Below are 144,179 nucleotides of genomic sequence, written 5' to 3'. Positions count from 1 at the left end.
AACAAGACTTAGAGCTACCTCCAGAAATTAGAGAAATAATATTTAGAAAACCAATTAGATCGTATTTTTCTCAAAACAAACCTAGGCAATCACATGACAATATGATTCCGAAACACACATCATATCATGGTCCATTCACAATATAATCAATCACATTCTTACAAGTATGTAAATCAACATATGAATCACATTTTGAAATTATAGAGATATAAAAATAATGAATAAATCCTAAGACAGTAGTTAAATTATGTATACAAGTTCTAACATAATGAAGAATGTAATCATGTTAATTGTGAGTGAACATACTCACCTTAAGCTTGATTCTAAAGCTCTGGAGAAAAGATCAAAGGGTAGGTCCAAAGTTACTAAAAAAACCCTAATCATACAAGGATTAAGTATTTGGTACAAACCCTAAAGGATCGGAAATGAAACACGACCAAAACAGGGATAGTTGCTTTCACTGTACCCTTTGGTCGCTTGGGGCGACCAAGACAATCGACCAAGCCTTCTATGCATGGACAAAAAACCCTAATTTTGATCGAAAACTCATCGTTCGAGTTTCAAAATACTCCGAAATTGATAGAAAAATTATGAAATAGTATAAGGAGACTATCTATCATAATCTAAGCATCTAACATGGTCAACAGAATAGAAATCCAACGGATCATATAATAGGTTTAATCCAAAATTAATCCATAAATTTCACGAATAGACTAAAGTGAATGGGAATTCACTCTAGGAATAAGAAAACATTAGATCATGGTCAGAAATAACCTAGGAATAGATATAGCATGGATTATAAATCAAATAACTCAACAAGAATAAGATCATGAAGGTCACGCTAGGCTTTTACCAAACTCATACCATGTTGTTCACGAGAAGAATAGAGTGAATGAAGATTCACTCCAAGACTTAGAGAACAAAGGAGTAGGCCACTACAGTAGCATAAGACCTTACTCATGATCTCAACAATGGGTAGATTTAATGGAGAATATAGATCTAAAAGAAATGAGAATGTCTACTAACCTTGAAGAAAAAGAGTCTTCGAGTGAAAAGTCTCATGGATGCTTGGGGATTTTCCTTGGCCTTGGAGAGAGTCTCCAAAATCTCAAAGGCAAGTTGCTCGAATTAGAACGAAGTTTGAATTTATAGAGCCTTGGAAACCTAATTTCTAAAAATACCAAACCCTTTCACGAGGTGGGTTTGGTCGCTTGAGGCGACCAAGGCAATCGACCAAATAGTACCTTTGGGTCAAAAAGTGATTTTTGGTCCCTGAAATCCCAACCTCCTCTTGGGTCCTTTTCCAACTTATGAAAGAGTCTTACCTGGTTTTGTAGGACCTTCCAATTGTGTCAACATTGTACTCAAAGTCTATCTTCCAAGTCCATCATCAATCAAGTTGCATCTTCTTCCAAAGTCAGTCAAGGTTTCTAATAGGATCTTCATCATCAAAATCCATTGGTTCTAGGTCAGACCCAATGGGTTCAAATGAAATACCCCATAGCTGTCTTCTACCTTCACTTCGGGTTTTTAGACCTACAACATATATTTCTAGGTTAGGGTTGTGTGGTATTTCACATCCTCCCCCCCCTTCCCCCCTTACGAGAAACTTCATCCTAGAAATTGGAAGCGTACTTGGGTTTTCAAAGAGATTGGGATACTTCACTTTCATTTCATCTTCCTTCTCCTAAGAAGCTTCCTCGGGAGTATGATTCTTCCACTGGATTTTTAAAAAGGGTATGTCCAATTCTGCAACTGCTTGTCTTTCTTGTCTAGTATCTCAACTGGCTATTGATTGTAAAAAAGATCAGCACCAAGACCTTCAGGTTCACACACATGTGTAGATTTGAGCTTTCTCTTTTTTTTTTTTTTGTCCGAAGATCCGAGCTTTTTTCTATTTTTATGTTTGTAAGCCAATCAGAAAATCAAAAGAGGTAATTTCTTCATTTTTGGATCACTAAGGAGAGTTAACTTACTCTGACCAATAGCAGAAGCGACACTTTCGCATTTTTTCAGTATAACTCGCACACTTTGTTGTAAATATGTTTAAAACTTATTAATGTTATTTTATATAAATATCTGTTTTAATCGTGTCATTTATCCATGGTTTTATTTAGTCCCACATCGGGTTGAGAGGATCTGATTATATGGTTTATATATAGTAAGGGCCCATGTATTATTAATTTGGGCGACACGAACCGAGCCTGAATCTTGTTGTGACCCTACCATGATTATATAGATGTATATAAATATATAAATATTATTAAATCTATATGACTTGGGACTTGGACTTGGGGACGTGGGCTTTGATCCGGAAGGCCCATTTTGTCATGGGCCCTATTCTGGAGAGCCCACTGCTGGGTGAATACGTGGAGATGCCATTAGAGAGGCACTCTCATGCAGGGAGGTCAGTTAGATAGGTACCTTCCTGAAGGGAGTTGAGCTGAAAGATACCCTCACAAAGAGAGGTGACCTTACCCTTTCACCCGCAGCCTTTGGGGCTCTATATAAACTCATTTTCGTGTTCATTCTGAACAATGAATTTCCTCCTCCTCTTTCTTTCTCTCTCTCCCTGTTGTTGTTCTGTCAAGCAGTGAACATTACCTGATACACCTTAAGTAACCTTTTTGGGGTGCAACCTTAAAGGTTGAGCTGACTGATCTTGGGGTGAAGACACTGTAGAACCCGTATTGCACAAATCGGGGTGTCTAAATACCTTAAAGAAAGTACCTTTGGTACATTTCAGCTCTCAAGAAGTTTTGTAAGATCAAGTGTATTTGCAGATTCCTCAACAACGTTTCAACACACTTCACTTTCCTCAAATGCTTTGATGAGCACATTTATGTGTGAAATCTTAGGGCATAAATCATGCATTTTTAACACTTTGAGTGGAGCTACCTTGGGTTTAGTTGTTTTCGATTTTAGATTTAGGACTCGATATCGAGTTTAGAGAACATCGATTTTACACTCAAGTCCGTTCAAATTCTCGTGCGGGGCCGATGCAGTCACCACCCCTTTTTTTACAAATTCTTCAAACATACAAAGATGAAATCGCAATACAATTGAGAGATGAAGATCCTTTAGCAAATTTGAAGAGCTTGAAGTAGCAACCGAACGAACCACTGATTGATGAGGTTGAGTCACACCTTGATGCTGTCTTTAAGGTAATTGATGCACCCTACTACCAAGGGTTCTTCGCACCACCACCTCCAAGATAAAGCAACCTCCAACTAGAAGATGAGGTAGTTCTTCTAGTCCCTTAAAGGAGCCAAAAGCTAGAGCACAACACTTAGACAACTCAAGAAAGAAATGAACTTTGTAAAACAAATAATGTGAGTGAGGAGAGTCACAATAGCACACAATATGCAAGGAAGGGTTGGTTTATATAGGCCCAAACCACACCTCCCCACAAGGGGAGAATCAATTCTCCACTAATGGAGAATCAATGGTTTGTCCCTCCTCCACTAATGTGAATAAACCCCTTGACCTAACCTCCCCACTACTTGGGGAAGTAACTCTCATATTCACTTCTTTGGAATGAATAGGCTTTAACCCATTCAAAGACCTTAACCCCCACTCATGGTAATGGCCATGAATGGTCATGAAGTTGAAATGAGAAATAAAGGTCAAGAGTTAGAATTTGAGTAATTCCACCATTCAAGTTAGCCCACCTCATCACCATGATCAAGACCTTTAAGACCCATGACCAATGTCATGAAGAGCCTCATAACCAAAGCCATGAAGGGCCTCCTTTAACCAAGGTCATGAAGGGCCTCCTTAACTCATGGTGCCTCATTACCACCCTTACCTCATGGTGCCTCATTACCACCCTTACCTCAAGGGTCCCACACACAAACAAAACAATTAAATAAAAGAAATGCAAAAACTAATTTTGAAACTTAATATATAGATAATATAGATTTTAATAAAAAACCTAACAATCCCCCACAAGTTTCAAAATTGCAAAAAAGGACTCGTGTTGTGACTTTATTAGACACTAAAGGACACATCGTTGTAGGTGTCTTTCGGACTTGAACCTACACTAGGTCTAATGAGTCGCGCTACAAAGTACGGGTAGAGTCGACTCCTTGAACCTTTCCTCATTAGTGTAGCTGACCGCCCCATCATCCATGTCCTAAAGGTCGACTTTTGGAGCTACCTTTTACACTACACATTGGACTTTTGAACCGGCCATGTCCCTTATCTTGGATTCATGAATGTTTAGAGCACTCGCCTATAAGTTCTCATTAGTAGCGGCCAAACCACCTACATCCACTTAGGTTAGTCTCTCGATGTGCACCACAACTAACACACCCCCACATTCCTTGGGATTAGACTAATTAAGAGCTTCGCTCAACCTTACCCTTGTGGTAGTACTATTACCTTCATCTACACCCTAGAATGGAATAATTATAAATGGTAGTACTGAACCGGTCTTCCCATGACTTCGTTTGTACCCCTTGAACCTAATTCAGTATTTAGCCTCTTCACATAGGTAGGGTATCCATCATGTGACCCGAGGATAAGGCATTAACCCCATTCCCGTAGATGCAAACACAAGTTTTTGACAGACATAGCCTTTGTGAACATGTCACTTGATTCCTTTCTGACTTCACATAATCGATAGCTATCATTCCTTCATCTATGTACTGTCGCACAAGATTGTGTCTAAGGCGTATATGCCTCCTTTTACCATTGTACACCTTATTCTTGGCTAAGTGAATAGCCGCTTGGTTATCACAATGTAGTGATACCGATGGCGTCGGTTTTTCCCACAATGGTATATCCGCCATTAAACTTCTAAGCCATTCGGCTCGTCCTCGCCTTCTCTAAAGCTATGAACTCAGCTTCCATGGTAGAACCTGCTCCACATGATTGCTTTGTGGACTTCCAAGAGATTGCACCACCGGCTAGTGTAAACACATACCCACTAGTGGCTAAGGATTCGCTTGTATCCGAAATCCAATTAGCATCGCAATACCCTTCTAAAATCGTTGGTTTACCACTATAGTGTAAACTATAGTCTATAGTACCTTTTAGGTACCTTAGTAATCTATCAATTGCACTCCAATGCTCTTTACTTGGATTTTGAGTATGTTGACTCAACTTTCCTACCGCAAGAGCAATATCCGGACGTGTACAATTCATAAGATATGAAACCCAACCAATGATTTGTGCATACCTTTTCTGGTTCACTGGTTCACCCAAGTTCCTTTTCAAATGACATCCCACCTCAAAAGGTGTTTTGACCGCTGAAAGTTCATGGTAGCCATACTTTGTAAGTATGTTTTCCACATAACGAGCTTGAGATAGTGAAATACAATTCCCTTGCTTGATGATCTTGATCCCAAGAATCATATCAGCTTCCCCTAAGTCTTTTGTGTCAAAATTAGACATCAAAATATGCTTAGTTTGATTCACTATTGCCAAGCTCGTCCCCATTATCAACATATCATCTACGATAGTAGAATAAATACGCCTTTACCACCGTGAAACTTGCTATATAAGCACCTTTCGGCATTGTTGATGATAAAACCATTTGAAATTAGAGCCTTGTCTAATTTTTCATGCCATTGCTTAGGCGCTTGCTTCAATCCATATAAGGATTTTCTAAGCTTGCAAACTTTTTGCTCTTGTCCTTTTACAATACAACCTTCTGGTTGTTTTATGTAAATTTCCTCTTCTAAATCACCATTTAGAAAAGCAGCTTTTACATCCATTTGATGGATGACCAAGTTATGTATTGACGCAATTGCCAACATAACTCTTATTGAGGCAATTCTTGACACAGGGGGCAAATGTGTCAAAATAATCGATGTTTGGTTTTTGCCTAAATCCCTTGACAACAAGTCTAGCCTTGAAACGATCAAGGGACCCATCACTTTTTAACTTCTTTCAAAATATCCACTTGGTCTCCAAAGTTTTAGAGCCAATTGGTAAATCTACCAATTCCCAAGTATTATTCGCCAAGATTGAATCAAGTTCACTCTTGATTGCCTCCTTCCAAAAGATGGCATCTAGTGATGTGATAGCCTCTTTATAATTAAGAGGATCCTTATCTACCAAGTAAACAAGCCACTCATCACCTTATATTTGGGTCTTTTGAGTCGCTTGCTTGTTCTTGATTGATTTCCATCACTAATACCCAATTGATTGATATTCTCTTCAATTGGATCCAACTCCCCATTGATCAATTGGCTCTCCTTACTTATAGGTAAGGCGGAGTTAAAGGGGAAAATTCTTTCAAAGAACTCAACGCCCTTGATTCTATGATGCTATTTGGTTCAATAACATCATCCATGGATTTAATTACCATGAATCGGTATGCCGTGCTATTTATCGCATACCCCAAGAACACACAATCACATGTTTTGGGACCTAGTTTCCTTTTCTTGGAATCCGGTAATAACACCTTGGCCAAACAGCCCCAAACACGTAAATGTTTTATACTTGGTTTTCTACCAAACCATTTTTCAAATGGAACCATACCGGTCTTGTTATGTGGGATTCTATTTAATAGATAACATGAAGTCAACATGGCTTCCCCCACATATCAGTGGTACATTAGAACTCAACAACATGGAGTTCATCATCTCTTTAAGAGATCTATTTTTCCTTTCCGCTACCCCATTTGATTCCGGTTGGTAAGGAGCGGTCGTTTCATGGATAATTCCATTTTCCTCACAAAACTTATCAAGATTAAAATACTCAGTCCCTCTATCGGTTCTAAGTCTTTTAATCTTCTTGCCAAGTTGATTTTCAACTTCCATTTTGTAAGATATAAATGCCTTTCCGGCCTCATCCTTTGATTTGAGCAAATAAATCATGGTATATCTAGAATAATCATCTATGAAGGTGATAACATAATTGTTTCCTCCCCTTGACTCATATGACTTATAGTCACATAAGTCACTATGGATCAATTCCAAGAGATCACTCTTTCTATCCATAGTCTTGTGAGGCATTTTGGTTAACTTAGCCTCCACACAAGTTTTACACTTGTCCTTGGGAGATTCCACCTTTTCGGTGATCATCCCTAACTTGCATAGTTTGGTGATATATTTTACACTACTATGACCTAACCTACCATGCCACAAATCAAAAGAATTAGACGAAACAACAAAGTAAGCAGAAGAGGTACTAGCCTTTTCAATTACAACATTGGAAATACTAAGTACAAACAATCCCTCACTAAGATATCCCTTTCCCACAAATACATTGTTTTTAGTGATAATTGCCTTATCACTTTCAAAAGCCAACTTCATTCCTACTTTATTAAGCAAAGGAATTGAAATTAAATTTCGCCTAATATCCGGCACATGGAGAACATTGGTGAGAACAATAGTTTTTCCCAAGTAAGTTTCAAAGTCACCTTACCTTTTCCCATAACAGGGCACTTTGGGAGTTTCCCATAAATACCTTTTCATCATTTGAGCCCATGGAATAGGAGGAAAACATCTTGAGATCACCACAGATATGTCTTGTAGCACCGCTATCCAACACCCAATCCTTTGGTTTTTCAACCAAATTGGCTTCGTGATCATAGCTACAAACACATCATCTTCAACTAGGTTCACCTTTTCAACTTTTTTCTTCTTGAACCTACAATCTTTCTTAAATGGCCAACCTTTCCACAAACAAAACAAGTCAGTTTCTTCTTCTTAGAAGACTCATCATATTCTTGATGACTTTTCCTCTTCTTGTTTTGCTTGTTGGTTTCCACCAAGTTCGCTTAGCGACTTTCTCCAAGGTCTTTTTCACCTTTGTCTTTGAACCGTTCCTTTCTTCAATCTTGATCCTTACAACCAATGGTCTAAGGTCAATCCTGCCTTCTTATGTTTCATAGACATCTTGAAAGCATTCCATGAAGGTGGAAGTTTCTCAATCAAGGCACCGGTTACAAATTCTTCAGTAAGACCATTTTCTCTTTTGCTAGCTTCCCAACCACAATTTGAAATAAATCAATTTGGATTAATATTGTGTCACTATCTTTCATAGTAAAATTTAGAAAGCTAGCCACCAAGTATTTCTTTGAACCAGCATCTTCAAGAGAATACTTTTTAACCAAAGCATCCCAAATCGAATAAGCATATTCTAATGAACTATACACATGGTATAAGTCATTAGATAATGCATCAGAATTCGATTCTTGCATTGGTAGTCCGCTTGAATCCAAGCCACCCTTTTGCCCTCCTTAACAGATCAATACTTTTTCTCGCATGGGTTCACCAAGGCAAATGCCACCCCAATTTGGGCTAAGGCAAATAGCAACATTTGCCTCCACCTTTGAAGTTTTGACCCTCCAAACTGTTCAATTTTGTCGAACTCAGTGACAATCCTCAGCTTACCCAAATCCGGGATAAGATCTGTCACTGTTGGAATTACATTAGTGGGGATTGAATCATGAGTAGCAAGGAATGGATATCTCATACCATCTATGGCAACGAAAGTGTCGTCACCTTGTTTGTTGACATTACCTTCAACGGTATTGTTTGAAGGATCTCCTCCGGTGTTAATTCCATCAACAACCTCAATGTTGTTGTCTCCGCCTTTGTTGAAGTCGCCATCTCCAAGACTTGCCATTGGATCTTCCAAATCAATTACCTTAAACTTGTTGGGGTAATTGTATTACAAATTCTTCAAACATACAAAGATGAAATCGCAATACAATTGAGAGATGAAGATCGTCTTTAGCAAATTTGAAGAGCTTGAAGTAGCAACCGAACGAACCACCGATTGATGAGGTTGAGTCACACCTTGATGCTGTCTTTAAGGTAATTGATGCACCCTACTACCAAGGGTTCTTCGCACCACCACCTCCAAGATAAAGCAACCTCCAACTAGAAGATGAGGTAGTTCTTCTAGTCCCTTAAAGGAGCCAAAAGCTAGAGCACAACACTTAGACAACTCAAGAAAGAAATGAACTTTGTAAAACAAATAATGTGAGTGAGGAGAGTCACAATAGCACACAATATGCAAGGAAGGGTTGGGTTTATATAGGCCCAAACCACACCTCCCCACAAGGGGAGAATCAATTCTCCACTAATGGAGAATCAATGGTTTGTCCCTCCTCCACTAATGTGAATAAACCCCCTTGACCTAACCTCCCCACTACTTGGGGAAGTAACTCTCATATTCACTTCTTTGGAATGAATAGGCTTTAACCCATTCAAAGACCTTAACCCCCACTCATGGTAATGGCCATGAATGGTCATGAAGTTGAAATGAGAAATAAAGGTCAAGAGTTAGAATTTGAGTAATTCCACCATTCAAGTTAGCCCACCTCATCACCATGATCAAGACCTTTAAGACCCATGACCAATGTCATGAAGAGCCTCATAACCAAAGCCATGAAGGGCCTCCTTTAACCAAGGTCATGAAGGGCCTCCTTAACTCATGGTGCCTCATTACCACCCTTACCTCAAGGGTCCCACACACAAACAAAACAATTAAATAAAAGAAATGCAAAAACTAATTTTGAAACTTAATATATAGATAATATAGATTTTAATAAAAAACCTAACATTCTTTATTTGTTTTTTCTCTTTCTATTTTTCTCTTATTATTATTATTATCATTATTTTTCCTTGTTTGTAAATTATTCTCATTCTTCTATAAATATTACCTCCCTCTTAGGTCTAACACACTTGATTTTCTCTTTAGTTTTAGACTTTACTTTCTCTTTAGTTTTACTTTAGTCTTGCACTTTCTATTCTCTTTAGTTTGCTCTAGTTTTCTCTAGTTCTTTGATTAATTTGTGGGCTCGAGTTCTAGTTTTTAGATTGAACGTTTAGGAAGATTGAAGTCGTGTAATTTTTCTTTTATGCAAGTGTAATTCCTTTAGTTTTATCAGTTCAAGTTCAAGTTCATGTTCAAGTTTCAAGAGGATTTGCTTTCTCTCTGGGTCTAGCAATTGCGAGATCTAGTTTATTCTAGATCCGGTTGTTAGGGTTGGTTGAGATTCGAATTGTTTATTCAAGTTTTGTTTGGAAGATGCAAGTAAGTAAGATTCTTCAATAGTCTTCTCTCCCCCCTCCATTCCCGCTTCTATCTACCCCTCAATATTCTTAATTTAGGATTTACTTTCAGCATTATTTATTGTTCTCCCTTCCCTTGAATCCTTGATCAGAGATGCCTACAGTCGTGCCTCTCTTTGGTTAAGGCTTCTTTTTCCTTTTATTGCTTTGTTATTTACTTTCTGTTATTTACTTTATGCATATTCATTCATTATCTCGGACCACATAACCGGAGCAAGCCTACAGTCGTGCCTCTGTTTCTGGTGACGGGTGGTGTTGCATCTGCATTTTTTTTCCTGTCTTTTATTTATGCATTAGTTATGTTTGCTTTATTTTTTTCGTTTCAATTCGATTGCATTAGATGTATGGATTAGGATCGTTGGTTTAGTTTAAGTAATTAGTTAACAAAAATTGAATCATTCTACTCTCGCATTACTATTAAGAAGTTGAATTCTAGGTGGCATATCTCCCTGAGATCGACCCGTTAGCTACACGATACTGTGCGCTTGCAGTTATTTTATTTTGCAAACATGCTTTTATGTGATATGTGAGTTTTGACTCTTCGTCTCCATCAGCAATTTTCTATCTCTATCTCTCTTCTTTTCTATAGAATTTCATTGTTTTCAAACAACACCATTCCTTGTTTGAAATTCTCAAGTTATTCATCCAAATCTAAGCGAGAGAAATGGGGGTAACCATATAGGGGTGGACAATGGTCACCAGCGAGGAGGGGATGCGATCGTCGGCGGTGGTGGGCGGTTTTTGGCGAGGGATAGAAAGAAGATAGGTCACTCACCTAAGAGTTGTGTATAAAAAACTATTAAATGAAAATAATTAAGTTATTTTACTGTCTAAAAGACACTTAGTTCATTTAACCCCACTCAATTGAAAATTCTAATAGTAGATAATAATTTGTAATTTTAGAAGTGAATGCTACATCATTTAAGCCATAATAATAAGTGAATATTAATTTCATCCAATAATAGTGAATGTTGTGTAAGAAAAGCTCTTTTCGTATGCAATCTTTCTTCAAAAGGGGGGGAAGAAAAAAAGAGGGCAGGTAAGAGAAAATTAAAAACATGTTAGGTGCAGCAACACAAAGAAGAATCTCCCACCCATAAGGAATAATCCAGTCAAAATAGGTGGAACGCCCACCCAAGTAATCTGACCAACAGCTTTCCCCTCATCTGATAAAATGGTCAATGCCTTATTTTGTAAACTCCCGCACGTGGTCATTTTTTTGCACAGACAACCAAAAAAATCACATGCTCACGTGTTCCAACTTTGAATATTCTTTTGGTAAATTAAAATTACAATTCGAAATCATCGCATGGTTGTTCGGTTGATAAGACCAATGCTTCTTAACAAAGATGTCTAATTCTATATTTTTCTTTTTTTGGTAAAGAACACTTCATTCATGAACGACAGAAAAACAAACACACAAAAAAAAGGAAATATACTACAGATAGATGCATGAAAACACAAGGTTCGGTCCGAACTAATGAGCAAAAATTGACCAAACTGTCGTACATGCAATAAACAGGGTCATCCAAGATAAAGGATGGGTCAAGCCCAAAAAACCCTTAGAACTAAAGCTGTAACAAATACAACAACAGTTAAACACCAACACCCACATAGGGGAAACACATCGCAAATGCGGAGATTTACACGCCACAAGGGTGATACAAAAACAATCCACAAGGGCGGAAGTGTTGTTGTCGAGTTGGGAGAATCAATATTGCGGAGAATGTCTGGCTTGCCATCCATCATTGCTGTAGATGCGTACTTGTAAAGCCCGCTGCAGAAGAACTTGAACTCCAGAGCTGGGTTGTTATGCGGTATGCACCAAAGCTCGCTGCAACCAGAATTTTATTATTATTATTATTTTTTTTTTTTTGTGAACCGAAAAAAGGAGAATAGAGAAGTGGGAGCTGGAAGAGTTGGATGAGGCGATGAGAAAGATTGGCAAGAAAACAAGATCGAAGGGGAAAATCCCAAATCTGGTTTTTGAACCAAAGGAGGGTGAGACGTAGACAGAGACGGGAGACAGGGGGCGGGAGAGACAGAGACGGGAGATGGATACGAGAGACAAAGACGGGTGAGGAGCAAAAGGAGACATGAGAGACTGAGATGGGAGAGGAACAGAGGAGACGGAGACAAGAGACGGGAGAGACAGAGGTAGAGAGACTACATAAGCGAGTCTCTCCACCTCAACCAGCGGGAGTTAGGGTTGCATTCAGCATGGGTAAGGAGAGATAAAAGCTGGTTTTTTCTTTATCTACTAACGAGAGATTATCAATTGGGTTGGTATACTTTAGTGACCTTAGGTCAAAGTAAAAACTAACAGCATAAATAATATCTCTTGTCCGTGTATATATATAAAAAATGCTTTTGTACTAAAAAAAAGTACAAAGTCTTTTTTTTTTGGTTAAACTAAAAAAAAGTACAAGTCGAAAAATTAAAGTTGAAAAGCTTCCGAGTATTTTAGTCCTACAAAAAGAAAATCCTTTTTCTTATATTTTCAAACCTCACCATTAATGGTGGTAAATTTACTATTAGTGCTACTTCCAAAATTTTTTGTTTACTGATAATCCTTTTACTAAGTGTTACGAATGGAAACGGTCACGACGTAAGGCATCAGAAATCGGATAAATATCATCTTTCCGGCACGATGATTTGTAGGTTGTTGTGCCGGGGAGATGATATTTATCGATATAATATTGGTGGCGAAAGCGATTGATACCGGTTCAGATGCCGTAAAACGCTGGTGTCGGATGTACTGATGTACATCCCCCCTAGTGTCAAGTGGGTCAAGTGGAGTGGGCAGTCAGAGGGTCGCAAGTCCAACCTACACATGTAATATGCCGCTGTCACAAGGGTATTACCGTAATTGGGTTCCTCCTCAACTCAAGATATCAGATTTACTATTTTACCAACCAAATATACGAAAATCTTTGTAGGTCCAGAAGATTCAGATATCATCTCTTTCATAATTACACATTTAACAGAGCCAGATACAGACCGCGTTATTTCCTTCCTGTATTTCCATTTCTCTCCCTGACGGCCACGTTTCTCACCATCTGCGCTTCCGTTTCCGTTTCGATATATAAAACCCTTATTTGCGTTTTGCCTACTGCGACAGCGCAAAGTTAACAAAAGCGTACACTTTGATTCATCTTCTTCTTCCTGCTTTACCTTGTTGAGCTCTGTGAACGAAAAGCGAACAATCCTTTCGTTTCTTGTCATCTCTGTGCTTATACATTTCTTTTATAATTTCTTACCTCTGTTCACTCATATCTGATCTGATCGGAAGATCCGCTAAACCGAGATGTGTGGTGGTGCGATTATCTCCGATTTCATTCCGACCAGTCGGTCCAGGCGACTCACCGCTGCAGATTTACTTTGGGATCTTAACAGCAACTCCAACTCCGCCAACTACCATTCCAAGCCTCTGCGATCCGAGGTTATCAACGTCGACGAAGATTTCGAGGCTGACTTTCAGCACTTTAAAGACGAGTCCGAAGAGGAAGTAGAGGATGTCAAACCATTTGCTTCCGCTCCCTCGTCTCGTTCTTCACGAGGTATACCATTCATCTCTGTGTTATCGATCAATTTCCAGTTTCGATCTTGGTTCAGATAGAAGGTTATTTCTCCTAGCTTTTTCTTCTAATCCTTTCTTGTTTGGAATTTTCTCTTTCACGTTTAATCTACTATTTCGAATTTGGGATGTTTGAGGTTCGCTTTGATCCTTTCTGTCACTTCAACTCTAACTTTGCCCTTGCAGATTTGTGCTTCCAGCCATCCTGTGATTTTATTATTTTAATCCGGGGCATTTTCGACTGGCTTTCAGCGATCAATCTTTCCTTCGCCGATTTGAAGAAATAATTGTTTTTTAGAGCCTTCTTACTTATTGCGATGCCTGAAGACTCTCCATTTTCCTTCTTTTCTATTTCTATTTAAAAGCAGTTTATTTAGTGATTTGTTTCCGCTTCCTAACCTTGTCCTGATATAAAATGTTATTGGCTGATTTTGTCTTATCTCGGGCTTTCTTTTTCATTAAAAATTTTCTACCATCGGATTTCAGTAAAAAAATTAAAAATTGGTGATTTTGTTTGTTCCTTTGAAATTGTTGATTAATCCATCTATTTAGAAGGATGGAAAATAAATACGAGGGAAGAATACAGATAATTTTTTCACAATTAATTGTTGAATGGATTTATGGAAATTATGCTTTAGAAATCCTTAATTTCAAGTCTTCTCTCCTTGAAGGGAGTATTAATTGTTGTTGGTTCTTTTATTTGTTGAACGATAGGAGTTTCAACTGCCGTGAAACCCGTGGAATTCAAGGGGCTTGCTGAAAAATCTGCAAAGAGAAAGAGGAAGAACCAGTACCGAGGGATACGGCAGCGGCCTTGGGGGAAATGGGCTGCCGAGATCAGAGACCCTAGAAAGGGTGTCCGTGTCTGGCTTGGAACTTTCAATACTGCTGAAGAAGCTGCAAGAGCTTATGATGCTGAAGCTCGAAGGATCCGAGGCAGTAAGGCCAAGGTGAATTTCCCAGAAGGGTCTTCTTCTGCAGCATCTCAGAAGAGCACTGGGAAGTCAACCCCTCTGAAGGCAATACCAAAAGTGAACACCTCATACGAGAAGCAGAATATCAACCAAAATTTCAGTTACATGAGCAACCCAGCTTCTGATTTCTATGACAATCTTACGGAAGAGAAAGTTCCAGTGAATGGAACAAATGGATCTGGATGTATGGGTTCCCTCCCTGCCATTGGAGAGCCAAATGGATTCAAATCATTCACATCTTCTGATGGCGACACCCTTTGTTTTAGTTCAGATCAAGGGAGCAATTCCTTTGACTGTTCTGATTTTGGTTGGGGAGAATTAGAATGCAAGACTCCAGAGATATCATCAGTTTTTTCAGATGCAATTGGAAGTGATGTGTCTGAATTTTCGGAGGACTCTCGAGTAAACAAAAAAATGAAGACAATACCTGAGGATGAGGTGATCCAGATTGAGGAGAACGCCACAAAGAAACTCCCAGTTGCAGAGGAAGTGTCCAGTTTTGAATCTCAGTCGAAGATGTTTCAAATGCCATATCTTGATGGAAGCTGGGAAGCAGAGACATCCATGGAAAACCTTCTCAATGGTTCGTGGGAGCTTTGGAATTTTGATGAGTTCCCTTCGATTATGGGAAGCGTCTACTGAAGTGTCTTGGTCTTCATGCTGGGTCTATGTAAATAAGACATGTTAGTAACAATATTCACAATTTGTAGCTCCTATTCGATGAGTTACGTAATCTATATAAACTTAATTTTCTTCGTGAATGTTGGTGTTTTTGTGTCTTTTAGAGCTTTCTAGTGTAGTTTTCCTTTGTTTCTGTGGGATAACCGCTGATCAAAGTGTTCTCTTTTCTGTTTGTTTGGTTTGGTAGAAGCTGATGACAAGAGATGGAGAATAAGGTGGTGCATATGCTTCAGCCATGGAGAGTTCTCTGGTAGCTTCTGGGTTACATGGAATCATTTATGTAGGTATCATTTCTTAGATTTGTGTCTTCGAATTTGTAATTTGACCTGCTTGTGTGTGGGTATTAAACTGTCTTGTCTGTTTGATGACTGGTGTTATGTGATGAAATACTGATCCATGTTAGTTTGTATTCATTTTATATCATTTTTTTCTCCCTTTTTGTTTTTTTTGGGAGTGTTCCCTACCCCCAACAAAAGAAACAACCTCATACCTTGTTTTGAGAATTCCATGTCTTTGCTTCTGTTGATGCCATATTCGACTGCATTGAGCTCGTGATTGTGTTTGTGGGGGGTTGGTTGAGAAGATAAGTATGATATTTAATGGAGTGTAATGTAATTTAATAAGAGTGATTAAGAGGATAAGCATGAGTTATGGTGGAGTGAAACAGGGGGTTAAATGCATTATTTTTAAATTTTTTTAATTTTTTAATTTTTGTGGCGGTGGTGGTGGTGGTGGTGGGAGTAGGAGTTTGTGTCTGCCTAGATTCGGTCGGTGCACCTGGAAATGTTTCGGATGCGATCGTCCTGAACCAACGAGGAATCCACCGTTGAAGTCACCATTTTTGTACTTTGTTTGATAATTGGAATTGAAATTGGGTGGGACCTACCACATGTAATCTGTACCCCCTTCTGAGTGTCTGCCGACCTAACAAACCAAACGTGTTTGTTTGTTTGTTTGGTGGGTGGGGCCTGGGGGTGTGGCCTGTGGGGCTGGGCGTTGGAGCGTGTAGCGGCCGAGGAGGAAAGAAGAATCAAAATCCCCAAGCTCTAGACGTTTCCAATTTTCCATAACCAGAAAAAAAAAGTCTTTTTAAAGCCTAGAGAGTTGGAATACGAGTCATCAGACACGTGATGGTAAATTATTGATGGGCCCACTCTAACCCAACCCAACTAACCATAGTGGACGGATGACGGATGGTGGATGGTGGATGGTGGATGGTGAATGGTGCATAAAAATAGTTCGGCGAAGTTGTTATTACTTATTTGAATGGACTTCGACTTCGTTTCCAGTAAAAGTTGGCTACTACTATTTTCCTTGTTGGCCACGGTACTTGGTTCAATGGTTCGTTCTGGTAAAAGTATCTGTCACCCGGATGCCGTGTCTTCTTTCTCTCCCCTTGCGTTGGTTTTTCCCGATTTGGTAATTGAGTCGAAAAGTCCTACTGCCCTGGTTCCAACGTTTTCATGGGTTTTTCCACCGAATCAGAATCACTGTGACACAGGTAAACGGATGGTCGGTGGTGATATGCTACAAGATGCGCAGAAACGAGTTACAATAAGGATTTATTAAAACCTGAACCAATCCGCGTCACGAAGGGAAAACATTTTGTGGAGGATGTGATATAATAGGCTGGGAAAAAAAAAAAAGGGTAATTTTCATCTGGCCCCTGAGGTTTGGTCCAGGTCACTTTTAATCCAGTTTAAGTTTCCTTGCATTGGCTTCCCTGTAGTTAAAAATGATTAATAAGGACAGTTAACGAACTGTTAATTTAATAAATTGGTGCAATACCCTCGTTTGATTTTTGTTTTATTTTTATTTTGTTTCGTCCCACAGGTTTCCTCCTCGTTTTCAGCGAGAGGGAACCTGCGCATCTTGCTCTTTCGTTTTGTTCGTTCATCCACCTCTCAACCCTAAAACATCATGGAAATCTGAGGAACAAATTTCAAACTTCAATTCGATTTGTTTGAGATGGATTATTTCGGATCCTCTTTCTCCGGGTTCTTTGAGAGTTCTGATGGATCTACAATCCCAAAAAGCAAACAAGAGCACAAAACGATAAAGGTCAAAGCCAAGCTGTTTTTCTTCGTTACGAATCCATTCTAAAATAGGAGATCGACAAAGCCCGTCGTAGATCGTCAAACAGTCGACTTGAAAATTGAATTAGAATGGTTATATTCATGTATTCAATAATCCCACGCAGCCGTTGTCATTCTTACCTCTGCGATTCTAAAGAATGAAGCAAAGATCCACTTCCAAGAATGCCGTCCAGCTTGAACATGGGGTACACTTTTGAGGCGGTTACCCTTGTTGCGGGGGCCCGTGTAGCGAGAGTAATCGTCCTCATTTTCTTTTTTGGCGGTGCATGAGGATCACGGGTTGGTTTGATCTCCATGTGGCTCACCAATCTTCTTCGTCGCGGCGTGTTTCCGACTCCGCGGATCCTGTTCAGGGATCGTGCTTTTATTATATATTTATTTTATAGTATTTATTTTGTAGTTAAATAAAATAAAATTCCAACGGGGTATTTTGTCACCAATTTATTAAATTAACAATTTCTTACTTTTCCTTATTTAATCATTTATTAAACTCGGGGAGCCATTGCGGCTTCTGGCTGTGCCTGGCTCCTCGGGGTCCGTGTTTTATAAGTCTATTATGAACTTTTGAAATTATACCTTAAATTTCAACTTATGGTTTGGTATCTAAGTGTACTGTTGTGCATAAGGATTTGTTTTTCAGTGACGAATAGTTTAGGAAAAATATGAGGTTGATCTTGGCGGGCCCCTGGAATTTTATTTGCAGCTAAACCCCCATCTCGCTGAGTCCAAATCCTCGAACCCGTTGGGGGAGTACTTTGTGTTACCCGACAGCTTTATCACCACAAATTACAGGGGGCCCAAGGTTGGGTGAAGGGATTTTTTTTTTTTTTTTTTTGTTTTATATTTTTTACCTGTGGGGGCCACTAATTTTGTGGTGGTAAAACCGTCTTGGGAGCATAGAGTGCTCACCTGACGGGGTGATGATCCGGATTCCATCTCGCATTGTTCATGCGTCATGAATCAAATAGTCAAACTCGACCAAGATTCACCGTAACGATGTTGGATCTTCGGTTCTCAACCGTTCTAGCAGTTAAAATTTTAGGTTATGGTCTGCATTTTTTGGTGGTGCATTTTGCCGGAAACTCTTCCTAACTCTTAGAACAAGATGAAGTTTGATGCTAATCTATAGGAGGAGGGGAAAGAAAGAAAAAAAAGCATGGAAAATGCGTTGCTAATTGTGAGCAATTTTTTTATGGAATTCAAAAAAACAGGCCTATGTGTTTTTATGTATTAGCACAGTCAAAATGGAAAGGAGGCCAAAAATTCAAGGCTACAGCGGGCAGATGAGACAACTACAAGCAACTTACTCATCATTTCCCATCCCTAAGTTGAGAAGAGCATAAAGCAAACTGTTGGGTTTGGGTGTCTTGTATGCCGTGGGTCAATTACTAGTACTAGGGTAAAATTGTAATTACATTGGGATTTTTCGCAATTGTGGCAATTTTTAGGAACAAAAAACGCCTATGGTTTAGTTCACGTCAAATGGAGAGGCCAAAAATTCGGCCGGTGGCACTCGCTCTTCCTCTTTCCCTCCCGTTGGGGCTCCGGGGTTTGGGTGTCTTGTATGCCGTGGGTCAATTACTAGTACTAGGGTAAAATTGTAATTACATTGGGATTTTTTCAGGTTTTCCTATAAATAGTCTCTGTGGATAACATATAGGCATCAATCTCTGTAGGAGATTGGGGCATCAATCCTGTAGGGGATTGGGGAACCCATCCTGAGGATAAGGATTGGGGGCAAGCAAAGGGTAATACTTTGTGGGTGTGAGAGTCGTGTGAGGCTTTCTGAAATAGTGGAACTCCTTTCTCTCTAATGGACGTAGGCAGGGTTTTGCCGAAACACGTTAAATTCCCCTTGTGTGATTTGTTTGTGTTCTTCTCTCGGTTGTGCATCCATTATCCCTAACAAACTACCTGAAAATCTTGATCATTAGAATCAAGCATTCCTAGAAGAGGAGGAATCTCTCCATGAGGCATGAGCTGCTTCCTTCTACAGTGTTCCCTCTTCAAATTGCAATCTCTTGACAAGTTGTTGAAGTTCCTCAAAAACCTCAACTTTTCTCTTTGTTTCTCTACCTCCATTTCACATGCTCCTATTTCTAACCCTTCCGACAGGTCCGAAAGCTCCTTTAACCTCTCTGATCCACCATTTTTCTTCGAATTTGATTTCTTCTGTTGTTGCTTCTAGTACGGCTTTTGAACAGGTGATCCAACAAAATCCACATCATCACAATGGTATCGAGAAACACCACATAGCATTGTATCAAAGAGTTTTTGGCAAAATGCACCATCGGAAAATGCATACTATAGCCTGAAATTTTAATATCCAAAATTAATGGCCAAAATGGGCGAGAACCAAATATCCGACATCATTGAGGTGAATCTTCGTCGAGTTTAGCTATTCGGCTCATGACATGGAATGAAGCAAAATAGGGGTTTGAAATTGGTGGAATTAGGGTTTCATTTTGAAAATTTGTAAATTATCGAACCTGTAAATGTAAAAATAAAAAAATTGTATTTACATATGCACCCCTCTTTTGATTTTACATTGTCGGATCATTTCTTGTACAAGTGGTGTAATCCGGACGGTTGGTTGCAGGCTGCAGCCGCTATAACAAATAAAAATCCAGGCCCCCAAAGGTTAGATGCCCATGCTGCCAAGGATCCAGGTTCACTAATCCTTGCTAAATATCTTTTATATATATAAAGATATTTGTTTCATTACTATTTGAATTTACAAAATATCATGTGAGTCATCCTGATATCCAACGTGACCCTTGAAATTTCTTCCTTATGGCAAAATATCACATAAATCATTCTTTTTCTTTTTTATTAAAAGAAAATTAAATTAGCAAAAACTAAGGAAGACAGTTACATAGTTTACTTAGGTCTAGTACATTCCAACTATTCAAGAGTTCTATTGATGATCTATATGCTAAATAGGTAAACCATTGCTAGAGTGTGAGGTCCTTAAAGCCAGTGATGTCTATCTTTGGAATACAAGAGGCAAGACTTGCCAAATGGGGGACATGTTCAAGTCGCCATTGTTTTTTCTTCAAGTTTCAAATTAAATCAATTGATTCTTGCGTGTTGCACCAAACATTGGTAATGTAGAGTTGTGATTTTTAGGCTTGACCTATTCCGGTGCAAAATCCAACAATAGAAGCCTCAATAATATCTCCATTCCCTAAGCCTCTTGTCCTGATTTAGTCGACCTGGTCTTCCCAAAACAAACCCACACTCATCCTCAAAGTTTAGTTGTGAGTTATGTACCCCTACATACAATAAAATGGGAGATTGAAACAAGTTAATGGAATGCATATTCTGGCAAAAACAGGCCAATCTGTGCATATAATCCATTGTATTGTTTTAGATTCTTGCAGAATCTACAATCCCATAGGGAGATATCGTGCAATACTTTGGTGGGGTTGGGTGTTTGTTTATTAAAGACTTTTTGGTTGCGTTATTGCCATACATAGTAGCATATTATTATAACGCAAATATCAACCACCTCTTTAGAATTTTTATTCTAAGTATTGGTTGATAGGAAATATGTGCATAGCTACAGGATGGATTGGTGTATAAGTCCCTCTGTTCTCAAACCTAGAGGGTCTGCTGCCCAAATTCTCTTAGTTCAATCTCATGAAATGAAAGTATGCCAACATGACTCTTCACCATTCATGCATAATTCACATTAGTTAGATGATGTTGTCCATTGAGCAAGTACTACCTTTACTGGGAGTCCTACATTCAAGAGACGCCAGAAGAAGGTTGTAAATTTGGGATGTAAGAGTAGTTTCCAAAAAAACTTCCACCGTGGTTTCGAGGTGTTATTTCTTGCAATGATTTTTTATTTTGACAACGCTTTCCTTGCCAGTTTGACTGTGAACGTTCCATTTCTTGAAATAAGAGATTGTCAAGAGTCAAATTCAGAGGTAAGATGCAAAGGTGTAAGGAAAGTAAGGAAGAGAGATTCAAATTAGAAAGGTACTCCTGTTAAAAACAGATGAACGAAGATGCTACTTGTGCCACCGTAGCAGTTCTTCCCCACAACTCATAGTTATGTGGTTCCTAAATTCGAGTGTATTCCTTATGGACTCGATTCTATTATACTCAAGGATCAAACTAGAATGACGTTTCACTTCCATTGCCCACTTTCCTTGCCACCATTTTTTCTAATAGGGGGAGGATGCTATCAATACTATTTCATGTCCAGGATCCCTTCCTTGATTGGACCTTCGAGTCAAAAATTGTTGTATTGAGGAAATATTTTGCCTTGAGTGTTTGTAACCAAAGTGCATAAGGATTTGTGATCATTCTCCATCCCTGCTTCAAAAGAAGTGCTATATTTACATCTTCCATTTTTTTTAAGCCAAGACCCTCATGTTCTTTAGGGAGACAACATTGATTCCAAGGAATCAATTAAGCTGTTTTTTCTTCGCAAGATTTCCATGCTAGAATTTTTGACATAGGGAATCAATTTTCCTACAAAAAGTGATTGGAAATCTGAAACACTGATAAAGAGATTGGGATTAGAGAACTGACTGCATTGGCACCCCTACTTGCAAACGATAAGTTGGTTGCTTTCCAAGATGTCATATTCTTCTTTATTTTGTTGAATATAAACTGCAACGTTTTCATTTTTGCTCGTCCATGAAGCAGATTTGTTCCCAAATGGACTACATATTTTTTTCATTTCCTTGATGTCGAGCATAGACAGGATGATTTGTCTGTCAAGGTATAAGACATTTCTATTAAAGAAAGTTTCAGTTTAATCAAAATTAATTTCATGTCCCATACCATCAGAAAACAAGTCCAAGATTGCTTTTAAGGTTACAGTATTTTCTTTTTCAGCATGACAAAAAAGAAAAGTGTCATCAACAAAGAAAATATAAGAGATTTTAGGGACTCTTCTTTTTGCCACCTTAATTCCTTTAAGAAGGTTGAGTGCCCTATATTCATTCAATAATGTGGATAAATCATTCTAAATCTCCAACGTTACCGTGGAAATTTCTTCCCGTGACTTGAGAAAATGTGATCATATATTATTCGTTCAAAGTTTTATGTTGAGAACATTACCATCTGATCGCATGGCTTGGGCGGACCTATGAAGGGGCCGGAGGGGGCCATGCCCCCCATTTAAAATTTTATCCATATTCCCTAATTCCTTTAATTTTCCGGTTTTTTCTTCCCCTGTGAAATGTCCTTTTGCCCCCCCCCCCCCCAATATTGTGCATTTTAAAAGTAAAATGTGGGTATAAATGTTATTCCTAATAAAAAACTAATCTTCATCCCTATTTATTCTCCCCTCTCTTCTCTCTCATTTTTATTCCTATTTATTCTCTTCTCTACGTGGGTTAAAGGAATTTTTGAAAAAAAATCTTATTAGGTTTTAAAAATCAAATGTTATTTCTAATTAAAACTAAGTCTTCAATCCCTTTTTTCTCTTATCTCTTTCCTCTTCCTCTTTTTTCCTATTTATTCTCTTCCCTTCTATGTGTGGCTTGAATTTGAAAAATCTACTCCACTTGTTTCTTTCTCTTTCTCTTTTTCTTGTTTCTTTTTCTCTCTTTTCTTTTGTTATTCTTTTTAATTTGATTTTATTTCTTGTTTTTTATTTCTTCGCTTTTTGTTATTTGATTTTGTATTGTGAATAATGTTTATAATTAGTAGGTACTACTACCATTGATTTGCATCTCTTACCTAAAATTTTAGTTTGCATTTAACTTTTTAGGGTTGAAGTCATGTGTATATTTTTTTTATATTGTTGCTTTAATTTTACCTATATTTTGTCAAAAAAAAAATATCATCATTAATAATTTATCATTTTTTTTAAATATGTGTGGGCCCCACAAAATATGTGGGTCTATTCTTTAATTTAATAAAATAATTTAGCGGTGGGACCCCAAATAGGATGGTTACTGGCTTTCATTCTTCGGCCCCCCCCACTATTGCATCCTGGGTCCGCCACTGCATGGCTTGCGTGTTTCTTAAATCTTGCTCCAGGCATAACCACGCAGAAGTAACTTGGATGGGTGAAGTGACGGTGATCTAAAATTAGAAAAATGGTTGCAGGTGTCCGTGTAAGGAAACTGCCTGGAGTGATTGTTGTTTAACATATTTTAGCAATAAATCTCTGTTGTTTGATTAGCTTGGTTAGATGGGATTTTTATTTGCAGCAGCAATTGGGACGTGATCACGTCACATAATCAAAATAAAATTAAACGGTTGAAGATTAGATGCTAGGGGTTTATTTGTAAATATTATTTTAAGGGTTTAAAAAAAGATCGAACACTCGCACTAGCTTTGCCAATCACTTCTACGATGCCTTGCTTGATGCTAGGATTCACGCCTTCACGAGGGGCAACAAACAAATCCCGACGGAGCTAATTGCTGCGATCGAGCAGTCAAGAATCTTTGTTGGGTAATTGTAGGGCTGATTTTGTAAATTAAAATTTTTTAAACCCTAAAAATAATATTTACAAGTAAACCCCTGCCATCTAATCCTCAACCACTCGATCTTATTTTGATTACGTGGTGCGATCACCATCGTCGGCAGCAGCCAATAGCGGCTGCTGCAAGTAAAAATCCTGTTAGATGCTGAGTTTGCATGTACTGTATTTTTAAAAGGAGCATCTCTCTCTCTCTCTCTCTCTCTCTCTCTCTCTCTCTCTCTCTCTCTCTCTCTCTCTCTATGTCCTCTCTATTTATTCTTATTTTTCTTTCAATAGTTTTATTTCTTTTTTCTTTTTTTTGTTGATACAAAGAAAAAAAAATTACAATATAGTGAGATCATTTAGAGGTCTTTCAATCCAGATCCATTCACTTTGTCTACCTATGGCTTCATTGGCAAGTTCTTGTGCCATCTCCAGCAAATAGATTGGCTTTATTTTGATAATCGATATCCCTTTTAGGGATGGTCCTAATATCAATAGATCTTGAACTAACTCCAGTGGCCATGGTTTTTGAGGACGTGGTATGAAGTCAGTGATTTGGTGCCAATTAGTCCAAATAGATTCGACGTGTATGTTGTATTGTCATGCTTTCTCCATTCCTTCTCTCAGCCCCTTAACAGTAGCCAAATTGAAATTGTCCCCATAAAAAACACCGCTCCAGCAATGTACCAGTCGGTTGTTGACAGTGATTCCCCAACAGCATCCTGTTTTTTTTGTCCTGTGGTTTACAACACTTGCACAGAAAAGCATTGTAAGAGTAGGGAGAGGAATTGTTGTGAAGTCCGGTGTATGATCAATTTGATCATAGATTGGTGTATTGTCGGGATTTAATCTATCAAGTGGTCCCGGTGGTACTAGATGGAGGTCACAGCACCAGTTACTAATAAATTTTAACACTCTCATGGGCTGTGGTAGTTTGTTCCTGAATTTCATTTCATTTCGAACATGCCATATACTGAAAAAAGTGATAGATATGATAGCAAACATCCATCTTAGCACAGGTTTGTCAATGTGTGAGTTATAAAATAAATCCAAACAGAAGTCACTAATATTAGTGAAGGGTAGCTTTTCTGTTCTCAAGCCTAATGGTCCTGCTGCCCAGACCCACCTTGTCCATTCACAATTTAAGAATAGGTGCCAGGTCAATTCACTGCTTGTACCACAAAGCCCACAATTATCCAAATTTGTGCTCCATTTAGCGAGAATCTCATTAACGGGATTCTTGCATTTAGAAGACGCCAAAAAAAGAGTTTAAATTTAGGATTGTTATAAATAATATTGATTGTGGATATCCATCACCCCCCCCCCAATAGACAATACTTCCAATTGAAGATCTCAACCACCTCAGCATACAATCTTGGTGATTTACATCCCATCTTAATTGAAGATTACAGTGATCTCAACACATAATGTTGGCAGTCAATATTTCCATTCTATGCACCTTCTATCTTGGGTGGCAATCTATCTTTCCATATAAATAATATCTTATTGTGTGTAAGAATCATATATTGTATTTCTTTGTAGACTCTGATATTTCCATATCAGAGTAGATGTTCCTTCTACTATAAATATGTAATGCACTCAACTGAATGGGCCAGTTCTGATTGAACTCATCTTGTCTTTCTTCTTTGTATTCTATATTTTCTGTTTATTTTATAATACGTTATCAGCACGATTCCGCTCGAAGTAATTGTGACCGACTCCTCTCAAAATATTGCGTTTTGAGAAGAAAGACAGCAGACTATGGATCATTATGTTTTCTATTCCAAAATGAAAATGATGATGATCTCCTCGTACGTTTTTGTAAACAATGGAGTCTACATTGTCCATCTCGTAATGTAAGTGCATCGTGATAAAAATGTATGTATTTTATTGAATATAAGAATCAAATAACTATTAGGTTACTTTAACAATTGTGGTTTGTCATTATCCAATCTAAAAATAACGGTTTTATTTATTGTACATAGTGGTTGTTAGTCTTGCACCACAAATATTGTTAAATGCACCTGAAATTGCAAGATTTGAAACTGTAAATGAATACAGTTCTACAGATGCACATGAAGTTGCAAGATTTGAAACTGTAAATGAGTACAGTTTTGCAGATGCACTTGAAATTGCAAGATTTGAAATTGTAAATGAGTACAGTTCTGTAGATACACATGAAGTTGCAAGATTTGAAACGTAAAAATAAATACAGTTCTGTAGTTTTTGAAATTAATTCTCCATTAAAATTATAAGGAGAAAATATTATTTATGAAAATATGCCAGCAAATTTTCAAGTTTCAGATTTGTTGTTACAATAGTAATATTGTAAAATGAGTTTTAAGAAATATTCTGAATGATATCATGCCTATTTGTGGCTGAGTAAAATAATTGACTATTAATAAAAAGTCATGAAGCTCTTCTTATTGGTTTTGCTCAATTCCCTGAAGTGAATGTAGCGATTCATAATATGCCTGAAAGAAGACAAAATCAAAATTATGGTCATGACTGTGGAAGAGGATGAGGCAAAAGACGGAATAATTACCATCATTATTATGGAAATAAATAAGAGAATAATAAGGATTCTCAATATAACAATTCAATGAGTGAAGATAATATTTGTTACTGATGTGATATGAAAGCCATTAGACATGTATCTGTCGTACTCCACAATATTAAATTAAGCTTTGTCAAGCCTTAATTAAAGAAATAAAAATAATGTGGAGATAAATTGAATTTTTCAAAATCATGATACTTGAGCAATTTTTTACTATAAAAGTGATGATTTTGATGGTCTCACAAGTACTACACATCTAGATACTACAAACTCCTTTGAAGATAATAGTTGAAGATTTGATTATGTTAGTAGAATTCAACTAATATTATATTAGTTTGTAATTCTTTTCTCTTCAAATCTCATCTCATATGTTAGTTTATCTTAAATTTAATCTTTTTCCTCTATAATTTTTTGGATAATTCACTTGACCCCTGGTTTGACTAGTCATTTTAGTCCAAATAAATGGCCTTCATCCTCCCCGAATATCCAATAATCATTAGGACAATTGTAATTTTTGCCAATACCCTCATATCTATAATAGTGCAGTTTCTGTTTCCTTCCCTTTTCCGCTTCCCTTCTTCCGTCCAACCCTCTTGTTTTGCCTCCTCCCCGGATCCGTTTTTTACGCGCGGTTGGCTCTCCTTTCCTTTTCTCTCTTTTTCTCCTTCTCCCGTCTCCTGTTTCTCCCTTCTCGCCGTGTGTCTTGTTGACGTTTCTTCGGTCTGCCTCCTTGGTTCGTGTTCTTTCGGGGATCCTTTGGTTGCCCTTTCCCCGGGCGGGCCCGTGGGTTTTTCTTGCTTTGTTTCTTCTGGGTCGCCTCCCGCTCGCTTCGTGCCTCGTCTTGCCGTTTGTGTTTCTGTGGCCTTGTGCCGCGTCGGCTGTGGTCCCCGGTTTGGGTCCCCTTTTGGCCCCGGCTTCGCTCGGTCTCCTCCTGCCTCGCCTGCCTGGCCCTCTGGCGTTTCCGCCTCTTCTCTCCGGTCTCGTGGGGTTTCTTGGTGGGTCCGCCCCCCCTCTCCCCCTTTCTTTCGCCTCCGCCGTTCTGTGCCGCTGGTTTTGGTCCGTGGCGGTTGGCGGTGGTGGGGTTTTGTTTGCTTTTGGTTGTGTCCGGTTTTTGTCGTTCTTTGTCCTTTTGCCTTTTGTCTTGGGGGGGTGTCCACTTTATTAGCTTGCTTCCCTTGGGGTCCGTTTCCCTTTTTTTTTATTTACTTTCTATATATCTTTTAATATATTTTGTTTCATTTTGATGAAGAATGTGAATATTCTCTTATATACTGTAACGCATATTATACTGAGAGAAAAATATATATATTTCTCTTATTTAATGATGCGAAAGCCAATGTTCATATAAAAATTGGTAGTACAACATTGATTGGAAGCTCTAGAAAAACTAATCTATTATTATCTGGGAGATAAAATTGGCTATGAATAATTAATTATTTTGTAGTAAGTCTCAAAGAAACTTATTAAGTTTCGAAGCTATTTGTCAAAATGATTATCAGATTGAGACTACAAATAATGGTAAAAGTGAATATCTATACAAAGGTATTAGATATTTTATCTCAATTTGTACTACACGAATATCGCATGGTTGAAACACATGCTTGGGTAAATCAAATGAACATTGATTCCAATAATTTTATTATTTGGATGACCGGTTGGACCATCCCGGATCAAATATGATGCGAAGAATTATTGAAAATTCAATTGTCATCCATTGAAGAACTAGAAGATTCTTCAATTAAATGAATTTTCTTGTGTTGCTTGTTCTCAAGAGAATTTTATTATTGGATATTCACCAGCTAAAGTTGAGATTGAACATTCTACGTCTTTGAAATGTATACATGATGAAATATATGGGCCCATTCACCCATCATGTGGACCATTCAAATAATATATGATTTTAGTAGATGCATCTATAAAGTGGTCATATGTATGTTCATTATGAACTTGCAATTTGGTGTTTGCGAGATTGTTTGCTCAAATAATAAGATTAAGAGCATAATTTATGGATTATAAGATAAAAGCAGTTTGTTTTAATAATGCTGGTGAATTTACATCTCAGGCTTTATGATTATTGTATAACTGAGATCACAGTTGAATAGCATGTTGCTCATGTTTATATCCAAAATGGTTTGGTAAAATTATTTATTAAATGTCTCCAATTAATAGCTAAACCATTGTTTATGAAAACAAATCATCATTTGTATGCATCAGGCCAAAAATTTGTCATAAATTCTCCCTATTACAATTGGCTTTGTGGTTAGAAGCAAAATATTTCTCATCTTAAAAATTTTTGAATCTCCTTATATAATTCAATATATTACCAATGATAGGAGATTTATTTAATGAATTAGTTTTTCCAACATGTGGGGGAGAGAATAAACAGTTGGAAAAAGAGATTGATTGTATACATTATCATTATCTCATTAGATCCTCGCACTGAGCACTGTGAACTTGAAGTTCAAAGGATAATGCAATAAATATTATGAATCAACTGCCAGATTTGTTAACCTGCTAAGAGTTACTAAATCTCATATTCCAGCTGTAAATGCTCCAATTAGAATTAATGTACCAGCAAGACAATCTAACAGTGCAAATAAAATTAAACCACGTTTAAAATGTGGAAGATCAATTGGTTCCAAGGATAAAATCCTATGAAAGGAAAAGAGCAAATGATCAAGATGGTCATAGTATGGAGACAATTGATTATGAAGATCCTGAAAACATAACTTTCTATAAAACCCCGAAAAGGTTCAGGGACCTGAAAATAATGAAGAGATCTCGATTAGTTATGTCATTACAGGAAAAAGATGGAACAAAAAATATAAAGTTGTCGACAACAATTTTTACATATAATGTTTTTGTTGAAATAATGCAAAACGAGGATCTTGAATATAAAATTGTTGATGAATATAATGAAGAAATGATTGGCTAAAATATACAGACACAATTCAAGTAGAATTGAATTTGCTTGAAAAAGTGGACCTGTAGTCCAACATCTGAAGATATAAAGCCAGTGGGGTACAAATGAGTTTTCGTGCGAAAAATAAAATGAGAAAAAGAATGAAGTTGTGATATATAAAGCATGAATTATGGCACAATAATTTTCGCAGAGGCCTGACATTGATTACATAGAAACATGTTATTTTGTAGTGGATGCAATCACCTTCAGATATCTTATTAATCTGACAGTATATGAAAATTTTGACATGCGTCTATTGGATATTATTACAGCCTATTTATATGGTTCACTCGAGTATGAAATATATATGAAAATCCTTGAAGGATTCAAAATGACTGAAGTATATAAAAATTCTTAGGAAGTTTGTTCAATAAGGCTTCAAAGATTATTAGGGCATATATGGTATAATCTCCTTAGTGGATGTTTACTAAATGAAAAGTATAAAAATGATCCAATTTATTACCGTGCCTTTATTAAAGGACATGGATCTAATTTTAGTAAGTGTATATAATGATGATTTAAGTATCACTGGAACTCCTAAAGAGCTTCCAAAAGCAGTATACTATTTGAAGAAAGAATTTGAAATGAAAGATCTTAGAGAGACAAAGTATTGATCATTTGACAAATAGAATATTCATTCATCAATTAACTTTTATAAAGAAGGTTTTGAAGCGATTTTTACATGGATAAAATATATCCATTGAGTACCCCAATGGTTGTAAGATCGTTTAACATAAATAAAAGATTCATTTCAACCCCATGAAAATATGAAGAACTTACTGGTCTTGAAGTACCATATCTAAGTGCAAATGGGGCGTTAATGTATCTTGATAATAATACACAATCGGATGTAACATTTTCTATAAATGTATTAACAAAATTTATCTCTTCTCCAATACGAAGACACTGAAATTTATAAAACATGTATTTCAGTATATTCGAGAAATTATTGACATGATATTATTTTATAAATGTAGACATCAACTTACTTGTTATGCAGATGCAAGATTTTTATCTAATCTATATACAACTAGATCTTAAACAGACTATTTATTCACAAGTGAATGTTAGCTATTTTATATTTGGCTTAGATCAATGATACAACACATTCAGGAAGCATGCAGTCTTCTACTAAAAGAAGGGGTTTGAACAATATTATATGAAGATTATGCTGCATGCATAGCTCAATTGAATACATCAAAGTAGATAGAATGATACATATTTCACCGAAATTTTTCTTCACTCATGATCTTCAACAAAATGGTGAAATCGATGTTCATTGAATTCATGCAATTGATAATTTAACAGACTTATTTACTAAGGCATTGCTTATTTCAAAGTTTGAAAAACTGTTGCATGATATTGAAATATGGGTATTCAAAGATATTCAATGATGTTATCATCGGGGGAGTAAAATACATGCTTGCACTATTTTTTCCCTTCACCAAGGTTTTGTCCCACTGGATTTTTCTGGTAAGGTTTTTAATGAGGCAGCTACCAATACGTATTATTTAGATATGTATACTCTTTTTCCTTCACTAAGATTTTTTCCCACATGGTTTTTTCTTAGTAAGGTTTTAACGAGGTACATTATCTATTGATGGACATCCAAGGGGGAGTGTTATAAATAATATTGATTGTGGATATCCATCACCCCCCAATAGACAACACTTCCAATTGAAGATCTCAACCACCTCAGCATACAATCTTGGTGATTCACATTCCCATCTTAATTGAAGATTACAGTGATCTCAATACACATTGTTGGCAATCAATATTTCCATTTTATACACCTTCTATCTTTGGTGGCAATCTATCTTTCCATATCAAGAATATCTTATTGTGTGTAAGAATCATATATTATATTTCTTTGTAAACTCTGATATTTCCATTTCATAGTAGATGTTCCTTCTACTATAAATATGTAATGCACTCAACTAAATGGACTAGTTCTGATAGAACTCATCTTGTCTTTTTTCTTTGTATTATATATTTTCTCTTTATTTTATAACAAGGATGGATATTTAGTTTCCAAAAGAATAACCACCAGCATTTATCAGGGAATAATGATCCTCTATTAGCAACTGTAAGTTGTTGATAAGCCAACTTAGTTGTCAGTTTTGGAGCATCAGAGAAATTCAGTTTCCAATTATCCATATTCAAGGAAAGATGTAAATTATGAAAAGCTACAGAAATTTTGGGACAAAAAGTTCAAGAAATTTCAGAAGCAAATTGCCTTCTAGTCCTAATAATCTCAGCAACAGTTACCCCTCTCGGAGCAAACTCAATAGTTTTATTTCTACTCTTCTGAAAAAAGTGATTTTTTATCTTTACTTCTTCCCTGATATTTTAAGATAGTTAAATTACACTTTATTTTTACACTTAAATTTTTTTTTTTTTTAATAAATCAATTCTTTATTTTCTCTTCTTTTTTTCCATAAAAATAAATTATATGTGATAAGGTGTATTTTTTTTTCCTTCTTTCCCCTGTTTTATAGAAGTCTTTTAAAATTTAATTTTCATTTGAACTTCCTTTTTCCTTTGATTTTTTTTTTTTTTTTATAAATCCTTTGATAGATTCTTATAGAAGAGGGAAAAATTAAATAATTACATCTAACCATATTTAGTGAAATTTGATATAAAAAAATGGAGGATAAAAATATACATACATCTAATCACATTTAATAAATTCTTACAAAGAAGGAGAAAATAATATATATATATATATATATATATATATATATATATATATATATATATATATATATATATATATATATTATTCAAATAATATAAAAAACTAATAAAGAGATAAAAACAAAAGATAAGTATCTAATACAGAGATTATGATCGAACCGGGTTCATACCTTCTCTCCGACCCTCGACCCCGGTCGAGACCAGAAGATCCGACTACTCTCCAAAGCGAACCGGATCCGGAAGATGGCTTTCTGAAGAAGAAAGCTTATTCGGCGACAAGCGTGCCTTAATCCTACTTATGGATTAGGGTAATCACCCTAATAATGGCAGACTCGAATTGACGGCTCCGGATAATCATTATCGAAGGGATAATCATCTCATAACCTAAAGGTTATCTCAGAGTCCTCTACTAGCCCAAACTAGTAGAAGTCTATTGCTCAACGGATCTAACCGATAAGATCCAACGACTACCCGAAGAAGGCTCAAATGCATCCAACGAAGGAGATTCGAAGGTACACTCTATATAAACCTCACTATCATACAAGGTGAGGGGATGGAAAAAAGAATACTATCTGAGGCTCAGGTTCAGATACATACTGATAGACCTAAACTATCAGCGATCTGCTATCTAGGTCACCCTTCCCAGTTCTTCATTCCTTAAGCTCTGCACTTCTAGCAGAGCCATTTGTGATTAAGTTCATCAACTGACTTAGCCTTCGGAGGTGGACTCCCGACCCCAGCGGTCGGGCCACATCTGACGCTTTCGTTTTGCAGGACATCACGAGGAGATCTAAGGGCTGAGCAGATTTTGGACGCATCAGTATCATGTGAGAGAAAGGGAGGTAAAAATTTACTTTCAAATTTTAATTGTCTTTTAAAAACTAAATAAATAACACTGAAAACACAGACAGGCAATTACATCGAAGACGAATGACCAATTTCAGCACAACAAATACTCCACAAGTTTGGCCCCTTGAGCAGAATTTCTCAGGTTTATTTCCATAGTTTTCCTCAAAATTCTAGTGGCTCACAATTTTTGCATTGAAACCCCGACAAAAGAGATTTTTCATATTGAGTGTTTGGGTTAGGTCCGGCTAGCCTTGATTGCTAACCCTACCTTGAAGACTGAATTTGAAAATCATGCCAATCCAACCCAACCCAATCAGAGTTTTTAAAAATTTCCAACCCTAGCAAACCCCAATCAGCCTGCACTGGATAGGGTCGAGTTGGAACTAATTAACCCAAACCCTGACCCTAATTTCTAATGAAAAATGCAAGTGATAATAATATTACCACCAAATATACTCAAACCCATGACCTCATTGTTGAAAGCTGTTTGCTTTACCTACTGAGCAATGTTGCATTAGCATAAAACTCTAGTATTATATTATTTTAAATTATAATTTTAATAAATTTCTAATATAAGGTTAGGCTGGCCTAAGGACAACTCTTTCAGGGCTCATTATTTTGTAATCAAAGCCTACCCTTCAAGTTAAAAAAACAATCAAGAGATTTTTTTCCTTTTGGTTTTAATGCATTTTCTTGAACCCGATCTGGCATCCTGGTCAATATTAAAGTGTGAAGTTTCGACTAAGTTCGCCGGCAATAAGTTCGCCGGCAAACTTTGCCGAAAGTTTCCCCAAGATTTGCGATAATTTTGAGCACAATTTGTGCTGACGTGACACAAAATCGGTAATCACTACTCAAGTGAAGTAAAAATAAATAAATAAATAAATAAATAATGAAAAAGCAATGATGTGACATCACATCATGGGATGGGAATGCATGGGAAAATAAAAATCAAAATTTAATACAAAACCACATTGGAAAATCAAATTGAGAATAAAACCAATAAATTTAATCACAATTCCTTTGGTAGTTTCGTGAAACCTTTGTTGTAGATGAAGGTGGAGCCGTGGAGGTTTTCAGGTTTTTTTTTCTCCTTCCTTGCAATTTTACGTGGAGGCGAAGATCATTCACTTTTTCAATATTTTATTTGTGATGAAAGAGTTTGTGATCATGGTCTCTGTAATTTCAACATTTTATTTGTTCAATTTTGTTTGTTATTTCTATTGTTCTTCCATGACGGATCTGCAAGCTTCTCTCCTCCTTCCTCCAACATCTATCTTTTATTCTTGGAAAATATTGACTAAAATGTTGCATTTTCTCTCTTTGTTTGGATTTTGTTTTCATATTGTCTATATGATTATAGATAATAGTTAATAATGGAAGTAAAAGAACGTGGATCGATTGACATTTCTGGCGATATTCGCCTGTATTTCACTGAATTGCCGAAAAGTTGACAATTTTTCAGAAATATTCCAGCAACATTTAACTTCGGATTTCGATTCGCCCACCCTCGAAATGGCTGAAATTCGCCAAAATGTTGCACTTTCACCCCGGTCGAAACATTTAACAATTTTTAGTGCAACCCAATAAACCCCGACCTGAAACACAAAAAGCCGTGCCAAGCCGATTCAAGATTTAAATTAAAAAAAAAAAAAGAATTAACTTGAGTTGGATTGGGCCGTAAAAGGAGAAATTAGTCCTAAAATTATAAGAAATTAGCCCTAAAATTTCAATTCAAATTATATGGATATTACCTCATTTTTCATCAGGATGTAAATATCACTCAAATTAGTGAAATTCAAACTAACCGCACCAAAATCTTCAAACAATTATGGAAAATACATATAGGGAACTTAGGCCGAACAATCCAAAGAAACTCCTCAAAATTGCAGACCAGTCAGGTCCATGCTCAAGGGATCACACTCTGAACCCACGGCTGTTCCTACGCCCTCTAGCTTTCTCGAACTTCCGGCCCTTGGAACGAACATATGGCTTACTGTGGCTCTGGGGCACACCAGGTGCCTTTCCAAAGTGCTTCACTGCCTCTCTCGAATTCTTGGGGCCCCTCAAAAGAACCTATAACCAGAATAAACAGTAATATATTAGTGGGAAAATGTTCAGATTGAGAAAGAAATTTACGACAGGCAATCAGAAACCTTAAAAAAAAATTCAAACACGTTTTCAACAATGGTAAAACCAAATACGGGCAAAACTCAACCAACGCATACAGCACTGAGGTTTTTAATACATACTGAAGCCATTCAAAAGGCAGCTTTTCCGCAGGACAACATGCACAAAAGGTAAGGGTGCAGGAAATTCTTTGTAAGTGAAGTTAACGCATGGCTGGCTACCTGCTTAGTTTAGTTATAAACAATAACAAAACATACAATGAAATGCAGTTTATCTTAGGGAGGGACATTTCTACTAAACCAGTTATTAGGTGTCTAATGTAGCCCTAAATTAAAGGGATCCACACTAAGGGCCAATAACCAGGAACATGCATGAACTAGCACAGAGCAGGTCAGAATACAATAAGGGGTTCTATTTGAGAGCTAGGATTGTGTTGAGGTTTAACTGCCGGGTTTAGTCGATTGATGGAGAAGCTAACAATGAAGGTTAGGGGTGTCACAGAAGACTTCAACCTGGCTGGAGAAAAGCTTGAATTAAAACCTCCTGGGTACTCTCACCGCAATGGAGTCGGTTGCACACCAATCCCACCAGAGTTCAGATCCAACAGTAAATTTACCATTCACAAGGTGGAAGGGGCAGCAATTAGCATAAAAGAACATTGAAATACGAGTTGAGGCCCCCTCCCCATGATCTCCCGTACTTAATATGGTTACAAGGCCCAAGTCCTACACAACTAAGTATCATACTACCAAGCTGGGTATAGCAAGACATACCTCTCAAATTTGTGGAAGGGTAACACTGCCAGAGAATGTCTCTATTAGAAATGAGGAAGAAGATTTCCTCTCGAACTAAGGTGATATTCCAACGACCAAAACTTCGAACTACCAGTTCAAAGCAGCAAACCTAATTCAATTAGAAATATGAGGGAGATACAAGATTAGGTATAGAAACCAAATCCATATGCAGGCCTAATTACTCTATAGGACTAACATAAGAAACCCTTGGGACCAAAAGGCCCAACGTGTATGTAACCCCCATCCTAGACTCACTCCCGAAGAAAAAAAGGCTATTAGGATAATGAATTTGCATCAGTTTTTGGATGTTTTACCATGTACAATTCTCAATTTCCAAGTTTCACTCCCATCTCCATTTTACACACCAGATTTTGTTGCAGGTAAGTAAATTAATAAACATATCAACTAGAAAAGGCAGAAAATAAAAAAATAACTACAAGAAAATAAAAGTTGATCCTGATTCTGTATTATGACATAAAGCCAACAGAAAGAGAAGATATAAATCTGTCAAGAGTAACACTGATGTTACAGATCAAAGCATCCACCTCAAAGGGGATGCTAAGCTTAAACTACTCTAAAGTACCTATACCAAAAAATCAGCACGGCATAGTATACTGTTGTGGGAGAATGGTCCCTCTTGTATTTCACCAATTTCTACTGTAAGATGAAAAATAATGTTGATGGCATCCAACAGCCCATGGCTATGTTGTAGTACCAAAACTTTCCATGTGTCTGAGAAAAAATGTGGACCCTATTTAGGCTTCACTTGGATAAATGCAAATTAATTGATGTACCAAATTTAGTCTTAATAACTGAACACATCATACCAAAAACTGACCACATTCAATAGCAAGTTATAAAATAAAAGCATTGACAAGCTAGAAGTAGAATCTCACCGTGTTCTGTCCAAGAGGTGCCCTTAGAGCTAGTTGATCAAAAGTCAAACATTCACCACCAGCCTGCAAAATCCTAGCTCTAGCAGTCTCTGTGAACCTTAGGGCTGTCACTTTCAAAGCAGGAACTTCATAAACTCGAGTATCGTCAGTAACACACCCAGCAACCACTGCAATCTTATTTTCCTGATACAACCAATCAACACAAATGTTTTTAGAGTACAGTATTCCAGCATTGCAATAAGAGAACTATTGCAACACTATGAAGGCTTTTTAAAAAAAGGAAGAAGTCATCATCATTCTTTTTTAATTATTGCAACATTAAATGTTGACAACATATAGAAAATACCTTTACTATTATCACAGCTTCAAACTAAAGCAACTTTTCATTATATGTCCTTCAAAAAATGCAAAATTTGATCTTTCTTTATCAGTGGAGTTCCAAACCACCCAATAGAAGATAATCCACCTTCAACTTATTTATTTATTTTGTGCCTCATCAATTTCATTTTGTTTGATTGATGGATAGTTTATTAAAAACTCCTACCTATGGTGCTTTGGTTTTATATTTTATATATATATAAAAAGAGAGAGAGAGGGAAAAAGGAGAGAGGCAAAAGTTAAAATCACAAATAATGCCCATATATGAGATGATAAAGATCACAGCTGGTATCTTAGCCAGGAGATCATTTACCATATCCCAGCTGACCTGCTAGTCTAGCAGAATACCTACTTTTGAGTTTGAGCAACAGCTAACACATTGTGATATGAAGTTAAAGATTTCACTTCAAACTTCAATCTACCTATTATGCATTCGTGGAGTAAAAGAGAGAACACTGATGCCGAACAAGTTTAACAAACAGCAAATTCATTTAAATTTTCATGGCAATTATGAAGGAGTATGCAACTCAATGCACAGGTACTGTATAGATTCCAATTTTGGTTGCCCACAAATAGTACTCTATAAAGTGAAATGGAGGACTAAAGCTGTCAATATTATTAACAAACAGACAAATAGCAGTTCATACAAGACAGAACTAATGAAACTCACAAGAAAATTAACATCTTTACCTTCCCTTTCATGAACTGAATCAACCTCGAGAGAGACAGGGGTGGCTTGTTCACCTTGCTCATGAACAATCTCTTCAGAATGACAGCATTGAATTTGCTTTCAGTTCTCCTAACCAAAAACCTGTAGAGCTGGGAACGAAAGAAATAAAATTAAATTAAATTAAAAAAGAATTGAAAACCAACCAACCAGAAATTGCAAAAAAGAGGGTGGTCTCATAGTGATATCTACAGCATTCCGCCAGTAATATAACCAAACAAAAAAATAAAACTTCCAAAATGGGAGTGAACCACTAAACACCATACAGAATAATGTAAAAAATCAGGCTTCCTAATTCTTTACTTTTTCAAACAATAATACCAATTCCACCAAAGGCCACAGGACCAGAATGCCATGTTTGCATGCAAAATACCTCAGATACACACAGGTAAGATGGGAAGCGGTAAAGCGAGGAAAAACAAAAGAACAAAATGTAGGAGACGCAGAGCCCTAACCTTGACGAGAAGCTTGAGATAAATATCATCAGATTTTGGAGCCGTCCGCTTAGTTTTCTTGCTCTTGCCTCCCGCAACCAGATCGATGCCCTGAATCAAAGGAAAATTCCAAATTGTCAGATTATGGAAAGTAGAGGAGCTTTAAGCAGACTTGACATTCTATCTAAACCTAAAAAAATGAAACGTCTTTCAGGATGATCTGAGGAGGGATGGAAAAGAAGGCGGCTTTTTAGATTTTATTTCTTCACAGATTAAAGAGGTGAAGATAAACAAGTTTCACAAACCATTGTCGCCCTCCACGAGTTTTAGGGTTCAAACTTCAAACCGAAGGAGACGATGGAAAGTGACTTCGTCGAATATAAGCAATGCAAGCAACAAGCCAACAATCAGCTGCTATGTTTCGATTTAGGGTTTAGGGTCTACGAGTGCCAAATTATCTGTTGATCCGGTTCTGAACTGTTGGTCCGCTTCCTCGGAGGTTTAGGATCAGCAAAGAAATCCGACGGTCAGATCGAAGTAGGGTGATTTCAAACCTAGTATTTATACTCTAAAGTAAATCCCCAGGGGTGGCTCAGTTGACAAAGCCCAACGCTTCCACATAGGAGGTCAGAGTTCAAACCCTTCGGGGCAGGGGCGAAGCTCCGCCTATATTAATTATATAAAAAGTGCCTTGAGGATGTAATCTTGGTGTGTGCAAGCTGGCCGGATGAACCTCATTCCAAAAAAATAAAAAAATCTATACCCTAAAGTATGATTAAAATACTATTATTAAAAAGAGAGAACTATCGAGTACACCACCCAGTTAGAACAACACTTAACAACCAGGGATCAGATAATGGTCTAACTGTCTCACCCAATAGAGATGGAGCCTTTCTAGCAAGGGAATCAGCCAACACATTGGCATCCTGTCACGTATGAACAAAAATACTAGAGATACAAATGGCAGACAACAACAGAAAATCCTCCAAACCCCCCCCCCCCACAACCTCAACTGGAAGATTCCCACTCTTTGACTTTAAGGGTCTTTTGGTTATTTGAATCTAGAGATTTGAAGATTCATGAATCTGAGAATTATACCCGTTTGGTTGTAAAAATCTCCAGATTCATGAAATTTAGAGATTCACCTTTTTACACTTAAAACGTGAATCTGTAGATTTATGGGTAAGGGGTGAAATTCAAAGATTTCAAAAAAACTATACATTTGTACATTCACAAAAATCACGTCGATCAAATAGTTTTTTAGGATGAATCCACATATTTCATTCTACAACCAAATATCTAATTTTATAAATTATAACTCTATAGATTTGAAATCTCTAGATATTTGAAATCTCTAAGAGAAGGTGATGAACTGACGGGGAGGGTTGTAACCTAAAGTCGAACCATGACAAACAGCTTGAGTAGAGGGTTGTTGACTTTGTGCCTTATCCTATAAAGAGTTTAGCATATGATATAACAACTTCGAACTGAGAATTGGCCATTTTTAGCAGCATATCAATACTGATGGTCCTCCTCAGGATAAAGATGAAGAGGTATCTTAAGAATATGTTGCACATCATTAGAAACTACAAAAGCTTGTAGTATATCTGCTCTCCACTACATTGTATCTTGATTATTAAAATCAGAGACTAATAAATTGTCTGGAGCATTCAGTAACAGCTTTGTTGCATCCATTCCAACCTCATTTTGAATCCAATTATCCCTCCATGAATCAATTAAGTTTCCTCTTCCAATCGACCGACCAAGACCCTTCCCTAGGGCCCCCTTACCCCATAAAATGTTGTGCCATCCCCAACTTGGATTATACCCAAGTGAAGCTTCCAAGAAAGAAGATCTATGAAAATATATTGCATGCATGAAGGTGGAAAAAAAAAAAACCAATTTGGATAAGCCCACATTTGTATTGTTGTTTTGCACAGTAGAGTTTGATTTTGAAGCAAGAGTTGCGAAAACCCAAACCACTAGACTCCTTAGAGTCACAAAGATGATCCCATGATAGCCAATGCAATTTCAGATGTCCATTCTTGTCTCCCCAGAAGAAGTTAGAAGACAGGCGATTTAATTTTTGATGATGAGATGTAGGCAATCTGAAGTGCATACTTGCGTAATTAAATCATCGATGAAACAACAGATTTTAGAAGAATCTCCTTACCAGCATGAGACAAAAATTTTGATTTCCATCTATTTATATGCCCTTCAACTTTACTGGTAATATCCTTGAACAACTCTTTCTTTGTAAGCCCAAAATCTGTTGGTAACCCCAAATATTTTTTAGGACCTGATGAATAGGACATCCAAAGTACCCTTGAGAACCACTTCTTCAAATGATTTGGTGTGGTTGGAGAAAATGTTATATTTGATTTATGGTAGTTAATGGCTTGACAAGACGCATGACAATATAGTTGAAGAAGGTCCTTTAATTGATAGATCTCCTCAATACTTATTTGAGAAAATGAGAGAGAGTCATCAAAAAACAATAGGTGAGACACCACAGGAGCACGACCATGAACTCTAATAGATTGAAGCTGGTTTGATGTCTGAGCATGTTGAAGAAGACAACTAAAGGCATGAGAGACCAGTGAAAAAAAGCAGGTGATAGCGGATCGCCTTGACAAATCCCTCTTCCAGAAATGCTCCGTTAATTAGAATATGATAAGAGATAGAATGCAAATTACCCATTACCCATCACCAAACACACAAGTCTATCACAGAAACCCATCTTCAGTAGCAAATGTTCCAGAAACACCCAATCAACACGATCATACGCCTTTTGCATGTCCAATTTGATTGCCATAAATTTTGTATATGTTTTTTGCATTTGCGTATATAATGGAACATTTCATGAGCGGAGAGAGGGAGAGAGAGAGAGAGAGAGAGAGAGATTTTTTTTTTTCTTCGTCAACTGTTTTATTTATTAAGAATATTTCTTTCCTAATTCCTAAGATGAAACATTTTTTTCCCTTTTATTTCTTTGCATTTTCCCTGTTTTCAAGTCTTGAAATGGTTGCATAGAAAAAATAAGATTTTTCTAACAAAACGAAAAATAAAAACTTGTATGATTCAAAAGAAATAGAAATGTTTTCTTTTTCATTATTATCTTAAACCAATTAAAAAACTCAGATGTATTACAAATTACATTAAATGCGGTTAACACTACAAAATTAAGTGATGGTATGAAAATAATGCAGCGTCGGTTATTAAACTAAATAATCCATTAACAACAATCTAAGTTCATTGCTGCTTGGACATATTATCAAATCATTGGGAAAACTGAAGAATAATCTAATTTGAGAATGGATATTGCGTTGAATTGTGGAAAGAATAATCTCCCTCCTTTGTGGTGGGGCAACAAGTATGACTTCTCTCCAATTTCATCGTTGGGTAATTTTCATATGGACCCCTGAGGTTTGGTATATGTCTTTTTTAGTCCAAAAAAATTGAGACTTTGCATATGCCTCCCCTTTGCTGTAGAAAAAAATCAATTTAAGGACAAATTATCTTTTCTATAACCAATTTGCCTTTATTCTTTTTTTGGGGACAAATTTCATTTGGACCCCCTAAGGTTTGGTTTATGTCATTTTTAATCCAAAAAAACCAAAACTTTGCATTTGCCTCCCTTGTACTATAGAAAATGTCAATTTAAGGATAAATTATCACTTTTATGACCAATTTGCCCTTTTTTAGTTTAATTTTTTTACATATACATTCTACCTGCCATTAAACTCGTGACTCCCATTTTAGTTCAATCACATTACATTATGATTCCAAATAACATCATATCATAATCCATTCACGTTCCAAATATTCACATTCTTATAATTATGCATAGCATCATAACGAATAACTTTCTGAAATTACAAAGGTATATCTATCATAAACAAGTCCTGAAACAATAGTATACATCATGCAATCAAAAATAGAAAGTAACTTATGTTATTTGTAAGTGAACGTCCTTACTTTGTTGTCGTCTTAAACCTTCGAAAAGTAGGCCAAAAGATAGGTCCACACTTGCCAAAGAAACCCTAATAATACGAAGGTTTAATGTTAGGAACGAACCTAGAGGTTTGAAGATGAAAAGAGGTCAAAACAGGGCAACTTGCTTTCTCCGTACCCTTTGGTCACCTGGGGCTGCCAAGGCAATCGACCAAACGTGTTGTGTACGGACAGTAAAACCTAAAATTGATTAGAAACTCATCGTTTGGGTTCCAAACACTCCGAAACTCATAAGAAAACTTAAAAATAATAGTATGGCACTATCTAATATGATTTAGGCATCAATCATGGTCAATGGAGCGAAAACCTAACAGGTCTCAACTTAGGTTTCATCCGAAATCAAATCGCAGATTCATGGATAGACGAGAGTGAATGAGAATTCACTCTAGGACTAAAAAAATAGTAGATCAAGGTCTAAAAACAACTTAGAATATTGTTGAGCATGGATTGGAAATCAAACTAATCAAAAATAATACGACCATATAGATTCATGCTAGGCTTTTACCGAAATCACACTGTGAAATTCACGGAAATACCAATTTGAATGGAGATTCACTCTAGAACTAAGAGAATGGAAGAGTAGGTCTCTATAGTAGCATAAGACCTCCTTCAAACTCTCAAAGTCGGTAGAATTAATAAGAGAATATAGAACTAGAAGAATGAGAATGATCACTAACCATGAAGAAGAAGATTCGTCGAGCAGAAAACTTCACGGATACTTTGAAATCTTCCTTAGCCTTGAAGAGAGAGCTCAGGGTGCCTCTAATGTTCTCCAACAGCCTTATGACACAATGACACGATTTAGAATTAAAATTAATTAAATAAGCATTAAAAAACCTAATTCCCAGAAAGTGACAATTTTGTCCCGGGACTGGTTGGTCGCTTGGGGCGACCAAGGCAGGCTCCCAACTTGTACCACTTTAGTCAAAAATTGGATTTTGGTCCTCGAAAGCTCTATCTTCCTCTTGTGTAATTTTCCAAGTTATAGAAGGGTCTTACTTGGTTTTTCGGGACCTTCCAATTGTGTCATCGTTGTACTCTTGGTCCATCTACCAAATCCATCATCATTCAAGCTAGATATTCTTCCAAATTCCGACAAGGTTTCTATCATGCATTATCACCATCTACTTCCATTGGTTTCAAGTCAAATCCAATGGTTTCAATTTGGGTGGCCTACAACTGTCTTCTTCCTTCACTTCAGGTTTTCGGACCTACTATATAGATTTTCGAGTTAGGGTTGTGAGGGATTTCACACTTCCACAATATGATTGTTACGAATCCAAATTTTAGATGTTGAGAGCTGAAAGAAATATAGAGGGGAAGAAGAGAAATTTGGAAGATCAAGGTTGTGAAGAAGAAGATGAACACTGAGAGAGAATTAGGCTACGGGAGTAACAATATTCTTCATTGTCTAAATTGCCTTAATCTCATTATATTTGTAGTAGGACCACTTCTTTTTTTTAAGACCATTCTACCCCTAGTGTTCCCTAACCTGAATTACCTTAAAGCTTTCTCACCTATGACCCAAACTCGTATAACAGACTCATAACAATGACACTTCATATCCAAGTTGATTTATCATGTTTGAATGAGATGCAGCTTGGTCTACAAACAGAGCTTGCATTGGAAGTTCATGCCTTTGCTTTCAAGCAGAGATTGCCTATAGGCTGCGTTTGTTTGCAAAGGTGGGGTGGGAAAAAAAAAACATGTGGGTCTCATGTGTAGTGGGGTGAGGGAGAAGGAAAGGAAATGAAAGGATTTTGTGGAAAAGTAATAGGGGTGGGTCCCACTTTTTACTTTTCCCAACTTTCCCACAAAGTCCCACCAAATATGTGGGGTTTTAAAATGGCATGGGGTGGGAAAGTTGGGCTGCCATATCAGCAGACAAGTTTTCTTGTTCAAAGAAACTTGTCTCCCACTTTCCCACCCCAAGCAACCAAACAATCTACCATTTTGGGATTTAAGGGAAAAGTAAGAAATTTACACTCTTTTCAAGAATTTTCCCACCCCACCTTTATTCCAGCAAACAAACACAGCCTAATGCAAATGGAATTGCAAATCTCCCCAACTAAAATCATTAACAATATTCATGGGATGGTAGAAGTGACTCCTCCAAGCATCACAATCTAAAGCTAATACGTGTATGGTAGAATAATGTCTACAGGAATCTATAATTGACTCAACAGTTTGCTGAGAAGTCCTTTTCTTTTGTTTCTTTCTTTCATGCATGAGTCTGAAGTAAACTGATGCACATCCAACTTTTTTGATAATTTGACAATTGTGTTATGTTGAGAATGACATCGGGGCCTTCATTCTCTTTGCTAGACTGACTACAACATCCATTATCTTCGATTTGAGCCACTTCTCCAGAATTTCTTGTGCATCACAAGCTGAGTTTGGTTGTAGCAACGAATCCCCTTCTTATTGTGCTAATCTACACTCTTGCAATGAGCAATGCTTGGTCATTATCAAAGCTTACCAATTAATGTTCGCATGGTCAAGAACTAAATGGGTCTTTCAAGACTCTTATTCTACAATGTTCTTCTTCCTTTTTTTCTTTTTCTTTTTTGGGTATGAATTATATAATGTACTCTCCCACATTTGTCTTCATACACTACTATATCAAATCATATCAATCTTTTATGAGGCTAATGAAGACCCACAGTAGAAGCATGCAATATACAAGTTAGAAGAAGAAAGTAAAAGAACTTCATAGTGGGAGATAGAGTGAATTTTTGTTGGCACAAACGCTTTTTATGTATAAGGAATCAAAGTCACAACCTCTTCACTAAGAGATGTGTGTATTACCACTCGACTAACCCTGCAATGACAGAGACAAAGTAAACCGATAAAAAGTAGAATAGCTCTCAATAGGCTAAACAATATTTAAAAATAAAATTATTACTCATCATAGCATGAGCTCAACATTTATAGCCACTATAGCTGATATAATTTTCAAAAAGACCCTTAGCAACTGCACTGCATTACGCAAGAGAGTGGGATCCTCTAATCAATTGTTACCCCATTTTTCAAGACAGTATCAGCATTAGACTTAGTTCACGAAGATCATGTCTTGAGTCAAGTCCTTCGTGAACCTGCTGTACATTAGTACTTTGTCAATATTGCCGCCTTCATTTCCATTAGATGACTTACAACTTTTAAGAACTCAACAAAGAAAATCCTAAATCCTCCCCCCCCCCCCCCCACAAAGAGAGAGAGAGAGAGAGAGAGAGAGAGAGAGAGAGAGAGAGAGAGAGAGAGAGAGAGAGAAGTAAAGAAGAATGTAGCTCAAGTTCTACTCATCTTCCATTCCAATGAATTAATTAAGCTACCAACAGCAGAATACCACATCTTCGATCCTTATATTACAATTAGGACTCCAACCCAGTATGTACAATAAGGGGATGTTCAAATGCCTTAAGGAAAGTACATTTTCGTACGATTCAACTCATGTACGTGTTTATATCACAAGATATATAAGGATGTTGCCGATGTCTTCTTCAAATTCTACAAAGAAATTATGTTCCGCCAATCAGATAAGTGTTGTAACTTTATTTTCCTATCTTATATTAACTGCCCATGTCTTATTTCCAACAAGTAGCACGTGGTTGTCCTCCTATCAATCGGCGATCATCCACCTCAATTTGCATCACAAAACTATTCAACTCTTTTATGACCATTATATATGTATGGTAGTCCATTACCAATAGGCTTCTTACGGTACGTCAATATCCAAAGAACCACATCCCAATAAGATGTCCTTGGGGCATATAGAAATTGACTCACAACACTGACTGGAAAGCAAGGTCTATTATCAACTAGGCTTTACTCCACCCAAGTGCTTGTTAATGCTATGTTCCTGCTATCTTTAGTGCTTCCCTTCTATCTCAATCGATCGTGTCCTGACTCAATCCGTTCTCTTCCCTTCCTTGGTCAAAGGCAACAACAGAGGTCGATAGGTGGCAATAAGTCAATTTGTGCACCATTTGTCTTTTCCCCCCCTAGGTTGAGTCATAGTAAGACAATTCAACTTTCCACCCGCCTTCAATACCTCTCTTAATCATCAAGAACATTTTCACCTTTTGGCACAGGCTTTACACTAGGACCCATGGGAGTATCTAGAGGCTTAGATCAAAGCAAGTCAGTCTCTATCAACAAATCAAGTAAATACTTTCATTGTGACAAGAAAATCTCTTTTTGGGATCAAGCAACTTATATACCCATAAATTATTCCACTCTTCCCAATTACTAAGTCTAAAGTTGTTGTAAGTGTAACATTAATATATCAATCCTAGAACATTTATAGTGATAGTAATGTCATCAACATATAAACAATAAGAAATAGACTTCTCGTGCTAGAGTGACGATAAAATATTGATGATATACTATTACAGTGAGTCAATTCAAAATCTAGCACCACAGAAGTGAATTGGCCAAACCATGCCCAAGACAATTGCTTCAACTCATACAAAGACTTCTTAAGACACCTTTGTAAACTTTTTTATGTTATTTTACATTATTGATCACAACATCTCACAAATCTCCCTCTCCTTCCTTCATTATTTCTCTCTCCTCAATTTCCCTTTTTTTCATACGTTGACCATATCACATGCTTAAGGGCCAGCACTAATGCCTTTACTTACTAGATTGCCTTAGAAGTCAGGCTTAATTTAGCTATAACCCAACATCAAATCGAGTTGTCAAATTTTCAGTTTTAGCATAAAGGTTCAATTCCTCTTCGGCTCACAATAACAGTCATGTACCTTAAAGGATCCTATCTTTAGTTTCAGGTTTTCAGAAAACAACACACTTTAGTAAAAATCGTAATCTTCTTTATCATCGTCAAAGTGCATCAAGGCTACCTTAGTTGATATTAGTACTAACTGCAATCCAATTGCTTTGTTATTTCTAACTCACCTTGAACTGAAAATTGATGGATCCTCTGGATCTCCTTCTTCAAGCATCTTAAAGGATTAAGAGTATATATCATGGGTACCGTAAGGAATAATCTGTAATTTTATGGTTTGGGTGAACCATTGGTTGAACTGGCTTGGTTCATGTCTTTGTATATATATTATTTGGGTTTTGGTTTGAGAGAGGTAAGAAAATCATACGTTGGTTTCATTCAAGGGTTTCTCTTCTCTCTTCTCTCTCTCATGTGATTTGGCGCCGACGGAGGTGTTGCCGCTGCAATAAGAGGGGTTTTTTCTCCGGCGATCGGTGTGTGTTCTCAGCGATGGAGGCGCTAACTAGTTCACCATGATCACCCATTTCTATTACATTCATTATACCCTAAATCTGTAAGAATTCTACTTTTCATATTGGAATCGAACTCTATCTTGAGTCCAGGAGATGTAGGTCATATTGACGGAACTCCGTAATCAATTGTTGTGTCTTCTTACTATCTTTTTCTGTAATTCTTGTGTTTCATCACATCTTAGATCAACAGGTACATAGTGGATCCATATACACACTGGATTGGTTCTAATCTATCCTTAAATCTTCCTTGATCCAAGAGGTCTTGGATGATATGGCAGAGTAAGAAACATGACCATTATGCTAATTATAAGCAAAATAATGCTTCGAGGAGACGAGTCTCGCATTAATGGTGGCTTGGGTTTAGTGTTTATGGAGGCATGGTTTCATCAATCAAAGGACTTTATAGTTTGAGTTACCTTTTTCAGGTATATGAAATGATTGCCAATAGAAATGGCAATTTGATTGGAAGTGTCAAGCACTGTTGAGATAGGCTTTTCTGCTACATGGACTGGTTGGATACTTTATGAGTTACTTAAGGGGTTTATCTTATACCATGTGTACCCTTATAAAAGATGGAGTTATTTTGGTATAACATTTTCTCCACTCCACTAAAGAGTATAAAATTCAATGTAGTAGTAATTACCCTATCTTGATTTAGTTGTCATGTTAATTATTGCTAATGATTAATTGTGGAAATTTAAAGATGATCACCCCTATAATCTTTGTGATCCCTTCATCATGCTCTTGACAGTTTGTTGATTGTAATTGTAATGTTTATTAGGCATTGTGTTTTTTTAATTTTTCAATTTTTTTATTTTGTTGAAATTTTAAAACGATTATAAAATGTGAGATTCAAAATATTTTAGGGATAATTACTATTGGCCCCGTGTACTTTGATTTTATTACTACTGTATCCCCTGTACTTTTCAAAATTACTAATCCAACTTAACTTTGTCTACAATTACAATTGCCCCACTACCGTTAAGTTCTGCTAGTTTACTGATGATGTGGCATCTTTATATTTTCTCAAAAACCCTAAAATACCCTTATACTTATCTCTTTACTTATTTACCCTTTTGTCAAGTTACAGTTAGGGGTGTAAATGGATAACCGAAATCCGCTTCCGAATTCGCATCCGCATCCGTTTAGAGGTATCCGAATCCGTCCGATTACTAATAGGATGCGGATATGGTATACCCCTTTCTATCCGGTTATTATCCGTCCGATAAAATTATCCGATTAAGTTACTTATTTGGATTTGTTTTTCTTATTTTATATATTTTTTATTTGAAATATGTGAGTATTTTTCTAGATTTTTTATTAAAATAACTACTAAAGTTGTTAAATTCTTATATTTGAAACCTAACACTTACAAATAAAGTGGTAAAGATGTTATTAAGTAGACGAAAACTTGTATTCAATCTATATTCATTGCCATTTAGAATAATTTATTCAAGAAAATAACTATCCGATTATCATCCGAATCCGGCTGAATAAGTCCGAAATCCGATAGGATATTATCCGAATCCGTCCGAATATAATAGGATGCGGATATGGTATTACCACTATCCGATCCGAATCCGATCCGTTTACACCCCTAGTTACAGTAGTACCCTTAATTAATTGTGGAGAAAAAAATAACTATAATCTGTTTTATTCTAAAAAAAAAAAACACAAAATAAAGAAAGAATGATTGAATAAAACTCAAATAGAAACCGAAGAGGAAGGAAAATTGAATTCAACTCAAATTGGAAACTGAATATCACCTAAAATATTTTCAAAATAAATGAAGTTTAGTGAAGGTGGGAAACCAAATTGGATTTGGATTTTCTTTAATTCAAAATAAATGAAGTTTAGTGAAGGTGAGAATCCAAATTGGAATAAATGAAGTTTAGTGAAGGTGGGTGTTGTGGGGAACTAAGGTCCCGAGTCCTCCCCCCCCTCGGGAGAGATACACCTCCCTCGGGCTGGTGCACCTCTTCCCTCATAAAGGGTCCCGAGTGCCTCACTCGGGACAGATGCATCCCTTTGGGTTATCTTATTTCTTCCTTGAAGAAGGTTCCGAGGGCCTCATTCGGGAGAGACACCTCCCATGTGGGATGGCTCACCTCATCCTTGAAGAAGGTCCCGAGGGCCTCATTTGGGAGAGATACCTCCCTCTTGGGCAGGTTCATTTCTTCGTTGGAGAAGTGCCACACTTGGGAAAAAATATATATCTATATCCAACTCTAGCATTTCTCAGAAGACTTTCTTGACTAAGTCAAGAAGAGTTAATTACGCATAAACACTCAGCATATCTATTCCGAAGATTGGGGAGGTGAGTCAGCATAACGGCATTATCAGGTGCGACAAAGAAGGAGCCGTTATTCCACTACTCCACTCACTCCTCAACTATCGATCCGGAACTTAAGGAATCGCCTCATCCAGGTAACCTCTATATAAACCCACCTCCTACATGGAGAAAGGTACGAGAACTTTCATCTGAGTACTTACTCATTACGTTCTTGAGAACTCTCTCAAGAACCATTATTGTTGCCTAGGCTGACTTGAGCGTCGGAGGCGGTTCCCCGGCCAAAACTAGGCTGGACCGTTCTTGCTTTCTTTGTGTGTGCAGGCATCCCAGTTATTCCAACTTGGTTGGAGAGCTCTTAAGGTGGTCATCTCAATATCCGGCTCTCGAAGAAGTTCTAGACGCAACAGTGGGAAACCAAATCGGATTTGGATTTTGCCCATTTCATTAATTCAAAATAAATGAAGTTTAGGGTAAAATTGACATTTAATTTGATTTTTATAAATGGGGTAGCATCGTCTTTTGATTTCTTAATTTTAATGAAGGGCAAATTAGACATTACATATTCAAACTTAACGGCTACTTAACACCGTTATAAGGAAGGGGGCAACAATAATTTGGTAAATAACAGGGTTTTATTAATAATAAAATCAAACTACAGGGGGGCAACAGTAATTATCCCTATATTTTATTTGATTTATAGTGAAGAGTTAGAGGTGGTGTTATTTTCTATTAGATACCTAAATAGTCAATGGGTATTCTATGGAAAAACTTGTTTGATTGGCTAACAAACAAACTTTGAGGGAAAGGAATGACTTGGGACATATTTTTTGGAGATAATACCCTTTTGTAGGTGTATCTTCCTTTTCTATATAAAGAGAAGAGTCGGTCCCTAATTTTGCTCTAACAACAATTTTTAGCCTTTTGTTTTTCTAAGTGTTTGTATTTTTTCATTAGTTTGTGAGAAACTACTATATGTAATTAGCATCGTAGCAAAATTCTATCACATGTTCATGTGATGTATTTTATGTTTTGTATATGTAGTTCATACTACCCTCTTCAACTTTTTGAAAAATTTAAAACCCTACTTTACAATTGACACATTTGTTTTGGGTGAAATTTTACATCTAAGCTAAGTGGCTTAGATGTAAGCATTTTTCACACGCTAGTAATGACACGTGTGATGTGTTAGACAAATCACAAATATGTAATAACAATAATAAATAAACTAAAATATCCTTAACCAATGAAGCGAATATTAGTGTACGTCTACAGTTTGATGAAGGTGATTGTACCTGAATGGTGGTTGAATTTTTATCGGTCACTTCAATGGAAGAAGAAGCTAAGAATTGGGAAGACCCCCAAACATTGATTGGTTATTTCGTGAAAGTTTTTTCTGCAACGGTTAAAAAGTTAATAGTGATTAGTAACTTGGAATTTGAAGGTCTTCCAACAGAAAACTCCTAATCCCATCAACGTCCTTAAAAAATTGAATTTTTGGATTGTAGCTCTAAAGTTACAAGAGGAGGAAGTTGGATTCCACAACCCACTCGCTCAACGCAATGAGGGAATAGTACTAGACAGAAATTTGTGTTATAGTATACCAAGAACTAACAATAATGTTTTAATGTGTGCAAGGGTATCCCAACAACAATTAGGGACTGTAGCATGGAGCGTTGGGATATATAGAAATGGACATATACAGTCCATTGATTTTGGAAGTATGCAGTTGACAGATACACTAGAGGCAATACTTTTTGGGATCCAAGCTAGATTAGAAAATGCAACAGCTCAGGGTTTTGATATAGAAGAGATATGGAGCAACCTACAAGAGCTACCAAATCTCCTACCAAAACCAAAATTTGGGATATGGCTTCTAAATAACATTACTATGCCAATGAAGGTTGCTAAGGCAACCCAGTCTGTAATATTTGATAATTTCCCATCCTCAATGCTCCAATCTTTTTTTGAAGAAGCAATTATATCTTTATCCACTACAATGGATGAGGGTACTGTTTCAAACATCTATGGATGTAATTGTTATTAGTTTTAATGAATATTTTCTTCTAAAAAAAAAAAAAACTTGGGATTGAACACAATCACACATGCAAATTTTTAATCACATGCAAATCTGATCATGTCAGATACATACATAAAAGACTTACAAGAGGAAGACAATAGGGAGAGAGAGAGCATCAATTTTAACTACTTTATTGAAATTTCAAATTGGTAAGGATGGATACGAAGGATACCAAAATTTTCAAATATGCAGGGATACATACATACTACTTTGTTTTATTTCTTTGTTATGTAAGTCATTTTATTTAATCATGATGGATTGAGGCTATAGAATTAGAATACTATATTTCAATATTTATTATTGTTTGATTTGATTGAGTTTTTCATTTGCCATTTATCATTATAATATTAATTATTATAGAATTTCATTAACATTAGTTGATTACATATTTACTACATATAATTACAATTGTAGACATCATTTAGTGATGTCAACTATAATTATGGGTTTTTATCCGTAGAGTTGATGCTTTTATAATAATCGTATGATAGTATGACATCTGGCTGCAAATGTATTGATATTACTAGGGAAGAAAAAGCTTCTCCCATGAAACTTTTGCCATACAAAATTACATTAATTATTAATGATGACTACTTATTATTATTATTTAGGGTGAATGACGAATGCTTATTATTCTCACATTAAACAAATGCAACATAAGGTGTATTAATATATTGGCATCCCAATAGAATCGGTCAATATATGATTCCATATAAGAAAAATGTTTTACAATTAAAAAACAAATAAATAATCCTTTTACCAATTCAACAATAAAAAACATAATTGAGCTAGGGAATAAATATAATTTTGCTTGGGTCATGCGTATGACTGTGAAGCTTTCGGATCGTCAAATCCGAAATCGCTGTCGAAATTGAATCTTGACCGTTGAATTTCAACGATTGAGATCGAAATGCTGATCTGACGACTGGCTTGACGGTTAATGCACATTGCACAGGATCCAAGTAAAGTCCGAAAAAATATTCGTGGACAGAAAAGCGTATATATACACAAATTTTTAAGTTTAGTAACATATAATCAAATACAAGTAAACTTTTGTGGAAGTCAATTTAGTGTTGATTATCCAAAAAAAAAAAATCACTTTAGTGTTCATGGATGACATAAATATTTCTAAGATAACGTGGCATGTTAGATGTGATAGAAATTCAATATACATTCTTTAATTCCTCACCTCACCTCCCAAACCACCCATCCTCCCAACCAAACAAGAAATTAAAAATAATAATCATAATAATCAAAATTATGTACATGTGATCGTAACTTCATTTATTAATTTCTCAAACTATAACTTCAACGTAGTTGGTGTTAAAAATTAAATTGCTTAAGGAAGTTGTATAAAATAAAAAATTGAAGCAAAACACAAAATTTCAATCATGTCCATCATAGATATCTAAAGATATGATATTTGTCATAGTACTCTTTAACACGACATAGGTAGGTAGACAATAAACATGTCATAAAGACACATTCCGTAAGTCTTATGTGATGACTAGCACTATTGTTTATCAAAACAAAACTTAATTACAGAGACGTACAAAGCCGGTCTGACTTCAATTGAAGTGGACATCTTTACTTACAAAACTCAAAATGATAAATAGGGCAAGCCCAATATTCATGTATATATATATTTTTTGGTAAAAGGTGTTTTGAATTAGAAACTGAAAAGAAAAGAGAGATTGCATCATCTAATAACGCTTCCCACGAATGTCCTCTAAAATTAATTCGGACAAGCCATGTGGGAGGTTACCGGGGTTTAAGAAGGTTTCCGAAGAAACCGTAGCAAAGTTAACTAGAAAATCAACACACATGTTAGATTCATGGTCATGATGGAAGAACACAATCTTGTGAAATCTCTGTTTGATCTCCTGAATATCATAAAAAAATATCTTGCACCGTAGGGAGTGCTTAGCGATTCCGTAACGATTCAAACAGCTATTTGGGAGTCTGATCGAATTTGATACGCCATGATGATCGGCTTGAGTAAGGCCACAAAAAATTGCTTCAGAATATTAACTTCATCTGACCCCTTTGCAGCAGCAAATATTACCTGACCTGTTGAGCTTCTTCCAATTACTCAAATATTCATATTTTTGTCAATGCAAGATTGGTAGAGTGGTAGAGATTCATACTCTCAATGGAGAGGTCATGGGTTCGATCTTTTCAGACAGTTTTCCCCCATGAGGATATAATCAAAGGTACATGCAAAATGGTCTCGATGAACCTCAGCTTCTAAAAAAAAATAAAAATTATTTGAGAAGTGGGACCACAAGTTTTGATATTAACCTTACATTTAACCTACATGCATTGAGATTAGAGCATTAATCTAGATCCATGGCATTAACAAGAACCATATTTTATAGTATATATTATTTCATTATTATTAATAAATATAATATTATATAATTTTTGTTTTTAAATAAGACCGACCTTAATTGAACTCATGAGTCATGGCCTCTTGAGGTTATGTTGACCTTTTCAAGCTTTTAACGTTTTGGATAAAAAGAATTTTTAATGATTTTTTTTGGGTAATTAGCACGTATAAATTTATAAATTATAAAATATAAAAAAATCATTAATCCCTTATGTCTACTGATTTAATTTTGGATGAAACATTAACCTTATTAAAAATATCTATTTTTATTTCTATTTGTTTATCCAATTTTTGTCTGATTTACATTTATCATGTAATTATTTATGTCGTTATTTTGGCTCATGTGTTTGTTTCTTTTTTCGGATATATATTATAGCAAAAATAGAAAAGTTAATACAACTATTTTTCTTCCGTTGTTTGTTATTTATTTTTGTGGACTCAGCGTTCACGGAAGCTGTGGTTTTCCTTTTATCCCAGAATGTTTCTTTCTTTCAGAAATGTAGTCAATTAATTTTTCCACTATTTTACGACTCTTGATTGATTGATTGATCGATCGTAGTTGTTTTTCTCTCCCTTTTTTATAAGCAAAGGGAGCTTTCTTTCTTGTGCGGGGTTGTTTTCTTCCAGAGTTATCATGTATTCTCCGGGAAATAAAAAGGGTTTTCATTTTTTATTATAGAGACAGAGAGATTGAGAGAGATATCAATCATATTTTCAAAATTCTGATTTTGGGTTGTTTCTCATTTCTCCCATTTCTGAATTTCAACGTTTCATTTCAGAGGTTTTGTAGATTGGGAGGTTCCGTCTCTCTCAATTGCTCCCGTCATTAGTTTTTGCTCAATTGCGTATTGGCTTGTGAATGGAACGAAAGGGTATATAGTGGCCTTGGAGGAAAATGCTATATCTGAAACAACCCAGCGTTGTTTTAGGGTTTTGGATTTTGGAGCTCCGGTGATCTCGTCGAACGCATGTCCGTGTAATCATTCCCGAGCCTAAGGCTCGGGTTCAGTAGCATGGCGTCAGAGAACGAGTCTCAGCCTTGGATCGAGAAGGAGGAGCCGGACCCTACTTGTTGTTATTTGCAGAAATTCAAGCTTTATGAGACTCGATCGGTAAATCAACTTCGACGACTTCTTTTGTTGTTATTTCTTTCTTTTGGGTTGGAATGTATGTTCTAATTTATGGTAGTTTTTTTAGATGTTGAATTTGAATTGAGAAATAATTCGAAATAATTCTATCCCAAAAGTTTAGTTGGGTCTGTCTTGAAATTTCAATCCTCTTTCATGGATTCCGTATTGGGATCAATTTTGCTATTTACTGCTGAAAGTTCTCCTCTTGTTTGGGATTATTAATTGTAAGTCAAGTCGTGTATAATGAGTGGTTATCCACTTCTTCAATTTTCTGTATTTGGATTCGTCTATTAGTGTTATCTTATATCATATTTGCAATTCATATTTTTCGTACCACTTAACTTTCTGTTGTTCCTATGATCCGATAGTATATTTATTTCTTCTGTTTTTCCGAATGCCAGTTATGATGATATCTGGCAGTTAATTAGTTTTTAGAGATATATACGCAAATCACCATAATTTACCATAACTATGGTGTCTGTTGGTAAAAGATTGAATAATTCTGTAGAATGTGTATGGACATTAAAACAGAAAGAGATTTGGCTTCAATTGTTAAGTTTGACTATCTCAAGATTAGATCCTGTCTCTTCTTCTTTTTTCTTTTGTATGCCAAAGTCTTATGAGCTGCTGCAGCTATTGAACTTGCAAACATAGGCAACGTAGCAAAACATTGATAGTTCCATCTGAAAATGAAACTTTAGCTTGCGCAGTCATACCTGAATATCTTACATGCATAAATCATACTTTTTGGTTTATTTTGATTATTTTTGATGTTGCATTTGCCTGAACAATGGTTCGATTTGTGGCCCAACTTAAATTTCTAGGCTTTTTGAGCATTTTTCATTACTAGAATGTTTTGTTGTTGTTACTTCGAAATGATACTTTAAGATGTGCCATTGAAGAAGTGTTCCCTTGATGGTCTGTCTTTTCAAGCCATTTGGAATGCTCCTCTCTCCAAACTAATCACTAGGTAGGAAGCTTCCATTTGATTTAGCCACATTTCAAGTCAAGAGTCCCATCTCCGCCCCATGGTTATGATTTTTCCTCTTTGTCTTCGTCTAGTTTCAACAGCTAAACCAGATTTAGCCCTTAAATGTTCAACTCATTTTGACATCCAAGAGAGCCTCACATATGCAGTGAAGTTGAATTCTATTTGAGTCATCCTTTCTCATGTTGTCAACAAGGGCTGGCCTCAAGAAGAGCTTGATATTAAATTGCATTTCTTGATGGTAAACTTGATGGCAAACTAGAAGAGGAAGTTTATATAGATGTTCCCCAAGAATTTTCTAATGAGGAAACTCAAGGGAAGGTGGGCAATCTGAAATGTGTGCCCGAGAGCATGGTTTGGGTGCTTTTACAAGCTATGAGTATGACAGGGTACACTTAAAGTTATGTTGATCATACCTTGTTCATCTAAGAATTGGGGGTATTTTTGTTCTCAATGTGTATATATGGATTACGTCATGACGTAGTCCTTATAGAGAGTGACACAATTGAGATGGTGAATTTAAAACCTTACTTGGGCCATGAATTTGAGATCAAAGATTGGGACAGTTGTGGTGCTTCTTGGAATCGAAGTTGCTCGATCCGCAAAAAAGATCTTCCTCTCTCAAAGGAAGTATGCATTAGATCTTCTATCGTAGATTGTCATTTTGTTGCCCTGTTGATACTCTACTTGAGGCGATCTCTACATTTGAAAGACAGAGATGGGAACCGGTGGATAAAGGAGCCTATCAACGTCTTGTAGGTTGATTGATATACTATCCCATACTTGGCCAGGTATTCCTCATTTGGGAGTCTTCTGAGTCTGTATATGCATGTCTGAGCTCCACTTGGTTTGATGTTGTATTCTGAGATTCTTGAAGTCAGTCTTAGGAAAAAGGGGTTCTATTCTCTCCTCATGGCCTCCTGCATGTAGAGGAATTCAGAGATATTGTTTTGTCTGGCTCTCAGATGCCTGTAGGTCTACATCTAGCTATTGTTTCTTGGTTTGGGCAATGGAAAACAAGGTGTGGTTGCTCTTCCAGCATCAAGCCAGATTTTTGTGCCATGGTATAGGGTATATGATAGTTGTTATGGTTCAAGGGCCTTCAACAAGATCTTCATGTCAGCTCCAATTCTCCTATAATGCTGTACTGCGGCTGCAAAGCTGTTATTTGTATTACCTACAGCAGCATGACTGGACAAATCATTTGGAAATAGATCATCATTTGCAGCAAGGATGCAAGGAGACGCTTAACTAAGGACTTGTCTGTATCCCATTTGTTTAATCTGTTGTGTTTTCACCAAGGGCTCAGTCCTTAGGTGTTTTTATTCTATTTAGTGCAAGTTGGGCATGTGTGACATTTCGCAGCAGCCTGAGGGAGGAAGTGTTGGAATGTGAGCTTTCAAGCTTTTTGTGTATATTTGTATATTTGTCTAGCTTTAGGGGTCTACTTGTAGTTTTCCTATGTAATTGTTTTTTTCAATAGATACTCCCAATCCAGCCTGGTAATTTGAAGCTTTTTGCATTTCTGTTAGTACTTCGTGGACAAATCCTTCATAATTGGTGTAATCATAAAACACAAGATGCTGGATTTTTCTGAGATTCTTGATGCTAACCAAGCTTGTATATTAGCTCATTTAATGGCATGCATACTTCAGTCTGGTTTTATTTAGGTAATGACTGCATTCATGAGTTTTTGCATTGGATTTTGCACAGTTTAAGTTTATTATCTGTACATTACACCATTTCCCAACTTTATGTGTTCATCTTCCCTTTGATTTAGGCATCTTTCATTTTGATTTTTGGACAATTTACATATCCTGGTTTTTAAATTCTGTTTGTACACAGAACTTTTACATGGTAGGTAGAAACAAGAGTAGATCATTTTGGCGAGTATTGAAGATAGACAGATTAGAGCCCTCTGAGCTGAATATTCTTGAGGATTCTACCACATACTCAGAAGGTGAATGCTATGATTTGTTGAAGCGGATACATGAAGGGAACAGGTCCACAGGTGGACTTAAGTTTGTCACCACTTGTTATGGAATTGTTGGTATATATCATTTACTTGCAAAATCGTGTATTATTAAATGATTCTTGATATATTTGTTGCAGTACTAAAGTTGCTTTTTTCTCTCCTTAGGGTTCATTAAATTTTTGGGGCCATACTACATGCTGCTTATCACGAAAAGAAGGCAGATTGGTGCAATTTGTGGCCATAGAGTATATGCGGTCACCAAGAGCGAGATGATTCCACTGCAAAATCCTTCTCTGCAGCCAAGAATGGCTAATGTTAAGACTGAGAACAGGTCTTTGTCCGTTTTAAATGTGAATGTATAATACCCATGGTGCTTCTGAAGGAGACCCTAATCATTCAGTCCCTATGTAATGTGGATGGGGAAATTGTTTTGATGTCATTGTTTACTTCTGGCTTATAATTGATTGATTTGGAGCAAATATATAAACTTTTGATTTCTTGTTTTGTCATTATACATTTATACTATGTAAGTGTCACATTGTGCCATTATATGTTCAAACTCTGGCATTTGTGAGAATGCATCTTTCGTGATAACTGAATGACGTCTTTAGGATGATCCGACTTCCCTCCACTTCTAATAGTCATTTCTGTAGTTGTGTTTCTGAAAAATGAAAGGAAGCAGTGGAATTGTAACGTAAAAATAAGGATTAAATTTTGCCCCCATCTTTACATCCTTTTTAGTTTTACAGTTTCATAGATGCCGTATGGCAGTTCAGTTTCTGCAATTGTCCCAACACAAACTTATTCTGTTGTGGGGTTAATATTGCGTTTTGAATATGACAAGGTATTATCTGGGTTGACATGTACTGATTTATTATTTTTCTTGTATGGTTTTTAGAATTTAAAGCAGCTGTTTTTACAATTGGTTAAACTTTCCTTGTTTTGGTTAATTTTGGGTATTGCATATTCACTAGATTTTTTTCCTTTCCATTTTTTGTTTTTCTTATTGTTGGCATAGATACAAGAAGCTCCTATGCACAGTGGATCTTACAAAGGACTTCTTTTTCAGCTACTCATATCATGTTATGCGTAGTCTTCAAAAGAATTTATGTGATAATCAGACAGGACACGTTCTTTATGAGACTATGTTTGTCTGGAACGAGTACTTGACTCGGGGAATACGAAATCACCTGAAGAATACTCTCTGGACTGTTGCTTTGGTCTATGGCTTCTTTAAACAGGTAAGGACCTTGGAAAATGACTTTGATTTACGTTACTTGTACATGATCTAGCAAATAGAAAGACATAACCTGTCCAATTTTACTGTTCATGTGCGAGATTGCTTTCCAAGTACTGGTCCTAACCTCTAAAATCGAAAAATATGGGAATGTCTTGATTTGCATTCCATCAGATGCAGATATTTGGTATACTGGAAACTCTGTATTTGGTTTCCTTGCTTCAGTTCATATGGTCAGTATGCACCAAAATTGTGGAGTTTCCTTTCAAGGTGTGGAAATTATTTGCCTTTGTTGGAATCTAATCTGCCAGCTGGATGGTTTAGTGTTACTAAACTTAATGTAAAACCTATCCAATTTCATGTGATTTTGGGTTCTTGTCATCCAAATGGAGTTTAATTGCAATCCAGTTTTCTGCATGATGGTGTGAGTCGTGTGACTGAAATTTCTAATAGCGTAGGGCTTCTTTCGTCCAACCAACCTGCCAGGCTTTTGTAGATTGTTTGGTTTAAGTTTTGTAGGTTCATTGGATCCAATGGTCTTTGACTTTGTTGTAGAAATTAAATGTATAATTATTTTCTTCTGTAAGCATTGGAAGCAGTTTTGTCACTGATGGATTTACATATTCTTCATGTAGGCTAAACTCTCAATTTCTGGAAGGGAATTTAAGTTCACTCTCATTGCTAGGCGCTCACGCCATTTTGCTGGCACCAGGTGATTAATTAGGATTTGTTAAGTACGTTTTAAATATATGTGAGATGCTGTTATATTTTGCAAGCCTATTCATTCAAGGAAATGTGACTGCTCTTGGAGTATTTTTTTTTTTTGGGGGTGGGGGGTGGGGTGTTGGTCTACTAGATTTCATATATTTAGAACTGTGGTGCTTATACTCTACATTTTTTCAGTTAGAAGGGGCTGGGAAGCACTACATGTTGGGCCAAATTAGGATATCAACCATAGCTTTTGATGAAGAAAGTCAGTTTGGAAGTTAAAGAATGTAAGAAAACAAGGAGAAAGATGAAAGTAGAAGCTTAAGAGTATCCACACCTATATAACTTTTGATACACTTCCCTAGGGAGTAAATGGTAAATTAAGAAAAATTATAATATAAGGCAGCCAGAGGACAATCTAGTTTTACAACCACCTTATATCGTAAACTCTTAACAGTATCCACATCAAAATGGTTGGTTCTGATTCTTGGCTTAGGATTACAGATGGTGGAATCATGATGCCTCAGCTTGTATAGTACAATTTGGAAGATAAAAATTTCCTCTCTTGACAATGTCCTTGTTTTTCTACTATGGTGCCAATATTGGAGGCCAAGGTGCTTATCATTTCTCCTTCTTCTTCTGTTTGGTGCAGGTATCTCAAACGAGGTATAAATGAGAAGGGTAGAGTGGCTAATGATGTTGAGACAGAACAGATTGTATTTGAAGATGTTCCTGAAGGATGTCCAACACAAATAAGTTCTGTTGTGCAGAACCGGGGATCAATTCCTCTATTTTGGTCCCAAGAAACTTCTCGGTTCAATTTAAAACCTGATATCATATGTGAGGATTCCTTATTTCCAGTTGTTATTTACAGTAGTGGTTCCTTATAAATGTTTTTGCTCATATTTTTCTACTTCTTTCAGTGTCTAAGAAGGATCAAAATTATGAAGCTACTAGGCTTCATTTTGAGAATCTTGTCACGAGATATGGCAACCCAATAATTGTTTTGAATTTAATTAAGGTAACATGTATGCTTCTTATAAATATTTTAGGATGCTAAAGCTCTTCAACAGTACTTGATATCATTGTGGTGGGCATTTCCTATATATATATATATAACTTTTTTTTTTTGTTTGTTTGCTAATTCCATTGTTTACTTTTAACAGACAATAGAGAAGAGGCCTCGGGAATCCATACTTCGTGTAGAGTTTGCTAATGCAATTGAATGTATTAACAAAGAGCTATCAGGGGAGAACTGCCTAAAGTTTCTCCATTGGGATTTACACCAACATTCTAGGAAGTATGTGGCTTCTCTGCTCAATTTTTGGCATCTATTTCTTAAACCTGATACAAATTCTTTTTCTGTGAGAGTAGGCTTCTGACTTTAAAGAAATATGGTTAATTTTCAGCAAAGCTGCAAATGTTTTGGAGCTACTTGGCAAAGTGGCTACATATGCCTTGAACCTAACGGGTTTCTTTTATTGTCAAGCAACTCCATCTTTGAGACCTGAGGGATTTCTGAAGCTGGCCCAATTTGAGTAAGTGTTACTTCAAATTGTATTGACTGTCTGTATTTCTGAACTTTGCATTTATCAAATAACAGACTATATGGTGTGGTTTTTCTTTCTTGAGCCTGTATGACTTCGTGAGTACAGCATTCTGTAATTGTTCCTCTTGGATGGGGATTAGCATTCCTATTGGCAAGAACAGGAAATTCTTGTCATGTAATGATGGTAGTGGTGGAACACATCTTCATCACTTTTGCTTGCAACTTTCCTGTTGTCCTCCAATTTTCTGATATGAAGTGCCATCAAAGTGCGGTTCTGTCCACAATCAAATTCCAAGCACCAAAGGGAGGGTGCATACATTTGTTGAACCCCAAGCTAGGGGCATGTGCATCATTAATAGGCAGTGTTTTTTCTTTTGGGCTGTGGGAAGGGGTGGGTGGTTGGGAAGAGTTGGAAACAATCCTAAAATTGCAAAAAAATTCTGTTTTCCAATATACTTTTGCTCTCAGTGAAGCAGATCCAGCACTGAATTGGTCTATTTCCTTTGAAATCAACCTAGGGTTGATAGATATAGGTGTTGAGCCTTTGTTTTATAGGTTTGTGCGGTTGTGGCCATTTTAATGGGTCCCAAAAGTTCAATAGTTCTAGTGCAGAAATAGTTGAGTTAACTTAGCTTAATTGGTCTTATTAGGAAAATTCTCTCCAACTTAAAAGTTACGGGGATAGACTAGGCTTTTCTTATGCTTTTATTTCAGTTTTAACTGTTCCAGTATAGGTTAGTTAGTTTCTGTTTTGAGTTGGAGTTCAATTAGGAGTTCATATTAGATTAGAACTCCAGCTTATTATGTATAAATAAGGCCCCCAACTTGATAGGAAAGACAACCAACTCAGATTATTAATATAGTAATCTCAATTAGAGACCCCCTTTTGTGAGTATTGCTGCTGCAACAATGTTTCCTTGTATTTGGTAGGTCCAAGACTGAAGAAACACTAGGGTTCTTGGTGAAATCATACTAGATCCTTGGTATGGCTGATTAGATGGCCTCTAAGAAGCCATTATATTCATTCCAAAACTCTACAAGGCTCCCATCCAAATATCTCGCAGCTTACATTAGATAGCCTTTAAGAAGCCATTATATTCATTCCAAAACTCTACAAGGCTCCCATCCAAATATCTCGTAGTTTACATTCCAATCCCTTTTTATTTTTACTACTAAAAACCCACATGTAAATGCACAGATTTTGTATTATTCAGCAGTTTCAATGAAACAAGAGAAGTTTTATTTTAAACAACGAACACATCATACTATAATATCATATTATCATACTTATATATAGTGATCTGAAATTCCTTTCCCTCCAGATGCTGTGCAGCTTCAATGGCCAAACTAACTGTTTCAGCGCGGTGTCCTGTTAAACCTTTCGGGAAAGGGGTGGGGGATGTGGCAACCAAATCCAACTTGATATTTAATTTGTAGTAGATGAAAATTGTACGTCAAACTAAAAAGGAAGAAGATTATTTGCAGATAACCTAGATGACCATCCCCCCAACTAACGTTGCAATGATTCGTTGGTATTTGACTGTTGGTAGAAGCATCACAATCCCTGCCACTTGAAACATTCATTTCAAGTTTAGACACCACAATTCAGGAACATCTTAAAGTGAGAAAATTGTAACATTTTACTGCGGAGACAACCGTGGAAATCGCCGTCGAAGGTGCCGAAGGGGGATGAATAGGTTAGAATTGCAAGGGAAAAGGTGAGTTGGCGAGGACAATGGTGGGGGGGGGGGTATAGGGGTAGGTGGTCAAACGAATGAAGGTGAAATAGTATACAAACATAGGAAAAGAAGAGGAAGAAGAAGCTGGTGGCTGTAAACAGTCGTAGCCCAAAATGAAACTGCTTTGTGCTTCAGGTTTTGTTTTGTCTTTTTTTTTTTTTAAATTTATTTTATTTTATTAATTTAAATTTGGGAAAGAATGGCACAATTGAAAAAAACTACAGTAGATGATGACTCATCAGTTAACTTTATTATTCTTATAGCAGGTGTGCTTTAGAGATATAATAAGGGGTATAAATGTAATAAAATAAAATTTAAGATATGTAATTTTCTCTTACAATTAATATTGACATTATTGAAAATATAATATGAAGTTACAATTACAATTATAAACATATTAATCATATAGTCACTTAATGATTGAGGGTATTTTAGGAAGTAAAAATTTAGTCATTTTGAAATTATAAATGAGAATTTAGAATTACAATTTTGGATATTACTAATCAGATCCACTTAGTAAATGATGATGATGATTGAGGGCATTTAGGAAGAAAAATGTAGCCATCTTTCTGGAGTTCGTGCTTTTATAATAGTATGATTCCTTTTTAAAATTTTCTTGAATTTTTGAATTCCCAATGTACCAAAATTCAAGGTCAGATTTGCACCAATCTAGCTGTCAGACCTGTCCCAAACTTAGGTACACCATCCTTCAATCCTAGTGGCCTTAGCTCCTAGTTTGACCCCATTTTGAGCAGCCAATTTTAAAATTTTAATATTTTCTGGAATTTTGTGCAACTTAAAACCCCAAAACTTGAACCCTCATGTATTCTATTCCAACTGTCCTATTCCAACTAAACTTGGTATGTCATTACTTACATTCCCTCTCAAGTTTTAACCCATTCTGACACCTATAGACCCCAGGGCACCATCTCTAAAACATCATCCCATAATTCTAAGATCCACCCATGGCTTAGTTACTATGACACCTTAGATATCATTTAAAAGTGCATTACTTCCAACTTACCCTTTTTACCCAGGACCAAATCTGTCGACCCCATACAAGTTGGTTCTCTTAAAAGATTGTAGAACTGGCCCTCATTCAGTTGAGGCTACATCAGTCAGAAAGTGCAATAAAGTGAGTATAGTTTGGTGATTTCAAATTTAGTCTGAATAGGAAAGTGGATACTAATCATATGAAGAAATTGAGCTGTTAAGGGAAGGGATAGGATGTTGGTGGTGGTATTGGCCGACCAAATCATTGTGATGGAGATCAAAGGTTTGCAAGTCCAAGAAAGGCCTGCAGGTCCACTTCCACTTGAACCTTGTGGTTCGACTGTACCAGTTTCTAGATAAGGCCAAGCCATGTGGCTTGGTTGTTTTAGTTCACTCAAAACCAGATTGTGGGTATTAGACCAGTTTTCAGTTTGTTATTCTTTGAATAGTTCCTTGGTAAACTGGAATATTCCATATAAATGAGTTTGCTTGACTTCTCAGGATGTACCTCCTCTGTAGATTGCAGATGGAAGAGAGATTTCTTTTTCTGTTTTGCTTATTTGATTTCCTCTTTTGAGAGTGATTGCTGTTTTGGTCGTAGATATCCTGAAGCTAATATGATTCACTCTACTCATTCTGTGAAAGGCAGTAGAGCCTACACATGATTTTAGTTGATGGATTAAGCTGGATTTGCGTCTATATTTGTTTGGTTATTCAATTTTTTGCTTTGATCATGATTGTTTTGTGTTGGCACTCGGCAGTAGATATCCTGATTCGAGTATTAAGTCGGTTTAATCAATTTGTATGTGTAAGGCCATAGAGCCTAGCCACAATTTCAGTTGATGGATTCAGCTCTATGGACCATTTTGATTATTTGATTTCCTATTCACATAATATTTTTTTTTTGTACTTGGGGTAGATATCTTGGTGCGAATATGACTAGGTCTAATCAATTTCTATATGTGTGGCTGTAGAACCTCTGATGGATTAAGCTGGCTTTTGAGTCGATGTACTGTTTTGATTATCTGTCTCCTATTTTGATAAAGATTGTTTCGTATTGGCAGTAGTTATCTAAAGCCAATACAAGCTGGTCTAATCAATGTCTACATGTAAGGCCATAGAGCCTGCCCACGATTTTCTTTAATTGATTAAGCTGGCTTTTCCCTCTTATGTTCTGTGAGATTCAGAATGGCTGCTGTAAGATGCAGTAGCAACCTTCTGAAATTCTAAGGTGAGGCTGGTGCAATTCCAGTCCACTTCCGAGTGAGAAGCTTGGTCCATTCTTATTGTCCATCTTTTAATCAAGTTAATTTCTGAAGTTTCTCTCCAATGTGTGTACAGACTACTGGATCTAGTTATTTGCATGCCTATGCGGGCCCATTTTGGGTCAAGGCGACCTGGTGTGGTTGCCTTGCTTGGTGTCACCTTGGTTTTCGTTGCCCTCTATTGCCTTGCTTCGCCTTGCCTTGTTGCCTTCACAACCATGGTTATTTGATCCTATGTTTCTGTTGGCCGATCATCTCCTTTAGTTCTGCTTTGTTCTGCTACTTTTTAGTCATTTAAGAACCAATCTTTCATTGATTTACGAATAGTCTTTCAAGTTGACTTTGTGATTTTCTTGAGTTTTAAAACTGAAATTGCAACTCTGGTTGCCAGAACAGGCATTGGTTCTGGTTTGATTACATTTTGCTTTTTAAATTTGGTTTGACATTTATTCCTTAGTGGCCCTAGCTTCCAGTGTGGCTCTTATTTCAGCTTCAGGACCAGGTTGATAGTCTGTTGTTATTTCTGGGATCTTTTTGATATCACGATCATCCATTACTTGATGATCTTAGTATAAAAGGATTATGATTTCTTGATTTACAAGGAAAAAAATGATATATCATTTGGAAACCCTTAATGAAGTATCTGATCAGAAGATCTGGTCACTGACCTTTGAGTTAAAAATCTCCTGAAATGTGGTTTCTGAACCTACTTTTATTCTGGTTTATTTAATTGGATTTTAAACCTATAGAAAACTTCTGGAACCCATCAAATTGAATACACAATATGATTTTGGAACCTCTGTTCTAGATGTTTCAGGTTTAATGACTGGTGCAATTGATATAAGCAAAAGTTGGGGTATGTTTTAAACCATAAACTTCTGAAATGCAGACTATGGCTAACCTTATACTGTATTATGTGTGGAATTGTGAACCCTTTACCTTGTGATAGAGTCCTTGATTGCTAGGAGCTAGTATCCAAGATATAGAATGAAGTGGGGAGCTTAGAACACCATTTAGGCCATCAAGGAAGCAAAAATAAAAAAATGGGGAGTTTGGAACAAACCTTGCAAAAATCTTTTAAAATCCCTAAAGGAGGAGCAAAGAATGTGATGGAAGACAAAGGAGTCACTTGGATTGGGTGAAAAAGGGGTTGAAAGAAGAAAAAATCACAAAATCTGGGTGAGAAGTGTCGAAATCTCGCTGGCAGTACCTATGGAGTTCTCTGAAATCTTGCAGAATTCAATCGACTGTTGGGCATTTTGAAGCATACTCAAGTGGTTTGGTTTCGCCCTTTCTTGGTTGAAATTTCGACCAAGATGTGTAGAAACCTAGAATAAATATTTGGTCAAGGAGTTTCGTCTCGGTTTTAAAAAGAAATCGAAGACTATGATATAGGCAAGAGTACCTTTACAAGAATCTTGATCTCGGACAAAAGTACCCAATTATAAATAAATAAAAGAAATAAATAAAAATAAATACCCCATGGGCGTAGCACAAACCCTTGTATGAATATGTTCAAGTGATGCACTTCACTACAAGTGTCCAAGCTCCAAGCTCTCCTCCTTGAGTTCTACTTCCACCTTCTTTGTCAAAAGGGAATGAAACTCCAAAGGGGTTTTGGATTTTGGGAGACACAACGCTATACTAGAAGCACGTTAATGAGGGCCTATACAACAACAAGAACAACAAGAACAACAACAACTAACCTTGTCCCAACTAAATGGGGTTGGCTACATGGATTCTTGCCTTCCAATCAGTTCTATTTGAGGCCATTCTAGATACAAGGCCTAGGCGATGCATGTCCTTTGTCACCACTTTTCTTAAGGTTATCTTAGGTCTGCCTCTAGCTCTTCTAGTTCCTTTAATTTGGATTAAATCACTTCTCCGTATAAGGGCATTTATAGGCCTCCGTCGAACGTGTCCGCACCACCTCAAAACGGCTTTCTCGTAGCTTATCACTTATCGGAATGACTCTTAGACCAATTTTAATATGATCATTCCTTATCTTATCCTTCCTAGTTTTGTCACTCATCCATCTTAGGATCCTCATTTCTGCTACACTGAGTTTATCTATATGGTTCTTTTTAATAGCCCAACACTTTGCACTATACATCATAGCTGGTCGAACGATGGTCCTATAGAGTTTTTCTTTAAGTTTTAAAGGAATACGTCGATCACATTAGACCTCGGATGCAACTCTCCACTTCATCCATGCTCTTTTAATTCTTTGTTAAACATCATCTTCTATATCCCCTCATAAATTTTATTTATGATTGAACCAATGTACCTAAAAATCACTGTTGGGGACTCTTCTTAATCATAAAGTTTCACCACCTCATCATCTGCCCGATCATGACTAATAGATATTCTGTCTTCGTTCTACTTAGTTTAAAGTTTCTTGATTCCAAAGTTGCTCTCCATGATTCTAACTTAGTATTAATCCCTACTTGAGTCTCAACTATCAACACAATATCATCAGCAAAAAGCATACACCAAGGAACCTCGTCTTGAAGCAAAGCATGTCGGTTTTCAGTCTAGCATTCTTGTAGTTCAAGAGTGAATAAGGAAGTGCAAGGCTAACTGGCATTTGTTTGATGAGTTCATCGTTCTTTATGACCATTTGTCTTTAAGCTTCAGGCTAGTTAAAAAGAGCTGATAGGATGATGGAAGCAAGAAAATGCCTATGTCTTCGGTTAATGAGGGCCTATAATTGCTTTAATAGTTGTCCTAATGAGAGTCATTAAGACCCCTATTTATAGCCAAAAGATTAAAGTTGAGTTGGGTCCCAATGGATAGAAAACAATCATATTTTAGCACTGATATGCAATATAGCCGTCGAAAGCCACCTGGCCTGATGGTCAATTGTTGGTTGACTGTCAGCCTTGGCGGTTGACCAGAAGGCCTTTGTGGTTGAAACTGTGAAGCTTCTGTGATTGTGACAGTCGTCAGGCCATTTTGGGTGTCAGCCAATCGCCAACCATTGGCTTTTTTAAGGGCTTTTCAAAATTATTTCTGGGTTTTGGTTTTTGCCCCGTAAATTTACTCACACTCCCTTTTGTCCATGCTCTTAGTTCTTATAAAATTACAAACTTGAATTTTCATGCATTTACAAAGTGCCACTTGTCCTAGTCTAAATGCAGGGTCTTCTAGCTTGTTCTTGGTTCATTCTTGAGCTCTCAAGTTTTACTTGCATGTGTGTTGGTCCAATGTTGACTTCAATATCGTGAATGCTTTGATTTGGGTCTTTGTATATTTTTTGGACTGCTTCAGTGCAACATATGCTCTCAGATTGTGCATTTTGTCATGTATTGTTTATGCTTATCTTAATTACAAGAGTAACTGTTAGATTCTTTTTATGTGTTTGTGATCATCAAAACTTTGTGAGGCTAGTTAGAGTCATTTCTGTAACATTACTCTTCTCTTCACCCATATCATTAAATATAACAGCCTTCTTCCATAGTCTAAGAACAAATTCTGCCCAGAAAAGCTGTAGAAAAGGGTCCAGGAAAAGAGCAGAAAACTTGCAGATATGTAAAGGGTGAACCTGGTGCTGGAGGCTTCCAAAAGCGAAGTCTAGGAGGCAATTTTCCTATGCAGTCTTACCCTAGCAATTTGGCTGAGGCTGTTTCGATGCCTTGACCTGGGGGTTACAACTATGGTCCACCGACCGCTTCACCAAAGCCCACCCCTAGAAAATTTGCAGGTATGTTTTTCAGAAATAAAATCTGCCCAGAAAATGCAGAAACCGCCACCGACAGCTCTGCCCAGAAAAATTGAGGAAAGAAAGGTGCCCAGAAATTGTAGAAAAATCTATTCAGACAACAACCGATTCCCAAAAACTCACTGAGAGAGGCTACCTAAAAAGTCAGTTCAAGCTTGATGGATATCAGAGTCTTCAAACAACTAACTGATCATACCTTATAAACTAGTTCTCAATCTGAACCATGAACAAGTCTCTGAAAAGTCACACAAACAGCATTGGGTGCTGAACACCCTTTCAAACTAAATCAAATGGAAGCGTCAAACTGCTATGGATTATTCACCCGGGAATGAGATGAAGAACCGACAATGGGGAAGGAAAACAAGTAAAAACATCGGAAGCAAATGAAGAAGCAAATGAAGCTTGTTTCCAGTGGAGGGCCTAGGAAGATCATTGTATCAATTACCTCGATTGAAACTATAGACGTTCTTAGCAGCTTCTTATAACCAGTCCATTAACCAACTAATTTATAGTCCATAGTTGTCAAGGTGTCCGCCTAAGCATTGCCCAGGCGCCTTACCTCTTCTTTGGGTCAAGTTGCCTTGGCTCCTTGCTTGGTGCCACCTTGGTTTTTGTTGTCCTCTATCGCCTCACCTTGCCTTGTTGCGTTGATAACTATGACTTATACACTGGGCCAGTCATGCTAATTTAATACATGTAGCACTTTGAGCTATGACCCAATCAAACCTGGACGGACAAGATGTTGGATTAAATCGTACTGGTCTCTGCTGGGGGTTATTACTCATTTTTGTACTTGCTGTTTAATTTTCCAATATTTCTTCAATTAAGAGAAGAGAGATAATAGTAATAGTAGGAATTCTCCAATCCAATATGATAGGATGAAGAATAGGAAAGGGATGAAGACAAGAACAATGGATGCTGCCAGTCTTGAAGTTCAACCAGTATTTTTGAACTCCCGAGATCTATTCAATTCAATATTATAACTAAATAAAGGAACAAGAGGACAAAAATTACCCCTCTCCCAACCAATAGATCTCGATATCAGTGCTTGACGGCTGACGTTGATTAGCGTCAGGCCAATATCAAGATCCAAGGGGATCTTGATAATAATTTTGACAGATACAAGCAACAGCTTTCAGAGTGAAGTCCAGTAAGTTCGTGTTGCTGCTTTCTTTTTAAAATTTTGAAGATTCCCTTGAGTTCAAGTTCAAATCCAAGATGAATATTCAATCCTTTTTCATCTTTCTACATTCAAATAAGGATTCCTGCCTTAATAAGTTTAATCCATCCCAAACGAAAACAACCATCTCCTGGACAAAACACGAAACAAAACAGCCATCCCCCAGGCCCAGACCTCAAGAAGTTTGACCCAAATCATCACAAAAGAACCCATACATCTCCTGTATCATTCTCAAAACCATCACAGCCTCATCCAACGTCGCACCTTCTCAACCCAAATTTCCCAACCATCCTTTGGAAACATTCCCAAGACCCAAGTGCCAAAGCCCAAACCAACCATGCCAAAGACAAATACCCAATTGCGTGGAATTGATGCTATGCAGTATGCAGATGTAAAGTGCTGCAGTTTGGCTGTCAAAACATGCTTTAGGTGTAGGGGTATCTCCCTTCATTAGCACCATTAGATTTAAGATATCCCTACTGACGTAAGCAGGATTGACAACCATAGGGGCCTTCATCTTTTAGGCCCAAATTTAGCCCACAATCATGCAACACCAAGAGTAGGCCGAATGATGCTAGGGGTATTTTGTTTGTTCCCCATCCCCAGAAGGTAATTTTAATGTGGCCGATTTACCCTCTTTTGCAATCAGTTTCGCTACAGCACCCGCTGCTCTAGCTAATTGTCCACCCTTTCCGAGTGTGATTTCTATGTTATGTATGGCCATGCCTAAGGGCATATTGGTTGAAGTAGATTCTTCTTTTTGATCAATCAAAACCCCTTCCCAAACTGTACAAGCTTCTTCCAAAGCATACGACTTTCTAGATGTATATGATGATATCTAGACAGATGGATGCTATATGAATCGTATGATGAAGTACCACATGATCCAGAAGAATCAAGAATAATTTTAGGAGCAAGGATCTACTCTTTGTTTTTCGATTGGACAAGTGGTTAGAGTCCTTAGTTTTGTTAGGGGTCCCAATTGGAGAAGGGATCTCCTTAGTTGTACTCCACTTTCTACAAGAAGTCTAGATCTACTTTTTGTTTTGATTTTGAGTCTTGGTTAACAAGTTATTGAAGATTCTTTGTCTTAGTAGGAGTCCTAGTTGGAATCCAATTTTCAAGTAGGGTTCCTTCTAGAAGTTGTTTATTTTGCAAGTTGTATTTGGTTAGGAACTCTTACTTAAGAGTCCTTTCTAGTTAGAAAGTTAAGTGTTGTTGCATCAGGGCATTCTATTCCAAATTGGATTCGCTGAGAGTCCAAGTATGTTTTCTAATTAGAGTCAAGTTAGGGAGTCCTAATTGCATTCCTTCGATGTAATGAGGCTATAAAAGAGCCCCCACACCCTGTAAACAATTCAGATTTGAATGAATAAAAAAGAGATCAATGAAGGAAGACTTACAGTTGTAGGGAAGAGCCCACGACCTGGGTTTTTGAAGTTTTCTTATTTTTCTGCAATTTCAGATTATTTTCTTCTTCTCCAAAACTTGCAGCAGCCGTTGAAAACCTATTCAATGATCATCGACAACAGCCCCTTCCCTAATCAATTAAGTCCAATCCCCAAACCCCTAAAACCATAATCCTAATTCCCAAATCACCCTCTTTTATATTTTTCTAATTTTTTTTGGGATTTTCAGACTTTTTCAAGACCTACAATTCAAGATCAGATCTACGGCCATTTAACCGTTATATTTGTCCCTAACTTTAGGGGCATTATTCCCCTAACCGTAGTGACCTTCTCTCCTAATTTCAACCCAATCAAACCGAACCCTAACCCCAAGAGTCCTAAACTAACTTGGAAACCTACTTGTGGAATTAATTCTGAAATTTCAGAACAATAAAACAGATTAAATCTCTCAATTTCCAGCCCTAAGGCATCGTTTGTTTGCTAAATCTTTTAAAGTGGGGTGGGAAAAAAAAATCAACTTTTTCATGAAATCCCAAAGTATGGCTTGTTTGGTTGGATGGGGTGGAAAAGTTGACAGAAGTTGGCAGACAAACTTCTTTAAATTAAAGAATCTTGTTTGCTGATGTAGCATGCTATTTTTTCCCACTCCATCCATTTTCAAAATCCCACTAATATGTGGGACTTTGTGGAAAAGTGAGGGAAACAACAAAAGTGGGACCCACATGTGAAACTTTTTCTATAAAATCATTTTCTATCTTATTCCCTCACCCCACTATATATGGGTCCACATGTTTATTTTTCCATCCCTTTTTTTCCCACCCCATTCTGCAAACAAATGGTGCCCAAGTCAACCTAACCTAATCCTAGAAACTCTAATCTCCAAGATCCTGGACTTATAATTAATTCTGAAAATAAACTCTGTTAAAAAACCAGAATTCTCTTCTTTACTTTCCAATCCTAGTTCAACCTGGCTGAACCTTAGCACCCTACCCTATCAACCCAATACTAACCCTAGATCCCTAGAAAATCCTAGCCACAAGAGTTGGAAGCAAAACTCCCACTACCGCAGGGTGTATTAGCCCTAACAGCTGCTGCCCACTGGACAATTACCTTCAAACCTTACCAAACAGCAGGGTTTTAACCCCTATTCTACTGCTGGTTCACTTGAGAGGATCCTGAAGACTGGTCCAGACCCTGGGTTACATCACCTACACCAGCACTTAGAATAATGGACATCGAATAGGGTATTATTGCAAGGACCAACCAGGTTTCAGATTTTTGATCCATGAGAAGTCAGATTCTAGGATTTGCCAGTCAACCTCAAGAAAAACCACTGTGAATGTCTGAGAATCTGTCGCCTTTTGTCTGATTTCGGAATTGAGGTGATTCTTACGTTAGATTCCAAAGGCAGGGTGGAGGAATTCACCCAAACCTGACTTTTTCCCTTTGAGGGAGCCCCTGAATCCTCAATTGATGTTATGTTCACATGTGGCCAAAGTGTATTTATATCAGCCAAGCAGTTGAAAAACCTTGGGAGTGGAATGTTATTAATTTACTTTTTGATGGGTAGCTCATTTTATCCATTGAATCTTTAAGCTTTTGATTCAGAATCGCGTGCAGAGCTTCCTGTTCTTGATTCAGACCAGTCCAGCTGGTTTATGTGGTAATTTGTTAGTCAGCTTCACCCATGTGTCCATTGAAATTGTCTTCAGAACATTGCATTTGATACCACAGAATGAGGTCTCACTGTTTGTATATTCTTTTCCTACTTTCTGATAAAATTGGGAAAATCCAAATGTTGCTTTTGCGTTAGTGGTGCTTTTAATCACTTCAGAACCTGACATTTTGTTGATACATGACTTGGTCTATGTGCTAAAAAGCATGGTTCAAGATCTCGATCTTGAGGCCCATCTTGCCAACTTAAAAAAGAGAATCAGCTTGAGATCTTGATGAGATCTTGCCGAGTTGGGGGATTTTTCTTTCCCAACTCAAGGGGTATTAGGGGTCATTTAGGTCTGAAACTTGTTGTCCTTCCTATTCTGGCCCTTTTGAACATACTGGTGACAACAGTTTTAGGAAGAAAATAGTGTAAGTGTGAGTCTCACTTCGGACCCAAAATGGAAAACTGCTAGGCTGAAGTCAAACCTTAAATTGCCTATTGTACACTTCATATTCTCATACAATAATGCCCAATGTTGAAAATTCAAAAGAGTCTAATACAACAAACATCTTCATAGTTCAAATCACAAAGTTCAGATGAGAATCTAGTCATCGAAGTTACAGTTTGAGAGTTGAGAGTTGAGATTCTATGTGCTATAAGAGAATTGTCTCGTCTCACACATCATCTTGTCTCACTAAACGTAAAAAGAGATATCTTGCGAGATCTTGAGAGTTCTCTGACCATGCTAAAAAGTTCTCTGCACAGATTTGATTTTTTTCGTTGACAACATTCAGCTCTAATGATCTGATAAACGACTCAATATTACTACTATGCCATTTTTCTTAATCAGGTTTTCATTTTCCTCTGGCAGTTATGAAAATTTGGGCAAACCTTGAGCCCCCTGCCTGGTCTCTCTTTGGGCTGAAATTTTACCAGTAAGATGGGTGTCACATTTTTGGTCATATGTAGCAGGCCTCAGAATGGTCTGCTATGGTGGGCTTTCACGGAAGAGGATTTGAAGATAGGAAGAGGATGAAGAGAGAAATCCATAGGAGGAAGAGGAAGAAAGCGCTCACAGTAACACACCAACCACATATACTTTCACCAACAAATTTGTGTATTTTTCAAACCAAAATCTAACTTACTCGTATGTAGAAAAGCTGAATCAATTAAAGGCTATTAAAACTGAAATAATTTATTTAAACGACCTTATTTGACTGGCTCTTTCTGGGGTTGGACTGAAATCGATCTAACTAGTCTATCTATCTTGCATCAAATGTCTTGGTGTTGAGAAAAACTTGCCCATGAGTTTTTTTAAAACTTGCCCTTTCCACCTTTGCATTCTAATACAAGCTATTTAAATGAAATAAAAGCACAGATCCTGGTTGAAAACTTGTAATATGGAATTGAAAATCATAGTTCAAACCAAAATATAACTCAGTCCTACATACGAGAGATAAATAGAACAATTAAGGGGCCAAAATCGAAGCTGAAATAGTTTATTTAATCAAGTCCCAACTCTTGTTGGACCAAACCCCTAGTCCGGTTCTTTTTGGGATTGGACCAAAATCGATGGACCTATCTATTGACTGCATCAACATGGAGCTGCACATTACCTCCATTTGGAAGATCTTGAAAGGTAAAATGCCACAGGGCAGTAACTACTAATGCTTCTCATAAAGTTAGAGTCTGTGATCCAAAAATATAATGGGTTATGATATTGTGAGTCAAAATTCCCACATAATACTACATGTTTCTGAAGGAGACACTAATCGTTCAGTCCTTAAGGGCCTGTTTGGTTACATGAGTCTGGAGATTTCAAATATCTAGAGATTTCAAATTTATAGACTTCAAATCTATGGAGTCATAATTTATAAAATTAAGTGTTTGGTTGTGGAATGAAATCTGTGGATTCATCCTAAAAAACTATTTGATCGACGTAATTTTTGTGAATGTGCAAATGTATAGCTTTTTTGAAATCTCTGGATTTCACCCCTTACCCATAAATCTACAGATTCACGTTTTTAGTGTAAAAAGGTGAATCTATAGAATTCATGAATCTAGAGATTTTTACAACCAAACGGGTATAATTCTCAAATTCATGAATCCAGAGATTTGAAATCTCTAGATTCATGTAACCAAACAGGCCCTAACGTGATGTGGATGGGGAAATTGTCTTAATGTCATTATCTACTTTTGGCTTATGCTTGGTTAGTTTGGATCAAATGTATAAAGCTTTGATTTGTTGGTTTGTCATTATGCTATTTAAGTGTCAAACATTGTGCAATTATGTGTTCAAAGTCTGGTATTTGTGAGAATGCATCTTTCATGATAACAGAATGATGGCTATAGGATGATTCAACTTCCCTCCATGTCTAATAGTCATTTTCTGTAATTGTGTTCCTGAAAATTTGCACATAACTGTTTCTGGTCTTTGTTGATGACTGCTATAGATATTTTTGGGCATTTGACAGTGAAGCTTTTGAATTTAACAAGAACTGGCCCCAGTGCAAGTCGTTTGCATTTTCTTAGCTGTAGATTTTGGTTTCATTGACAGGAAAGATAATGCTGCTGACTGGTGTGGTCAGAACCATTGCAACAATAACAAGGACGACATGCATAACCTGAAAGCAGGACAGAGTGCAGACAACGATGATGCTGGCAATCATTTATTCAAGTCACCCATGTTTCAAAAGGGTGTCCTAAGGACTAATTGCATCGACTGCTTGGACCGCACAAATGTTGCCCAGTATGCTTATGGTTTGGCTGCTTTTGGGCATCAACTTCATGCCTTGGGGTTGATTGACGTACCGAAAATAGATTTGGATGACCCTTTAGCTGATGATTTGATGAGTTTTTATGAGAGAATGGGTGACACTCTTGCACTTCAATATGGTGGGTCTGCTGCTCACAACAAGGTAATTTCTGGAGGTTGTATTTCATTAATAATTTCAGTTTGTTTTGTTTTCATGTCTAAAAATATTTCAAGCCAGGATTCAGTGCCTGAGTTGCCGACCCCATTTAGTTGGACTATGCATGTTGTTGTTGATTCAGTGCCTGGGTTGCTGCCTTTCTAAGCCAGAGTAAACCCAAATGATAATTGTATCAGTATTTTCTTTTTTGCATTCTATTTGGTAACAGAAGAATTAGGAAATTCATAAGTACATTGAACTTTTCTTTCTTTTAGATGGCTATCACACCAGAGTCTGGCATGAAGGATCTTAATTTATAGATGCCGGTTTAACTAACAACCAACTCTACAGGAGGAATGATACACTGATGTGCAGAATCTTCAGGGACAGATTACCCAGTGAAATAAGCAGTAAATAAAGATAAGAAATATAATAAGATAGAATCGGTTGAGTTTTTCACTTCTGTTGGACCTCTTATCCTGACCCCGTAGGCGTCTCACCCCTCATCTGGATGGTTTCAGAAACTAAATCTCTCTTTCTTTCTATTCATTGGCTGTATTCAGCCCTGTGCTTTATTTGTAGAATCAATTACAACCTAAAGCAAATGCGCCAAGCTTGATATTTTCCGGCTGGTCATTTATCCCCTAGAAAAATTCTCCACCCAAGCTGTTGGGTCCCACTAGAGATCTACTAGTTGGCTCCTACTGCAAGGTAGAAATTACTCCAGCAAATATTTCATGCAACTGCCAGCTGATATCCTGAATTATCTCCTCCATGTGAGCTGGGCATGGGCCTACTTAGGCTGCTAATTTCTCTTGAAGTGCATCTGATGTAACCAGCCTTAGGCAGCCTCCAAAGGAGGCCCAAGCCCATCTGGGAGCAAGAGACCACCCAGGAGAGCCGGATTTGTCCAGGGGTAGAACAATCATTTTCCTACATTTGGTTGACCAATTCCAGTTTCATTTAAGGAAATTAATTCTTGTTTTATTTTCTATTTTGGAGACCTAGTTTTTCAGTTACTGTTGGTTTTTTGATTGTTAGTTGGATTGTTAGTAGGTGAGGATAGGATTCCCTAATTTTAGGAAACTTATCTTAAAAGGAGTTCTATTTTAGTATGTAATTGGATCCCAATTTGGTAGGGATTCATTGGTTGAGTCTAGGATGGTCAGTGGAGGCTATAAATAGCCTAGTTACTCATGCAATTTTTCGGTCTTGATTAATGAATTGATTTGAGTTGAAGATTGGCTTGTGAAGTCGTGGGATTCCCCTTGGGACCCTGTGGCTGGGTTGGAGTGTACTTATTATTCAGTTTTGAGTTTCCATTGTCTTCTTCAAGCAACCACTTGCAGATTCCAGCAAGTTCATCATCCACAAGTAAGTTTGAAAGCCTTCCAACCCTTCCCCTACATCTCCAACCATTCCACACCCCATCCCCTAGCCTCTTCCCCTTCTTCCCCTTTTCCAGTGATACCAGGTCCTAGGCTCCTAGCCACAATAGGATTCCCTAATTCCCTGACCTAAAACCTATCATTCTACCCTCCCTAGAATTAATTCTGTAAACCCATTCCTAATCTTAAATTCTCCAAAGCAGCCCCAAATTTTGGTTTACGGAATTTCTGCACTTCATCTTCTTCCTTGAAGTTCCAGAATTTCAGAATCTGAAATTTCTCAGGTCCTACCCATCAGATCTGGTCCTGGTTGAAGAAACATCAATAGGAAACAGTTCTGAATATTAAAACCAGCAGCCCTATCCCTTTCCCCCTCCCAACTGAAACCCTAAATTTGCCCAAAAATCCAAAGTTCAGATTTGAATTTTGAAATTCAACAAAATTCAGACCTCTTTTTCCAAACCCAGCAGCCTTATAAACCCTTAGCCAAAGCCTTTGGAACACCAAATTGAGTGCTGGTTCCATTCTAGATGATCCTGATTATCTAACCCTAAACCTAGGTTTATAACAGCATCTCCATGCAATTGACTTGAATTGGCCGCACAATATCTGGAAAATTATTCTCCCATTAGTCAGCAATATTAATCTTGTCTTTTGACAAAATCAATGGCTGAATGTTACTCAAATTATGGGTCAGGTGTATGCTCAAATTTAGGACCTGATCTACATCAGGTCTACTGGGTTCGAACTATTTCGGAGAGTTCTCATCTCACATCCACTGCAATTCTTTTCACGTGCATGCTTATAGCACCGATAGTTGAAAGTCTCCCTTCCTACCTAGCAATGGTGGTGTAAGTGCTCTTTCAACCGATTTTAACTATGAATGTGCTTCTAGCACAATGGTGGCAACCTTATAGGTAGAGTAAGTCCAAGGAGGTTTTGGGTTTGAACCTCCATCCCTACACACCTTCCCCCTCCCCCCGGGCCTGTGGTCCCCTGGTTGTTATGACTTGTTTGATATGACCCAAAAATAAATGATTTTAATTGAATCACCAGATAAATAGCAGGAAATAATGAAAATAACACACATTCCGAATTTTTATGGATAGTATCAAGTCAAAGCTTCCCTTGTCCTACTTTGAAGTTTAGTATTCTTATTTAAAATCAGCATGTCTTACTTGGAGATATATATCCATTTAAATCTCTACCCTTTCAACCTTTTAAGATTTAAGATTTAATTGAGTACTTGTAACAAATTTCTAATCAACCCTTGTGAACTCCAATTTTAGCCCTGATCTTCATTTATGCGATTACAAAACTGTAAAATCTTCACCCAAACTTCCAAAGAATTGAACTTCTATCGTACTGTTAATTAATATGGTATTTCAAAAGCATGGCCCTCATCACTGTCATCTACAAGACTACAACAAAAGAAAAAAAGTCAGTTTTATCCCAACTACATGGCGCTGGCTACATGGGAACTTGCTATGATAAAAAGTTTGATTAAAGTGGGAAAAAAGAAAGGCAAAAAGAAGAAGAGAAGATTACACATCTCAGGATCATTCTAACAAGAAGGGATCAGCAATGTGGATCTTTGCACTATAATCATCTCTACTCAAGATCATGCTTGAAACAAGGCTCATATCTTTCTTCACCACTTCTCCCAAAGTCATTTACTCATTTCAAGCCTGTCCTTTGCACTTTTAACACGTTAAATCTGGATTCAATCACTCCTCCGAAGTGTTGCATCTGAAGGTTTCCATTGAACATGGTTATACCACCTCAGACGACGACTCACACATAGCTTTTATCTTTTCTTTTTTTGATGAATAAAGAAATATATTAAACGGCAAAGCGAAATTAAAATACAGGAGAGAACAACCTTCACGCAGGAGGCCGAATAGGAGAACTAAGACCCCAAAATACAACGATGAGCCTGTTCCTTGGGGTATCTACAGCTGGGGGATGGGGAATAGAAATAATTCTCCCAGAAACATAGAAACAGATGGCTTTCCATAACATATCTAGTGAATGGGATTTGGAGATCCATCGTCTGAGATTGCTCTCCCACCACAGGTGGTGGATTATGGCACTAAAAACTAGCTTACCAATCCGATTGCAAATGGAGGAACCAAAATATTTTCTCAAAATCCAAGACCAATCTCGAGAAAAACCAAGAGAACGCCTCGAACGGGGCCAAATGGTAGCAAGGGCTCTATACCAAAGGGAGTGGGAGAAGGGACAGGTGAAGAAGAGGTGGTCGAGGTTCTTTGAACCATTCCAACAAAGGGTGCAGTTTGGGCTAACTGGGATATGACAGCTAATGAGGAAAGATTGGGTGGGGAGGGCAAGGTTTAGAGCTCTTCAAAGGGTGAGAGAGTGGCGGGGAATGTGACATTTAAACCAAAGCAAGGGAGGCCAAGGAATCGGGGGGAGGGTGAGCGGATCAAGTTCCAAGCTGAGGCGGTGGAAAAGGGAACAGGGGTAACTCTCAAATCAGCTCTAATTTGTTCATTCCTTATATATTATCCTTTCTAATTTTGCCATACATCAACCTTAAACGTCCTCATCTTAGTATATATCTATATGGTGCTTCTAAATGATCATCATCTTGCACCATACTTCATTGCTTGTCATGACAGTCCTTATACATTCTCTTTTAAGCTTTAATGGAATATGTCGATCACATAAAACTCTAGATACATCTCTCTATTTTATCCATCCTATATCAATCCTCCCGCCGACATCTGCCTATATATATATAAGCAGCTATGGTCCAAGTCACAACCCGCGTGATTATTCCTTAATCCTTCCTTATATATCATCCTTTCTAATTTTGCCATACATCAACCTTAACATCCTCATCTTAGTATATATCTATATGGCGCTTCTAAATGATCATCATCTTGCACCATACTTCATAGCTGGTCATGACAGTCTTTATACATTCTCTTTTAAGCTTTAATGGAATATGTCGATCATATATAAATCTAGATACATCTCTCTATTTTATCCATCCTAGATCAATCCTCCTGCTGACATCTGCCTATATATATAAGCAGCTATGGTCCCAGTCACAATCCGCCATCAGGAAAACCTGATCCATACTTTGCCATGAGGCCCAGCCTAAGCAACGAGTTGGCGTAGACCCTTGACAAAGGTCAACTCGTAGCCCAAATGATGGTCTTAGTCAAAGTTGAACTTTTGTATTTTATTATTATTGAAAATATGTTATGGAAGGCAGGCAACTAGTTAGTTGGTGGGAGTTTTGTCGATAAAAGACGACCCATTTTCAAAGGGGAGTCCCTTTGTTAAAGGTGAGTTAGGTGGTAGTTGAGTAACTTCTATGGACTTTGTAATAGTTTGTCGCCTGGTGGGTTACCCTATAAATAAGATGAGCTCAAGAAACACTACTGAGAATTTTCTAAGCCTTTTCTCTTATGAGACTACCTGTGAGTGTATCAAGTGTGCCTAAGTGAGACTCCTATGGTGAGGCAACTATGGGACTCTTGGCTGCTTCTGTCTATCCCCTTCATCTCCTCGTATCTGTCATTCGCTTGTCTATCATTGTCAAGTTTGTCAAGAAATCAGCAAGCATGCGAGTTCTCCTCATCCCACTTCAACAACTTTCTTTCCTTCCCTACTTCCTACAATTTGGTTTCTCTATATCCTTCACTATACCACATTCAATCTAGGCTGTCTCACTTGCAGGTTTGCACTAGATTGAGCCTAAATATCTAAAGTAACCACTTTATGAGATCTCCTTCTCATCAATATCCACTACCTCATTTACCATTCTAGTGTGGCTAAAAATTCAACATGTATTCTGTCTTTGTTTTGCTTATCTTAAGACCTTTTGACTCCAAGGTTGATCTCCACAACTCTAATTTGCCGTTAATCCTTGCCTTGTCCCATCTACTAGAGGCCTAGACCAATATCATCTGCAACTTCATCTTATATCTGGTAAAATCATCCATGTTTCCCACAAAAAAACAAGGGCTTAAGCCTAGCTATTGTTGTAATCCGATTGTAATTGTAATTCACTACCTTGACTCGTCATAATGCTTATGCTAGTCATTACACTAATACATCTCTAATGATGTCCACATATCTATATGACGCCATTCTGTTCTCCAGTATTTGCCAGATTAACTCTCTAGGAGGTGTGTTGTCTCTTTAAACCAAGGATCAAGGTCTTTGTTTCAAGGATGTTTCAATGAGCCGTAAACTGAGATATGGCCAGAATGCATGGGAACCAGAGATTTTTTGAGTAAAACTTAACATGTGATGGGCTGCTCAAAACTGATCAAAAAAGCATCAAACTGGATGAAACTATTTAAACTTTTCATTATTAATTGAAACCACTAAAATGAATTGGTCGAGAATTGGTCATACTTTGCTATTTATTGGTCGAAACCATCGATTTTTCTTGAAATGTTGTCGAAACTTGATGAAACCTGTTGAAACAAGGGACTTTTAAAATTGATCTATCTATTGTTTCGTCTCAGTCTCTTGGGAAACTGAGATTTAACTAAATTTCGGCTCATCTAGATTGAAACTTGAACCATGCTTCTAACTAATTTGGCTTATCAATACGTGTTGCCTCAATTATTTGGCTTCATCCCCCCCCCCTCTTCTAGCCTCCTGGCACACATCCATGGGTTCCTGATGTATAAAATGGCATGTACAGTTATTCCCTGCATCTTTCTCAGCATCAACTTCGTGTTTTATAGTGTTTGGCTTGATGCTTATAAGATCCTTCTTTTTGATGCTTAATAATCAATATCTCCTAGGTATTCACTGTATTTCATGTTCAGTTACTGAGTTCTATTCTTTTGAAAATCAATTTGTGATTGTCTTCCTGCAAATAGACTAACGATAAGGCTGTCTTTAGTTGGATAGAAAAGAAAAGAGAATGTAGCTTTCTGGCTGTTTGTTTGGGTATAGAAGAGAAAAGAAAATAAAATGTGAGACTGGAAATTGCAAAATCCCCACTGTTATCACCATTTCTCATTGATTTCAATATACAATTACTATAAAAGAGAAGCAATAGTAAGAGTGATGGGGCAGACATAAGACAGATTTTTGTGAACGCCAAACTTGGAGTCACTAATGCCTTTGTCTGATGTGCAAGTAGAAGATGTGCTGCTTGGGAAACGTTACAAATGGTTGAAGCCATTACTTATGTGCTTGAGAACAGATGTGGTTGTTGGGAGGGCCCTCTAGAGACTGGATATTGTTTTGTTTTAAGTTGAGAATTGGTCTATCATCTTTAGTGGTTAGGGGTTTTGAAATGGAAGGCAATAAAGACAAAAGCGGAAGGTGGAGATTTTGATTCAAAACTTGAAAAACCCGAGTATGCTAGAGAGAATTTGATCCCATTTGGGTTACCAGAGAATAGGAGAAGTGGGTTTTGCATGCAGCATGGTAACAGAGACAAGGCTGTAATCGGATGGGGTACAAAAGCTCTCATCTGACCCTGTTGTCTTATTCAGAACCTGTGAACCACCTCTATTCACTAATAGCAATTGTGAACTTGTCCCGAGTGATGCATTAGCGTAAAACCTTGTTTGAGAGGAGACGTGGCTAAGCCACTTGAAAGTGAAGAACAGGGCAGAGCTGCTGCACTTGAGGAGTGGGGGAGTTATCGTCATAAATTGTTGAAAGAGAAAGGAGAAAGCATATCCGTTCTTTTTTTCCCTGCTTTTGGCAGGGTTTATAGTTTCTAATTCTCCAATGAATATGAAGATCAATAGCCTCTTATAGGGTGAAGTGCTTGAGTGTGGAGGCACCGCTTGTGTAACTCATAGGTAAGATGAGGGAAGCTGCTACCCGCGATGTAGCAGGCTGTCATTCACAACAGAGGCAATGGTGTTATTGGCGGAGGAGACACCTGGAAATGAAGCTGGATGATTGTTACAATATTGACAAAACCAAGATTTATCTTGCACAGATGTATTCTCATGCCTGTTGGATGAGAGAATCGTATTTTGATGGCGAGAAAAAAGTGCACTTATTACAATACAAATTTCAACTTTGAAGGGAGATCTTCAGAGACAGTTTGCAACCAAATGTAGGGCAAGGAAAGGCAAGAGAATTGTAGGCTTTTTACAGTTTCTGTTTTTCTCTCTGCGACCAAACACACCATAAGATGATTTTGTAGGCAACTTTTCGTTTCTAGTTCCCAATTATACTTGTAGCATATGTCAATCCTTCTGCATTGTGTTAAAATTTGGGTTTTACAATGCTAAACAGATATTCTCTCAAAGAAGAGGTCAATGGAAGGCAGCAACTCAATCCCAGGAATTCCTCAGAACTCTTCAACGATACTATAACAATGCCTACATGGATGCTGAGAAGCAAGACGCAATAAATGTGTAAGTGCCAGTTTCTTGATTCAATTATGCTGATCCTTGACAGAACACTTTTCAATCACAATGCAATGTGCAAAGTGTACTGTTTGGTTTATTAACTGAAAACTTTGATTAATCTCAACTGGAAGTTTTCACATTCAGTTATTTCCTTATGGAGGCCATTAATATGAACTGCTAACTTATTGTTTTTATTTTCTGCCCTTGGCTTTACTAACAAGCAGGTTCCTGGGGCACTTCCAACCACAAGAGGGTAAACCTGCACTTTGGGAACTAGTTTCGGATCAGCATTACAATGTTGGGAGGCATGGAAATCCATCTGGGGATGAAAAAGCAAGGTAATGCATGATATGACCATTGTTTCCGAATATGCGCAATCATTAAATCTGCAATTTTATCTTTGAAATGTTGAGAATATGATGCACAATGTAGGATTGATAATATATGCCTTTATGCTGTGGTGTTTTCTGCCCCCAAAAAAAAAAACTTTGGTATTTCAAGGCACTTTTTCGGTGTGTCTTGTCGAGTTGTGTGTGCAAGGTCATTGAGGTAAGATATTTTCCGTAAATTTTGGATTATTTTGTAGGGAAAAAGAATACTACCTTGGGATTCCAGTGCACTGCCTCTGTGTCCAGACATGGGCTTGTGAAATGATTGCCATACCTGGGAATATCTGCCTTCCCATTGGGGTGCGTTGGCCACTTCGCATGCTACTTTGTTTGGGTCAGGGGCAGTGTGCCACACACTCCCAGGTGGCGCTCTTTTTCCAATCTTTATATTTTTTCAATAATTATTAGTTTGAGACAAAGCTAACTGACTGTATATCCATTTTTCTTGTTTGTTGGTTTATTAAGTGACTAATAAGTGATTTAATTCAGATTGAGTGAATTAGAAGAACTAGGGGCAGACTTAAGATTACATTAGGAGTAGTGGTGAGAATGATATGCATAGCTTAGGCCTTGCATCAAGTATGGCCTCAAACAGAGCGGATTGGAAAGCAAGAATCCATGAAGCCGGCCCCATTTAGTTGGGACAAGGCTGCTTCTTGTTTAGTTCATTATGTAATACCATTTGATATGGTAATTCATTGTTCTGTTGTTTTCAGTCAGGTTTATTTAGAGAAGACATGAAGTATATGTTTAATTACTGAGTTTGTTTCAGTAGGGGTGGAAGTTTCTGTTGAATCTGCTATTATGATATATTGATATGAACAAGATGCTTTGGAGGGGAGGTCGGGTTGGTAAGTGTTTGTGTCATGTCTTGACGTGGCCAAGCTGTTTAGTAAATGGGACATGTTTAGGCCAAGTGTTTGTAATCCACCCAACCTGTTTGGCTTGTCCTAATTTAATTAGTGTTGTATGCATTCTATCTGAATGCCACAGAGCCAGTACCTTGGTTGAGTATATCCAAGTATCCAACTGCTCATGCTCACAGTCATAATTATTTGCTTTATGTATTTCATTTTTTGGGGTAAATTTTATGTATTTGAATTTGGTTGACCTAAAGCAGGTCATACTTGAGCCAAGGTGAATATGATTGGTTGATTAATTGGTCATGTTTGGATTAGATTCCTAGCTCAACTTTTTCAGGCATTTTATTTCCTGTTGGCTAGTTCAACCTGGAACGAACCCATTGCGCCACATGCTGTGTGATAATTTATCAAATTTATTTGCCGAAGTTGAATTATACAAAGTATTAGGATTTAGTGTTAATTAAATTAATTAAAGAAAACTCATTCCATCTGTGGTTATGGGGGCTATACTGGTATTTCTAAAAGACCTTGTGGTCGGTTCAGTCAGCTGTGAATCATCTTTTTCCAGATCAACTCGTCTTTTCTGATGCATAGCTAAGAGTGAGGGGATGCCTAGTTGCCAAGCTGTCCCCTCCCTTGTCTGAAGAAGCTCCACCGATCAAATTTGGCAAATTGCTTTCCTTGCTGCTTCTGCTGGAAATTCCTGAATAATAGCTGAGCATCTCAATCTGTGAGCAATTTGGTGTTGAGTGGTATTGAGTGCTCTTTCTTTACATGATGTTGAAGAACAGAAGAAACCCATTTGAGACATAAAACAAAAAAAGATATTTAAAGTTGTGATAACTATAGAGGCATACAATTAATGAGTCATACTATGAAATTATAGGAGATAGTAATTGAAACCTGCTTGAGACAAGAAATCAGTATTACAAAAAACCAATTTGGTTTTATATTAGGAAGATCTACAACGGAAAATGTTTATCTTGTTAGGAAACTTATGGGAAGGTATAGAGAGTGTAAGAAAGATCTTCATATGGTTTTTGTTGACCTAGAAAAGCTTATGATAGAGTCCTTAGAACATTAATTTGACAAGTACTAGAGAAAGCAAATGTTGTAAGTATTTATGGGTGCATAGTTAAAGATATGCATGATGGTTCAATGACAAATGTATAAAGGGTGGAGGGAGGGACAAGGTGTGAATTCTTGAGAACACTAATTTGGCAAGTACTAGAGAAAACGAGTGTTGCAAGTATTTATGTGTACATAGTTAAAGATATGCATGATGGTTCAGTGACAAGTATATAAAGGATTTGGGGGGGGGGGGGGACAAGGTGTGAATTCTTGAGTCAGTTAGGCTATATCAAAGATCAGCTTTAAAACCATATTTTTTGCACTTATAATAGATAATTTAACCAAAGACATTCAAGATGAGATTCCTTGGTGTATGCTTTTTACTAATGATATTCTTTTAGTAGATGAGACACAAATAGGGATTAATGCCAAGTTGGACTCATAAGGAGTAACTTTGGAATCAAAAGGCTTTAAACTAAGTGGAATGAAGACGGAAAATCTAGTGTGTAACTTTGGCCATGATCAGATGGATGATGAGGCAGTGAAGATTGATGAGTAAGAAATTCCAAAGTGGTGAAGCTTGATGAGTAAGAAATTCTGCAAAACTATTACCTTAGGTACCTTGGTTCAATCATAAATAAAAAATGTGATATAGCAGTTGATGTTTCCCAAAGAATTGAAATAAGATGGGCGAGGCGGAGAGGTGTCTCCGGGGTCTTGCATGATCAACGTATTCTTGTTAGGCTCAAAGCAAAATTCTATAGGGTTGTCATTCTTCTAGTTATGAGGTATGGTGCAGAGTGTTGGGCTATTAAGAAGCATCATATAAATAAACTCAGTGTAGCAAAAATGAAGATGCTAAGATGGTTGATTGGTAAAGCTAGGAAGGATAGGGTATGGAATGATCATATTAAAGTTAGTTTGGAAGTAGCTCCGAGTCTTCAACTAGTGATAAGTTACAAGAAAGTCAATGAGGTGGCACGGTCATGTTCAATGGAGGCCTTTAAATGCCCATGTGGGGGGAAGTGATTCAATCCATATTGAAGGAACTAGAACTTGGGGTAGACTTAAGATAACCTTGGGAGAGGTGGTGGGAGAGATTGTGCATAGCTTAGGCCTTATGTCTAGCATGACCTTGAATATAGTTGATTTGAAGGCAAGGATCCATATAGGTGATCCCATTTAGTTTTGACAAGGCTTGTTATCATTGAAAAAGAGGAGTTTTGTAGTGCAATAAATAAAGAATAACCCTAGTAAGGTTGTCAAATGAATTTAGGAACATATTACATCTTTAATCTCTCAATAAATGGAATCTAAACGTTATTTTTTCAAATAACTCTAAGTTTAACTATTTGAGATGTTAAAAGACTATTATTTTATGAAATAAAATATTACTTTAAGCAAATTATGGAAGTTACTATTTTTTAAAATGTTTGTTATAAATAATTTTTTCCTTTTTTTGGGGGTAATATTTACTTTGGTAACGAAAGGAAATCAAATAGGTGTAAGGACATTTTTGTCATAAAGATGACTAAACTATTAGAAACTGTTTGATCATTAATGATGTGTTATTTGTTGGTGTTTTTTGGATACAACAGGGAGGCAAATGCAAAATGTCACTTTTTTGGGATTAAAAATGACTTGGGCCAAACCTGGGAAATTCCCAAAAATTTAATATCCAAGTTGTTTGATTGACGTGAATTTGATCAAATTCTTAAATTAATAAAACCAATTGATATGCATTTTGTGCCTTGTGAATAATTTCTACGTCTGAATTTGTTAACTGTAATCCTATGTGGACCATTTGCATAAAATATTATAGTTTACAGCCATCTGTTTTAAAGAGGGCGAACCTTGGGAACAATGGTAAGATTTTTTCATTGCAACGTAGTGGGTCATGGGTTTCAGTCGAGAAAGTGCCTCTCTGTGAAGCTGGGTTAAGGTGTGTACAAAATAACCTTGTAAATTAAGCAAGAGAACAAAAGAAAAAGTGAGAACCAAGGAGGCTTCATGTTGGATGTGGAGCACTCTCAAAACCTTCAAATAAGTAGAGATCAAATAATGGTGGGAAAGTTCCACCCAGACAAGGAAAACAAATAAAAAAAGAAGGATACTAGCCCAAGGAATCCCTCTTGGGATACCCCCACCCCTTCTCCTGTCCCCTGTTGCCCTTCTATATTCTGATATAAGCCTCCCTGGACCCTGCAGTGGCAGGAGCCTCATGCTCTAGGTGTGTTCTGAAAGGTGTCTATTTGATATGTCTTCCTTGGTCAGCTATGTGTTAGCTGCTTGCAGATTATTCTACATCTAAAATGCTGCAGTATACATACACACTCTATAGGTGTATGTTTTCTGCTAATTTTAGTGCAAAGTATTTTTAGAAAACCTTTAAAAAATGAGGTTTTCTTCCAATATTAGCAGTTTCTTGGAAATATAATTTTGAATATGCTGTTTGTTACTTTTTGTATATATATATTGAATTGCCTTTATATTTTGTTACTTTTTATCAAAGTTGTAAATATTAAAATATATTATATTTTAGTGCAAACTCTGAATTTTTATAGAAAAAAACAACATCCATTGGAATTCATTGAGATTTTTGAATTACATTGTATGATGTATATTCAATTATATGTTCCCTATAAATTTAAAATTTTCTCATTATATCCTGGAGTTGTTTCCCATCCAACGGTATATCTGAGTTTGTTGACCATTCTTGTGCTTACATGACTATTAGTCAGCCATTATTATGTCTTTACGTATGCAGAATAAAGGGTATTAGGATGATGAAAATTCGTCTTTTCTAGTTTATTACCATCAAAATGAATTATATGCAAAGTAATTTTAGTCGATGTTGATAATGCCTTAATTGTGTTGATGCTGGGAAAGTTTCTGCAGTAGTTTCCTTACCTGCTCAGCAATTTGCAATACCAATAAATGACTTTCTAGTTTGATGTGGCTGCAAGCAGAAGAGGAGCTATGGATTTGTAGGAAATCTTCAGATGCGTCTAAATTTTGTAGACATTAATTTTTCAGTTTTAGAACAAATTTATACTTGAGACTGAGTTAGAAGTTTTTAATCAGAGGAGTTCTGGATAAAATTCAATTTGATCATTCACTTGCCGGCTAAGCCATAGTCAACATGCACACCAAAAGTTATAGATAGTGTGAAGTTTGGTTCTACATGCTGGGCATTTCACAGCTGACAAATGGTTCTATATGTTTTTCCCCTTGCGCATTTGGCTCTTCTGACCTGTAGATTCTTCCTGTTAATTTACATGGCTGAAGCTTACTTAGTAATCATATCTATTCGATTAAAAGATCTTTGTCAGATGGTGCAGCTCTGTTAGTGATAGTTTCCTCTATTTGTAGGTCAAATTTCAATAGGTCTTTTTCAGATGGCAACATACTTAGTGAAAGTACCACACCTGTATCAGCAACAAATGTTGTGCGGAAGAAACATTCTAACTCGGCCGTGCCTGAAAGTATTCAAGGAGGAGGTTGCAAGGGTTTTTCAGAGTCCACGCCAGAAATCTCAAGCTGTGGGAGTGATCTATCATGTTCAAGGTTGGCTTATACTTTCCTGAAAAATTGCCCATGAAGTGCTTCTTTTGCTATCCAAACATCCAGTTCCTTTCAATGTTCTTTAAAGATCCGATGATGAATTTGGTGATGTATGCAATGACCATGATTTAAGAAAAAAGAAGAATGGAAAGAAATTAAGGATGCAGATAACCCTTATAAAGTTGATGTATTTTTTTTCAGAAACCAACCTTAGGTTCCTTCAATCCCATGTGTTTTCTCTGGCCCTGGAAAATGGGTTGATGTATGCCCGTGGAATTTGGCTTGCTTAGTTATTTAGTAAGATTTGAATGTTGTGACCTGAGTATCACTGTATGAGATGTTCTCCTTTAGAATTATATTTCTGAAGTTGTGCTCCTACTTCCTATTAGCAATTTTCTTCTACTTTCTTGGATAGCATGGTAATGTTATTCAGATTTCTATAAATACTTGTGATGGCCATTAGCTACATACACGATTTAGATGGATAACAGAATTGAGCTTTGCTTCAACGGAATGCTGTATGATCTGGCACAGAGTGGGAGATCCTTGAAAAACATATTTGTATCCGTATCCTTGGTGGGAAGCCATAGTTATCTCTTTTCTTCCTGTCCTCTCTCTCTCTGTCTCTTCAATAAGGTGCTGTTCTAGTTCCTTGATCAATTGACGTTGCTCTATTCTGTGCTTGTTTCCCTTCTCTTTTTATGTTAGTTCAGACTTCAACCATCTACTGGTATACTGTTCTGTTGGTATTGATTTCTTATAGAATAGCTTTGATTTCTGACCTGTGGATGCTTTCTTTACAGAGCAGTTTTTAGTTCAAAATGAGTACCCAATTGGGTAGATTTGACCATCAGATCTAGCTTATGTTTTGGAGTATTCAAGGTCTAGTTTAAGGGGACCTTCGACCAGGGGGTGATGCAGATCCACAGGCTCACATCCACAAGAAAAATACGAGAAGCTGCCTTAGTAGTACCACAAACATTTGTACCAAAACTAGTAGTATGTTGGGCTATATACATAGCAGTTTTTTCAGCACTTATGATTATTTCAGTTGGTCAACTAGCGGTGTCACATGACTAGCCTACTAGTCTAGTATGTACGCCTCCACGTGTGGGAGATTATGACTTATGAGCTGTCCTAAGTTGAGTTTGTGTCTATTGACTCTATTCAGTCCTGTTATAAGTCAAGGCCTATCAGTGCTAGGACTCCTTTTGTAAGGCTGTCTAGCCCTCTGTTTGTGCCCCACTCAATAGCTGCATATAACTAGTTCCAGTGTTTGTTATATTGCTTGAGCAGTTGCTTGCAAGATCCCTTCTTGTGTATGAACGTTTCTGGTGTTTGATGTTTCCTGGTGGTTTAAAGCCCAGGTGGAATTCCCTTGGATGCTAGGTGGTTAAAACCCTGCCTCCTACAGCTGACTGTGGAACCAGTCTTCACCTTTGATTGCCATTACAGGCCTGCTGCCCTGTAAGCAGACCTTCATTCCCATCTACTCTCTTTCTGCCTTGTTTTATTTGGATCAACTCCATTAGACCATTCAAACCAAACCCTAGCCTGATCTATCCTCAGGTCCAATGGGTCCTACCATCACAAACTCTCCATTTTGAAATCTCTTGTCCCTGTAAACCTAGCCTTCAATCCAAAGCCCCTCTAATTCTACCCTTGAAAGCCTAAAATCCTGATGTGAACACATGGCCCCCCTGTCCGAAACCCTAAGTTGGCCCCCCAGGATGGATCTAAGAAGCTCCCATGAGCTGCCTGAACCCCTTTGGAGGGGTATTTTGGGCATTTTGGCCCTTATTTTCTATTATTTTTCTGGATTTATTATTAGAATATTCCAGAATTTTAGTTGAGTCCAGTTCGGTAGCTTAAGTTGGGTTTGTGTTGGAGTAGAGTTTTTTTTTTTAGTTGAAGTTGTGTTTGAAAGAGTCCAATTTGATGTTAAGTTGGTTACTTGAGTCTTAAGTTATCTTATTAGCATGTGCTATTAAAGATAACTTTAAGTGTGAGATTTCAGATCCTAGGGCTGAGATCACGTAGTAATTTGATTCCATTAGATAAGTGTTTAAAGAGTCCAGTTGGAGTAGTAAAGGAATCTTTATCTGATGAGGATCTCCTAAGTTAAGTTAGAGTCTGTTCAGTTAGGCTATAAATAGCCTCTTTGTAATGTTACTTCTCAGTTTTTGAAGAATAAAGAATATTGAGTGTTAGAGTTCAGAATCTCCTGTGTGGGTAGGCCCTGATAGTTGTCAAAGCTTTCAAGTATTCTAATTCTTCAAGAGCCTTAAGCATTCAAGCATCCAAGCAGTCATCTCAGCATGCTTTCCTCAAGATTCGAGCAACCAAGTTACAGCCCTTTCCCCACCATCCCTAACCCCCATCCTCTGTCTGCAAGCCTCCCTACCCCTTCACCTCTCTTACGCGCAGTCCTCCTTCCTCCGTAGTTCCTCAGACCCCTTCCCTTCTATTGAACCTGGAAACCCATCCCCTTCCATCACAATTCACCCGACCCCCTCCTTTAAATTTTCTGCAATTTCAGCCCGTTCCCCTAGCACTAGAGACCCTCTGTTATGGACACTGCCGTGGAACGTGCTCAGAAACCAGGAATTGACACAGTTCAGGAGTTAAGACGTTCGTGTCGAAAAGGCAAAAGGCCTGTTCTTGTAGAAGATTACGAATAGAATGGCAATTGGAGTTAGTGCTGGGCGAATTATTCAATTTGTATTGGTTCCTGTTTCATTTCATGTTTGTTTCTTATGCCAGATCTCTGATCTGTAACGGCCTTGGCCCACTATAAATTTATTGACAGCTTGAACAGAGGACAAGAGAAATTACTTTCCTCGCATTAAATTCGTCTCTTATCTCTACAGCCTTCTACTGTCTTCTTCTCCTTGTCTCTTCTGCCTCTCCTTTCTATTCCTCAAGTTCTTCTTTAGAAAACAGTAACCGTAACATTTGGTCCGACTTGCCGGATCCTGCCATGGCTGAAGGAACGCGAGCTTGAAAAGAAGGGATCCTATGTCAACTGAGCGCTGCATCAACAGATCATGCAACTAAAATCAGTTCGCTGCAATATGCTATGGTGGAGCAAAATGGCGCGATGTTAGAACAACAAACCATCCAAGCAGAAATCATGGCTAAACTTACCACCATGGATGGAAGAGTTGCACCTGTGACACCAACAACCGATAATAGGGGAATCCTAGGAACCCCTCCTGGATTTGCAAGTTCAATTTCTTCCCATTCAATTCAAACTCGAGCTGCCAGAGTGGATTTCCCTCTATTCGACGGCACCAATCCTACTGGTTGGATATTTCGAGCGGAGAAATTTTTTGAATTTCATGGTATGCCTGAGGATCAGCGTTTGTCAATAGCATCCATCCATATGGAAGGGCTCGCCCTGTAGTGGTTCCAGTGGATTACCAAATCAAAGTTGTTCACTACTTGGACGACATTTACGAGAGCTTGGGAAATCTGTTTTGGCCCGACGGTGTATGACAATCCTCGTGAATCTCTATCAAAACTTATGCAAACGTCCACAATGGAGAATTATCAGACCTAGTTCGAAGCCCTAGCCAATCGAGTTGATGGTTTACCTACTGACTACTTGACTAGTTGCTTTATGTCCGGGCTCAGATCTGATATCAGAAGTGAGGTGAAGTCATTCCCACCAGTGGATTTCATGGATGCGGTAATGTTGGCCAGAATTCAGGAGCAGAAGTTAAACGACTTAAAAAGAGGATCCACCAGGGTAACAACGATTCCCACTCGACCTCTGGCCAATTCTGCGCCTTACCATTCCAAAATACCCTTATTACAGAACTCTATATCCAGCTCCAACATTCCAATCAAGAGGTTAACACCCACGGAAATGCAGCAGCGTAAGGAAAAGGGATAATGTTACAATTGTGACGAGAAGTTCATTCCCGAACATAGGTGCAAGACTAAACAACTCTTCTTGTTGGAGTGTGAAGATGAAGGTTATGAAGATCCTGTTGATGTCGATGCACAAATGACAAGTGACTGACTCCCTGAAGAGGCAGCCACTAAACTATCATATCATTCGCTCACTGGCATTTCCTCACCAACGACAATACGGTTCACAGGAATGGTGGCTGGAAAAACCGCTCAGATCTTGCTTGACAGTGGCAACACTCACAATTTCCTTTTGAACCACATGCTCCAACGCCTGAATCGTACTGTAGAGGCGGTTACCAATGTGCACGTTATGGTCGACGATGGGAATAGATTGATTTGTGAAGGGCTGGTACGTAATTTACTTGTTACTATTTAAAATTACTCTATGAGGATTGATGCATATATTCTACCTCTGTGTGGGGCAGACCTGGTATTAGGGGTCTAGTGGATGGCCTGCTTAGGCCCAATAATATTTGACTACAGCCAAAGACTTGTCTAGTTTCAAAGTGGACCCAATATGATACAGTTGCATTGGAATGGACCTAATGGGCCCGAATCCATTACATATCAAGGCCTAAGAAAAGTTAAGGATAATGGAATGGGATGGGCCCTATTCCGAATGGAACTTCATTCCTTGGCCCATAATGAACCCAAGACAATGGATCCTACATTAGACCAACTGCTAAAGACATTTATAGTCATTTTTGAAGAGCCCAAGGGCCTACCACTCATTAGAGAGCAGGATCACTCAATTCCTTTTTTACCTGATATTGAGCCCATCAATGTTAGACCCTACCGCTATCCTTACTTTCAGAAGACAGAGATTGAGACCCAGGTGAATCAGATGTTGGCAAGTGGGATAATCCGACCTAGCACCAGTCCATTCTCCTCACCGGTCTTGTTGGTTAAAAAACAAGATGGCACTTGGCGCTTTTGTGTTGACTATAGAGCATTAAATGCCGTAACAGTTAAGGACCACTTTCCTATACCTACTATTGATGAGCTTTTTGATGAATTGCATGGTGCTAAATTCTTTTCAAAGATGGACCTCAGGTCAGGGTACCATCAATTTCGAGTAAAGCCAGCGAATATATCTAAAACTGCGTTCCGCATTCATGAAGGTCACTATGAGTTTATGGTGATGCCATTCGGCCTCACGAACGCCCTTTCCACATTTCATTTCATGATGAATTCTATTTTTAGGCCCTATATGCACCGGTTTGTGCTAATATTCTTTGATGATTTGTTGATCTATAGCCTGTCTTGGCAAGCCCATCTACAACGTTTACAGTTAGTCCTGGAGGTATTGCAGGCCCATCAGTTATTTGCAAAATTTTCTAAATGCTCCTTTGGACAACAAAGTGTAGAATACTTGGGCCATGTGGTTTCCTCCCAAGGCTTGCAGGTGGATTAATCTAAAGTGACAGCCATACAAGCTTGGCCCACTCCAACCACCCTAAAAGGGCTCAGGGGATTTCTTGGATTAATTGGTTACTATAGACGTTTTATCAAGCAGTATGCATGGGTAGTAGCTCCACTCACCGCACTTCTCAAAAAGGGTAGCTTTCATTGGACTGAGGCCCAAACAACATTCTAACGGCTAAAATATATTCTTACTCAAGCCCCTGTCCTAGCCCTTCCAAAATTTCAAGATACTTTTATTGTGGAGACCGATGCTTCTGGAAGTGGTATTGGTGCTGTGTTGGTTCAAGCAGATCACCCTATTGCTTATTGCAGTAAGAAATTAACTCCTACCATGCAACTCAGTTCTACTTATGTTCGGGAGATGTATGCTATTACTCAGGCTGTGAATCGATGGCGCCAATACTTATTGGGTTGGAAATTTATCATTCTATTAGACCAACGAAGTTTACGAGAGCTCACGGCCCAAACCATCCAAACACCGGAACAAGCAAAGTGGCTAACTAAATTAGTGGGTTATGTCTTTGAGATACGGTATAAACCAGGTAAAGACAATGGGGCTGCTGATGCCCTTTATCGCGCCCATGAATCTGCTCCAGATAATTTGGCCCATCAGGCCCACAATGTTCATATTTCATCTGCACAGGGCAAGTTGAGCGAACCACTTGGTCCACAAAACCAACTTGAACCGCCACACTTCTATCATTAATCACTGGGTCAACTTCAATGGGATTTTTTACTTGAGCTGAAGGCAAAAACAGCAATGTCACTAGAGTTGCAAGAAATTTTACAGGCCATCTCTTCCAATGCCAACGCAATAGCGGGTTACTTGTTTCAAGATGGCGTTCTATATTACCGACATCGACTCGTCATCCCCATTGCCCTGCAACAACAATTCCTCCATGAGTTTCATTGTAGCTTACAAGGAGGTCACTCGGGGTGGTTTCACACTTACAAGCGAATTGCTACAAAGTTGCTTTGGAAAGGGATGCGACATGATGTGCATAAATTCATTGCTGAATGCGTCGTTTGCCAACGCGTAAAACCCGCGCATTCAAAACCCGCCGGACTCTTACAACCATTGCTTGTTCCAACTAGATCTGGGAAGACTTGTCCATGGATTTTATTACTGGCCTCCCTCTTAGCTCTGGCAAAAATGCAATCATGGTGGTCGTTGATAGGCTCAGTAAGTATGCCCACTTCACAGCACTCGCTCCTCACTTCACTGCTTTGAAAGTTGCTATAGTGTTCCTTAAAGACATCGTACGACTTCATGGGTAGCCCAAGACTCTGGTTAGTGATTGTGACCCCCTCTGCCTCATCTCTTTTTGGCAAGAATTATTCAGCTTACAAGGTACTACCTTGTCCATAAGCACGGCATACCATCCGCAAACCGATGGGCAAACAGAGGTTGCTAAACCGCTGCTTAAAGACCTATTTGCGTAGCTTCTCTGATTGAGATCCCTACACGGTGGGTACAACAGCTGCCATGGGCATAGTATTTGGTACAATAAGGCGTTTCACATGGCTACCAGAACGACACCATTCCACAATGTCTATGGTCGCTCTCCACCAACCCTCATTCGCTATATTGCCGGAGCCCCCTCAAATGATTCCATTGACCACGATCTGCTTGCAGCAATGCAGCCCTAACGATCTTGTGCAACAATCTTCTGAGAGCGCAGGATCGCATGAAAAGCCAAGCCAATCTCAAGCGCATTGATCGCTCATATGCAATCAACGAGTGGGTGTTTGTGAAAATCCAACCATATCGACAGACGACATTGGCTCTTGGTTCCAATCACAAATTGGCAAAGCACTACTACGGCCCTTACTGGATTTTGGCACACATCGGCAAGGTATCTTACCAGCTTGATCTACCGCCTGATGCCAGAATACACAATGTTTTCCATGTGTCGCTTCTCAAGCCATACATTGGAAAACTTCCACCTCTTACCTCAACAATCCCTGCTGCAATTCCACCCCCAAATCCGGCACCTCTTGCCATCTTGTAGCACCGTCAGGTTCGTCGTCACGGAAACTCCTTCACTCAAGTTCTTGTTCAGTGGCATGGTCTCCTACCTGAAGATGCCAGCTGGGAAGATCTCCATCTCCTTCGCCGGCAGTACCCAAGTTTGAACCTTGTGGACAAGGTTCTCTCCCCAGGAGAGGGTAATGTTACGGACAGTGCTGGGAACATGCTCAGCAACCAGGAATTGACACAGTTCAGGAGTTAAGACTTCGTGTTGTAAAGGCCTGTTGTTCTAGAAGATTATGAATAGAATGGCAATTGGAGTTAGTGCTGGGTGAATTATTCAATTTAGAGTATTGGTTCCTTTTTTCATTTCACGTTTGTTTCTTATGCCAGATCTCAGATCTGTAACGGCCTTGGCCCACTATAAATGTACTGACAGCTTGAACAGAGGACAAGAAAGAAATTACTTTCCTTGCATTAAATTCATCTCTTATCTCTACAGCCTTCTACTGTCTTCTTCTGCCTCTCCTTTCTATTCCTCAAGTTCTTCTTTATAAAACAGTAACCGTAACACCCTCCCCCTTCCTTCTTCTTCCCTGCGCTACTATATCCTAGTCCTTTTAGGAGTCCTTTAATCCCAGCCCCATGCAACCCATTGGGATCGCAGGAAGCCCTAGAATCCAGTCCTACCCTTAGTTTCTGCAAATCTGATTTGTTTTCAGTGACTTTGAAAATTCTGCACTTCATCTTCAACCTTGAGATTTGCAGAAAGTTCTAATTTTCCAGAAATCTGATTTTGTTAGTTTCTAATCAATTAGATCCATTCTAGTTGAGAGGATTGTGATAGAAATCAGTTCTGTCAAACTTAACCAGCAACCTAACCCTTCTTCCAACCCTAGTCGATGAAACCCGAAATGCCATTCCTCCAAACCCTAACCCAATCCTAGTTGACCTAGGACTTCATTTTTCAAATCTGAGTTTCTACTCCTATAGAATTCAGATCTGGAACTCTACTTTCAGTAGGCTTCGATTGTGATGGAACCCCTAAAACCCTTCTATTACTTAACTGGAAACTCCTGGGCAGCCACCTAAAATCACAACACAAACCCTAACCTTAGACTCGTGGTTCCATCAAATCCGGTTACCTAAATTTTATCCTAAAACCTAAAAAGTGGTGCAGATTATACCTCAATCTGAATTACTGATTTTGGGTGGAAAACATCCCCGCCATTACCATAGGACTTGGTCCTACTTTCAGTCCAAAACTGTCTCCTCTCTAAGTTCCATCAAGCCTTAGATATCCCTAAAACCCCACTTTCTGAAAGTGAATTTTCAAGCCGCCGGTTTTAACCCTAGGTTGGAGTGTTGGACTGTTATATCCTGTCTTCAGATTAAGTACTCAAACCAAGTTTCATCCTATTCCCGGCTTCGAAACCCCTCAAAACCGGCAAACCCTGATTTTGCCTAAATTATGGAGACAGGTCGCAATTTTAGTCTAGATTCTGTGCATCTGTTATTTCATGGATTGTTTGTATTGGTACATGAAAAACCAGTATATTTACCGAGACCTTGGTGAGAGCTTGAACATTGATTACGGCTGCTGAATGGTGTTTCCCATCAAATATCTGTTGTTACTATCTTTCCTATCCTATTTATTTCAATAAACCGTTAAATAAATCTTTGATGGGAAAGCCAGTTGTAACCAAGGTTCAACATGTTGACATGGCGACACCAGCCGAAATGTCAGGCGATTTTTTGAATCAGTGACCACCGCCACCGTGTAGTGATTTGAGAGTGAATCAGTGACCACCGCCACCAGCACTGACGCCAAAATCGGCTCTGCCACCAAATCCATCACCAGCACCGAAAGCCACCACCACCTGCACCACCAACACCACCTCCTGCTCCAAACCCTCCTCCTGCACCAACTCCACCACCACCAAACCCTCCACCTCCTCCAGCTCCTGCTGCTCCACCAGCACCACCACCCAGACCTCCTCCTGCACCTCCACCAGCAACACCACCAAGTCCTTCGCCAGCACCACCACCAGCACCACCACCAGCTCCTCCACCCAGTCCACCTCCTGCACATCCACCAAGTCCACCACCAGCTCCTCCAGGCTCCACCCAGTCCTCTGCCAGCACCACCTCCAGCACCTCCTCCTAGTCCACCACCAGCTCCTCCACCCAGTCCGCCACCAGCTCCTCCACCCAGTCCCCCGCCTGCACCTCCACCAAGTCCACCACCAGCTCCTCCAGGCTCCACCCAGTCCTCCGCCAGCACCACCTCCAGCACCTCCTCCTAGTCCACCACCAGCTCCTCCACCGAGTCTGCCACCAGCTCCTCCACCCAGTCCCCCGCCTGCACCTCCACCAAGTCCACCGCCACCCCCTCCACTGACATTGGCGATATATCGCCGAGAAATCAGGGATATATCACCAACGGTCGAACAAATCGTCGACTTTGTGAATTTATCGTGTCGCTGGGGGGAATCATGTCGCCCCCCAGCGACACGGCGATATATCGCCGTGTGTCGGCGATATAGCCGACACAATGTTCCATGGTTGTAACCAAAGATGGTGAAAAATAAGTTATCAATCTTGCTTTTTCCCCCTTCTGGGATAACAACAGTTCTTGTTTTGATGAGGTGTAAAATTCTGTCAATTCAGAGGTTATTTATTTACTTGTAAAAGCTCTTTAACTGGGGGAACGAAAAAGGTTTTCATGATAATTTGGAAATGACTTACATTACGTAGCACACTTTGGTACCTGGGACATATATCAGGGATGTCATTATCAGATTAAAAACATCTAAGAAATAGATAACCAAGTCTATACTGCCGAGTTTCTACCTATTTGGTTTATCTATATGGAAATTTCTTATCAAGATTACTGCCTATTTTATATGTTGCAACTTACTCTGTTCCATTTACTCTTTTTTTGCTAAGTTGAATTTGGTTAGTTTTGTTGATAAGATGGTGGATATCCCATTCATCTGATAGTCGGTTCTCCAGTATCCAACTCATGGGCAACTCCCCAGATGAACCCTATTTTCAGTATCCTGAAATGTAGTGATCTCTGAATTGTCTGGCTTCAAATGTTTGATTCAACTTACTGGTTTTCCTGCAGGTACACACCATCAATGGCTGGAAAGCAGCTATTTACAGAAATGCAGAAATACCAATGTATTGAAAGCAACCAGATTTATCTCAATGAGCATCGTGATACATTCAGCTGTTCAAACTTTCTTGATGTTGACTGGCTGTCTTCCTCCGGAAACTCATGGGGGGAAGAAATAACTGATGGGTAAAGTTTTTCAATAATTCTTTCGTGAATTTTGAATCTAATTTTCTTATGGAGAAGGTTTCCTGTTATGGGGAACCCAGTAGAAGTTAAATTTAATCCGGCCTAGGTTTCAACAATGGCATTTGGCTAGTGTGAAATAGTCAACTCTTTTCTAATTCCATGGACCAATCCCAATTTCTGCCATTTTTCCACCGGCAGAACTAAATACATCATGAATGCATATTTGGCCACCAAGACTACATATTCAAAAAGACTTACCATCTCGGTTGGATCTACGAGGTTCTTGAGCCTTCTCTTCAAATTCTGATGATTAAAGATATCTACATTCTCATCTTCCTAGTGAAGTGGTTGATTCCGGCAATGCAAAAATCGAATTGTTCAGTATTGTTGGCTCTGATCTGCATTTCATTGTCATCAGATGTGGGCCATGTGGCTAATCCACATCATTACAATCATGAGGGACCTTGTGAATTAGTCACATCTACATCAGACTTGTCAATGTCTAGTGTCTGGCAAACCTTGCATTACACATTTGTTTATGCTAGTACAGGGTGTTGTCTTTTCTTATTTAAACGAGACATGGAAAAGTGTCTCTTTTATCCATGTAGTGCAGTGACCTAGGCTGAAAGAGTTAGGTAAATGGACTGAGTTAAATCACATCCTATAACCTTTCCTGTGTTGTGCTAGTTCAGTCTACTGTCCATACCCAAGTTGGGTCCCAGTGGGCACATAAGATATCAACACACTTACACTGGCAGCTTTCATTTTTGCAAAAGGTAGCCTTTTCTGGGGATTTGTGTGCTATCTTATCCCGCCTATACTATTGTGACTACTGAATGAGGAAGGACCTTACAAGTCTCTCACTCGAGGACGGCCCGCACACTGCTGCCTATGTCTTGTTGCATCCAGACAATACAGAAGTGAAATGCCAGTCTTGGTTATGCACTTGATTTTCCTTAAAAGTAAGGTCAGCCCAGGAGACTTAGTAAAGTGCCTTCAATTTCCTTGGGTTTGGGGATTCTCCTTTTTGGTTGCTTAACTGAAAGCACATTGACTGAGAAGACTCCACAAGTATCATCAGGAAAGAGCTATCATCTATGTGCATAACATAAGGAATAAAGGGTACATCAGAATTATCTTTGATAATATCTCATTTGTTTGGGATTGCAAGGTGAGATGGAATATGAGTTAATATCTGGAGATTTCACTCTAATTTTGTGAGGGGCAGGCCTTGGTGCAATGGTCGGTGGGGGACAGTTGTAGCTTGAGGTCAAGGTATCGAACAGCCTCTCAGCCAAAATTGCTGGGCCAAAGCTGTGTAGGAAAATTGCCCACATCAGACTTTGCTTGTGCAGAAGCCCTTGGCACCAGGTTCTCCCTTTTTTTCTTCTGTAATTTTATGCTTCCCGCCCAAAGTCGATTTTTTATTTCAACCAAAAAGGTGCAGCAAATTCGTGACACCCGAGTCCAACTCAGTTTTTTGGACCACTGAGTTTACCTTCCAAAAACCAAGTTCTTGAACCATGAACATAGACGGTGAAAAAGTAAACATTGATTGAACAATGGACGTGCTTCTGAACAAGCAGTCAAGGCCTCAAAGGGGGGCCCAGAGATAGGATAAATGCCCCATGTCTAAAGAGCACATTCATGCAGTCAATCAATCCAAAAACAAATCAGGAGAGCTGACTTCCGCGGTCATGCCCTAAAGCAGTCATACGGAACAGCTGACTCAGATAAAAGCCCTTTTCAAGCATTCTTAACCTTGGGGCCCCACTTTGCTCAGGATCCTTGGCTTGGCTGCGAGTTGACTTTTCCTTGTGGATCTTACTCTGTCATAGGTAGTCTCTTCATGAGTTGAATAAAAAATGTTGTGGTAGGTTTTTCACTAGATGTTAGGTACCTGAATCCAACTGTTTTGACAAAATTGCTGCTGCTGCTGCTGCTGCTGCTTAACCTATCAGTCCTATCCCATACTTGGCTGACCCAGTCTTGTGTTAGTTTACTTGTCATGCAACATATGGACATTTTGGACGCCAGCTAGCTAGGCTGTCTCTTCTCAGAATCAATTTAAGCTTCAACTCTTTGCTGTTCTGTAAGAACAGTGAAAGCTGGAGGCTTTTTCTCCCGTTTTTCTTGGTTCTTAAGCAGTACTTGTGTGATTGTATCTACTTTAATTCATTGGAAAATTGGAGAACTCTATAACGTTCACTAGTTTCCATGAGTGAAAAATGTGGACATAGGTGGGCACAGGTAATAGAGGATTTGCCACATCTCAGAGTCACATGTCAATTTTCATCCTAATGCAAGCTTATTATTGCGGCAGGAACATGGCTCAATGTCATGCAAATTAGAAGAATGCTGAACATTTTCTTAATACTGGTGGCATTTGTAATTCTTTTATAACTTTGTATTCACTATAGCATTCTCATTTTTGGTTGAAATTTGACCGATTAGATTGGTTGGGGTCATCATGATGTGGATGCCCCTAAAGACATAAAAATTGCCTGTTGAATGGTAAAATTATGGATTTACAGAACCTTTAATAAATGTTGGGAGATCAGGTCATTCATTTTTTTTAATTTCACAGTTCTTTCATGTGTTTTCCCTTTAGCCTATTTGAAATTTTGCTTCTGTTAAGGTATGAGATATTATGATGTAACATGATAGGGGGACTTCCCCTATCATGGTTTCCTTGTTGCTTTAGGTCTTTAGCTATCAGATGACTAATCTAAGTCAGTTTCTTGTTAAGCTTTAGGCTTAATTAGATAAGAGTTAGGAGTTATATCCTTGTGTAATTGTATTCCGGTTTATCATAAATATATTGTTCTCTCTTCTTCTCCCTCAATCTCTCTTTCTTCTTCTCTCTACCCAATACTGGTTGCAAATATTGTGATTGTTTACATGGTATCGAAGCTTTGGTGATCAGTACCCGTTTCTTTCTGTTTTTGCTGTTTTCAGTCTTCTTAGTTTCTGTTTGAAGAAGGAATTTGTAGTTCATAGAAGAAAGGAACTCGTATTCTGAAGATTGAAGTATATTCTTAGATTCTTTGGTTTTTGCTGCTGACCTATGCTACATTGTTTTGATGTTATGGATTGGTCCCTGAAACTGATATTTACTGTTGCTATTGGAGTAATCAGGTTGCAGAATTCATGCTTGGTTTTATTGTCTAATTTCTTCCTGGTTTTTGAATACTGAAAACACTTATTGCTGTTGGTCACTGTCGACTTTATTTATGGATCAAGCTCATCACAGTCTGTTGTTGCCATTGCAAATCAAAACTTATTGGTGTATCAAGGGAAGATGTATCAATTGCTCCACTGTTAAAAAAATAACGGGTTTGCTGTTTCTTGCAATCCAATCTTACACTGTGAGGTTCACATATTTGTTCAAATATGGTGTTGGGTTCTTGATTCCATGTGGCTGCTTTCGTTTTTGATATTTTGTGGTTTGAAGGTTTTGTTGACCGATTAAGTCTATTTGATTATTCTACCAGAGATTGAAGAAGGCATTGACCCCTTTAATCCTTGGATCTGATAGGAAGCAAGGATTGTTCTACTATTTGACTATGAGTTTTGGGGTATTTTTAGTAACTCGGTCCAGATCAGATCACTGACCCCTTGGCCCTTCCCTGGTTCATGATAATAGAATTGACCTGGGAACAAGCCTGCAAATTACAAAATTCTTCAATTTTCTCATCTTTTGCTTTCTTTCTTTCTTTCTTCTTTTTTTTCCCTGCCACCATTTGTGTATTTGAGAGGACTTAAGAGTGAAGAATACCTTCAAACGAAGGAGATCACAAGACTGCATCCCTGCTTTCCGTGGGGTATTTTTTTCTTGAATCATCGTTGTAGATGAAACTCTGTTACTCTAGATTCCTATATTTCTGCTGGAGAGGAGAGACTTACTCTTGATTCTCAGGTTTCTCATAAGGAGGTTTCCATTTGGTTTCCTTTTTGTTGATGAGACTTGTTTGACTTTCTCAGCTGTTGTGTGACTGACGGAAAGAAATTAGTCTTAGTATACTTTCCTTGATTTTCTTCTTCCCCAAAATAACCTTTTAAGCACAAGCCTGCAAACTGCAAAATTCTTCAAATCTCTCATCTTCTGCTGCTTCTTTTTCCCGCCAGCCATTTTTGTATTTGAGAGGACTTAGGAGTGAAGAATACCTTCAAACGAGGGAGATCCAAGCACATGACTGCATCCCTGCTTTCCGTGGGGTATTTTTTTCTTGAATCATGGATGAAGATGAACTCTCTTACTCATGATTCCTATATTTCTGCTGGAGAGGAGAGACTTACTCTTGATTCTCAGGTTTCTCATAAGGAGGGTTCCATTAGGAATAGGTTTCCTTTTTTGTTGATGTGAATTGTTTGACTTTCTTAGCTGTTGCATGGCCTTGACGGAAAGAAATTAGTCTCAGTATACTTTCCTTGATTTTCTCCTTTCACCAAAATAACCCTTCTTAAAGTAGTCAAGTTACCTTTTCTAACTTCTTCTTTTTCAGAATAACTTATTTGGTATTTAATATGTGATGTCCCTTCTTGAATTTGTATCCATACACCCCACGTTATTTATGCGTTGCCATTAGGAGTTTTCCCTTTCCAAGTTTACCCTTTGGCTTTCGTTTGTGTTACTTTTGGAGATTTCTCATAATTACATTCATGCCATTCCCATTTCAATTTTGTAATATTTATAGATTTATCATTCTTTTCCTTTATTTAATAAATTAACCCCTTAATATTGTCATTATTTCTTTAAGTTGCGCCAATTTTCTGATTTTGTGAGCCTGAGTTATCAAAATGGGTTTGGGATCAAAGTTACGTTATTTGGTATGTTTGCTTAGTCTCAACCAAGGATTGAGTTGGGATTGGTGGATTAATTACTAATTTTTCATTATCTGACTTTGATAGACCGTGAACTGCATAGGTATGGGATTTTATTTGTCTATATGAGGGGTTGGTTGAAGACATATGGGGCTTTTCTTTTGATATTATGGTCTTCTTTGACCACATGTAATGCTTCACATGGGGGGAGATCTGTAGTTCCATTGTCTGCAGTAAGCAGAGCAATATTTTCAATCTTGACTACATGCAAAACAAATTTTACGAAATTTTTTTAATAGATTTTATACGTTCAAAAGTGAGTTTGTCTGTTGTTGGAGTGCCTTCCCTGGGATAGGCTTTTGTGTAGTCACTGCAGTTGCAGTTTATGGAATCTTTGTGAAACCATGAGAGTTGCTGTTTTATGAGATTTTTTATGCAGGCATGGAGCTGCAATTTTATGAATTTTTATGTAGCCATGAGAATGCTACATTTGGTTGACTTTTCTGTAGTCGTTTGGTGCTACATTTGATGGAATCTTATGCTTTCAGTGGAGCTGCATTTTATGACCTTCATTGAGGAAAATGTCTGATGCCGTTGTTAGATGCTGCATTTTATTGTCTTTCTTGGGAAGACATGGATTTATGACAATTGATTGTAGAGCTTGGTAGTGTCTGATTGCTACACTGTTCAAAACTAATGCTGCCTTTCTAGTTTATTTTTATTTGTTCAAGTTGGAGCTTTGTTCGTGTATACTCCAGCTTGAGGGGGAGTTTTAAAGATAAGAGATATTATGATGTAACACAAAAAGGGGGGGGGGGGGGCTCTGACTATTGTGGTTTCCTTGTTGCCTTAGGTCTTTACTTATCAGTGTTTAGCCTATGTGAGTTTCTTGGTAAGCTTTAGGCTTTGATTAGATAAGAGTTAGGAGTTATATTCTTTATTTAATACTACTTTGGTTTATTGTACATATATGTTTTGGCTGGTATGATAGAATATAGATTCTATTGCCCAACCCTGTTCTCCAATTGTTCTCTCTTCTTCTCCCTCAATCTCTCTTTCTTCTTCTCTCAACCCAGTACTGGTTACAGATATTGGGATTGCTTACAACTTTCAACCAAGCCTCATTAGGCCAGTGGATTTTGGGGTTGGAATGGAACTGATTGAACCAGTTTGTTGATATTAATTGTCAGGATTGGTGTGTAAGTTAAGAGGATGCTTGTTTAGAGGTTGCCTAGTTGGGAAATGAACGACGAGTATGGATCCTGACCATTAGTTACAGTCTAGGTTGAAGAACTGAACTTTCAACCAGCCAGAATCTGAGATACGGTCAGGGAATTCCTTTTGCAGTCATCACATGATGCTGGTTTCAAGGCACAAACTTTTTTGTATACACCTGTATTTGATCATTTGAATAATCATTTTCAGAAAAACCACAAGTAATTTGACCCAAGTTTGATACTGTATGTTGTTCTTGGACATTGGCTGGAAACCATGATATACACTTATTTGTGCCTAGTATCATTAAGTAAATTTTTATTTATTTATTTATTATTTTTTAATTTCATTGGCTGGAAACATTGATATTTTTCAATAAGCAAATGCCCTTTTTTGAATCCAATCAAATAATTAAAAATATCGGACTCTAAAAGAAAAAGAAGTCAAGCCTCCAATTCAAGAACAAAAAATAGATTTTTGACCATGTAATATTCAATTTCCTAATGTTGGAATTTTTATCAGATCTAAAAATTTCATAAATTGTAATATCTTAAAACATAGCTAAAGAAAACTGCAGTGAAATATACTTTTGTTTAAGATGATTTTATCCCATTGCCGTTGTCTTTTTTTACGGATATCAGTATGGCAGAATTTATCGCTAGGCATTCTGGACTTCAAATCTGGGAATGTCTTTAGTAAAATGTTGGCTTACAATGCTTTTGCTTAGGATTCTCTGGTATGTTATGGTAAGGTGAGTTTTATTGAGTAGTTTTCTGATTGATGCAGGTCTGGCCTCATCAATTCTTCTAGTACAGGAGCATCTGCGGAAAATGTTGTGAATGGAATGACAATTGAAACAACACCACCTCAAAGCAAATATGGATCCAGCATGAAGGTTTGTATACATTTTATGGAAAGTGCCACAACACAAAACAGCTTTGATCATGCACTGGTAGCCACCCATGTAATAACATGGATTCCACTGCACAGCTGGGAACAGTCGTTATAATTCTATTTGCACTTGGGAGTAGCATACCAAACCTTATGGTTTTATACTTAGTACTGAAATTATTTTTATTAAAACTACTATCCAGTTTAGGTGGATATTACATTAACAAAAACAGTGTAAATGGTCCTATATTCATAGGAGATCAACTAGAACCTATAAACAGGATCCAATGAACAAGTAGGTTCTAAACAAGGCCGAACTAGGGGTTTTTTGGGGTCAAATTAGGGGTAGGGTTTGAAGATTAGTCTTGTCCTTGAACGATAAAATTATCAGTTAAGGTTTGTGGTTTCACTGATGAAGGAATAATTCTGAATTTGAAGTTTCAACAACTTAATGTTAGCATGTCGAGTTCTGAAGAAGCGGAAAACATGGAATATTAGGGTTTACAATTGGACTTGTGGATGGGGCTTGGATCAAGTTTTTAACTATAGGAGAGGGTGAATCAATCCGAACTTAATGGTTAGTCAAGGTTAGGTGAAACTTAGGGTGTCCCTGTTAGAACTGATACTTCTTTCTTTAGTGTTTAAGTGAGAAGATGGGCTAGAGGGCTGGATTGAATGATCTGCAGGAGCAGGGAGTGATTCAAGTGAAATTTGGTTGGTTTTAGATTGTGGCAATGAGCTGTGGAGGAATTTGAGGAGACCAAAACACAATAGGGGAATCAAGGATTTAGGGTGTTTGAGGATTAGAAGAGGAAAAAGAAAAACGAGGGTTGGGGGATGAATCAACTTACTGATTATAGATGACCAGCGGGTTGGAAATTGGAATATGTTCTCGGACTTGCAGATTTTTGAGCATTACTTGAAGGGAGTCCTCAATGGAGATCAAACTTGGCAACCTGGGGAGATGAAATTTGATTGAGGCGCAGGGAAAACTGATTGCTCTCACGAAAGTAAGCAGTTTTTGAAATAATTATCTATTCTTTTATTTGACTCCTACACTAAATAGGAAATGCCTGACCAGTTGAAACAGAGTCAACTATTACTTGAAAACTAAAATGGACTCAAAACAGAGTCAATTGTAACTTAAATGGGAATATTTCTTTGGCCCAAAAGGAAAAGTGCAGAACATCCAAGATTACCTTAAATTGAACCACTGGTTCAAACCGGCTGAACTGTGTCAATTTAGAACATAAAATAAAAACTTAGTATTGTAATAAAGTACCTAATTATCTTATCAAACCTAATTACCTATTAGGGTGGCCTATTACATAGAAAACCTATGGGTTCAAAGGCCTAAAATGTATAGAATCCTGCATTCATGTCAAGATAAAGAAAATATGGATTTAAATAGATCAAAGGGAGTAAAGATCAGGGAGGAGAAATAAACAAAACACAGATTTTAGGGCTGCTGCTAGTCAGCAGTTTCCCTAAAGCTGTGGTTTTATCCATTAAAGTTACTGTACAGTAGAACATCAAAAGAACAGAATAGCAGTACCATTGGGTGATGTGTTGGCCTGGCGTCCTATAGGTATATGTGGTCATGAGCCTATTTTATGGTTTTAAAAGTTGAATGTCTAGGCTAAGTACGAAAATAATTTGTTTACTGGTCTAATAATGTAAATTCTGCACAACTATAAGTTAACAATTTCCACAACTTAAAAAAGCAGAATTTTCTTTTTCTTTTGTTTTGTTCAGTTATAGCTGTCCTAAGTCCTGTGTTCAATAGGTTTTTAAGTTCTTTTTCATTTAGGAGTTTATTCGCTATTCCTATCATAAGTTATCAGGCATTTATTCCCTATTTCTATCATAAGTTATCAGGTTGATTATCCATCCATTTATGCCTCCTTTGAGAGAAGATACAAAAGAAGGATAGAGTTCATTTTATGAGGTTTCCAGCTTTTGGCTCGGGTTTTATTCCCTTCAATATTAATTATCTACTGTTTAAAGCTTAGATTAGGATTTCTTGGTGGTTTTAGTCCAGGTGCCTGGGATCCTTGGTGCTTTAAGATTCTTGGTGGTTCAAATCTAAGATTCTGGTTTTAGGTTGTGAATTTAGCATGCAATTGCCGTCTTCACTTGATCCATCGAAGCATCCCTGTTCTAGAAAGGTTTATTGCAGATGAAGATCTTACCCACCCCCATTCTTTTCCCCTTATTTTCTTGAAGTTTTGGATTTCCCATCACACCCAAATTTTAAGGTTAGATGTTGACCAATCTGACTATTTGACCTGTCCCAAACTTCAAACTTATAATCACTTCAGCAGTTCAGCCCCGTGACCTTTCTTCCAAATTCTCCTAACCCTAGAAAGAAGCAGGTTCTTGAATTTTCACTCCCTTAAAGCCTAAAATCAAGAATCTTGATCTAGGCAAGGTTACCCAGTGGAACATCACAGAACATTAGGTATCATCCCCCTATATCACCTAGGTTTCTCCATGTTGTAGGTCAATCCAATATCAGGATCTCTGGTCTAGAACTCCTACTCTGTATTAACTTTTCTTTGAAGCATGTTTTTACTCGAAAGCAATCCTATTGTCTCTAGGTACGTCATTTAATCTCAGAGTCACAGACAGGCATCCTCAGGACCTCTCTTTCTAGACTTCTTTATTTTCACCCCAGGGATACCATTACCAAAATTGCAAGAAGCCCTTGCAATGTAAAATTTTAGTTTTGACATGATCGTGGTTTATGTGGCCCTTGTTTATTGAGGCTACATTGGAAGGGAGGTTGTAAAACATTATGTATTACCATGAGGGGAGGGGATAAACTGATGACAAAAATTGAAAGGACCAAAATAGAGAAATAGAATTAGGGATGCTAGACTTGGAAGAAGCAAAGAGAGCAGAAAACCAAAACAAGAAGAAAAGGGAGACATATTGACACATAAGGGAGTAGTTCCAGTCCTCCATTTCAACCATATACTAGAATGTCAAAGTGGGAAAAAGAAAGGGGAACCATGGGAATGGGGGTCGTAGCAAACTAAACAATATAGAAAGGGAAAGAACCCCTCTCCTCAGATTGCATTGAGTTAGAATACAGTCCGTACAAGATATATTGTTATATTGCATTAATCCATCTATTCGGGAAAAGGTGTAATGGTCATATAGAAGGCAAATATGAAGGAAATGAAAGTCAAAGTGATATTTTGGGGTTTTTCCATTATTTGTAATTTATCCATCTGATATAGTCTTAGTTATATCAAAAAAAGAGTTCTTAGTTGATCTTTGTTTTCCCATTCTTTCCCATGGTAAATGCTTAGGTGAAGAAACACTCCACTGCCTCTAAACTTTTCCTCATCGTTTTCCCTTGATCTGCAGGTAAGGGCGCAGACAGAAACAGATTTAGAAACCCTTGGAGAATTCTCTGACAGCTTCGTGCGTTGGGTAACTTATGGAGAGACGCTGTGCCATTGATGCCCTACAAGTTTTCCTTTCATCAATTTATTCCCTTGATTTACCTAACCTAACCTTTTTCAAGGATGCCAGACCTTGAGTGGAAACTAAGGAAGGAATGGAAAAGCAAAACTGGAGAAGCAACTAAGGCGATGGTACCGGCATTCTTTTGTAAGATAAGATCCCCCTTGTAAGAGAGGCCTGATTGCCTTTCGTGTATGATTTGCAGCATTTATTTGATCCTGAAAACCTTGGTTGGAGTCCCATAAAGAAAATATCACGGAAATAGGTAATAGTTATTCTTTAGGAGCTTATTGTTCCTTTTCTCTTTTCCCCAATCAAATGGTTTCCAGGGTTTACTAATCTTGTAAATATTTGTAATGTATTCTGCTCATTGGAGCTTTCGCTTTGCTCTCGATTGTTTTCAGTTAATCAACATCTTGTCGTGCTAAAAATGTTGTTTTACCATAAATATTGGATCGACTGGGTATTCACCATTTGACCATGTCCATGTCCATGTCCATGTTAATTTTTTATTTTTGCAGCCTTGCCTCTCTGTAAATTTGTATAATCTGGGCACCGTTAAAAGTGATTACAAGGATATCAGTTTGTGCCCTTGTTTTGAAAACATTTTTGTCTGGAGATCGTCCTTTCTGAAGTAGACTTACATGGTATTGGAAACTTATATTACTATATCATAGTACCCTTCCCTGTGTAGAAATCTGAGATTTTGGTCTTTTTTAATATTTTATTAATAAAATGCAGTTCTGGTTGACAATGAAGAGACTTCTTGATGTGTAACCAAGGGAGCCTGGGTATCAGAGTTCTCTTTCAATACAATTAATTGTATACTGTCTACATAAACATACATATGTGCTCACCAAAGCGAAGAAACGAAAAATTGAATTGCGAGTCATGTTACTGGAGCTTCCCAGCCAAAACCCATTTGGCTGATAGGAGACAAAACAAAGTTGAAGCCATTGCGAGAAAAGTAAAAGACGAGGTATATCATACAAGGCATTAGGCTTATTATACATTTTCCATTTCCTACTGCAAACATTAAGACGAAACTGCACTTATTAGGTACACATTTTCTTATATTTGGATTTGGAATATGGATATTATTCATATCAGTAATAAAGACGAGCTTCTTAGCAACGCCTGGGATACCTAAGTGGAAATCAGTAAATGAGAACCAAATTGATCAAAATGATAGGACCGAACGCAGAAAGATCACGCGCATCCCAACGCAAAACCAAACCATATTTGCCTGCCGAGTTACACTCAACTGGACTCAACCGAACGGAAGACAATCGATCCATGTCTCCATGATTCCTTAAAAAGATAGAAGCATCATGACCGAAATCACCCACTTTTCACATCCAAACACTACAATTTTGACCCATTTGCTTAGGAGCAGATTTCTTCCCAACATCCAAGAAAAGAAAACCTAGCATAATAGGGATTGGATTTTTCTTTTCTTTTTTTTTTGGGAAAACGGGCCCAATCAATCAATTGAATTCTCTTCACTGAATCAATCAATTTCGTCTTTGGGTACAATAATACCGAAGCAAGCAAAACTATGCCAAGAATTGCTAAATAAGCTCTGGACAACAAAAAAACAAGAGGTTAAAATAAGCTTAATCACCATAACCTACATTTATGGTCAAAATTTAAAGACGAATCCCATAAATAAAAAAAAAAAAAAAAGAAAAAAAACCCTGAGATATGCAAAATTATAAGCTCCTCTAAGAGTCCTCTCCCCAGCCAGTGGCTGCAGGAACGGTTCCAGTGGCAGCAGGAACGATTCCAGCTGCTGCAACGGAGGGAGGCATGGTTACAACTTCCCATCCTCCTTCGGCTGCCACAGAGACTGCACATCAAAAGAGAGAAGAAAAAATATATATCATAAGAAAATACACATTGTAAATCATTATTATACTAGGTTTTCACAAGTCGCAAGGCCAAAATAATAACCAACTGGGGGATTCTTTTTCCCATTACCCTCGATTTCTATTTGGTGCCTCCACAATTACTTTTGTCACCTAAAACGTCTTGACACTTCTCTACTGAGTTTCTACTCCCCTTCAATGTGAAGGGCTGTAAATTTCAACTTACGAATACATAAACAACTGATATCTGCACAAACTAACAACTCAACTCTTAAGTCTTATCCAAACCGAATGACTGCATCTAAGACCTTAGTTCAGACTGGTTTTCAAGAGGGCTGAAAGATGGTCCAAAGACAAATTTGGACAATGTGTTCTTCTCTTCCAAATCCTATAATTGTCTGAGTTGCTAAAAATCTTGTGATTTCTAAGGTATGATTTACCTGAACACACTAAAATATGTAAACAGAAAGGGGAAAAATAAATATGTACCAGTTGTTCATGTATACAGTTATTGTCCTACACCACCTTTTTAAGTCCACTTACGGGTCAATATTCTATTCCTTGCTTATGCACACAGGTTCATTAGCTATATAGATTCAGACCCGGTCTCTGATTTTGCAACTTCAGTTTCAGAAATGCAATTGAATTTAGACTATTACAAAATATGGATATCAACATTATACCTTGAGTTGGGGGCAACTCAGCAATGGCACCTGCAGGAATGGCACCAACAGGAACGGCACCAACAGGAGCTGCCACTTCTGGGTTCCACTGGGCATCCTGCCATTGATCACCCTGAAGACCAAGGGTGGCACTAGTGAAATCTGGCGCTGCATAATCAGGAGGAGCCATAACCTCATCCTCTTCTTGTTCCTTAGCCTCTTCAGGGTCCCTATAGAAATATAAATCCACCTGGAACGGATCAAGTTAGAAGTCAGAAAGACAATTATCCATAAACACAAAAGAAAATCACAGCAACAAAGTTTTACCCGGAATAAGATATTCACAGCAACAGAAGGTTCACCAGAGGCTTCCGAGTACAATATCAAAGATTTAACAAACAAACAAACAAACAAACAAAAATAATGTAATAAAAATACCCTAGCTGACCTCCCATCACCAGGCTGATCACCGATTCAGTTTTGCTTTCCGTTTTTATGCTAGCAATACATGAAACATCCACAAGATACACCTAAAGGCAACATGATTTGTTGACACAAATGTTCAAAATACAGTTGGAAACATCCTTGTGCTAGGATATTCCCTGACATCAGCATTTTCACAAGTTACAATGCCTAAGTGTCAAGTTTTAACATATATTTCATTAGTGGAGGATGATATCCTTACTTTACCAATCAGTTTTATTGGGATTGGACATCCAAGGGAGAAATAGGGAGGAAGAAGACACATAGGGTAGGACTGCTACTGATTGGACACCAAGGATCCCAGGAGATGACCCATTTAGTTGGGATGAGACTTGAGTTACTGAAGCAAGGCAGAGTAGATGCAGAAATATTTCATATTTTCTATAGAACTAGAATGAGCAAGTTGTAGATCCAGAAATATTTCATATCATGCTCTCCAACACAAGGATGAGTCAAATGTGTTGCAATCTGGATTAAAAAGAAAAACAAAAACAAAAGCAAAAACAGTTTTACCATCACATCCCATTTCTGCCCAGGAGCAATGGTGCCACGCATCTGCAGAACCATCCTTGCTAACAACCAGAATAGACAACCAATACTGTGCTTTCCCTTGTTATTGGCAGGGATTCCAATGTCAACATAGCGCATGGGAGAGTCAGTATCACAGAAAGCAATGGTTGGAATGTTACCAAGAGCAGCTTCCTTAATTGGCTGCAGAGAATTCAAGAACAAAAACATCCAAGTAAGAGCTTATATTGCACAAAACTAGACTACAGTGACAAAATTTATCCTTCACTCAATCTTTAAGGGGATTAACCTGATGATCTGTTCTAGGATCGGTAAGGATCAGCAGCCGAGGCTCACTAAAGGACGTTTGGAGCTGATTTGTGAATGTTCCAGGAGTGTGTCTTCCAGCAATTGGATGAGCACCTATATGCTGAGCAAATTTCAATACAGCCCTCTGGCCATAAGGCCTTGCTGATTGAACAATTATGTCCTGAGGGTTTTCTATGGCTGTAATTACCCTAGCAGCCAATTGCAGCTTCTCCCAAGTTTTGCCCAGATTAATGATAAATATACCTGTGCAATTAAATGAAAATCAGAGAGGAAAGCCAGGACAGATACATAAAATAATGAAGAAAAGTAATTACAGAAAATGGGCTGGCATTATGATAGGATGCCGATTGGTCAGGCCACCCACTCCAATCTCTGCCCAACTCTTATTATTGTTGGGTAAAAAGATATCACATATAAGTCTGCAATAGACCTCAATAACAGGAGGTGATCATACAATTCCATCTGGCATCACAGAGTCAAACTTCAGATAATAATTCTAACTTGTCATCCAACAACAAATTAAATGAAGCCGTACTGTGCAGGTCACATATGGAGTAAACATACAATCTCTTAACCTACCAAAATGCAAGAGATAATTAACTGCAACAACTCAGCATTATCCCACCAACAACGAGTTGGCTATATGGATCCTTTCCCTTCCACCAGCTGTATTGAGGTCATACTTGACACATGGCCTAAGCTATGCATGTCATTCCCCCCTTAGGTCATTTTAGGTTTGCTTCTAATTCTGTTAAGTTCTTCGTGATTGATCTAACTCAAATCACTACAAACTGGGTCATCCAAAGGTATCTGTTGAATATGGCCATGCCATCCCAGATGAGTATCTCATGAATCATTTACTTCCACATCTCTGCTGCACTGGGTGTTCTATATGACACTTCTTAATAGTCCAACATTTCACACCATGCATCACAGCAAGTCTGTACAACTGTTCCATGTATCTTTCTTTAAATTTCAAAAAGAATACAAGGAACAAACACTAGAGAAGCAGCTCTCCACTCTATTTAAATTAACCATGTCCAGACAAATGAGGAATGCAGAATATTGGCCAACCATTGATAATGCTACGGACCCAGCAACTAATGTTGTACCACAATTTCATTCCATCGGTAACTTCCAGAAAAACACCACCAAACCAATTTTCTAAGCATCCAATATGCAGAATACAATTCATATGGATCTGAATCCACAAGAAGCGTCTGGAATAAATCCTACTTGTATAACAAAAAAAAACCTACCTGATATGTTTATTCTTACAACAAATTGCATTTCCTGGTAACTCGACTAAGGGAAAAAAAACTAAACAGAAAAGCTACTGACAAAACTAAAAGGTCGCCTTTTTCTGCGTTTTACACTTCTAAACCACATTGAAAGATAAGAATAAATTAATAAGTAAATATACACCGTTTAGATTGTTAGTCAAGGTGACAGGGAAATTAGAATGCCTCAAACACATAAAAGTTGAATCTAGAATACAAAATTATAGTAAAATCAACAACCGCCCTCAAGAAATAAAATTCCCAAACTTGTTATTTCCCTGATCTCGAAATAAAAGTGCAAGTTTTTAAGCAAGGATAAATAGTTTTTGCGTCCAGTACCCTTCCAGTACTCTCGTAAAAGAGTAACATTATATTCGATAAACCCTAAAACCTGATTTCACCGATGCTAAAACTCTAAATGGACATCTCACCATCAGTTCTTCTTTTGAAGACATAACGCCCCATCTGAAAATCGCAATTCTTCGTTCCAAGGTGGACGTCAGCAGCCAACATCATTTGAATGTCGGCTTCTTTCTGCGACAAGACCCTAGTGGTTGCCATGGCAAGGATTGCTGAGATCTCTAACAAAGCAGGTACTCCTCTGGATGTTCAGCTTCTCTTCTCAACGCCTGTGAGAGTAAAGAGAAACCCAAAATCGCTTATAGCCGAAAAGGACTTGTTATTCGCTTTGCCGTCTCTTTAAACGCAAAAACCCTAATACATGCAGTAAAACGGGAGCTGGGTTCTTTGAATATCAAATATTCCAATCCGACTCTTACCATTTTCCCAATGTCAAAGATTCCAATCTGACTGAGACTTTTCATTTCAGGATGTGTTCGGTATTCATTGGCGAATAGATTTTCAGCCTTCTATTTTATTTGTTTTTAGAATGCATTTTTAGGTTTTCACCAACTTACAATTTTGCCCTTTCAACTTTGTTTTTAGGTGGATATTTTATCCCATTCTCATATATAGAGCACATTGCACTCGCACCTAAAATGTAGGCTTTAAAATACTGACACCTCACTTTGTGTTTAAAAAACACAGATACCCCATTCATTAAACATAGTAGTTCATTCTATTAGTGAAATCATTAACCCACTGTTTATTTTTTTTTAATTCCAAAAATGCCCTTACCAAAATCTGAGGAGAAAAAAAATGGGCCATTAGATGGTTGACACGTGTTTTATTCCAATCCTGTGCTCATTATTCTTCCAACACTTAAGCCCTTTCATCCCCTAGTCTATTCTCTCTCCTCACTTGGCTCTCCTCTCCTTCACCCTCTATGCCTTTGGCTTCGGCAGCACTGCCACCACCATTACCGCCTCCTTATTCCTCTTCGCAGAACAGAAGGTGGAGAGGGTGAATGGAACTCTGCATGCGTTCATGAAACTCCATTCGTGAATGGAACAAGACAGTCCAGGGTGGCCGTCCGGCCTCATTAACGCTATTTTCGTTACATCCAATGCCTAAAATGTTGTTCGTGATATTTCTAAATACCTCCGCCGAAGAACTGTTACTTTCGAATTCCCTCAGCCTTGTCTTGAACTCCCAAATAGGCTCCCATTCCTTCTGGCTTTCAGTGCTATCTCCCTTCCAATCACATTGGAAGTCCTCTACTATAACTTTACTTCTGCCCCAAAACCTATCCCTATCATTAAAAGCAATAATCCCATCCTTATCCTCCTTAGGTTTAGAAACAATTGCACTCCTAATCGTGACAAGTTGAGCCGAATCCTAGATTTAGGTGTCCATTTCCCAAACCTTGCGGCTAAAATCCAGAGATGAGTAAGCTCGGTGGAGTTCAGATAGCTTAGGCTATAATTTCTTGACAAAATTAATTTCAACATGGGAAGTAGATCGGATGGCTGGAACAGAGAAGGAAGAAGCCGAATCGATAAGTTCTCTAGCTCTCCGTTAATGGAAGTAGCGATTTTCTTGAAAGAGTTGGCCCTATTCCTCATCAACTAGCAAGCAAATCTGCATTAGATCTACCTCTCTCTTCCCTTCTTCTCCTCATTGTCTCCGTTCCCCCGGCGGCTCCCCCCCTTTTTTAAACCGATTAAATCACCAACTCCCTCAAACCTTTTGAGATGAAGGAGAAAGCTTTCTCTGCTGTTGTCGAAGAGGTTGAAGGTCCAGCTTCCGTTCGGATATTCATCAAGCCTGACTCGAAATGCCCTCTCTAAATCCAAGTTTCAAATTAGGGTTCCTCCGATTCACTATCAAGGAGAGTAGAGAACTTAAGGAAAATAATTTAAGCATAACTAGAAAACACAAGAAGACAGGATACTAAAGTGAGGACTTCAATGAACAATCAAATTCTCTTCTCAAGTCTTCTCATTTTGGAGATGTTTGACGTTGTGAGAAGGAAAATGCCAGCGCCGGAACTTGTTGTCGTCGCCGTTGGGATTCACGAGATCCGAGGAGAAAGTCGAAGAGACGAGGCACATGAGAGACTCCGACTGATTCCTGGCCATGGAGTCACCCACGAAGGCAATGTGTTTGTTCCAAACAAGGGAGAGGAAGATGGAAGGTTCGAACCTAGGCAACCTGCGTTGGCTTGGGTTTCCACCTCCAAAACATATAGTCCTTGTTTGGGCGATCATGGTTGAGGCAATTTTGGCCATCCTTGATGGTCCTGCAATTGCTGCCAGAGCCAAAGGTGGAGAGGTGAAGCAAAGGAGAGCCGAGTGAGGAGAGAGAATAGATTTGGGGATGAAAGAATGGTTTAGTGTTGGAAGAATAATGAGCATATGATTAGAATAAAACACATGCCAACCATCTAATGGCCCATTTGTTTCTCCTCATATTTTGGTAAGGCATTTTTGGAATTAAAGATAAATAAACAATGGGTTAATGGTTTCACTAATAGAATGGACTACTGTTTAATGAATGGGGTGTCTGTGTTTTTCAAACATAAAGTGGGGGTGTTAGTGCTTTAAAACAATTTGCTCTATTATATATAATTTAGATATATGACAGGCTTCAGATGCTAGCCATGAAGGATTCAAACTCTTAACCTTATACTATGAAGTATTGATCTTTTACTAATTACGCAAACCCTCGAAGTTGATTTTGTATAATAGAAACCACGATCAAATAATCAAGCAAATGGTATCAAACTCAAAACCATAACTATTTAGAAAAGAGTTTTTTTACTGGTACTAGTGACTCACTTTCATCAAAAGCAAATATTATTGGTTACCCATTGTTATCCATTCTATTAGTTTAGCAATTAAAATTACTATTTTGCCCATAAAGAGGGTGTTATGATTAAATTACCCTTTCATACTCAACCTTAATGCACCGTTTTTTTACTAGCATAAATGTGGGGTGGAAAATAGTTTGAAATAAACAACATTTTCTATGAAATCTCAAAGTATAACTTATTTAGTTCACTGGGGTAGAAAGTCTGTTGAGGTGGCATGCTAACTTTTCCACCATGCCTTTTTAGGACCCCACAAAATAGATGAAATTTTGTAGAAAAGTGTGAAAACAACAAAGTGGGACCACATAAGGGTATCAATTGTGTACCAAAACCGTTTAACCATACTGAATTGTTCCATCTAAAACCGCACCGTACCACTATTCAAAATGTACCGACCGAAAACCGAATTTCTTCGATATAGTTCCCATTTTAGGTACTCATACCGTCGTTAGTATGTCCCGAAACAGTACCAAATTAAGGGATATAAATGTAATTTTACAATTAAAAGACTTTACCTTTACCCTATCCTTAATTATATTTACTTGCTTTGTCCTTCACTCATCTTCTTAGATTTACTTGCTTTGTCTCTATTAATATCATATTATATCGATTGTTTGATCGCAATTTCATTAGGATCTTAATGAACTAATAACAAAAGTGGCATGGGATCGTTTGTACCAAAATTATACCACACTAGATACCGTGTTTAAACCGTTTTCTTGCATTGATTTAATACCAAATCCATAATGAACTGTTTTTGCAAATACCGAAACCGTACCATACCGTGTAAATTGGGTATGGTATAGGTCTGGTTTTTTGTATTCAAAACCCTAACATACCAAAACCATACCGATTGACACCCTTAGGACCACATTTAACATTTTTTCATAAAATCTTTTCCTTTTTCCCCACTCAAATACATATAGGGCCCACATGTTTATTTGAAGCTTGGGTTTGTCTAGGGGACTTTAATTCTATGCTTGAGTGGAGGGAGAAGCAAGGTGGGTTAAGTCATGATTATAGGGCCTCGTCCAAGTTCAGAAATATGTTGGATAAATGTGGGCTGATGGATTGCAATTCACATGGTCCTAAGTTCACTTGGACTAATAGAAGAAAGGGAAGGGTGAATATCAAATGCAGTTGGATCGATTACTTTCTAATGATGAGTGAAATAGGAAGTTCAAAAATTCTGAAGTCACAGTGCATGCAGTGGGGGGTTCAGATCATCTTCCCGTTTTATTGGATACCATTGGTCATGTTCCCCAAGGGGAGAAGCCTATTAGATTCGAGATGATGTGGTTTACACATGAAGACTGTCATAAAGTTGTTCAAGCGGCATGGAGTATTCCTTGTTTTGGTACATTGGGTCACAGGATGGAACAAAAAACCCGAAGTTGCAAAGATAAATTTAAAGAGTGGAATAGGAAATGCTTTGGGAATGTGAATCTAAAGATTCAACATTACATGAAGGAACTTATGATCCTTCAAGATTCCAATCCTTCAGAAGAAAATCAAAACAAAGAAGAGGAACTGCAAGACCTTCTCAAGCAACAATTGGAAAATGAGGAGATCATGTGGCTTCAAAAATCCAAATTTCATTGGGCAAAGGAAGGAGATCGTAACACCCACTTATTTCACTCTTCTAACATTAAAAGAAGAAAGCAAAATCGTATCTTGAAGCTAAAAGTTGAGGAGGGAAGATGGATAGAATCGGAAAAAGAAGAGAAGGAGGGAATTCAAAAAAGATACAAAGATGCTATGATGCTTGCACTTTCGGCAGTCCCATTGAAAGTGAACGATCAGATGAATGAGAAGCTATGTCAAATGCTAGATGAAGCTGAAATCAAAGCTACTTTATGGGGAATGTCACCTCTAAAGTGTCCCGGACCATATGGCCTCTCTCCAGGTTTTTACCAAAAACTTTGGCCCCTTGTGAAGAAATATTATTTGTTATTTAGTTCAAGATTTCTTTCTATATGGTAATTTGCATGTTTCTGCCAATGTTTCCTATGCATGGTTGGTCCCAAAAGTTGGCCAACCAGAGAAGGTGGATCACTTTAGGCATGTCTCAATTTGTAATGTCACTTCAAAGATCATGAGTAAAGTGTTGGCCAACATGCTTAAATGGTACCTCAATGAAATTATCTCCCCTCCCTAGTTTGCTGATTTCAAATAATGTGCTCATTGCACATGAGGCATTCCATTATATCAAACATAAGTCTAAAGAAGAAAAGACTAATGGATGTGAAGTTGGATATGAGGAAAGCATATGACAGGATGGAGTGGTGCTTTGTAGATAACATTATGACAACCCTTGGGTTTAGTGACAAGTGGGTTCACATGATAATGCAAATTATCACTATAGTCTCATATCAAGTCCTAGTCAACGGAAATCCATAGGAGGTAATTAAGCCATTCAAAAAGTATTAGACATGGAGGTCCTCTCTCCTGCTATTTTTGTGTTATGTACACAAGCCCTATCAGCAATGTTACATGAAATAGGCAAAGCACAGTTGATTAAAGGTATCAAGGTGAGAAATAGATCATATACGTTATCACATTTAATATTTTCAGATGACTGCATTATATTCTCTGAAGTGAAGTTGGAGGAAGTTCACAATTTGAAGGCTTGTTTAGAGTTCTATTGTAAAGTCAGTGGGCAGAACATAAATTATGAGAAGACATGCCTTACCTTTAGCCCAGACACCCCCTCCAAAATCAAGAGATGGTTCTCTTGCATTGAAAATTAGGTATGGCGAGGGGCCAAAGAAGTACTTAAGGCTTTCGGTTGAGTTTGGAGCGACTAAGAAGGATTTGTTCAATGATATTCAAGACAAGACTGCCAACAACTTACAAGGCTGGAAGAAGACGCTCATCTCACATGCAGGCAAAGAAATCCTCATCAAATCAGTTGCTCTCGCATTTAATTCATTTGCGGCATCTATTTTAAACTGCCTAACTCTCATCATAAAAAGATAAAGCAGGCTGTCACCCATTTCATTTGGGGTGGTAATGAGGAGCATGATAAGATGTGTTGGATCTCTTGAGAGAACTTATGCAGATCCAAGGATTGAGGTGGGTTGGGCTTTCGCGACTCAGAAATTCAAAACAAAGCATATTGTTAACTAAATTAGCTTGAAGGCTATGGGCTTATCCAAATGCTTATTGGGCCCAGTTCTATAAAAGGCTCTACTTCCCTACATGTGACTTTCTTGAAGCTGAACCAAAAGCTAATAATTCATGGGCGTGGAAAGGAATTTTGGAAGGAAAAAAGTTTCTGGTAGAATGGCTTAGTTGGAAGGTGGGCAAAGGGGATAAAATAGACCTATGGAGAGACAAGTGGTTATTACCTGTCCCAAATCAAAGACTAAAGCATCTGGAATTCCAGAATGACCAGTTGAAATGTGTGGCTGATTTAATTGATCCAAGGACAAGGAAATGGAAGTCCGATTTGATCAAATCATCTTTCCACCTAGAAGATGCTGAGGTATACTCAATATACAACTCAACTTATTTCCTAAGGAAGGACGGTCTAGTTTGGGGTCATGCCCACAATGGTATCTTCACATCAAAATCAACATACTACTTTATTTATAATTAGCTTGAGGAAAGTTGCCAACCTATAAAAATGTTGGAAAAAAGATACATGGAAAAACATTTGGAAATGCGACTTGGAGCCAAAGACTCGTAGCTTCTTATGGAGAGCCTGTGCTAGAGGCCTTGCTAATGGAGAGGGGCTGATTAAGAGACAAATGAAAGTGGATCCGATATGCTTAAGATGCGAGGAAAGCCTAGAGACTATTGATCATATATATTATCCTGGACTGCCCATTTGCTAGAGTGGTATGGGCCACTTCTATCCTTGGATATCGTCCTCCTCAAGATCTAAAGTCTATAAATTTATTGAACATTGGAAGAAAATGGGTCTGAAAGGTGAAAAAGGTAAAATGATGGAAGGTCTTGCTGCATATAAATGTTGGGAACTATGGGGAGCAAGAAACAAGCTACTGTTTGAAGGTTGTACAAGCTCACCACTGAAGGTGGCTTATCAAGCGCAAAGGAACTGGGAAGTGCACATGCAAGGAAAAAATAAAGGTAGGATTTCGGGAGTTCCCATCATGAAATCTAAAATTAACCTTCCCACTTAGTGGAGACCCCCAGAAGATCGTTTCATCAAGATTAATACAGATGCTAGCTCAAAAGGGGATTCTTCGGGGGAGGGTTTTGTATTTAGGGGTCATAATGGACTTCCATTAACTATACTCTTTGACCCCATTCCCTTTGATTCAGTCCTGTTGAGTGAAGCAATGGCAATTAGGGATGCACTTCTTCAAACCATCTCCAAGGACCTTTAGCACATCTTAGTGGAAACAGACAATATGGAATTATCCAACATCCTGAATTTGAAGGCCAAAGCTCTTGTGCTAGTAGTGGATGGGGTTATTGGAGATATTCTCTCCTTACAACCTTGTTTCCCTAATTGTACTTTTTCTTTTATTGCTAGATGTGATAACAGTGTAGCTGACTAACTAGTTTGGAAGGTCTCGTTCATTTTAGGCAGGACGTCTTGGCCATTTCCACTCCCTGGCTTCAAAATCTGTGTTTCTTTGAGGCTAGGTGTTTGGCCTTTGTTGAATGAAAGTTGAGTTACCAAAAAAAAAAAAAAACACAACTGTCCTTCAAAATTGTGAGTTCCACCTAATCTCAAAATAAGGTATGAGATAATATATTAATATTTGTGCCTAGGTGCACATTATGCATATGTGGCCTACCATATTTGAAAATTTTGACACTAATTAGTTATCAATAGACTTTTATACCATCCATGGATGGAGAAACTTGTAAAGCTTACAAGCTTCCATTAGAAGAAGATTGCAATGCCCATCTTCTAGTTAACCAATTCTAAAGATGGGTAATTTTCATTTAAATTCTTTAAGGTTTGATTCATGTAATTTTTAGTCCAAATAAAATGTAGTCGTGATAGTATGATATGATAATTGACTTCTTAATATTGAAAATATGTAGAATACTAACAATAAGATTTCTTAACATTGAAGACATGCAGAATAACATCCGAAATAAGTCGAATTTAATTGGTGCAGAAACAATTGATAAAGACCCAAGGTGTAGTTTTCAAACTAATAGTTTAGGCCCTTTTTTCTTAGTTGTTGACAAGAACATCAGATTTACTTACTATGATCATCTTGACTTGTTCACCTACTGAGCTTGATGGTTTCAACATGAACGAAGAGTTATCCAAAAATTAGTAAGTTTCGTAGGGTGCTGAGCTAGTGACAATCCGGCAACCATAAATGTAGTGTGAGTGGGATATTATCATATATGGATGAAATGGTAGGTGAGCCGTGAGCGAACAACTAATTATTGAAATTTCTGGGCACCTTCTTGCTTAGAAAACATTCAAAGTTCAAATTATTTTCAAAATTCAATCAATGTTAGTTGTGACTTGTAACCCGTCATCTGTCTGATTGACTGACTAACTCACCAATGAACTACCGAATGGGCGAACATCATTTATCCATTAAACTTTAACCAAATTTAAAAAATAAAAAATTATCCATTAAACGTAATTTCATTTCTTCAAAAAGCATTAATTAATGAGAAAAGAGAAACACATATATATAGGTTCTCACACTTTCGTTTTGAAAAATTACAGGGCTGTAACATGGCCGGGCTGGCTCAGGCTTTTGCAATCCCAAGTCCGGTCCTATATATTCTAATTATGCACATTTTTGTCCTGATCCTCATTCAAAGCTAAAGATTATTGTCCCTGACCCTAAGCCCTAAAGGGTCAAGCCAAACCCATTCTTGTCTTGATTGGCTCTAATTGACCCTGTCTATTGCCTTGATTGGCCTTGTTTCTAGCCTTAATTGGCCCTATCCTTGATTTGCCCTATACTTGGTCTTGTCCTCAGCCCTAATTGGCCTTATCTCTAGCCTTGTTCCTAGCCCTGGTTGACCCTATACTTAGCCCTAGCCTTGATTGGGTGTATCCTTGTTCATGTCCTAATTCATTGAGATCAAACATCAATGACAAAATTAGAGAGATGATTAGGACCAGAATCATGACCAAAATCAAGGCTAAGGTCCAAACAAAAAATTAGGGACGGATCGGAATGGGCTTGGCGAGCCAGAGAGTTATCATAGGCCCGTCATACCGGCCATTATATTTTGGCACTAATATGCCCTCAGGGCCAAAATCTTGAGTTCAAGCCGTATTCCAGCTCAAAGCAGGCTTAGGGCTGATTAAGGCCAAACTTGCACTCCTAAAAAATTAAGGATGAATTTGTGAACATAATAAAAAAAATTTAATGAAATTCAAAATCAATTATCCAAATTAATCAAGACGATCTAGTTCAGGGATGACCTCATGTTACATCACAACGAATGATTTTGTCATTTCTGGTGGGGAAAACTTGAATTCAATTGGACAACCCTTGAACACTAAGCAGAGAGAGAGAGAGAGAGAGAGAGAGAGAGAGAGAGTTAGGTTGATTTGGTCATCATTCTGCTTCCGCCAAATCTCAAGTCTTAATAACCCTATTATAATTAAGCTCTCTCTCCTAACCCAATAAATTAGTAGTGTTTACTACAGATTAGAAGACGGAATGTACAAATCCAGTGGGCAGGGCACACCGTGTTTGTTGATGGTTCACCATTTTGATAATATCTAAGTGGTTCTACCTGTACTTTCCACCAATACCAAAATAAAGCTTTTTCTGATGACAAAAACACATGATCTTTCTCTATTTTTTTTTTTTTTTTGGTAGTGATGATCTTTCTCTATTCAAAATAAAGCTTTTACCGAGATGTAATTTTAGTTATAGGCCTAATTTAGGAGTCAAACGTTCTTCCCTAAATTAGGTTACTTTCTAAAGTCTCCATTGAAAGGGATCCCTCTCACCTGTGCAAAGCATTCCTGATTGGTGAAGAGTTTTGTAAGGTTAAATTGAAGAGAGCTTGTTTTTTTTTCTTTCCTCGAGCGCCATCAGCATGGCCCAATGCCAAGTTGGGTAATTATCCCCATCAAGAGGAGAGGTAAGAAGAGTAGTCCATAGCCGATCAGAAGAATGAAGAAGTGAAGATAACTGAATGATCGAAGTAGTAATCACCATTAATTTGGAAGAGGCAGCAGTGGCTAAAGAAGAAGAAGAAGAAGCCATAACTGCTGACAGGAGTAGTGAAGATTGAATTAGATCATTGTATTATTCCCTTCCACAAGACGGGGAAAATATATACATGAAAAGAAAATTTCATTTCCTAATACTAGATATTATCTTTCTTAAAACTATTCCTATCAATTTGAGGTTACAACAAATATGTAAAATATAATATAAAATAAATAAGAAATATATGTATACAAAATGCATAATAAATGTATATGTGGAAGGATAACTCATAAAGATATGATAAGAGTCTCACATGTTTAATATGAGTTTTGATTTGATCCATTGTTAGATCATTACTTGGCTTATAAACTCATCTATATTTTTAATGAAAGATGTGGGAACCTCCATTTTACCTTTGTCTTGTTTGAGGTCCGGTGGTTACCTTTTTGTTATATATTGGTTTATTTGTTTTCTTGTATTATAGTTTAATTATTAATGGACTTCTGTTCGTTATGAAATGACTAATTTACTATTGTTCCTCCTTCTAATAGTGTTGATAAGCTATTAATGTTGGATGTTATGTCCATTTTAAAATGTCTTAGAATTTATTAGAAGCCAAAAGATAATATTACTCTCATTTTAAAAAATCATATAGAATACTAATTTTTTGCCCTTATATTATAATCATTTTGATTCAAAGAGTTTGATTTTGATGAGAATAATAACAAATCTTAGAATTATTTTGAGGTTTTTAAAAAGTATAAAGATGCCTCTTTCATCTGTGATTGAGGCTTGGAGTCACTTGGGAGTAGATAAGAAGGATAGATAGAGGCTTTCAAGCATAGAACAAAATTCGGTCAAAACTTGTGAAATTTCGATTGAAAATTTTCATTTTGGGAACCTTGAAACAAAAAGTAGAGGGCCGAAAAAATCTCAAGTTTCGATTTAAACCATTAAAATTTCGTTGAAACTTGTTGAAACCTCAAAACCTGTCGAAACCTGGTTTAACCTAGCTGGTTCATGAGAAAAAATAAATCCTAGATTTCATGAGAAACATGGGAAATGGAAATCTGGGACTTTTTCCTGTAAGTTTCGTAGCTTTCCCAAATTGTCAATTTTTTTGTTTCTTTCATGTTTCCCCAAATACCACGGCAAATGCCCCATCCATCATGACTTCGTTATCCAAATTCCGTATTCTCTTAGACTGGTTATCATAAGCATATTGATGGCCAGACTTACAAAGTTACAGTTGTCGATTACTTTGACAACCATAGGCATAAAATGTCATGGGATGCCTATGTTTGTTGGTTGGAGGAGAGGATATTACAAGCATAGTACTACTCATCCCACATGATGGATCCACCGAGGCACTCCTCCTAGCACTGAGTTGTACTTTCTTTTTATTGTCAGTTACTTTATGTTTGATGTTTTGAAGTCAGAAATTATTTATTGAATGTTATGTACTTAAGTAGTTAAGTTTATAATGTACTTTTCAAACAACTCTACATTGATGTTATGAACATTGAATGACATATCTACATCGATTTTTTTAGCAAAATACAGTCAATTTGCTATTTATAATCTAAATAGCTTAAATGTAGAGTTTCACCCTAAAATACTCCCTAAAACCTGTCGAAACTTGCACAAAAAGTCCTAAGTTTTCTCGAAAATTTTCAGTTTCCCATCTAGGTTTTTCATTTTCACCTGATTGAAACTTGAATTTCCCTCAAATATTTTTCCATGCTTTCAGGAATGGTAGTTCACATTTGTTCGTGTTTATGATAGGCCAGAAATAGGATGATTTTTGAAGGCTCACTTTAATCTCCAACATATATTTTGCACGCAGCACAAAGGTTATTTGAGGAGTATGTCTCTACAATTGGTAAACTGGTGATTATTAACCCTACCCCTTTGGAGGAGGAACCAGTTTCTCAACATTGATCTTCTCCTCCTTCGGGGTTTATGAACCTTAATACCGATGTTGCCTACAAGTGAGAGTAAGGAGGCTTGGTATATTTGATTTGAGGAGCTAATGATGTATGCATTGCTACTGTTTATGCTTCCTTTCTCTTCCAGACGTAGCTTGAAGGTGAGGCGTCAGGGATTCAAGAAGTTTTACCATTAGCCATTGCCGAAGGCATTGACAATTAGCTCATTGAAAGTGACTGTAAGCAGTTCATCCAGATGCTATCCCCTCAGGCTCCAATGTCTATGGACCTCTTAGCTATAGTTGAGGATATCCACCACTTGGCATCTACATTTGTTGCTTCTTCTTTTTCTTTTATTCCAAGTGATTGTAACGATGTAACACATTAATTCCCTTGCCCGAAAGGCAGTCACCTTACTAGGAAGGACCGATTGGCCGCTTTCAACCTCTTAGTTGTCTGCCTTCAGTAGGTTCGACACCTTGAAGTTTTTTGGTATTAATAAATGAGTTTTCTTCTAAACCCCCCCCCCCCAAAAAAAAAAAAAGTATAAGGATGCCACACCATTATATATAATGCATAAATGATATACATGAATATTATGGTTAAACTAGTCAGCCGTCAGTCCAGACCAGTTCATCGGGAGGTTCAACATCTAGACCATGAACAACTCAATTGGGACCATGAAAATAATTTGACCTATGAAGTCCAAATAGGAACATCCGATGGTGCAAGCTGATAAATTGTTGACATAAGCATCAGACACGTATCCAACTACCTATGAATAGGGTAAGCATTGAAATAGAAGTATGTCATACGACATCACATCGAATTGACTTAGAAATTTCATCGTCATGTCCACTATGCTTTTCTCTATTTGAGCTCCCTACAACTCTTGCAGACGACTACATCTTCTGTAGCTTGACTTGACTGTTGGAGGCGGCTCACCGATCATGCTGATCGATCAACATTAAATGATTTTCTTGAGTGTTTATAGAAGAATTGAGACTGATCTACAAGCTCAACTGGTTCGAGCAAAGAAAAACCTTTGCATCACATATCCTCTATTACATGAAAAGAAAAACAAAAATCTCTTGATGAATTCCTCGTTCTCTCTAAACCTCCTCCAAGTTCTAAGTTTCTAACCTTGTCACCATCCTATCCTTAGTCAAAAGTCAAAAGTATGCTTCCATGCCCGTAATTGATACAATTGGATTTCGACGTCAGCTCGTAGTAATCGACAAACCCCAACGTCTACGAAGCTCCACGCCACACCACGCTGCCAGCTTCTCCCGTTACGTTCGAAGTTCTAACTTCTAAGCATTCCTTGTTCCCCAAGGCAGACAAGTAACGTGACTTCAGTCCTACTACGGACTTGAAGAAGAAGAATAAGAAAAAATTGCAAAATCTAGTGAAGGATAAAGTGGGACCCGCAGATCTCACACCAAATGTGGAGGTGGAGCCCACTGTTTGTTTACTCTCCGTGCGTTACGGGTTCACTTTCTCCCTCCTCTGCCGGTCTCCTTTTCCATTTTTTCTAATTTCTAATTCCACAACCACGGGCTTTCTCTACCTGTCTTCCGTTTTCTACTTCGACACCGTGGGCGGCGGACCAGCGGCGGCGATGGAGGATCTTGTCATCACACTATTTGACATTCCCCTTCAACTGTGTTCAACTTTTACAAGAGGAAGCAAAAGAAGAAACAATGGTCTGAGTCAAAGCATACCCATTAAACACAATACCGTAGAACGTATACTTTAATGGAATTCAGAAAACAATTTATTATGAAAAATAGCCAAATTTTGTTTCTTTTCTCAACACGCTCAAGTTTCAACTCTTGGATTTCTAATCTTTGAGGTTGGTGAAATTTTGTTTTGAACTATGAAAAACTGTAGACAAAAGTAATAATAATAAATGCGCAGCGGTTTCCAAATGGAAAGCGGTTTTGAGAAAGCAACACTGAAACAAGAGGAAGCTGCTGGCAGGTGTAAAATTTCCCTCACATGTACAGTAGAGAGAGAGAGAGAAAGAGAGATATGGGCCCTCTTCCTCTTCCTCTTGGACCGCACTACCATTTCTAAGAACTTGAAATTTGCTATATAAACCAACCCAGAACTGCTCTTCTTCCCATTCTATCTATTCTCTGTTCTCTATCTATTCTTGTTGCGTTTCTGCGTTTCTTTCTCTTTGTATTTGTATTTGGGAGATCGTCGTCTTCTTCACTGGTTTCTTTATCTTTGGTAGGTAAAACAGTGTTTCGCTTCAGCAGCTGTGGCTTTAATTTTCATTTTCCAGAATATTCTTGTTTTCAGCTTTGCATTTCCATTGTTAGAATTAGATAATTGATCCCAGCATCTTTTCTCTTATTTTCCTTTTCTGGGTTTGAGAAGGGGAGGGTCGTAAAGGGAAAGTGGTGTAACAAGATCATGGATCATCCATCTATAAAAGTTATTTAAGTTTTCTTGAATTACAAGAAAAAAGAACAAACACAGAGCTTGGACAAAAGCTTTGTAAGATTCAAATCAAGAAGATATCCGTCTGAATATTCTTGTTAAAATTAAGTTCAAGGTGATCTCATGCAGTCGTTTTTTTAGCAATGGGACCCTTATCGATTCAATGTATCTCATTTATTTCCTTTCTTTTTTTTCTTCTATCGCAAGACTTTTGCTTTCCCACATGCAACTGTTACTTATTTTGATCCTTAATTTCCTCTTTTTTGGGCTCCTAAATTGCCATTTTCTGAACTTGTTCTGCACTCTTCTCTAGTGAATCTAATCAGCAATTTAAGTATATAAGCTCGAGGATCAATCTTTGTGTTTTTCAAATTAAATGTGGAGTTTGGTTTAGAATATTTTCCCTTCAAAAGGTTGCTTTCTGCAATTTAAATTGATTTCCTTGCCGCAGCTCCCTTAAAATCAGTATTTCTGGAAGTACAGATTTTTAATTATTTCTTGTTCACTGGTGTTGCAGTCCGAGGTTTAAGAAGTTAAGGCCATGGCCGAACGTGAGCTTACTCGATCTCACAGCCTTCGAGATCGCCTGAGCGAAACACTGTCTGCTCATCCCAACGAATTGTTGGCCCTCCTGTCAAGGTATTGGTGATTTCTCATCATCTTTTGGCTTTTGGTTTCCTTTACATTTGCTGATATTTCCTCTGTTTCCTCCCATGGTTTTGGTGTTTAAAATTCTCCACTTGGTGTCATTTGATCTTGTAGACTGGAAAGCCAAGGGAAGGGAATTTTGCAACCCCATCATCTGTTGGCCGAGGTTGAAGCAGTAACCACAGGGGACAAGCAAAAACTGAAGGATGGGGCGTTTGGGGATATTTTAAGATCCACTCAGGTGAGTTTGATTGCACCATCTACCTTATCAAGGCTTATAGAATTATCAATTTGCGTGAAGATCACTTCTTTTTCTCCAATTTAGGAAGCCATAGTCTCGGCTCCATGGGTTGCACTTGCTGTTCGCCCAAGGCCTGGAGTTTGGGAATATTTACGTGTGAATACCAACGCGCTTGTTGCAGAGGAGTTGACTGTGCCTGAATATTTGCAGTTCAAAGAAGAACTTGTGAATGGTGGAAGGTAACTTGGACTTCCTTATGTGCTAACTTACTTAACTCTTGCATTTCTCTGAAAATTAATTGCTTTCTCTGTATATACATGCAGTGAGAAAAATAACTTCATGCTTGAATTGGACTTTGAACCATTCACTGATTCTTTTCCACGACCAACTCTGTCGAAGTCCATTGGAAATGGTGTGGAGTTCCTCAATCGACACCTCTCTGCAAAAATGTTCCATGACAAAGATAGCATGCACCCACTGCTTGATTTCCTGAAGGAACACCACTTCAAGGGAAAGGTAAGCTCATTAGTGCAGATTTGCAATGCTTCACTCTCAGTTTTGACTATAAAATGCAGAAATTTGAAGTCTATCTTTAGATCGATGCTTCTGAATTTTATGTTAACACTATTTTGATGGGCTTTTGCAGACAATGATGTTGAATGATAGGATACAAAACCTTAATTCCCTTCAAACTGTTTTAAGGAAGGCAGGGGAGTACCTAGCCACTCTCGCTCCAGAAACACCTTACTCTGAGTTTCATCACAGGTTCCAAGAGATCGGCCTAGAGAAAGGGTGGGGTGATACTGCTAAACGTGTCCTTGAGATGATTCATCTGCTATTAGATCTTCTTGAGGCACCTGATCCATGTACTCTTGAGACATTCCTTGGGAGAATTCCGATGGTTTTCAATGTTGTGATTCTTTCTCCTCATGGATACTTTGCCCAGTCTAACGTGTTGGGCTATCCTGACACTGGAGGACAGGTATGTCTACACATTATGGAAGATTTTGACCTCCTCAATTACCTCAACATTATTGAGTTACAAATTCTTCATTTTGGATCTCTCAGGTTGTTTATATTTTGGATCAAGTTCGTGCCATGGAGGCAGAGATGCTTCAACGCATCAAGCAGCAAGGACTTGATGTCACCCCTCGAATTCTCATTGTAAGATCCATGACTGTCTTGATGTTAATTTGTCTAATATCATTCTCTGTCTTTTCCCTGTTTGATCTTTGGTCTTGCTTTCAAACCTAGGTTACTCGACTGCTACCTGATGCAGTAGGGACTACTTGTAATCAACATCTTGAGAAAGTTCTTGGAACAGAGCATACTAGCATTCTCCGAGTTCCTTTCAGAACTGAGAAAGGGATTCTTCGTAAATGGATCTCTAGATTTGAAGTATGGCCATACTTGGAGACATTCACAGAGGTAAACTGTGATTCAGATTACTGTTCTTCATGATGCATGTGTTATGCCTTGATGGCTTTGGCTTTGCTAAAAAAGACTCTGTTACACTTGCTCTGTTATTAGGATGTTGCAAATGAAATAGCTGGAGAGATGCAGGGCAAACCAGATCTAATCATTGGAAACTACAGTGATGGAAACCTTGTTGCCTCTTTGCTGGCTCACAAGTTGGGAGTCACACAGGTGATGCATGTTTTGAATCTCTCTGCTTATCACATTTTACTTCGGCAGCTAAGAGATCTGATCATGTTTTCTTTTGCTCTGTAGTGCACCATTGCTCATGCCCTTGAAAAGACCAAGTATCCAGATTCTGATATATACTGGAAAAAGTTTGAAGAGAAATATCACTTTTCCTGTCAGTTTACAGCTGATTTAATTGCTATGAATCATACTGATTTTCTTATCACTAGTACTTTCCAAGAGATTGCTGGAAGGTATCTTTGCCTGTGCTCTGCAGTCATCTTGTGTAATTTGACTAATTTAGTACCTTGTTTTGGAGGTCCTAATACTTAATGCTTTTAATGTTTCAGCAAGGATACTGTTGGACAATATGAGAGTCACACTGCATTTACACTCCCTGGACTCTATCGGGTTGTCCATGGTATTGATGTATTCGACCCCAAATTCAACATTGTTTCTCCAGGAGCAGACATGAAAATCTACTTCCCTTATTCAGAAAAGGAAAAAAGACTTACTGCCTTCCATCCTGAGATTGAGGAGCTTCTTTATAGCCCTGCTCAGAATGGAGAACACATGTGAGTTTTGGTTTGTTTTGCCTTAGTGTTCTGTTGTTTTTTTTTTGCCCCCCTAAAATTGAAGTCATTTCATTGGGAAATCTGCAGAGGTACCTTGAAAGACAACACCAAGCCAATCATTTTCTCAATGGCGAGATTGGATCGTGTGAAGAACATTACTGGATTAGTCGAGTTGTACGGTAAGAATTCGCGACTGAGAGAGTTGGTTAACCTTGTCGTTGTGGCCGGTGATCGGAGGAAGGAATCAAAGGACTTGGAGGAGCAATCAGAGATGAAGAAGATGTATGATCACATTGAAACATACAAGTTGGATGGGCAGTTCAGATGGATCTCTTCCCAGATGAACTCCGTGAGAAACGGCGAGCTCTACCGATATATAGCAGACACAAGGGGAGTTTTTGTACAGCCTGCTTTCTATGAGGCTTTTGGTTTAACAGTTGTTGAGGCCATGACCTGTGGCCTGCCAACAATTGCAACACTACATGGTGGTCCAGCTGAGATCATAGTTCATGGAGTGTCTGGCTTCCATATCGATCCATACCAAGGGGACCAGGCTGCTGAACTTCTAGTGAACTTCTTTGAGAAGTGCAAGGAAGACCCAACACACTGGGAGAAGATCTCACAGGGAGGCCTTCGGCGAATTGAAGAGAAGTAAGCCAAAAGCTTGCATGTCAGATATGTTAGAGGAAGATGACAACTTAACTTACTCTCCTGCTTTTCTTTTCTGTTTCACAGGTATACATGGCAGATATACTCTGAGAGATTGATGACATTATCTGGGGTCTATGGCTTCTGGAAGCATGTCTCTAAGCTTGAACGCCGAGAGGCCCGGCGCTATCTTGAGATGTTTTATGCTCTCAAGTATCGTAAGTTGGTGAGTTTCTTTGCCTATGATCTCTTCAATTGTGTTACAGTTCTCTAACTTGTGTTGCTTGTTCTTGTTCATTCCTGTAAGTCATTTGATGTGTGTGTGTTTTCAGGCGGAATCAGTTCCTTTGGCTGTGGATGAGTAGGTGGTGGACGGAAGCAGTGGAAGTAAACCGTGAAATAAGCCGTGAATGAAATAAATGTCATTTGTTTGAGATTTTGGAACCACAAGAGATGTGTTCCCTCCCCCCACAACCCCGTTTTTTAATTTTACTGGCACTGCTACTTTCTACCATTATGTCAAGCATTATTTTTCCTTCCCATTTTCCCCACAAATTGTTGTGGTGCTTGTGTGTTTTTCCTTTCATGATCTTAATGCAAATTCCAATTTTGAGTTTGTTAATGGTGCTTGCATGGCTTTGCAGTTTCCATCTTATTTTGGTAAATTACATGTGAGTTCTTTAAGCTTGGGGTCACTCGATAAAAAAACATTTTTTGTTGTTAACTACTCATCTAGCCGTTTGAGCACATTCACAAATGGAGTCTGCTTAGAACTAGAATAACATATTCACCCAAGTATGAGAGATGCATGTGGCCAATGGAGGAATAGTAGGATGGTTAGAAATCTGCTACTCAGTGGAGAGGTCATGGGTTTAATTTCTACCAGCGGCATATGTAATATTCCTATCCCTATATATAAAAAGCGCCTTTTTTTTTTGTGTCAAGGTGACTTACTATAAAGCATCATGTCAAGATAGACATGATTGGAAAGAGGCTTCCCACGAGTCTCGGACAAGTGAAGAGATGGTGCTATGAGTGTAGAGATTGGCTTAATTAACACCTATCATGCCAACACATTCTAGTAAGTTATAGATGTAACGTTGTTGGCAGAGTTACCCAGTGGTCATGGGAATCAACTCAATGCGCAAAAAAACCTAGCTGGACCAAGATCCTTCAAGGCAAACCCAAATGAGAGATCACATAAGACCATATAAGGAGCGCCATTCAAGTTATGACAATACAAGAGATAGGTGTCCATGTTAGAACCAACAAATCCGACGGAGACAAAGTACTAAGATGATGAAGCCATGCCCAAAGGGCCTATTTAGGCCCATATGATGAATTTTTTTTTTGGTTGATATAAAGAAAACAAAGATTACAATGTAGTAAGGTCATTTAAAGGTCTTTCAGATCCTATCACTTTGTCTATCTATGGCTTTATGGGCAAGTTCTTGTGCCATCTCCAGCAAATAGATTGGCTTTATTTTGATGATCGATATCTCTTTTAGGGATGATCCTAGTATTAATAGATCTTGAACTAACTCCAGTGGCCATGGCTTTTGAGGACGTGGTATGAAGTCATTGATTTGGTCCCAATTAGTCAATAGATCTTGCTTTCTCCATTCCTTCTCTCAGCCTCTTAACAATAGCCAAATTGAAATTGTCCCCATCAAAAACACCGCTCCAGCAATATACAACTTGGTTGTTGACAGTGATTTCCTAACAACATCCTGTTTTTTTTTTCCCTTGTGGTTTACATCACCTGCAAAAAAAAGCATTGTAAGAGTAGGGAGAGGAATTGTTATAAAGTCCGGTGTATGATCAATTTGATCATAGATTGGTGTATTGTTGGGACTTAACTTATCAAGTGGTCCCGGTGGTGCTAGATGGAGGTCACAACATCAGTTACTAATAAATTTTAACACTTTCATGGGCCATGGTAGTTCATTCCTGAATTTCATGTCATTTTGAACATGCCATATACTGAAACAAGTGATAGATATGATATCAAACATCCATCTTAGCATAGGTTTTTCAATGTGTGAATTATAAAATAAATCCAAACAGAAGTCAGTAATATTAGTGAAGGGTAGCCTTTCTGTTCTCAAGCCTAACAGTTCTGCTGCCCATACCCACCTTGTCCATTCACAATTGAAGAAGATGTGCCAACTCGATTCACTACTTGTACCACAAAGCCCACAATTATCCAAATTTGTGCTCCATTTGGCGAGAATCTTATTGACTGAAATTCCTGCATTTAGAAGGCGCCAAAAAAAGAGTTTAGATTTATGATGGATATTTAATTTCCAAAGAAATAACCACCAGAATTTATCAAAGAATAATGATCCCCTATTAGCAACTGTAAGCTGCTGATAAGCCAACTTAGTTGTCAGTTTTGGGGCATCAGAGAAATTCAATTTCCAAGTATCCATATTCAATGAAAGATGTAAATTATGAATAGCTGCAGAAATTCTAGGACAAAAAGTTAGAGAAATTTCAAAAGCAAATTACCTTCTAGTCCTAATAATCTCAGCAACAGTTACCCCTCTCGAAGCAAAATGTATATTGAACTCTCCAACCGAATTTTCCTGTGGATCCTTGATCCATGGGTCAAACCAGAAGGAAGTCTCATTCCCACTTCCCACCTCCCTAAAGACCAATTTCTTTAGAAAAGGTAAGACAGATCTCAGGCTATTCCAGGCAGTGGAACCAGCTTTTGCTTGTACCTTAGGATCAAAATGGTGGTATTGTTGAAGTACTTGGTTTTGAAACATCTGACCCATATCGAATTTGTTTCAGTAAAGAGCCTCCAACATTGTTTAAGCAAATTGGCTTTATTCATAGTCTCCAGATATGAATATGTGCATGGAACTGAGCATTTGAGTAGCAAGGCAGTTGTATTTAAACTTCCTCAATCAAGGGGCCATGTAAAAAGGTATTATTAACATCAAGTTTACTTGATGAATTCGCCAACTAGAAGAGACAACCATAGCAAGTAAGATTGTCTAGTGGTAGGTTTTACAACTACCACTGAAAATCTCATCATAGTCTATGCCAGATTCTTGATTATACTCTTTTACCCAACTAACTGAGCTTTTTAAGTATGATTAGCCAATAAAGCATTAAATTCGTTATCGAGTGCTTGATGCCAAACAGGATGTTTGGTAGGCTTGTGCGTAACAAGTGGACTCAACAATCACAAGGATCATTGACAGTGAATACAAATGGAAGAGTATGAATCGGCTCAAGAGGATGCTTAGCAGACTCTAGAGATGGTGACCCATAATAGAAAATAAAATTTTATCCAAGGAAAAAGACCATCCATTCATTGTGAGTTCGTGACATGTGTCATAACATCACATCAAATGGTTGAAGTTTATTTACAAGTGACATCAAAGGATTGTGATCAACTTAAATAAATTCGATGTGAGTTGTAAATGGACCTCAATCATTTGATGTGATGTTAGAACACATGTCACACATTTCCTTCATTGGAACGGACTGAATATGAGTCATCGACCCAAAATAAAAAACTCATTATGAGAAAATGGGCTAAGTTGCTTAAAAGAATTAGTCAATCCATTTGAGTAAAGCACAGGCCCGTGTAAGGCTGGATTTAGAAGTGACCCATTATGTAGAGAAGTTCTGGAGGCCCATTATGCAATAAGCTAGATTCATTTACATCACTGAGAGACCCATCATCAACAAATGTATTACAAGGCCCAGTTTAGCATCAAGGCTGATGGAACCAGTTAAGTCTTCTAACTTATTTCTATATAAAGCTGACCAATCTAGCATTCATACACTAGAGTAGACCCCATGCACTAACATACAAGCAGCCCATAGTAAATAGCAATCCCCATGTTCTTGCTAAGAAACCATAGAATCAGTTTGTATATTTAAGGGTAATCTGGTAATTGGTTCATTTTCGGGTTGAGCCGTTCCTCTTGGACCGGCTTGGTTCATATGTTGTATATATCCCAATATGCTGGTTTGGTTCTCATTATTGTACGCAAATCAATTTGGGGGTTTTTTGGGTCTCGCACGAGGTTTCTTTCTTCTTTGTTCTTCGGTTATTGTGGCTTGTGATCTTGATCGGAGGAGGAGTTCTTGCCGCTGCAAATCGAAACTGCAATCGGCGACTTGGTGTGCATTCGACGGCTTGAGGAGGAGCTATATAGTTCCACTTTGAATTAGAAGGTTATGATTACGTTTGAGTTTTAGATTGTTGACTTGAAATAAGAGTCTTCTGAAACTTGGGATGATTTGATATGAGATAAGAGTGAATTTTCCTTTTTTTGGTGAGGGATAAGAGTGGATATGAACTTGGAAGATCTAGGTGGTTAAATTTTCCCCTACATAATCTGCACTAACAATTCTAGCTAGGAATTTGTCATTAGCTTGTGTAGGTCTTCCAGCATTCCAGTAATGTCTTGGTGTATTATGATTTGCTACTATTGTTGTAGAAGTTGATAAATATAGAGAGAAGCCCGTATAACAAATGGTAGTTAATTATTCTCATCTTTTTTATTTGGTATAATACACATGTCGTCTTGTGTTGGTGTACTGCACAGTAACAAGATGTGTGTACAACAGAAGATTTTTTCCGATTTCAAGGGAGATGATCTTGATCCGAAGTTGAGGATAACGAAATCAAAAGAGAAATTGATTTAACGAATGTTATAGAAGAAGAGACGAAAAACTCAAAAGGAAACACAGAAGTGCACATTTCAAGGTAAAACATCACTTTATTATATTTTTTTTATTCTCACTTAGGTAGTATTTGGCATGATTTGCATTTTTTATTTTTATCTAAATAAATAGGAATAACAGTGTTTAGTACAATTTATACAACCTATTTCCATTTTAAAAAGGTTGGAAACATATAATCAAAAGTCAAAAACATGGCTCCACCGATTTTTGATTTTTCCATGAAAATCACTTTCATTTGTTTTTGCGATTGTTGTTAAAAGACATGTGACTCAATGACTCTAATGGTTATAAGTGAGGTGAATACGGTAATTTACATTTTTTATTTTTAATAAAACTTCTACCATCGTCATGAAGTATTACATAGGGATTTGAAGCTTCACAATCTTCTAATGGATCATAAAACAATGACACTTAAAATAACAAACCTTGGACTCGCTCGAGCAGTCATTGTTCCACTCAAGAAGTATACACACAGATGTTGACCCTCTGGTATAAAGCTCCTGAAGTGCTTCTTGGAGCCACACACTACTCAACACCAGTGGCTATGTGGTCTATGGGGTGTCATTTTTGCTGATTTGGTCACTAATGGAGCTTTGTTTCCTGGAGATCCTGAACTGGAAGAATTGCTTCATATTTTCTGGTTAATGGGTAATCCAAATGAAGAAGTTTGGCCAGGAATAAGCAATACTAAGCATGAGTGTCTCAATGGAGCCGAAAAATCTGGCATCAGTGGTTCTTATTGTAGTATTAACCCTTAAAGCTGATTTCTGCCAAGAAAGCTATTGAGCATCCATACTTTGAAGATGCTTTTAGCACCCAAGTTTTTGGGATGTGCAAATTCAGGAAATTTCTCCCCATGTACAAGATTCAATGTTAATGGGCGAGCTAGTCACAAATAGTAAGAAATACAAGAATCTGTAGCTCATCAAAAGACCAAGCTTTTCCTTATTTTAAATTGGTTCTATACTTATGGGTATGTATCATTGTGTATCGTATTGTATCGGCACTTATTGCCTGATACGTTGAGAGACACGTAGAGATGATTTGAAAAAACAAAAGTTTAGATACGTAATGGCCTGTATTGTATCATAGGCTTGCAATACCAATATGTATTGGCTGATATGATACAATATGGGATGACACTTTAAACCTTGGTTGCCTCATATTATTGTTATTTTTTCCGGGGGGGTGGGGTTGTTCGGATTCAAAGGTTTCCCTCAGATCCAAGGAAGTTGGGTGATATTTGTAGAGTGCATCTTTTTTGAGAGCTTGTCCTTATTAGTTTTTTTATTGTTATCAAGAGTTGGTTTTTGTTAATTATTAATGTTTTCTTATTATTACTTGACATGAAATATGATTGATAGACCTATAAGTTTGGTATTTTGTGTTGTTTTGTATTAAATTTATGAAAAACTATTATGAATGACTTACAATTAGTAAAAGAGGATTTATATATCTTTTCACCAATAGAAGTTTTAAAACTTACAAGAAAATTTATTTTGTAAAAAAATAATGCTTTTTCAGCAAAAAAACTATTTTACAGATTAGTTTATTTTATATTTTATTTTAATCTAAAATGAATTTCATTGCTGATTTAATAAAAAAAATAAAATTATGCAGAAAACGGCCATAGTAAGGTGTAGTTCATTTTATTGGTTTAATTCTGTGGTGGATTATGGTATTGGGAAGTAAAATATTTTTATGTGCAATTCATGATTCATTCAATTCATTGTTTATCTTCATCTTTCAATCCCATCTTCAATTTGAAGATATGGGCATTTTACACATCAGAGCTTCAAAAGAGAAGAGAAGTTGCAAAGGAGTAACCCAAGAAGGAGTTGGATTTCTGGGCACATTATAGGGATCATGTGCGACTCATCGCTTTGAGCTCAAGTTACAATTCACCATTCTCTCTAGATAGAAGTTCTAAAATTTGATAGGTCTGAGCTATTTTTTTGATTATTATATGAATAATATCAGCATCCAATGAATTTAACACATGGAAGGCCTTGCGGTCGAAATTAGAAATTGAATTCACAAATGCCATTAAAGGATCACTTCACCTTATAAACAGTACTGTCAGGCAAAAATTTTCTTTTCCAGCAAGATAGAGTCTCTGTTGGCTGAGACCATATTTTACCATTGGAAAAAAGGCAAAGTGGTGGTCTCTCGAGGAAAATTTCGCGATGGTTCTCTATGTAGAAAAGAAATTTCTACTAATTATATAGAAAATTGGCTGATTGATAATTTATTAGCATTCTCTTATTACAGAAAATGAAAGCATAAAAATAGAGCAGTGAAAAGCATCATTTTTGGGCTCCTAATGAAAGCATGTAGTTTCGGCCAAACTGGAAGTAACTGATAACCTTCTCTTTGGGTGGTAGGTTTTCTTTGATAACAGGAACTTGGATGAAATTCTGAGACCATTCATGGAGTAAAGGAAGAGTTTCAGCATCAAGTAGTTTCATTCCTCCAACTTCTTCTAAGGCATTGAGCCATAAAGGTATCCAACCCATTACCATATCTAGAAATCCAATCTTCTCTCCTCCAAAGAATTTCTTCCCTTCAACCTGCTTCTCCAGAATCCTCAGCTTCTCTAGTGCAGCCTCTACAGCTTTCTCTTGTTCCTCTTCTTGGGCACAACATGCTTGCCATACACCTACCAAAGCCTACACTCATCACAGCAACTCATGAATAATTAAAAATGAACACTACCCTTAAGCTAACTTCTATTCTCCCTAAACCCTCGTAGATTTTTCCAAAGGAACAGACATATTATTGTTTAATCGGTTGAGGTTCTAGTAGATGAAGGAATCCCAAATTAAGAGTTAGAGCTGGAGTTGCAATTGGAGTGGGAATACCTTATAAGAGATGTGGGTTGTAAAAAAACACAAAGAAAGGAGTTCAACAGATGTCGTTGGCAAGGGTTGAACTCCTTTCTCTTTGTTTTTGCCATCCCAAATCTCCTATCACGTATTCCCACTCCAGCTCCAACTCTAACTTCCGTTAATTTTATTTTCCATTTCAGCAAGATCGAGTAGCTAAAGATCAATAAGCATCATATGTGTAAATGGAAATTGAAGAATGGTGTTCAGATGAATCTCTTGATCCCAACCAGTAAAACAATAACTAAAAATGATCCATGGAAGAAGAAGAGCTACACTAGTAATATATTACCTTCTCATCTGCAAATTTAGCCCAGAAACGAGCCATAGCTCTCTGATAAGGATCTGCAGGCAGTAAAGGATACCCTTCCCAAGTATCATCGATGTACTCGAGGATAACAAGTGATTCTGCAATAGGTTTCTCATCATGGATGAGGACAGGAACCTTCTTGTGAATCGGGTTAGATTGCAGAAGAAGGGAGCTTTTGTTTGCTAGGTCTTCTTCTATGTACTCATATTCTACACCTTTGATCTTTAAAGCCCATTCAATCCGACGGCTTGGAAGGCTAGCAGGAGTCCCAAGCAACTTTACCTTTCTCATCTCCAAAACCCTTTTGCGAATCTATATTATTATTCTTTCTCTCTCCTCCCTTCATCAATTTATAGAGATTCAGGATAAGTAAAGCATGCAAATTCCTTGAAAGTGTAAGATGACATGGATAGGTTCATGCACTATGAGCTTGGATTGGATACGGTGCATGCACTTCAAATGGATTCAAACGTCAGCAGTTTCTTCGATTGACCTGATTTTTTAGACTCCCCATTGCAGCTGTCTTATTTCAATTTTGAAGCACAACAATGAGCTGCGAACAGTGGGATGAAATCACGTTCTAAAACTCCAGTAACCGGTGATTAAACCCATGTGAAATTGTGGTTGTTTTAAGTGAAGTAAAACTGGTATTTTGATTCGGCTCAACAATGTTTCAAATCAATTGCTGGACCGATTTTGCACACCAAACCGAAAGTTTCAGTGGGAATTAAAAATGCCAAATGGAAGGAAAAATGAAACTCTTCTTATTTGCACTTCTACTTCTCCATGTCGTTATAATGAATACAATGATTTTATCATGGTGAGTTCTCTGTCTTTGATTGGTTTATGTTAGAACCATAAGACCAGAGGCACAGTATAAACAGACCAATAACAAAATCAAGGAGAAACGAATATATAAAGTTTACCTTATGTCAGAATCACTTACCCGAATGTAGTAGAATAAGCAAAAGGAAAACCAGCATGAACTCGAACAGGGTGAGTTGAGGTGTACTAACAATACTTTTCCTTAAGGTATTTGAACGCCCCCTTTAGTGCAAACTGGGTTTGGCCTTGACGTTCTCACCTCCAAGATACAACAACTCCTAGATTTGAAGGCTAGCACTCCAACAGATACTACTTGCTAAGGAGATACGAAAGTAGTACACAACACAGTAATGAAGAAAACAAAAACGCAAGAAATTTTCTAACTCTAGAAACACGAATTTCTGTTTTTTCACCAAAATCATAGTAAGTATTTTGTTCAGAGCTTCA

General features: G+C 37.8%; 6 protein-coding genes across 8 annotated transcripts; 3 read left to right on the top strand and 3 right to left on the bottom strand.

Moving 5' to 3' along the window:
• The first annotated feature begins 13,053 nt into the window (after window positions 1-13,053).
• On the top strand, window positions 13,054-15,929 carry LOC149012009 (ethylene-responsive transcription factor RAP2-12-like). Its single transcript, XM_089163438.1, has 3 exons — window positions 13,054-13,597; window positions 14,329-15,271; window positions 15,457-15,929. The coding sequence occupies exons 1-2, from the start codon at window positions 13,345-13,347 to the stop codon at window positions 15,228-15,230; spliced, it is 1,155 nt and encodes a 384-aa protein (XP_089019564.1). The 5' UTR covers window positions 13,054-13,344; the 3' UTR covers window positions 15,231-15,271; window positions 15,457-15,929.
• Window positions 15,930-34,594: 18,665 nt separating this feature from the next.
• On the bottom strand, window positions 34,595-38,725 carry LOC149012008 (large ribosomal subunit protein eL18y-like). The gene is made up of 5 exons (XM_089163849.1): window positions 38,532-38,725; window positions 38,248-38,337; window positions 37,756-37,884; window positions 36,688-36,870; window positions 34,595-34,943 (listed from the first exon to the last, which is right to left on the bottom strand). Exons 1-5 carry the CDS (start codon window positions 38,532-38,534, stop codon window positions 34,785-34,787), a joined length of 564 nt encoding a protein of 187 aa, XP_089019975.1. The 5' UTR covers window positions 38,535-38,725; the 3' UTR covers window positions 34,595-34,784.
• Window positions 38,726-54,675: 15,950 nt separating this feature from the next.
• Window positions 54,676-112,749, top strand: LOC149012007 (phosphoinositide phosphatase SAC4-like). Of its 2 annotated transcripts, none has more exons than XM_089163410.1 (16): window positions 54,676-55,370; window positions 58,222-58,426; window positions 58,517-58,682; window positions 59,421-59,592; window positions 60,224-60,300; window positions 60,949-61,136; window positions 61,220-61,317; window positions 61,463-61,596; window positions 61,706-61,834; window positions 76,370-76,730; window positions 84,368-84,489; window positions 84,708-84,821; window positions 90,179-90,373; window positions 100,816-100,992; window positions 107,818-107,926; window positions 111,298-112,749. In XM_089163410.1, exons 1-16 carry the CDS (start codon window positions 55,272-55,274, stop codon window positions 111,391-111,393), a joined length of 2,442 nt encoding a protein of 813 aa, XP_089019536.1. In that variant the 5' UTR covers window positions 54,676-55,271; the 3' UTR covers window positions 111,394-112,749. The 2 variants fall into 2 exon arrangements, with proteins under 2 accessions (XP_089019536.1, XP_089019534.1); XM_089163408.1 differs by having other exon boundaries at window positions 59,370-59,592; window positions 111,298-112,532.
• A 215-nt stretch (window positions 112,750-112,964) lies between these two features.
• LOC149012006 (small ribosomal subunit protein uS2y-like) lies at window positions 112,965-117,242 on the bottom strand. Its single transcript, XM_089163411.1, has 5 exons — window positions 116,958-117,242; window positions 115,227-115,489; window positions 114,923-115,120; window positions 113,948-114,176; window positions 112,965-113,245 (listed from the first exon to the last, which is right to left on the bottom strand). Exons 1-5 carry the CDS (start codon window positions 117,085-117,087, stop codon window positions 113,121-113,123), a joined length of 945 nt encoding a protein of 314 aa, XP_089019537.1. The 5' UTR covers window positions 117,088-117,242; the 3' UTR covers window positions 112,965-113,120.
• A 13,612-nt stretch (window positions 117,243-130,854) lies between these two features.
• LOC149012005 (sucrose synthase-like) lies at window positions 130,855-135,613 on the top strand. Of its 2 annotated transcripts, none has more exons than XM_089161278.1 (14): window positions 130,855-131,030; window positions 131,761-131,882; window positions 132,006-132,132; window positions 132,217-132,371; window positions 132,456-132,648; window positions 132,779-133,114; window positions 133,201-133,296; window positions 133,387-133,560; window positions 133,663-133,779; window positions 133,864-134,030; window positions 134,127-134,351; window positions 134,439-135,002; window positions 135,087-135,225; window positions 135,332-135,613. In XM_089161278.1, the coding sequence occupies exons 2-14, from the start codon at window positions 131,785-131,787 to the stop codon at window positions 135,362-135,364; spliced, it is 2,424 nt and encodes an 807-aa protein (XP_089017404.1). In that variant the 5' UTR covers window positions 130,855-131,030; window positions 131,761-131,784; the 3' UTR covers window positions 135,365-135,613. The 2 variants fall into 2 exon arrangements, with proteins under 2 accessions (XP_089017404.1, XP_089017405.1); XM_089161279.1 differs by lacking the exon at window positions 130,855-131,030 and adding an exon at window positions 131,383-131,656.
• Window positions 135,614-141,932: 6,319 nt separating this feature from the next.
• Window positions 141,933-143,208, bottom strand: LOC149012004 (glutathione transferase GST 23-like). The gene is made up of 2 exons (XM_089162973.1): window positions 142,890-143,208; window positions 141,933-142,381 (listed from the first exon to the last, which is right to left on the bottom strand). The coding sequence occupies exons 1-2, from the start codon at window positions 143,196-143,198 to the stop codon at window positions 142,019-142,021; spliced, it is 672 nt and encodes a 223-aa protein (XP_089019099.1). The 5' UTR covers window positions 143,199-143,208; the 3' UTR covers window positions 141,933-142,018.
• Between the last annotated feature and the right edge of the window lie 971 nt (window positions 143,209-144,179).

Source organism: Hakea prostrata, chromosome 7, assembly GCF_041222555.1.
Source record: "Hakea prostrata isolate BN-2017 chromosome 7, UWA_Hpros_2, whole genome shotgun sequence".
NCBI lineage: Eukaryota > Viridiplantae > Streptophyta > Magnoliopsida > Proteales > Proteaceae > Hakea > Hakea prostrata.
Note: the sequence above shows the minus strand (reverse complement) of the source record. Positions and strands in the feature narration are given on the sequence as shown.

Coding starts and splice junctions, on each gene's coding strand:
- LOC149012006 (XM_089163411.1), bottom strand. CDS start 117,087: ATGGCAACCACTAGGGTCTTGTCGCAGAAAGAAGCCGACATTCAAATG. Junction 115,490..116,957: donor CTTCAAAAGAAGAACTGATG/GTGAGATGTCCA, acceptor TTAATTGCACAG/GTATATTTATCATTAATCTG. Junction 114,177..114,922: donor GGCAGAAATGGGATGTGATG/GTAAAACTGTTT, acceptor GATCCGTTCCAG/GTGGATTTATATTTCTATAG.
- LOC149012007 (XM_089163408.1), top strand. CDS start 55,272: ATGGCGTCAGAGAACGAGTCTCAGCCTTGGATCGAGAAGGAGGAGCCG. Junction 61,318..61,462: donor TTGTTTTGAATTTAATTAAG/GTAACATGTATG, acceptor TACTTTTAACAG/ACAATAGAGAAGAGGCCTCG. Junction 61,835..76,369: donor CTGAAGCTGGCCCAATTTGA/GTAAGTGTTACT, acceptor TTTCATTGACAG/GAAAGATAATGCTGCTGACT.
- LOC149012005 (XM_089161278.1), top strand. CDS start 131,785: ATGGCCGAACGTGAGCTTACTCGATCTCACAGCCTTCGAGATCGCCTG. Junction 132,372..132,455: donor GAACTTGTGAATGGTGGAAG/GTAACTTGGACT, acceptor ATATACATGCAG/TGAGAAAAATAACTTCATGC. Junction 135,003..135,086: donor CTTCGGCGAATTGAAGAGAA/GTAAGCCAAAAG, acceptor TCTGTTTCACAG/GTATACATGGCAGATATACT.
- LOC149012004 (XM_089162973.1), bottom strand. CDS start 143,198: ATGAGAAAGGTAAAGTTGCTTGGGACTCCTGCTAGCCTTCCAAGCCGT. Junction 142,382..142,889: donor CTAAATTTGCAGATGAGAAG/GTAATATATTAC, acceptor TGATGAGTGTAG/GCTTTGGTAGGTGTATGGCA.
- LOC149012008 (XM_089163849.1), bottom strand. Junction 37,885..38,247: donor ATCTCAAGCTTCTCGTCAAG/GTTAGGGCTCTG, acceptor TTTCGTTCCCAG/CTCTACAGGTTTTTGGTTAG. Junction 36,871..37,755: donor TTCAGTTCATGAAAGGGAAG/GTAAAGATGTTA, acceptor TGGTTGTATCAG/GAAAATAAGATTGCAGTGGT.
- LOC149012009 (XM_089163438.1), top strand. CDS start 13,345: ATGTGTGGTGGTGCGATTATCTCCGATTTCATTCCGACCAGTCGGTCC. Junction 13,598..14,328: donor CTCGTCTCGTTCTTCACGAG/GTATACCATTCA, acceptor GTTGAACGATAG/GAGTTTCAACTGCCGTGAAA.